The sequence below is a fragment of the Dermacentor variabilis genome, chromosome 1, assembly GCF_050947875.1.
Source record: "Dermacentor variabilis isolate Ectoservices chromosome 1, ASM5094787v1, whole genome shotgun sequence".
Lineage (NCBI taxonomy): Eukaryota > Metazoa > Arthropoda > Arachnida > Ixodida > Ixodidae > Dermacentor > Dermacentor variabilis.
In genome coordinates, this window is record NC_134568.1 from 213,630,316 (window position 1) to 213,744,744 (window position 114,429).

General features: G+C 43.8%; 2 protein-coding genes, 1 long non-coding RNA gene and 1 other non-coding gene across 7 annotated transcripts; 3 read left to right on the forward strand and 1 right to left on the reverse strand.

Annotated features, from left to right (window-relative positions):
* Positions 1–40,392: 40,392 nt before the first annotated feature.
* TRNAT-CGU (transfer RNA threonine (anticodon CGU)) lies at positions 40,393–40,464 on the reverse strand. Its single transcript has one exon. It is a non-coding gene; the product is annotated as a tRNA-Thr (tRNA).
* Positions 40,462–53,824, forward strand: LOC142592719 (uncharacterized). The gene is made up of 3 exons (XR_012830787.1): positions 40,462–40,510; positions 52,889–53,031; positions 53,672–53,824. It is a non-coding gene; the product is annotated as an uncharacterized LOC142592719 (long non-coding RNA).
* Positions 53,825–60,014: 6,190 nt separating this feature from the next.
* On the forward strand, positions 60,015–60,846 carry LOC142592712 (GSK-3-binding protein-like). Its single transcript, XM_075704310.1, has one exon. The coding sequence runs from the start codon at positions 60,154–60,156 to the stop codon at positions 60,595–60,597; it is 444 nt and encodes a 147-aa protein (XP_075560425.1). The 5' UTR covers positions 60,015–60,153; the 3' UTR covers positions 60,598–60,846.
* A 115-nt stretch (positions 60,847–60,961) lies between these two features.
* Snx16 (sorting nexin 16) lies at positions 60,962–108,580 on the forward strand. Of its 4 annotated transcripts, XR_012830783.1 has the most exons (9): positions 60,962–61,706; positions 62,750–63,064; positions 63,670–63,759; positions 67,164–67,312; positions 74,146–74,215; positions 77,305–77,441; positions 78,034–78,147; positions 100,161–103,924; positions 105,338–108,580. XR_012830783.1 is itself a non-coding variant. In XM_075704275.1 (8 exons), exons 2-8 carry the CDS (start codon positions 62,771–62,773, stop codon positions 100,249–100,251), a joined length of 945 nt encoding a protein of 314 aa, XP_075560390.1. In that variant the 5' UTR covers positions 60,962–61,706; positions 62,750–62,770; the 3' UTR covers positions 100,252–108,580. The 4 variants fall into 4 exon arrangements, 3 of the variants coding, with proteins under 3 accessions (XP_075560390.1, XP_075560400.1, XP_075560410.1); XM_075704275.1 differs by having other exon boundaries at positions 100,161–108,580; XM_075704285.1 differs by lacking the exon at positions 78,034–78,147 and adding an exon at positions 81,541–81,576 and having other exon boundaries at positions 100,161–108,580.
* Positions 108,581–114,429: the final 5,849 nt, after the last annotated feature.

A 114,429-nucleotide genomic window follows, 5' to 3' on the forward strand; every position in this document is an offset into this window, starting at 1 on the left:
GCTCGTTGAAGAGTGCTGAGTCAAAATGCCGACCGCGATCCGTAACTATTGTGGATGAGCAGCCGAACCGTGCTATCCATGTAGACACGAAAGCTGCAGCAACAGTGGGCGCTGAGATGTCAGATATAGGTGCAGCTTCTGGCCACCGTGTATGTATAGCGGTCGATGCATGTCAGTATGTAGCAATAACCTTTCGAATGTGCGAGAGGGCCGACGAGATTCAGGTGTACGGTGTCGAAACGAGCATCCGGTGGAAGAAAAGACTTGGCAGGCGGAATGGGGTGACGCTGGATCTTAGAGCGTTGACACGACAAACAGCAGCGAACCCAATCGCGAACTTGTGCGTTTAGCCGAGGCCAAACGAAACGACTGGAAAGAAGCTTCTGTGTCGCGCCTATGCCAGGACGCGACAGGTTGTGCACAGTTTTGAATAGACGTCTGCGAAGGGATGCCGGAATGTATGGTCTAGGTGTGTCGGTAGAAGTGTCGCAGACGATGGAAGTACCAGCTGGGGTCACAACGACGTCCTCCAATTTCAGGAACGTTGAAGAATTCCGGAGTGTACAAAGTTCGGCATCGTCACGATGTTGACCGGCAAGTAAATCGACATCGATGATGAAAGGTTCCGACGTCAACGTGGAAACGGCATTGACGCGACTCAGAACGTCGGCTGGAACGTTGTCGGTGCCTTTGATGTCGCGGAACGTTGTTGTAAACTCGGAGATCTAGGAAAGGTGTCGACTATCGCGGGGCGAGTAACGAGACGCCGAACGGTTCATTGCGTGCATGAGGGGCTTGTGGTCAGTCAAGACAGTAAATGCACGGCCTTCTAGAGAATGGCGAAAATGTCTGATAGCCAGGTAAACGGCGAGTAATTCCTGGCCGAACACGCTGTAGCGGGACTGCGCAGGCTTCAGTTTCTTGGAGAAAAAGGCGAGTGGATGCCACGCATTGTCGATGGATTGCTGCAGAGCGGCACCAACGGCGGTGTTTGAAGCGTTGGTCATGATGGCAGTGGGCGCGTCTGGCTTTGGGTGTCTAAGCAGCGTGGCATCGGCGAGGGCAGACTTGACTCTTTTGAAAGCGTCGGTGGCCTCTTCAGTCCACTGAATCACTCGTTTACGTTTGTTTACCAGCAGAGCGTCTAGCGGAGCCATAAGTCGTGCGCAATCGGGAATGAATCGGCGCTAGAAATTGACGAATCCGAGAAATTGGCGAAGCTTGGTGAGTGTGGTCGGTTGGGGAAGGTTTTCGATGACGCGAATCTTGGACGGCAGTGGTCGAATGCCGTTAGCGTCGACGATATGACCGAGGAACTCGAGTTCGGTTGGCCGAATTCGCTCTTGGCGGCGTTGATGACAACTCCTTTACTGGCAAGGCGTGAAAACAACAACCGCAAGTGGTGAATATGTTCTTCTGCGGAAGAGCTTGCAACGAGAAGGCCGTCGATGTATGCGAAAACGAAGGGCAAGCCGCGGGGTACGGAATCGATGAAACGCTGGAAGGATTGACCCGCGTTCCGTAAGCCAAAAGGCATGCGGAGAAATTCAAAAAGACTGAAGGGTGTGGTGATGGCGGTCTTAGGAATGTCTTCTTCAGCGACCGGTAGTTGATAATAGGCGCGAACGAGATCGATCTCAGAGAAGATCGTCGCACCATGCAACGCTACCGTGAAGTCCTGAATGTTCGGTAGAGGGTAGCGATCAGGAACTGCAACGTTGTTTAGTGCCTGGTAATCGCCGCATGGGCGCCAGTCTCCCGTCTTCTTAGGCACCATGTGAAGTGGTGATGCCCAATTATTGGAGGAAGGGCGGATGATGCCAAGTTGCAGCATGTGTTCGAACTCCGCGCGAGCGACCTTGAGTTTCTCCGGGGTCAAACGCCGGGGTCGGAAATATACTGGTGGGCCGGAGGGGACGATGTGATGGCACACATCATGTTGTACCGGTCGCGTCCAGTCCGGCAGGCGCGACAAAGTGGGAAACTCGCGTATACGAGCGCGGCGAAAGGTTCGTCCAACGTGGCAGAAATAGGCGCGATCGACGATGTGCCTGATGATGGGACGCCGGGAACGGATAGCTGGGTGACGGAGTCGATGAGACGGCGTCGTTGGACGTCGACAAGGAGTCCGTAGTTGTGCAAGAAGTCTGCCCCAATGACTGCACGACGGACGTCTGCAACCAGGAAAATCCAGCGGAACGCTCGTCAAAGTCCAAGGTTTAGCATGACGGAGCGTGACGAGAAAACTGGAATCCTGGTGCCGTTGACGGCTTGCAACAACGACACAGGTGTCGCTTTTCGGTCGGAGTGGTGGGCGGGGATAATGCTGACGTCAACTCCTGTGTCGACTAAGAACCGTTGTCCCGTAACTGTCCGTCACGTAGAAAAGGTGACTTGTTTGTTGGGCCGGACCACTCGTCGCCGTTAGAGGTCGGTCGGCCTGTTTCTCCGCTGGCCAAGTGCAGGGACGCCGACAGTGACGAGCGTCGTTTCCAAAACGGCGGTGGTATAGTGGCAAACGCCAGACGTACTAGCTGATGTTTCATTGCGGGTGCCCGTGCGTCTTGATTTGCTGGAACTACGGCTGCGTGGGCGGCGAGATGACGTGCGGCGACGTTCCGCTCCGCAAATGATGCGTTCCAGGCGCTCACACAAGGAGTCAAGCGGAGATTGCGCTGCTGAAGAGCAGGGAAGACTTTGAAGGGTGGTTGTATTGTCACCCGGAGACGATGCCGTGGGTGCGATGGTTGGGGTGGCTACTTCCATGACTCTGTCGGCCAAAACGGCAAGTCCGGTAAGGTCAATGGTAGAGGCTGCCGCCAGGACCATCTGCACGTTAACCGGAAGTCGTTGCAAAAACAATTCGCTCAGCAGCGTGTCGTCGATGGATCTCACGTTGTTTCCGAGCAGCTGCCTCATTTGGCGAAGAAGTTGACTAGGGCGTCGGTCGCCTAGTTCTTCAGCGGACAGAAGCTGCTGGATGCGAGAACGCTGTGAAGCTGCTGTGCGATGTAGCAGGGCTGCCTTGAGATCGTCATAGGCGGCAGTAGACAATGGGGAGCTCAACAAATCTGTTGATTCGTCAATGGCGGCGGGCGAGAGCGTTGCAACGGCGTAATGAAACTCTGAGGCTTGAGAGCGGATACCAGCGACTTGAAATTGCGATTCGGCCTGAAGAAACCATGCCAAGGGATGCTGGTCCCAGTACTGTGGGAGGCGGACAGCGATGACCCAAAAGGAGGGCTCACCGCGTTCTTCGGAAGGGTTCTGGCCTTGAGCTCTCGTAGCGTTGGTCTGGTCCATGGTCGTCTCTACTACATGAGCGTATGGCAGTATCACGTCCGGGTCACCAAACTTTGCGACGAGCGACCATGTAGACCGGTAAAGTGCCGGGCTCTCGCAGGAGAGGAAAAACCGACACTCGATCTTAGCGTAACATTCTTTTTAATCTCTTTCGGAACGCTAGCCCGTGCCGGAGCGTGCCAGCCGCTCGTGCCTCGTGTAGGCGCTAGCGTCTACATAATTCTCATGCGAAGCCGATGCTGCTGCCGCTACAATAGCATACATTTTTCCCTCCGTGAGACCCTTCGCATTAAAGGGCCCCTCACCACGCCACTAGCCTCGGAAGAAGAACGCCTATAGCTGTGGTCTCTTCATTTTCCTGTGTCTCGGACGTTTTTCAACATCAGAGACTGTGCAAAGGGCACAACGTCATCCTCCAGGATGGGGGATAGGAATCCCCACCAAGCGTTTGACCCTGGTCGTCCTCCACTGGCTGCATCGAAGACAAGGGACCGCACTGGCCCTTCCACTGTCGCCCTTGAATCTTCCGACAGCTCAACGGTTGAAGAAATGGAATCGGACAACGATTTCACACTTGCCGTGGGTCGCCGTTTGAAGAGAAAACTCAGGAGGACATCAACAGACAGTGAATCGTTGCCCAGGCAGAACAGTGGTAAGCAATCATTCACTGTTGCTTACGTCCCTACCACAGCTACCGACGATCTGAATACCTTGAACAGGCAGAGCTTAACAGAGTACTTTGAGCGAATTTCGCCAGGCCAAGTCAACGAGATCAGAATTAACGCACGGAGGAACATCCTTTCGGTGGACGTGAACAACAAGTCAATTCTAGATACGCTAAAGGCTGCCACACTACTAGGAAACATCCCAGTGCGCTCCTTCTTTGCGTATGGAAAAGGAACCTCGACTGGCGTTATTTCTGACGTGGACAAAGAAATCGCAGACACTGACCTCCAGAGGCTTTTGAATTCCACCGCACCAATAGTGCAGATTCACCGCTTCGGTCAATCCCGGTGTATTAAATTAGTCTTTGACTCTGAAACATTACCTGACTACGTAAAAGTAGGATACGTAAGACACCGTGTGCGCCCTTACGTGCCAAAACTGGTGCAGTGTCGGAAGTGCTTCAAAATAGGACACGTAAGCGCAGCTTGCAAGGGCGGCGTAAAATGCCAACGGTGTGGAGGGGCCCATCAAAATGATAGCTGCGATGCTACTGCCCTAAAATGTCCTAATTGCGCCGGTCCACATGAAGCGACATCAAAAGACTGCCAGAAAATCAAGGACGAAATGTCAGTGCTTCGAAAGATGGTGCGGGACAACTCCACTCACAGACAGGCTGCTACATCGATACGCCGCCGCAGACGTCGATCGCGACACAGACGACAGCACGACAAGAGTACTTCCCATACAGACGGACCATCGACCGCATGGCAAACTCCTCGCTTGCCAAGTTTGCTTCTGCGATCAAGATGCGGGCCCGACGTACCTTCTTCGGCAGCAGCACGTGGAACACATGCGCTGCATAAAACGACGCTTCCGCCGACCGACTCTGACATTGACTGGCCGTCGCTCCCACCGAAACAAACAGGCTTAAATGCGTCGGGTGATGTGTCTTCAAAGGTGGTTGAGAATGATAAGACAGAAAATGAAAATGTACGAAGTATGCTGAAACACCTGATAACTACGATGCGTTCACTTCTCTGCGGATTACAGACGCCGGTTGCTAAGACCGCGCTACATGTTCTAGATGCTTTGGAACCGCTCCTCGCGGCTCTACAATAAGGCATCATGGCGCTCTCTTTTGAAAACCAATTACGACGATCTGCAATAATGCAGTGGAATGCCAGAGGCCTACGAGGCCGCCTCGCAGACTTTCGGCAATGGATGTTCAAATACCAGTTTCCCGTGGCTGTAATATGTGAACCAAACATGACGTCTTTACTACGTGTATCTGGATATGTGCCACTGTGGTCAAGGAATGATCACAATTTAAGCAAAGTGCTCATGTTTGTTCGTCGGAATTTAACGTGCCTTCGTAAAGACATTCCTGCACACGCTTCCAACGAGTACGTTTGCATAACGCTGAAGTACAAGCGGCGCACACTCTCAGTAATTGGCGGGTATATACCCCCAACATCGAGCATAGACTGTTCATATTTGCTGTCCATACTGAAAGCTTGTCCGGGTCCCCACGTAGTCATCGGTGACTTTAATGCCCACCATCCCATGTGGGGCTCTGCTTCGACGAACGCCCGCGGTAGAGACTTGGCTGACTTCATGCTTAGTCAAGGCTTGATGGTGATCAATGATGGCTCACCGACATATCTTCGAGGCTCTTACTACAGCAGTTGTCTTGACATTGCGTTCGTTTCAAAAAGGCTGCTGTCTGCTACGCGATGGTGTACTGATCTCGACACCCATGGAAGTGACCATCTACCAACATATGTTCAGTTGAAATGGTTACATCCCCCAGCTCCGCACACTGTGCGTTCTATCGATTGGCCAACATTTCGAGAATCTGTCACCACCGCATGTCAAGCCGTCCAAGCACCATCCAATATTGAAGATGTCATCGCGGCAACTTTACGTGACACAACAAAACACCTCAGCACACCTTCACCTAGATCATCTATTGATGACCAGTACGAGCGACTTCGCGCGATACGGCGTCGAGCAGAACGGAAATACAGAAGGACCAAATCACCATTAGACGTCGCTGCCTTACGCCGGGCTCAGCGTCATGTCCTGCGCCACCTTGACAAGCTTGACAAACAACGCTGGAGATCATTCTGTGGCTCTCTGGATCCGAGAAAACCTCTCTCTAGAATTTGGCAAATTGTACGAAGCCTTCGCTCGCCTCCACAACAGCTTCACCCGTTCAGCGCTGTGGCCATACGGCAAGGCCGGCGTGAAGTCGAGGTCGCCGATGACTTTTGCAAATTACTCGTGAGCTCCTCGAACGATATACCAACCCATTCACGACTGACTTTCCCGTCATCTAGTGATCACCGTCTGGACGCGCCTTTTACTATGCACGAGCTCGACGCTGCGATATCTTCTTCCCGCCGATCAACTTGTCCAGGACCAGACGGAATTACATACTCCGCGATTTGTCATCTTGGAGTAGAAGCTCGAGAAATTCTCCTGGCGCTCTACAATTCTACGTGGGACACAGCAACTGTGCCTAATCACTGGAAGTGCAGTCGTCTTGTGGCTTTGCTAAAACCTGGGAAATGCCCGCATGATCTCTCACATTATCGGCCAATAGCCTTGGCAAGCTGTGTCGGTAAAGTGATGGAGCGGATGGTACTGAGCAGACTGGAATGGCTACTCGAGAAAAGTGGTGGACTTCCTGATTTCATCAATGGATTCAGAAGAGGCCGATCATCCATTGACGGTGTGATCGACCTAGTATCTTCTGTTCAACAGGAAAAGAGACGCCGTCGTCTGGTATGCGCAATATTTCTGGACATCAAAAGTGCCTACGACAACGTCTTCCACCATTCGATTCTTCAGGCGCATGAGGATATTGGTGTTGGTGGCCGGATGTATGCATGGCTGCAGAGTTACCTCAGTGGCCGCACCATTTTCATGTCCACTTCGGATGGCGAGACTGATAGACATGAAGTTCGCAGGGGTGTTCCGCAGGGTGGTGTCCTTAGCCCAGTATTGTTCAATATGATACTGGTGGGCCTTGCAGACGAGCTACCTGAAACAGCACGTATCAGTAGGTACGAGGATGATATCTGTATTTGGTCATCCGGGGTCACACGTCCACAAGTGCGTGCAAGGCTTCAACGTGCGGTTACCATAACGGCGAAGTACTTGCGCCGTAGAGGCCTGCAACTCTCAGCAACTAAGTGTGCAGTCATGGCATTTACGCGCAAATCGATGTCAAATTATCCAATCTTTGTCGACGGAACGGCGCTTCCTTTAGTCACCCACCACAGATTTCTTGGCGTGATAATAGACCGCAGTCTTTCTTGGACCAAACATGTTACTGCGCTTAGGGCTAAACTGACTAACTTCATACACGTTCTTCGTGTAATATCAGGACTGAGATGGGGCCCCTCTGAGCGAAGTGTACCAGGCACTTTTTGTGGGCTACATACGCTACAGCATGACTGTGTTATCTAACATGGGGTCATCTTGTATACGCACGCTGGAGAGCCTTCAGGCTCAAGCACTACGGATATGTCTTGGCTTGCCACGCTGCACGTCAACTAAGGGCACAATAGCGGAAGCACGGGCTTGTCCTATCGACATATACAGGTCTTGTGAACCTGTGCGAACCTATCTTCGCCTGCTAACCAGACACTCACACCATCCACTGTCAACGCTTCCAAGCATCAACCTTGACTGTGCTTTTTCTAAAGCTATTGCATGTCACGCAAGCATTGTACCTGCAAGATTCCAGGCAACCGACATCTCCGCGACACCTCCATGGACATTGCCAAGACCACTAGTGAGGCTTCAGATACCCGGAATTAGGAAGAAATCTCACGTTTCCTCCATTGGCTTGAAGCAGCTCACCTTGTCCCATATATTTACTTTATATAGTGGGACTGTACAAGTATATACCGATGGTTCGGTCACGCCATCTTCCACAACGGCCGCATTTGTCATCCCACAACTTGGAATTACTCAACGATTTCGATTAGACCACAAATCGACATCTACGGCTGCGGAACTTGCGGGAATACGGGAGGCTGTCCGTTTTATGAGAACGCAGACACCCCATAAATGGACAATATTGTGCGATGCCAAATCAGCGCTACAGGCGCTAAAATACTTTTTAAACAAAGGACCATACTATCTGCTCGTGCTGGAAATCGTCGAACTTTATCACAGTGCCGAGTTAAGTGGCCACGTGATCACCTTTCAATGGGTGCCTAGCCATTGTGGTGTTTTTGGTAATGAATTCGCTGACAGTGAGGCAAGATCGGCCTCCTCTTCCTCTGATGAAGTACGGATTGCCTACTCGCGACCTGACACCAACTCCATGATCAAGGCACTCATGCAGGACCTTACAAAGGCTTACAGAGCCCACTCTGATAACATTCACAGACGTCTACATATGATTGACCCAGACGGTAAATTCTGTTTGCCCCCGAAGCTTACACGGAGCAAAACATCATTGCTACACAGGATTCGGCTTGGCGTTGCTTTCACCCGTCGCTACGCACACCTCATCGGCCAATCGAACAGCCCTGATTGTGTACACTGCCAGATGCCCGAAACACTGCAACACGTACTGTGCGACTGCCCAGCATATATGCTGGAGCGAAGGACGTTAGACAGTTTCTTAGCCAGCGTTGGCAGGCAACTACTGTCGGAGGAAGCTATCCTCGGCCCATGGCCTGACACTGCAATTTCAATGCGTGCAACAAAAGTATTGTTGGAGTTTCTGCAGGACACCAAGCTCGACGAGCGGCTCTAGCGAGGCAACTGTCTCATGTACATAAGCACTCACCACTTCTCTTATCATCATCATCCATTCCAATACTTTCACTCCCCTTCCCTCTTCCCCAGTGCAGAGTAGCAGACTAGAGCTCACTAGCTCAGGTCGACCTCTCTGTCTTTCCTATCAATAAATTCTATTCTTCTCTTCTTCTCTTCTTGGTTATGCGATGTAAGTTGTTACGTGCCCTCTAAGGAGCGTTCTACAGCAAGAATTTTTCAAATTGATTCATTGATAGCCGAGATAGAAATATTTCAGTGCTGTGAACCCATGATTTCAGGAGGCGAGCATCGGTGCCAACAAAACGCTCGATCCACCTGCCCCACTGGCCTCCGCAAGGGAAATTCCTTCCCTGCGTTCTCCCATACCGGAGCGGGACGACTGCGTGACGCATACGCGACAGGCCCCGCATTCTTTTTTTTCCTCCATTTTTTTTCTGCGCGGTGGACTTCTGCTGACGGTGTCGCCTGTTGTGATTGTCTCGTTACGCGCAGCACACGATTTTGCGAGCTGTGCACGACAACACCTGACTAGCGGTATTAGTCAGTACTACGCGAATACTGAGGCAGACACAAGCGGATCATGCAGCATGATCGTGTGCTGAAACACGGTAGAAAATGGCATACTTTCGTTATCTGCGCGCGCAACTGCACGACTTGGCAACAAGCAGACGAAACGGAAGTACATCTCTCTTGCTGCGGTGCAAAGTAAGACAAAAACATGCAGACATTCGGTTTGTGTTTTTTTTTATTTCTCTAAGCGTTAATTCGTCTATACTAGCAACATATTACACAAATAACAGATGTTGGCTTGAATAATTCTTGAAGCCACGTGTCACCACGAGCGACGTCACAGCAGTGCGATGTACAGTCGGCGCCACATTTGTGTGGAGCGCAGGAACGGCGGCCGCCGGGCCACTCCGGAGGCAGCCAGCGACGTCTAACGGTAGCTGCTGGGCTCGAGATAAGAAGTGTCTGGGCACGCGCGGCCGACGCATCCAATCTCGGGCCCATACAGCCACTACCGTTAGACGTCTATGGCTGGCTGCGGAGCGCCTCGGCGGGTGCGCCGTTCCCGCGCTCTACACAAAGGTGACGCCGACTGCATACGTAGGCATTTGTGCGACATACGTCGACTCTCCGGCTGCGAGCGCGGCGCCCGCGAGGAGAAGGGCAAATGGCGTTCGGTTTGAAACTTCAGCTCCTTCCGCGCCGCGTAGCGACGTAATACTTAGCAGATACGATAGTTAGCGCGCACTATACGCACGGCGCTTGTCAGCTCAAGATGGCCAGACTTGCTGAGTGGCCCTTTAGGGTGTTCTGAACTTGTACGGTTTTATTAATATTATTATTATGATGATGATGAGGATGATGATATAAGGAGATGTTGACGCATAAATTAAGGCGCCGGCTACTCCTTAGCACTTGAATGGGTCTAGCCTACAGCATACAGGGCTCAAGATTACATATCAAACAACCTTCTCATACAAGCACCAGAACTTGTCAAGCAACGTTTTCGCATAACACTATGACGTAAAAAATACATGGTACATACAATATACAAGTTAATTAACTGCACAGCACTGTAGAAGAAAGTCTTAAAAATACGAATGATACTGTCACCTAATGATACAGTCTCTGGTCAGCGGGTGGTGCACTCATCGTGTACATGCATTATCCCATATAGTCAGAACAGAACAGTCAACACAACACAATCCACAAACACATACATATATACAGCGACTTTGAAATAAAGGAACATGAAAAACGTTAATAACGGTCAACAATGCCGCTGTCCTCGAGAAAAGTTTTTGATGCTTTTAAGGCGCTCTTCTGCAAGGCCATTGCTGGTCAAGGTCCCAAAAGTTTCTTTAAACTGCATGATCTGCGGTCTAATGTCATTATAGCTGATTTAAGTCGGCATCTTGGTGTGCGGTTATGTGGGCAATCTAGAAGGAGGTGATGTATATCTCCATCTACGAATCCACAATCACATTCGGGAGTTTCCGCATGGCCAATTCTATGTAAGAAATTTATTGTGTAGGCCGTATCGATGAATAAGGGTTTCCATATTTCTGTCTAATGACAAAGGAAATTTGAATTCGATAAATGAATCGATATGATAAAAATCCGAGCTCTTAGAATTCTGGTCAAACCACGTATTCCTACATATTTTGAAAGACGTCCTTATAATGCAGCGTAGTTCATTCTTTGATATTGGGAGCTGAACTACATCATCTTTGAAGTGTGCTTGTCGTGCTGCTTAATCGGCTGATGTGTTGCCAGGAATTTCGCAATGTCCTGGTATCCACTGGAAGGCTATTTCATGCTTCGCTTGGCTTGCCTTTGTGAGATCTTTAAGCGTTTCGTATATTTTACTATCACTGATTGTTTTTCCTTTTGTGCTGGAAAGTGTACGTTCATATTAGATACTCCAACGGTCAACAAAAACAAAAACAGAAAACATAATCCGACGTAAACTTTTCAGACCCAACAAAACCCTATAGTGATCTACGCACCTTTTAAAGTCAGTTCTTACTTTCAACTGGTCTGTTACGATTCTGGAAAGGTACTTGCTTGATGAAATCGCACGCACACATGCTCGCGTCAGCACTTCTGTATATGTCTATAAAGGGTCCAGCTCTCCAGTTCGTTCAGGTAAAACGGTATTTTGTTTTAATAAAATCAATGATACCTGGCGGTTTCTCGCCTTCTCTTTTCATCCTGGATTGCCGCGTCATGTGGTGGTACATGGAAAGGACAACGCATTCATTTTTAGCCGTCGGAGACGGTGCAGCAGCACGTCTCACGCAAAATATCAATTTTCTCGGAAGCTAGTGGCAACGAAATTACTACACACTTTATGTTACTCAAATTATTTTAGCCTATCATTCCTCGTTTAGCTGTGAAAATGATGAAATCCATGGTCCACGGGGGTAGACACAGGGCCTGAAGAGGTTACGTCTTATCGTTAGTGTTGCCTCCGTTAATGCATTCTTGTAATCACTGATGTCAATCAGGGCCGGGATAATATAACCACATTATTTTCCCATTCTCTCCAGTGTTCAGTGGTCCACTTATTGGCCCGAGCGGCGGCCGCTCGTGAGCGAATGGAATCGAGCGGAAGGAAATCCTTACACCGTACCTGCCCAGCTTCTGATCGGTTTTTCCTCGATGCGTTTTGGAAGATTCGGCCTCTTCTCACAAAACGCGCACGTGAATGCCATGTTGCTTATCCTGCTAGTTTCGGACATCTCGCACGCTCACTTTGGCTTCCTTTTGGTCGTGTGCCGACCGGCGTTCACCACGGCTGGCTCTAACTGCGAATAAAGTTAGCTGAATTCAGTTGTTAGCGCTTGTCTCGTTTGTCCTGCGCACGCTGCTTTTTCGTGACACCCGCCGTGGTTGCTCAGTGGCTGTGGTTTTAGGCTGCTGAGCATGGAGGTCGCGGGATCGAATGCCGGCCATGGCGGCCGCATTTCAATGGGGGCGAAATGCGAAAACACCCGTGTACTTAGATTTAGGAGCACGTTAAAGAACCCCAGGTGGTCGAAATTTCCGGAGTCCTCCCCTACCCCAGGTGGTCGAAATTTCCGGAGTCCTCCCCTATAGGGGAGGACTCCGGAATTATAGGGGAGGACTCCGGACTCCCCTATAGGGGAGGACTCCGGAAATTTCGACCACCTGGGGTTCTTTAACGTGCTCCTAAATCTAAGTACACGGGTGTTTTCGCATTTCGCCCCCATTGAAATGCGGCCGCCGTGTATACGGCGTGCCTCATAATCAGAAAGTGGTTTTGGCACGTAAAGCCCCATAATTTTTTTTCTTTTCCCTGACTGTTGCCTCGAAACTCATTCAGGAGTTAAAATATACCCTTGGCGTCGCTCGATGGTCAGTCACTGTGGCGCTGTGTTCCTCCCTGTATACGCACTATGGCTTCGTTCGAAGTAAACATGTCGTCATCTTCCAACCACGATCGACTGTGAATGCGAATAAAAGGCATTGCGAGGAGGGATATCCTTGATTGGCATAACCCTGCCTATGTGGAGGGCGCAAGCAACCCATATGTGAAACAACTCCGGCGTGCCCAATTTGCATAGTGGATATATTACGAGTGTACAAAGGGTCGACCCTTTACGCTTTTTATTTACCAAAAATTCAGCGAAAATATGGCTCACCCTTCCCAAAACACAATTCTTCCGTGATTTTTTTTCAGCAACCTATATCTTTCGATGTAAGCTTACCGTTGCTCTCCCTTCCTCTCTTTGAGGCCGTAATTTTTTTAAATATCCATTTCATTATTCATTCTTTTTGCACTTGGTCATTGGTCCGAACGAAGCCGCGCCACCCTAATCACCGGAATCGGACACTCGGTGATGTAGGTGATATACAAAAAAGAATACAAAATGTAGTAGATTGTTACAAAATACCACCTCTGGTGACTATCTTTTGTACGCAATAGTGCACTTTTCTTTTTCTAGCGATTACGGAAATTTATAAATATAGGGTGTCCCACCTAACGTTAGCCAAGCTTTTCAACGAAGACAAAAATAAACCACGGTGCCAGATACGATCTTAAGACCTACAACGTCCTCATAGGTGTGACGAACGAACACCGTTAGATTTCATAATTGTATCTTGCACCATATATCTTTTTTTTTTGGTCGAACCGCCTGGCTAACGCCTTGCTATATGAGATGCGGTATATGCTGATTATATTGCCACACCACTCTATCACTGAAGTTGCTCATACCAGGTTTTACATTTTTGACAAAACTATTCCTCAGAGTTTTGAGAATGGCAGCCCATAAGCAAATGTGATGAAACAAAACACCGACAGCGCATGCATATTGTATTAAATCTTTTCAGACTTAAATATTAAAAGTGAGAAACAGTAACAGTTCGAATGAGTAAAGGCAAGGCGCGAAAGACCAGGACTGAAGAAGGACGCAAACGACAGGACCGGCGTCGTTTGTGTCCTTCTTCAGTCCTATCTTCTGCGCCTTACCTTTACTCATTCAAGCATGAACCAACTAGCCCAAGCAAGAGTTTTACTTGAGTAACAGTTCGAACATGAAAACGATGAATTTTTATTAGGGCGGCTTTGCACTACCTCCTGGATCGGCCGAGGAAAGAGGTTTGAAACATATCCCATAACGGAAAAGTGGTGGTAATGTCGCTAAGAAAAACGTTGTCTTCAATTAATAAGCTTAAATGAAATTGTCCGATGGCAGGATTCGAACAGAGGACACTACAGATCGTGCTTACTTCGCTTACGTTTACTTCAGTTCATACTGTCGCTACAGCTACGAGTCTTACACTTCGTGAATTATGCTAACATGTTGTTATCGCATTCATTACTTCGCCCTTACGGCGAAACTATGATATTTTTTAAGACTTGAGGTATAGTGCAAAGAAACAACTCAAGTTCTGCAGTGCCAACAAGCCCAACAGTTTGTTCCTTAATTGAAAATTTACCTGTTCTTTCGGCACTGCGGTATTAGTAACTAGAGCGTTGTGGTCAGGATTACCAGCGGCAAAAAAGTTTTAAGGAAGAAATCAGAGCGACAGGAACGACGCTGGAAAAGGCCAGCGTCTTTCCTGTCTGCGTGATTCTTTCCTTACTGGAAATCATGGTGCATCGCATTGCTACCAGTGGTGTAGTCAATCATTTTTTTTTCAAAATGCTCCAAAGCAACCACCGCTGTCTCCACACGTTTCCTCTCTTGTTCAATAGTCAACAGATTTGGGTTCCACTTTGCTGCAAACATTCTCATTTCCAAGTCGTAGTGGATAATGGCGCAAGCTTTCTCACGTGATATTCCCAGATACGTAGCAATAATTTTGGCTAATATTCCGCGGTCCTCCATGACATGTCATTGATGGCTTTCACATTTCCAGGCGCAAACACAGAAAACTGACAGGCCTTCATGTCACATGGTTTCTGGCTTTCAACGCCGGAGCGGCCAGTTGTAATATTGGTAACTTTACGTATAATGGTAGCATGTGGAAGTCCACTGTGAGCCCAGACAGACAGACAGACAGACAGACAGACAGACAGACAGACAGACAGACAGACAGACAGACAGACAGACAGACAGACAGACAGAGTATTTTATTTACAAGGTCCTGAAAAGCTTTGCCCTATAGGGCACAGCTGCGGGCCGCTCCCACGTGGGGACTGGTAGGCCGAGCCTAACCGCCGCATTGTGGGCTCTCTGGACAGCCCAAGTTTGGCGTGAAAGTTCTGAGCTCTGGATGGAAGAGCTGCATTCTTCTTCTTCCGTGATGCGATTGGGTCCCTGTAACGAGGAGCATCGCCAGAGCATGTGTGCGAGACTGCTAACAGCCCCACAGTCGGGGCAAGTAGAGCTAAAAGCCTCTGGAGTGATCGTATGGAAAAGGGCCAGGTTTAGATAGGACTTAGTCTGAAACATGCGTAAAGTGGACGCCAGAGGTCTAGCCAGTTTGCTATGAGGGGCAGGATAAGTCCTCCTAATCAGGTGATAGTGCGTAGTGATTTCGCTGAAAGTAGTGAGAGTGCCCCGAAACTCGAGAACCCCGGAGTCTGAGCTCGACCCTGCTCCCGCCCGGTGGGTTAGTGCGCACGCTTGAGAGTGGACGATGTAATTGAGATTGGGAAAGGAGTCAAGTTGGGGGCCGAGATGCGCCGGAAACCACTTGATGGTGTGCGGCGAGATTATCTTGTTCTTGAGAATCTTGTGAGCTTCCTCAGCGATGGAACCTGAGGCGAAAGCCCTGACCGCCGATCTCGAATTAGTGAACATTTGTGATCTGCTGTTATCTAGGAGTGCTATAGCTACTGCGACGTGCTCCGCTCTGGTTTATGTTGAGCACTTCAGGGAAGCCGCATTGACTATCTGTCCGTTGTGATCAAGAAGAGCAATGGCGAAGTTAGACGACTGTCCCTATTGGGCTGCATCGACAAAACATGCCGAGTAGGGATCGTCTTTGGTATGCTTGAGGAGGGCGAGGGCTCTTGCCCTGTGTCTGCCTACGTTGTGTTTAGGATGAACATTACGGGAAACGGTGCGACTCGTATGTTGTTCCTTTGATCTTCTGAGATTCATATTTCCGCTCTTCCATGAGGATAGGGTTGATCCCAAGAACCGCCAGGATCTCCTTTACAGACGGTGTACAGGATAGACGGGCCTGTTGGGCTGACTACTGGGCCTCGATTATCTCGTCCAATGTGTTCTGCACTCCTAGTTGCATAAGGAGGTCCGTGCTCGCCCGTAACATAATGCCTAGTACTTTTTTGATACTTTTTCTGATGAGCGTGTTTAATCGTTTCTTCTCGGAGTTATACCAATTGTGCATGGCTGCCACATAAACTATATGACTCATGAGGAAAGCGTGGAACAACCTGAGGAGGTTGTCTTCCTCAAGGCCTCCACGCCTACTCGAGACTCTATTTATGAGTCTGATCATGTTCTCAGTTTTGGCTGTGAGCTTGTTCAGCGTCATATTGTTAATGCCATTGGATTCGATGAACATGCCGAGGACCCGAATGGTGTCTACTCTGAGGATGGTACAGCCTCTTTTAGTGTAGAGTTTGATGTTTGTTTCAGACAACGGTTTCCAGCCTCTAGGTTTGGGACCTCTCCTGACTGGCCTGTAGAGGAGGAGCTCAGACTTGCTCAGGGAGCATCTAAGCCCCGTATTTTCCAGGTTCATCTCTGCTTGATCTACAGCCTCCTGTAAGCCTAATTCAACAGCTCCCTCGCTTCCTCAGATGCACCAGATTGCGATGCCATTGTGATTGTGATGAGCCCAAAATTCGTGAGATCTCATCATAGACCTGCTTAGCACATTTTGCCTTACAGAGACAGGAACATGATTATGATCCCATGCTCTTCCACACTGAACTTTTCTGCACGTGCTGCCATGCTCACTTTGGACTTAAAACGGATAACATAGGTGGCTGATTTTTGCACCATTAGATATAGACAATATGGCCATATGCCCGGCAATTTACAGGTACCTACTCACTTTTCGGAAGTCAATGCTCATTACTTATTAGAACTCCCTCGTAAGATAATAGGAGTGCGGACGTGGTGAGATTGTCGAAACTGTAAATTGTTTTGTCTAAATCGAGAAAATAATTTCATAATCAATCTCTTCAAAGGCGAGACATCAGTATAAACAGCTTGCACGTGATGTCATGGACGCAGCCTCTCACCGCACTTGTCCTGCAACATGGAGGCTAGGATGACGTAAGTGCATTACATTCACTGCTACAGGTAACCTACTTCAATGTCATAGAGACACGGTTGCAACGCTCCACTGTGTCAGTGCAAGAACCTCAGCAGAACCGGCGGAACCACCGAGAGAAATACCAACAGACGCAGTCTCTCATCGGGCTGGTCCTCCAACGTGGAGGCTAGGATGTCGTAAGTGTACATTATTGGCTGCTACGGGTAACCTGCTCCAGTAACGTAGCGACACGGTCCAACGATGCATTGTGTCTGTGCCAGAACCACAGCAGAACCGGCAGAACCTCCGAGCTCAATGCCGAAAGACGCTACCTCTCACCGTGCTGGCCCTCCGAAATGGAAGCTAGGATTACGCCGTCGTCGTCATCATCATCATCATCCTCATCATCAGCCTGGCAACCCCCACTGCAAAGCAAAGGCCTCTCCCATACTTCTCCAACTACCCAGGTGATGTGCTAATTGTGGCCATGTTGTCCCTGCAAACGTCTTAATCTCATCCGCCCACCTAACTTTCTGCCGCCCCCTGCTATGTTTCCCTTCTCTTGGAATCTAGTCCGTAACCCTTAATGACCATCGGTTATCTTCCCTTCTCATTACATGCCCTGCCCATGCTAATTTCTTTTTCTTGATTTCAACTAAGATGTCATTAACTCGCGTTTGTTTTCTCACCTAATCTCCTCTCCTCTTATCCCCTCCCTTAACGTTACACCCATCATTCTCGTTTCCATAGCTCGTTGTGTCGTCCTCAATTTCAGTAGAACCCTTTTCGTAAGCCTCCAGGTTTCTGCCCCGTAGGTGAGTACTGGTAAGACACAGCTATTATACACTTTTCTCTTGAGGGATATTGGCAACCTGCTGTTCATGATTTGAGAATGCCTGCCAAATGCACCATAGCCCATTCTTATTCTTCTGATTATTTCCGTCTCATGATCCAGATCCGCCGTCACTACCTGCCATAAGTAGATGTATTCCCTTACCACTTCCAGTGCCTCGCTACCTATCGTAAACTGCTGTTATCTTCCGAGACTGTTAAAAATTACTTTAGTTTTCTGCAGATTGATTTTTAGACCCACCCTTCTACTTTGCTTGTCTAAGTCAGTGAGCATGGATTGCAATTGGTCCCCTGAGGTACTAAGCAAGGCAATATCATCAGCGAATTGCAAGTTACTAAGGTATTCTCCATTAACTCTTATCCCCAATTCTTCGCAATCCAGGTCTCTGAATAACTCCTGTAAACACGCTGAGAATAGCATTGGAGAGATCGTATCTCCCTGCCTGACGCCTTTCTATATAGGGATTTTGTTGCTTTCTTTATGGAGGACTACAGTGGCTGTGGAGCTGCTATAGATATCTTTCAGTATTTTTGCATACGGTTCGTCTACACCCTGATTCCGTAATGCCTCCATGACTGCTGAGGTTTCGACTGAATCAAACACTTTCTCGTAATCAATAAAAGCTATATATAAGGGTTGGTTACATTCCACACATTTCTCTATCACCTGATTGATAGTGTGAATATGGTCTATTGTTGAGCAGTCTTTACGAAATCCTGCCTGGTCCTTTGATTGACAGAAGTCTAGGTGTTCCTGATTCTATTTGCGATTACCTTAGTAAATACTTTGTAGGCAACGGACAGTAAGCTGACAGGTCTATAATTTTTCAAGTCATTGGCGTCCCCTTTCTTATGGATTAAGATTATGTTAGCGTACTTCCAAGATACCGGTACGCACAAGGTCATGAGGCATTGCGTATACAGGGTGGCCAGTTTTTCTAGAACAATTTGCCCACCATCCTTCAACAAATCCGCGGTTACCTGATCCTCCCCGGCTGCCTTCCCCCTTTGCATAGCTCCCAATGCTTTCTTTACTTCTTCCGGCGTTACTTGTGGGATGTCAAGCTCCTCTAGACTATTCCCTCTTCCATTATCGTAGTCAGTGCCACTTGTACTGTATAAATCTCTATAGAACTCCTCAGCCACTTGAACTATCTTATCCATATTATGATATTATCGGCTTTGTCTCTTAGTGCATACATCTGATTCTTGCCTATTCCTATGCCGCTATCTTGTACACGTTCGAAAAGCCGACATTCGATTTCGCCTCGCGCGATTGTCCAAGCTGCGCCGATATCGCAGTCAAGGTCAATCTAGTCCAATCACGTGAGGCGAAATCGAACGTCGGCTTTTCGAACGTGCACTAGATAGCGGCCCTATTTTCTTCTTCACTGCTTTTAGGCTTCCTCCGTTACCGAGAGCATGCTCAATTCTATCCCTATTATACTTCCTTATGTCAGCTATCTTATGCTTGTTGATTAACTTCGAAAGTTCTGCCAGTTCTATTCTAGCTGTAGGGTTAGAGGCTTCCATACATTGGCGTTTCTTAATCAGATCCTTCGTCTCCTGCGATAGCTTACCGGTATCCTGTCTAACGAAGTTACCACCGACTTCTATTGCAAACTCCTTAATGATGCTTCAACACTAAGATCCTCTTCCTGAGTTAAAGCCGAATACCTGTTCTGTAGCTTGATCTGGAATTCCTCTATTTTCCCTCTTACCGCTAACTCATTGATCGGCTTCTTATGTACCAGTTTCTTCCGCTCCCTCCTCAGGTCTAGGCTAACTTGAGATCTTACCATCCTATGGCCACTGCAGCGCTCCTTGCCGAGCACGTCCACATCTTGTATGAATGATGCCAGGGTTAGCGCAGAGTATGAGGTCTATTTCATTTCTAGTTTCGCCATTCTGGCTACTCTACGTCCACTATCGGTTATCCCGCTTGCGGAAGAAGGTATTCATTATCCGCCAATTATTCCGTTCTGCAAACTCTACTAATAACTCTCCCCTGCTATTCCTAGAACCTATATATGCCATATTCTCCCACTGACCTGTCTCCAGCCTGCTTCTTGCCTACCCTGCCATTGAAGTCGCCCATCAGTATAGTGTATTTTGTTTGGACTTTACCCATCTCCGATTCCACGTCTTCATAGAAGCTTTTGTCTTGCTGGTAATCATGACTGGGTGTAGGCGCGTAGGCCTGTACGACCTTCAATTTGTACCTCTCATTAAGTTTCGCAAGACCTGCCACTCTCTCTTTAATGCTATAGAATTCCTGTATGTTACCAGCTATATCCTTATTAATCAGGAATCCGACTTCTAGTCCTCGTCTCTCCGCTATGCCCCGGTAGCACAGGACGTTCCCGCTTTTTAACCCTGTATATGCTTCATTTGTACTCCTAATCTCACTGAGACCTATTATATCCCATTTAATGCCCGCTAATTCCTTCAATAGCACTGCTAGACTCGCCTCACTACATAACGTTCTAGCGTTGAACGTTGCCAGGTTCAGATTCTAATGGCGGCCTGTCCGGATCCAGGGATTCTTAGCACCCTCTGCTGCGTCACAGGTCTGACCGCCACCGTGGTCAGTTGCTTCGCAGCTGCTGGGGACTGAGGGCCGGGGTTTGATTGTTGTATTCATATGGGACGTTGTGGCCAAGTACTGCACCAGGGTGGCCAATCTTGTTCTGGTGAGGGAGTGCGTTACCGGTTCTGGTCACCGGGATCAGACCGCACTCCAGGCCTGTTTATGCAATTTTATCAACACGAGGATTTTTTCTTAATCCTGTGGAAAATTGCGCGGCACCGGGATTTGAGCCACGGTCCTCTTGCACGCGAGGCGGATGCTCTACCTCTACACCGTCGCTGCATACTTACGTAAGTGTATTATATTCAATGCTACGGGTAATCTGCGTCGATCATAGAGACACGGTCGTGTGTGCGTCTCTCTCTCTCTCTCTCTCTGTGTTGAGTTGAGTTGAGTTTAGTGGCACATAAGCAGCTCAGGCTATCATGCGCCAAACACTAGGCATAGATTCTCTTTAAAAAAATTGGGACACCTCAGTGAGTCCTTGTGTGGGCAAGAGCCCGGAGAGTCCCAACAAATTAACTAAAGATCTCGACCTTCTTCTCAGGGATGAGAAGGTAGATGAGGTGTTTTGTAATATGTAGTTAAGCACTCTGCGAAGTTTTGAAGTTTTATGAGAACTCCTGCTTCTTTTAAAAAGCTAAAAACACATGATACACCAACAAGCGCATCTTCTCCTAAAATCAAAGCTGGGTGAAAAGGGATGTGTTCTTTGTAAAATATGGTAAAAAACCTCTTCCTCAGTGGTTCAAGTTTACTGAATGAAAATAGGATATGGTTTACTGTTAGTTTATCTCCACATAGTTCACATTGGGGTTTGTCTTGCTTTGTTAGAATGAAGTTGTGTGTTAGGTGTGTGTGTCCTATGCGAAGACGGCACAGAATCACTTCTTTGAAACGTTCCTGGCGTGTGCAAGATTTCCATTCACCTAACACGGGTTTTAACAGGTGTAATTTGTTGTTTACTTCATTGTTCCAAGCAGACTGCCGTTTTTTTCTTAGTTTATAATGTATTAACTTCATGCAGTCGTTAGGAGGTATCTTTACTTTTGTGATTTCTTTGTGCCGAGCTTGTGTCGCGCATGCATCTGCTCTCTCATTGCCACTAATTCCGACTTGGCTCGGAACCCAGCATAATTTAACGTTCAGTCCTTGTGTGGTGGCTTTTATTAAATTGTCTATAATGCCTCCTAATAATGGTGTGACTGCATTTCTGGCATGAAGAGCTGTTAGTGCACTTAGGGAGCCTGTGTATATGATACTATTTGCGAGGTTCTCCTTTATTATTTTGTCTATGGCTATAGAAATGGCGTAACATTCAGCAGAGAAAATGGATGTGCACTGCGGAAGTCTTACTGTTTCTTCCCAGTTCCCTTGTACAACTGCGCTTCCAACATGTTCATTCGTTTTCGAACCATCAGTATAAAAGTTTGTGAAGCTGCTGTATTTTTCTTCTAGTGCAAGGAATTCCTGAATTATGTGTTGTGGCGGAGTTTGTACTTTACGGAACTGTGTTAAAGTGAGATCGCAAGCTGTGGGAAAGATGAACCATGGGGGTAGTGGATTTTGTCTGTGGGTAATGCCAGGTAATGTGTCCACTACCTCTTCACATCTCTTCAAATCGCAGGAGCAGTGGTCTTGTAGTTTGTGGTTTGTTGTTGAAAATTACTCGTGAAGGGCATTTTGTTACAAGGGGATAGCAAATGTGTTTTGGTAGGGATTGTACCTTAAGGATATATGCACAGGTTAGAGCGGCTCTTCTAGTTTCTAGTGGGGGTTCGTTTGTTTCTACGTAAAGGCTGGTTATAGGGGACGTTCGGTATGCACCGCATGAAATACGCAAGCCTGAGTTATGTACTGGGTCTAATTTTTTTAGGTATGTTGGTCTTGCTGAACCATACACTATGCAGCCATAATCTAAGGAGGAACGTACTAAGTAACGGTAAATGTGTAGAAGGCATGTTCTATCAGACCCCCAATGTTTATATGACAGTACTTTGAGTATATTTAGTGACTGGGAAGCTTTCTTTTTGAGAGTGGTTATGTGTGGTAGGAATGTGAGCTTTTTATCGAAAGTTACACCTAGAAATTTTTGTTCATTCTTTACTGGAAGTACGGTTTCATTTAGGTGTAGGGTGGGGTCAACCTGTAGGCCTCTTTTGAGTGAGAAGAGGACAGCAACTGTTTTTTGGGGTGAAAATTTAAACCCATTTTTGTCTGCCCAAATCGCGAGTTTATTCAATGTAAGTTGTATCTGTCTCTCGCATGTTGGTAAGCTGGAGGATGTGCATGCTATTTGAAGGTCATCGACGTATACAGAATACATAATGGATCTAAGAATGATTTTTGCTATAGAGTTCATAGCACGGTGAAAGAGTTAGAGAACATGGGAAAGAAAGCTATGCAGTCACAGCCTTCGAAATCGAGACTTGCGTGCGTGCGTGTGTGCGTGTGTGTGTGTGTGTGTGTGTGTGTGTGTGTGTGTGTGTGTGTGTGTGTGTGTGTGTGTGTGTGTGTGTGTGTGTGTGTGTGTGTGTGTGTGTGTGTGTGTGTGTGTGTGTGTGTGTGTGTGTGTGTGTGTCCTATCTATATGTCTAGCCACATGATTAGTACAGGGTCCTGCATATTTCGCTTAACGTGTTCGAAAAAAAGTTTGCGCTTACCGCGGCACTATTCCTGCTGAAATTTTGCATAAGGATCGAATTTTGGAGTCCACGTCGTTCAGTGTAACACTTGCCACACTTACTTGCCTGGTTTTTAAGAACGAAATGTAAATTTTCCTTCGCTTATGGGGATGCGAGCTGCTTGTCCGACGGCGCAAGCATGAACTTGTGTCACTGCGAGCCAGCCAAGTTGGAATTGATTCATCGTGTAACTTTGCGCGAACAGATAAGGACGAAGAAAGAAACACAAGCTGTGTGCGCCCGCGATGGAATCCTGACATGTATTGCGTATGGTATTTAAGTCTGTTTCCGAAAAATACAAATAGTTGTTAGAAAGTGCTCGCCCTTGTGTTTCTTTCTTCGTGCCCGTCTGTGCAAAGTTTCACGATGAAACTTGTGTCACCACTTACCGGCAGCTACAGAAAGAAGCTGGTAAGGGAGGGGTGCCGCGTTATTGCTCGCTCCTGGTTCTGGAACACGCGGCAGCCCTCTCTGAAACGTTGCTTTATATGCAGTTGCCCGACTCGCTACAGTGAGTGATGGCGCTGGCAAACACTCCCAGGGATAATTATAGTAGATAAACACATATACCCCAGAAACTGAATGGGAAAACAGCGCCGCGATAGCTGAATTGGTAAGAGCATCGCACGCGTAATGCGAAAACATGGGTTTGTATTTTTTCATCCACTTTCATTTCCATTTAGTTATCATTTCTTCATTTCAATTAGTAACTGCAGATAATTTTCCCTATGCTGTCCATGATGTGTCTGTTTCTTTGCATTTTAGGGTATGAATATATATATATATATATATATATATTGTACGGAGGCGTACAAGGCCAAAGTGTGTGTGCGTGCGTGCGTGCGCGCGGGCGCGCGCGCGCGCGCTTGTGTGTGTGTGTGTGCGTGTGTGTGTGTGTGTGTGTGTGTGTGTGTGTGTGTGTGTGTGTGTGTGTGTGTGTGTGGCGCAACACTGGTATAGCTTTTGCAGTCCTGATTTACGCAAAAGAAGTCTTTTAGAACAATGTTTGCTGGTAGATATATTCAACAGTGCATTGTAAATACATTTTTGCTGTCTTTTAAGCTTACAATTCCATCTAAGTCTTAGCCTGTTCTTTCTCTGCACTGTTTGCCCCTCCCCCCTTTATTTGAATATAAAGTCTACTACACTTATTGATGCTCTCAAAAAAAAAAGCTAATTGGTCCCTGTACACATATTATAAACATTTCAATTACCAGCTTAACTAAGACAATATTATTTTTGTTGCATTGATAATTAAGGTTTCTAAGTTCTCTGTAAGGATTAAGCTTCATTTGCTAAAGATCAGCTCTATTAAGTCATATTCATAGCAGCCATACTGAATCACATTTCTATTTATGAAATAAACGGCATTTTCACTGCTCCCTTAAACATCTATGAGCCTTTTTGCAGTTTTTCTTGTAGCGCAAAAAGCACGAGGACATAGAGGAGAGAACAGACACACATAGGCGTACACACACAGTCCTTGTGTGTTTTGCGCTACAAAAAAAAAACTGCAAAATGTTACACCAACAAGCCCAAATATCTACACTGATGCAAGGTTGTCTGTGTAGAGACAGGAGACAGCCTGTCTTAATGCTGTTTTATCTTGCTTACGATGCACTCTCCACACACTTGCCTCAGTTCTGCTACCATTAGTACTGCATGCAACCAATCAGGGTGCAGTTTACCTGAGGTAATTGAAGTATTTGTTGGCTGTATTCGGTTGTGGAAATGGTATATGTGGTTTATTGCGTATGGATCCACGCATTTTCATACCAGTGCAAATCTACTGACACTGGTTACGGTTCACTTTGTGTGGCCATGAATGGTACAGATGCCAAACGCCTGAGATACGACGTGTCTAATCGTCACGCTCGTCAACATAAAAAGACTTGTCCGTCGGGTATGTGCGACGGGATTATGCGCCAGTGCAAATCCTACTCTCATTTGTCCTACGTTCGCCCCCTCTACGCCAGGGAGTGCTTTCTCTCTGAATTCCTCTGTGTTCCTCTTACCAGTGTGCTAACAAGGCCCTCTACCAGGGAGCAAGAGCGAATGAGGCTGCCTGGATGGTGGAGGGTATAAGAAGGCCAGCGAGATGGCACACACAGATATTCTCTGCTCTTTCTTACAGGTGCACGCACGCCAAACATTTCTGTACTTTTGTCTTGGAGCGCACAGCTCACCCGTAACGATGTATTAAAGTTCTGTTATTTGTTTTTACATAATCTCATCTTTCCTGCCGTCCCCTCTCCGATGGTCAATCTGGTTCAAGCTACAAGCAGCTAGACGCTGTTGAAGGTCGCCCAAACCCCGTCCCTGTACCAACCAGTGGCAGCCGTAACAGCACATAAGATGCACATGCAGTGGAACCTACTCATGGACTGTGGAACAAAGGAAAGAGAATTGTACAGTTGTTGCACTATTTCAGAGAGACATGCTTATTAAGTGCACTGCTGTAGCTTGCATGGAAGGTATGGTATGCTAATACTGATCCACTATACTTGGGGGCAACTTTCTGTGACTATGACGGGAAAGCTACAGAGGCAAAGCGTGCAGCACAAGTGAGAGCGCTTCTGAAAACAGTCCCGCGTTTTAATCCACGTCAAGTTAGGCTGAGGAAAAGAAAACATAAACAGCTTATTAGCAACAATTAAATAAGACAGAACACACCACTGAGTGTAAAAGTTCACTTATTTTGTGGCTTTTCACTTCTTCGTCGGGGCAAACGTAAACCGTCGCACGAGCTGCGTCGATTCAGCGTCTGTTCCGAGCAGCCAAAAGCACTGTCAACGCTGCCAGACTACTTGACACGGTAACACATGTGCAGCAGCCACGCGCCGGTAGCTTTCCCTTCGTAGCCACAGAAAGCTGTCCGCGCAGAACAATGGTCCTTTCTGAATATGCAAAATGAAAAGGTAGAACAATTTACGGGCATGGTGCTCGAACCTTGAAAATGGCTGAACAAAATGAGTGCACTGCAATGCATTATGTGCACTCAGTGTGGGCTTAGGCTGAACTGCTACACTTGTTTAAGCTTTATCTTGAATTCTTGAAAATAAAGGGGCATAACACATCCGTAGCGACAGATGTCATACTTCGTATGAAAACCTCCAATGATGTTTCACTGCGAACTTTGGTACACATTAAGGTTTATTGGTGCTGACGCCATTTGAGCCGCAGCTTCAACTAAAAAGGACGCATCCTAAGCATCTGCTATTTCTGCTGCTGCTCGTGATTCTCGTGACTCCTGCTGTCATCGACGTGGAAGACCATATGTGCGTGCCTCCGCACTGACGCCTGCATACGGCTTCATCCTGCGTGCTGCCTAGCAAGGTGCTACGCAGATACTGCCAGCTGACTCTGCGACTTTCCCGGAGACCTACGGCGCCTGCCCTTGCCTGGAGAGGAGAGTACCATCCCGGCGGCTGCTGCTCACAAGTGGTTTTTTGTCTGTCTTCTACGATGCCCACCAACACTGACCTCGCTAAAAAAAAATTTAGCACCTTGAATCACTGCTAAACAATAAGCTTGATTCACTTGTCTGCCAAAATTAGGAAGAGGTTTGGTATAGTCAGGAAATCGGCAACCTTGCTTTTCTAGCTGGAAGCGTACGTTTCATGAGCGAACAGTATATATGACACCTTCATAGCGACATTTATTGAACTGGTATCTACTAACAAAGCGTTAACTTCTCAGAATCAAGCGTTAACAAAAAGAATCGCCGACATGGAACAGTACAGCAGGATGAATAACATTGAAATTAAAGGCAGTTCATTATCACAGGGAGAGGACTGCTCTGCGATTTTGAAGAAGGTTTCCGGTGGAATTGAGTGCCCAATTTCTTCTGGGGACAATGACATAGTCCATCGTGTTGCCAGCAAGACGTCAGACAAGAACGTCATTGTTTGTCTTTGTTCACGTGATAAGTAGAATGAATTTCTTCGCAAGGGTCGTAAAGCTCGTCTGCGATGCTCCCAGATAGGCTTTTCTGGTAGCACAAATAATCCCATTTACATCAACGAACAACTCACAGTCGACAACAAACGCTTACACAGCAAAGCTCTTGCACTAAAGAAAACAGAACAAATGGCAGTTTTTATGGACTGAAAACTGCCAGATTAAAGTCCGTAAATCAACCGATAGCTTCGGAATAAATTCGGAGGCTTACTTTCGCGTATTCGCGTAGGCGTAGCTTATTGCTACATTTGCTGTCCTGTGGACTGATTGCACACTCGTCCCCGAATACTTTTCATCGTGTCTTTGCTATCACCAGCCGAAGTCAAACCATTGCTTACATCTAATATCTCTATTCTCCATATCAATGCGAGAAGTTTGCGCAAGAAACATGATACCATTGCAGCATTCACTAATTCACTTGTTCATTCCTTTTCATTTATTGGTGTTTCGGAAACATGGCTTGATAATGCGGATAGTAATTTATATGGTTTTTGCCCATACCAAGCAGAATACTGCCACCGTATTTCGGATTGATATGGTGGTTCGGCTGTATTTGTTTCACCTCATATTAAGTATAAGCGTAGGCTTGATCATTTTCTTAATATAAATCGCTGTGAATCGGAATGGATTGAAACTGACTTACACCAGAAATCTTCAAATCGTAACAGTTTTATTCTTGGTTGTGTCTACCACTCCCCTTCTTCATCTATCCCTGGTTTTCTGGGTGAACTCTCCGTGGCTTTGCAAAATGAATTTCTTGAAAAAAGACAAGTCCTAGTTGTAGGTGATATTAACATTAATTTACTTGACGTCGATAACGGAAGCGTAACAGCTTGTACAGACTGTTTTGCTGGTTTTGGACTGGGATCATTAATTATCTCTCTTACTGGGTGTTCTACTCATGGTACCAACACGTTTCTTGACCATGCTCTAACTACCATCGCGCCAATTCCAAACTATGGTATCGTATACACTCAGATCACAGACCATTTTCCAATATTTGTCTCCTTTCAGGCCGAAATACATCAGTCTACTCGTCTGGTTGACCTCCCTGCCTTTCCTCTTTTTGATCTCTCTCTCTCTCTCTCTCTCTCTCTCTCTCTCTTGACCGAGGTAGTTTTGTTAACACTATAACAAATACTGATTAGTCTGTAATTAACTCCCTGCATGATTCCGATCGAGCTCTTGAAAATTTTTGTTCCATCTTTCTAGAAGCCGTTCGCGCTAACACAACTACCGTCAGATGCAGGAAACATTTTAAATTTCCTGGTAATCCTTGGGTAACGAAAGGTTTTACTGATTAGTATGAGAAAAAACAAAACCTATACAAAAAGACTAAAAAGAAACCTTTTAATGTGTGCTTAGCGGCACGTTATAAAAATTATTGTAACATTCTGAATAACTTGCTAAAGAAGTAGAAACGACAGTATTACGTAATTGAATTTGCAAAACAAAAGAACAATCCCAAAAAACAATAGCAGCTTGCGTTCATGAATTTACCCAAGTCCGGTAATACTGCTGACAAAACAAATTACAACAATAAAACTTTGGCTGATTCTTCTAGCATAGCAAATATATATTTTCACTGACTACTTCTATAATATGTACAGCAGTCATCATATGACCGTTACTTATCCCATTTATTGCTGCAATCTTTTTTTTTCTCTTTCCCGTAACTGCAGATGAGGTATGCTCCGCGGTATTAGCCCTGAAGAATACTAGCCCTGGCTTAGATAACATTTCTGCGTTTCATCTAAAACGCGTTGCGCTACTTATTTCTGATACGCTTTTTGTTAGAATTATTCCTGTTTTTAAATGTGGTATTTTCCCCACTTCCCTTAAAAGGGCTAAGGTTATTCCTGTACATAACAAAGGCGATAAAAGGGAGGTGTTTGACTATTGTCCTTTTTCTAATCTCTCGTCGATTAGTGAAGTTGTTGAGAAGTTATTTTGTAAGTGCCTAAATATCTACTTTAAAAAATTTAATCTGCTGCAGTCTTGTCAATTTGGCTTTCGCGCTGGCAGTTCAACTAACTTAGCTTTAATATCCCAAACCGGCTACATTCGTCACTCGATTGATGCGGGTAACTTCGTTGGTTCGGTATTTTCGGACTTTACTAAAGCTTTTGATACAATTAATCCTAACATACTTTTTAATAAGCTAGAAGCCCTGGGAATTACCGGCCCAGTACTAAAACTCTTAAGAACAGAGCTGCATGATAGAGAACAAACTGTTTTTTTCTGGAGGTGCTTATTCTGAAGGGCTGAAATCTGGGCCAGTTGGTACATAGTTGAACGAAAAAAACCAGTCAAAAACACAAAGGACAAGAGGAGAGGTTCACACCACAACGACTGGTTGTGGTGTGAAGCTCTCCTCTTGTCCTTTGTGTTTTTGACTGGTTTTTTCGTGCTTATTCTGATACTAAAGTTACTAATCAAGGTGTACCACAAGGCTCCATACTAGGTCCCTTAATATTCTCCATATATATTGATTTGTCCATATGTCTTAAATCTGCACATTGTGTACTATACGCAGACAATAATACTATCTCCTTGTGCGACACATTTTTAACCTTAATCCTCAAATTAAACAATGAGCTGGAACATATTGTTGCGTGGTGTTCTTCCAATCATTTAATTATCAATCCTATGAAATCTCAATTCATGATTTTCCGATCAAGCCAAAGAATACTACCTGGTATGCCTGAGATAACTCTAGTTGGTCATCTCATTCCCGTATCCGACTGTACCATTTTTGGGTATAAAATTAGATCTTAACCTAAAGTTTTCTCAACACAGTGCCTTTGTTAAGCAAAAGTGTACCTTTGGTATCAGAGCATTAATCAAATCGAGAGCGTGTTATTCCAAAGATTCGTTATTAGCATTACACTTTGCTTTCTTTCGCAGTCACATTAATTAAGACATTGATTCCTGGGTAAATACTTATTACTGTCATGTCTCGTCTATTCAGTACTTACAAAACCAAGCAGTACGCATTATCACTAACAGCGGGTTTTGTTGCGAGTGCTACTCTATTACTTCGTGGAAATAACATCCTTGTTGTAACGATCTTGTTCAACTGTCATCTAATAATTATCTTTTATAAATTACTTACTAAACAGCCTTAATATGAATTCCCTGATTGCAGTTATCTCATCAATAATAATAATATCAGATTTGCACGTAACTCCAATTTTCTACTGCCTATGGTTCATTCTAATTATGGAAAAATATCATCATCATTCGCTATGTTGCATTTTTCTATGTTGCATGTTTCGCGGTTGTGTTTATTTGTTTTACCTAGCTTGCTCATCTTTCATACGTATCTCCATTGTTATTATTAACCGAGGGTCCCATTGCAGTCTTTGACTTTGGGACCCTCGTCTGTATATTGCCTCTTACCCATTCATTGTATTTAAAGAATAAACTGAAGCTGAAAAATGCTTATACTTGCACGAGCTTAAGCGAAAACTGTTGTCTTGCAGTTTACAAGGAGTGGGCGAATAATACATAGAGCGCAAATACATCTCTATGTGAACGTTGGGCAAACTATTTCGGCACTGGTGCTATGTATTGAAAAAGTATTTTTGCACTGCATTTATTACTTCTTTAAATGATTATCAATTAGGTATTTGTGCAATATTAAAGTGCCATGAAATCAAGGGCTCGGCAACAACCCTTCTTGTTGGGATTTAACTTGGCAAAAGAAAGACACTGACCTCAGTCAAAGTGAAAATTCTACTGTGGTTGTTGCCTTTCTTGTGCTTTTGTAGTGACATGTAAAATAAGAATTCAACCTCCCAGGATCATAAACATGATAAGTAGAGCTAATTGTAGCACCTTCGAAGCTGGAACAAGCCTGGACATTTAATGCTACACCGCAGCAACAGCGGTGCTTCCCAAGGTGGCTACTAGACGTAAGTGTAGGAAACATTAGCTGAGCTACCAGCTGGCATGTATAGGTCTAGAGTACAGCTTGCAAAAGACGGCTGCTAGCTAGCTGTGTGCTTCCTGGGAACTTATTTCACAGCAGAATGGCACCCACGTTGTTAGGTGATATATTACGTAAATATTCACTGCTGCTAAACCACAGCTTAGAATTACAGTGAGAACGTCGCAGTAAGACTACATTCGTGAAACCAATTCACAGAAATACGCAACTGATCTCCGAGGCTGGTTGTAGGCTCAAAATAACGTGCGCGCACACATCGTGTTGGGTGCTATGTCCACCTCAACACCACCAGAGACTCCGACCATGCCGACTTAAACCCCTTCAGAGCGTCTCACAGAACTGTTTCCCACCTGGAAGACAGGTCATACTAAATAGATCGCTTGAGCTCAAAGACAACCACTAGAAACTGCCGCCGAGCGTATACCTGGCATATACAACACGGAGCACTCGTCCAAGCCAAGCATGCCGACTGCCCATAGATGGCACCACTGCCTACGCAACATGAACAAAATGAAAGCAAGGTGAATTTCACCTACAAAGGCAAAGGTGATAATAGTAGGACCAGTTCGTATACAGGCCAGTTACAGTAATGTCAGTGATATATACGTAGAATGACAATGCAACTGCCATAAAATTAGAATTGTCGAAGAGGGTGTAAAAAAAAAAGATGTACTGGGGGAACTACAGAATGAGCTCAAACTAGGCGGATGCTTAAAGGACAATATGTTTGTAATAACTCCGCATAGACCTTTATGGATACCATTTCTATACATTAAGAGAGCCTACAACAACATAGAGGAGGATTATGATTCTCAATTATGGAGGCTTAGGTGACGATTTCGTAGGGCTGCTGAGGGAGATATGTAGAGACAGCCAAGTACAAATTGTATGGGGAGGCCGAAAATGTAATGAAATGGAAATTCACCAAGGACTGATGCAACAATGTTCTCTTGTTTCCGTTGTTGTTCACTCTTTATGTCAAGAGCATAGAAATACGACTAGAAAACAGTGAATTACGGTGTTTTTTTCATCATACACGCGCAATGGGCAACCGGTTCAACAGAAGGTGCCCGGACCGACGCATGCGGACAACATAGTGCTACTAGCGGACAATGCAAGATATTTACAGACACTTGCAAATATGTGTGGCAACGCAGCGACAAATTTAGGTCTTACGTTTAGCACGCTAGAGAGAAATCGGAAATTATGATTTTCAATGAAGAGACGAGTAATTACTTGGTTTCGATTCAACAGAAGTCCTACCCATAGTTAAGGAATATAGATACTTCGGCGTGTACATAAACGAAGGAAGGACTCAAGCATCCACCAAGATAATCTGGAAACAAAGGGAAAGTGGAATGCAGCGAATAATAAAACTGGACAACTTTGGGGCCACAACAAATATGAGGTGGTGCGTGGAATCTGGAAAGGAGCAGTGGTGCCAACGCTAACGTTTGAAAATGCCATTCTGTGCTTAAAATCGGATATCTTGTCGGGGCTGCCAATTAACCAAAGATCGGTAGGCCGGTAGACTTTGGGAGCTCGCAGTAAAACCCCAAATGAGGCAGTGCAGGGTGACATTGGTTGGGCCTCTTTTGAAGTCAAAGAAGCAGAGTGCAAAATTAGTTTCGAATTAAGAAACACTCAGGAAAATGGACGAAAATAAATGGGCAGCTAAAGTGCACAAGTATCTGCACTTGGAAAGCTAGGACACAGAATGGAGGAAGAAGTCAAGAAAGTTGGTAAAGAAGTGCTAGGTAATTGACACTGTAAATAGGCAACCACGAGTCATCAGAAGGAAAGTGAGAGAAACAGAGACAGTTAATTGGATGTAAAGAATGGAAACAAAAAGGGCCATAAGATTCACAAGAATGAGAAGAAAGAAATTAGAAGGGAAAGTCTGTACGATAACACGAAAAGAAGTGCCTTGCTCTTTGAAGCTCGAGCTGATTGCCTAAGTATAAAAACATACCGGAGCAAATATTCGCACTTGAATAAGGCATGTGTATGCTGCAGCGAAAATCTGCAGACCACTCAGCACATTCTAACGTAATGCGAACAGATTCACCAAGCGAGACCCGTAGATAATATGTGCACCTTCCAGAAGCTCTTGAACTTAAGGTGGACGGAAGCATCAACCGGTCAGCAGTCTAGATAGGCAAGAGACGTTTAGAATATTAGTGGGGAAAAAGAGAAAAGAGGTTGATACGACTTACAGGCATAGGTGGCGGTACAATTAAGGTAGATGGAGTTTTGAGAAAGAGAAAAAGATTGAAGAGATGCATACAAAAATGCTAGAATGAAAAGGGTGTATAGCATTCCTGAGTAACTCAAGCGGGCTAGGTGACTATTTGTCACCACCCCGTTTCAAAGGGGATGCGAATAAATCACCATCATCATCATGGCGGCGCCTATGAAAGAAAGGTCTACCACAGAACACCTATACGGTCTACCGTGCGCACGGAAAGCCGCATTAAAACACCGCAGCGTCAAGAGTGCACTATGGTGTTCTAGTATAAGTGGACTACGGATGCGGTCGCCCATCAAATCAACACTTCTGTACCGGCCGCAATAGCTTCGTGGCAGGCCAAGGGTTCAATCCCGACTGCGGCAGCCGCCTTCTCGACGAGGGCGAGATGCAAAAACGCTCGTGTACTCAGATTTAGGTGTACTTTAAAGGATCCGAGCTTATCAGCATTAAAACGGAGTCTCCCACTGCCGCGTTCCTCATGATCAGTTTGGAGGTTTTACACGTAAAGCTCCATAATTTAATTAAAGTTTAACACTTCTGTCATGATTTGTTGCGCCGTGTGAGCAGTGCTCACTTTCTCCACACCTCAACCACACCTCAAGCAAACACATTTCGCTGCGTGTTCTGTGTACTACGTACGTAAGAAACACAAGTAGTGCACGCAACTAACATGCAACATCAACTCACCACTCTAGTATTGCATTAAACCCTGGTGAACATTAAACAACGCCTCCAATTATCATCATTCAACGCAAATAGCACAGAAAGCTTCGCTTACATCGATATCCACAGTGCGTGGAATCCTCGTATATTTTTTTTATCTTAATGTCAACTAGAATATCGGCTATTCCCGTTTGCTCTCTGATATACACCGCTGTTTTCCTGTCTCTTGACGTTATGTCTAACATTTTTCTTATATACACCGCTCACTGATATACACCGCTGTTTTTCTGTCTCTTAACGTTATGTCTAACATTTTTCGTTACATCGCTCTTTGCGCGGTCCTTAACTTTTTCTCTAGCTCCTTTGTTAACCTCCAATTCTCTGCGCCGTATGTTATAGCACCGGTAGAATGCAGTAATTGTACCATTTTCTTTTCCACAACAGCGGTAAGCTCCCAGTCAGGATTTGGTAATGCCTGCCGTATGCACTCCTACCCATTTTTATTCTTCTGTAATTTTTCTTCTCGTGATTGGGGTCCCCTGTATAAACGTACTCCTGCACAGACTCTAGAGGCTTGCGCGCAAGGCTGTCACCGGAAGTGTGCCACGCAGCAAGAACGCAAGAAAAAAAAAGAAGAAGGTGGGGACCGTGACCTGCACGTGACGCGATCCTGCGGCCAAGGTATGGGAGCACATAAGGAAAGAATTTTGCCTGCAGAGGCTATACTGGGCAAGTGGCGAGAGTGGAAATGTTGGCAGCGAAGCTCGCCTCCTGAAATCATGGGTTCGCGACACTTCAACTATTTCTCGCTCTGCTAATATTTAACCAATTTGAAAAATTCTTGTGGTAGAATGCTCCCTAGAAGGCATGTAACAACTTCCAGCATATAACCAAAATGTGCTATGTGGCCCGGTGAGGGGCCCTTCAACGTCTCCCCTCTTATAGATTAGTATCATGTTGGCATTCTTCCAGCTCTCTGGTACACTTGAAGTCGTGAGGCATTGCATACTGCATATTGTGAGGCCGCAAGCTTTTCAAGAGTTATTTATCCTCATAACAGTCAATTAAATTGACTGTTATTCCATCTTTTCCTGCCGCTTTTCCCCAGGATATGCCTTGCAAGGCCCTTCTAATTTCACCGCTAGTTATAGAAGGAACCTCTGTATTCTGTTCATCAATATTTCCAATGAAGGTCACGTGGCTGCTCTGGGTACTATACAAAAATCAGTATAACATTCTTCTGCCGCGTTTACTATATCATCGAAATTGCTGATCACATTGCCCTGCTTATCTTTCACTGCATACATCTTGCCCTGTCCTATTTCTTATTCTTTTTCTTCTCGCTGATTTCATGCTGGGGCCATTTTGACTGCTTCCGCAATCTTTCCGACATTATAATTCCGAATATCGCTTACTTTCTTCTTGTTTGTCAGCTCTGACAGTTCAGTGAATTGTATTTAATCTCTTGAGTTAGACGCTTTCATGCTTTGTCGTTTCTTTATTAGATCCTCGGTATTAGTAGGAAGAGGTTACCTACTGGTTGCCTTGGTGCCTTACCGCCTACTTCAATTGCTACTTCTGAAATAAGTCTAGTTACAGCTTCATTCATTAGCGGTATGTTATCTTCATCTTCCTATTCTAAAGCTGCATACTTTCTTTGCGAGCACCAGCTTAAATTCATCTTCTTCTACACTTATTGCGTCTAGGTTGGCCTGTTTCTTCTTGACTAATTTTGCTATTTCTATCAACAAGGCGAAAATAAGTGACATTCGAAACTATAACGTGAGAAAAGCTGAAGAAGCCGTAAAAAATGGACGCAGCCTGAAATCAGTTAGAAAGAAACTTGGCATAGGACAAACCAAGATGTATGCATTGGAAGATAAGAAGGGTAATATCATCAGCAATCTCGAAGATATAGTAAAAAAAGCGGAAGAATTCTATTCTGACCTGTACACCTCCATTAGAAAGAGTAATGAACAGGATACAGACACTCATCCTGTAACTAGCGATGAGGTAAGAAGGGCCTTGCAAAACATGAAACGAGGAAGAGCAGCAGGAGAAGATGGAATAACAGTCGATTTAATAAAAGATGGAGGAGACATAATGATTAGAAAACTAGCGGCTTTTTATACGAAGTGTCTATCGACTGCAAGGGTCCCAGAAAACTGGAAGAATACAAACATTATACTAATCCACAAAAAGGGAGAGGTTAAAGAATGGAAAAATTATAGGCCCATTAGCTTACTCCCAGTATTATATAAAATATTCACCAAGATAATTTGCAATAGAATAAGGACAACACTACACTTTAGCCAACCAAGGGAACAAGCTGGCCTCAGAAAGGAATACTCTACAATTGATCACATCCATGCCATTAATCAGGCAATGCAGAAATCCGCAGAGTACAATAAGCCTCTCTATATGGCTTTCATAGATTACGAAAAGGCATTTGATTCAGTAGAGATACGAGCAGTCATAGAGGCATTACGTAATCAAGGAGTACAGACCGCTTACGTAAATACCTTGGAAAATATCTACAGAGGTTTCACAGCTACCTTAATTTTACACAAGAAAAGCAAGAAGATGCCTATAAGGAAAGGGGTCAGACAGGGAGACACAATCTCTCCAATCTTATTCACTGCGTGCTCGGAAGAAGTATTCAAGCTATTAAACTGGGAAGGCTTAGGAGTAAGGATCGACGGCGAATACATCAGCAACCTTCGGTTTGCCGATGACATTGTTCTATTCAGCAACAATGCAGACGCGTTACAACAAATGATTGAGGACCTTAACAGAGAGAGTGTAAGAGTGGGGTTGAAGATTAATATGAAGAAGACAAAGATAATCATGAATAGCCGGGCAAGGGAACAAGAGTTCAAGATCACCAGTCCACCTCTAGAGACTCTGAAGGAGTATGTTTACCTAGGTCAATTAATCACGGGGAACCCTGATCATGAGAAGGAAATTCATAGAAGAATAAAAATGGGTTGGATCGCATACGGCAGACATTGTCAGCTCCTGACTGGAAGCTTACCATTATCACTGAAAAGGAAGGTGTACAATCAGTGCATTTTACCAGTGCTGACATATGGGGCAGAGACTTGGAGACTGACAAAGAAGCTTTATAACAAGTTAAGGACCGCGCAAAGAGCGATGGAACGAAGATTGCTAGGCATAACGTTAAGAGACAGAAAGAGAGCGGTTTGTATCAGAGAGCAAACGAGTATAGGCGATATTCTAATTGACATCAAGAGAAAAAAATCGAGCTGGGCAGGTCATGTAATGCGCCGGTTAGATAAGCTTTGGATCATCAGCATTGCAGAGTGGGTACCAAGAGAAGGGAAACGCAGTCGAGGACGGCAGAAGACTAGGTGGAGCGTTGAAATTAGGAAATTCGCGGGCACTATAGTTGGAATCGGTTGGCGCAGGACAGGGGTAATTGGAGATCGCAGGGAGAGGCCTTCGTGTTGCAGTGGACATAAAGCAGGCTTATTATTATTATTATTATTATTATTATTATTATTATTATTATTATTATTATTATTATTATTATTATTATTATTATTATTATTATTATTATTATTATTATCATCATCATCATCTTCAAATTGAGAGTCTCGTCTTGCTTTAGCGCCACTCAGTTTGAGTATGAAGGAACAGGGACATATGACAGAATGGGCGCTATCGAAACGATGGCATAAGGGTTACGAGGAAAGGTAAGGAAATGGCCCTTTGAACTAGAAATGAAGTTAACAAGTATTGCTGAATGGGCGAGAATTGGTGTATCATATCCTGGTCTTGCTCTAGCGCAACTCAGTTTGAGTATAAAGGAACAGGGACAGATGATAGAATAGCGCTCATTATGTCAGCTGTCCCTGTTCCTTCATACTCAACATGAGTTATGCTTAAGCAAGACAAGAATATGATGCACCAATTCTAGCCAATTCAGCAGTATTTTTCAAACTGAGAGCAATCCTAGACCTCACTAACCTATGATCACTGCCATTTACCATACCTAACACTTATACATCCTGCGCTATGCTGGGACCGGCAGAGAGTATGAAATCTATTTCATTTCTTGTCTCTTCAGTAGGGCTTTTCCAGGTCCACTTTCTGTTACTGTGCTTCCTGAAGAAGGTATTCTTTATTCGGAGTCTATTCCTTACCGCGAATTATTATTTACGGATAATCGTTTGCCAAATATTGCAATTTACCAGTTGTAGTCGGCGACTTTTAAAGTCATATCCACTTGGAACACATTTTGAGGGTGACACCAGCTTCGAGATATGTGTTTCCAAAGCTTGCGACGATGATGCATTGGTGTTTTTGTAACTTTTGAGCGTCAATGCACAAAAAGACGTTTTGTTAGAAAACTAAGTGGAATAATATAGTGCATTTTTTGCAGCAGGTTTGGCTGCGCTTATCTCAACACTGCTGCTTGTTTCAATATTCGTTCAAGTGAATGGGCCTTATTAAAGCACTGGCTTCAATTTGTGTATTGCAATATGTGCGCTAAATTAATTAGTCAGAAAGGTAATTAGTGAAGTTTAGTTAGTCAGTTATGCATATTGATTTCCAGTGTGTGAAAAGTATACCTCTCTGAGTATTTCAGCTCAATAAGTCAATTTGTGTCAAATGCCACAGGTGATTTTTAAAAATTCCGTTAACGTTAGAATAAAACACCTGGCATACTACGCACGATGGACGATCTGAAAGTAAGTTTCGTCATCTTTTTTTTTTAAGAGAAGATGGTACGTACACCAGGGAAAACAAACAATCGCCATAAGAATCCACGCCCGTTGCTGGTTCAACGACGGAAGGAGAGTCAGCGGAGGAGGAATGACGTATGCGCAGAACGCCGAAGAAGAGAGAGCAGCAGCAGACTGGCGTACCCGAGGTTATTTGAGTACAAATCACGATGGCAGAAAGACGTGTGATGACGGTGTGGTCTCCAATGGAAGTGCGTGCTGTTATCCGGCATGAATGGGCACGTGGGACCAGTGTGTCCGCCATCCATGAACGCCTATAGATCGTGTATGGTGAGAGGTCATGTCTCAGGCCTTTCAGTGCAGGGCACCGAGTTTTGCCAGAGCGTATTTTTTATTTAACTGACTGCACGCTACGACAAATGTATCAATGTCGATGGCGACTATGTGAAAAAATTCTGCGAAGTGTATATATAGTTCATATGCCATGGTGTATTTTTTGCAATAAAGTTTCCGCGTGAAAATAAATGACGAAACTTGCTTTCAGAACATCCCTCGTATTTAGGAACGGGGACAATGTGCGCTATGTCATTTATGTACAGGTTAAAAATTAGGGACCAAGAAGGCTTCCTTGAGGAACCCCGGAAATTCTTTTAATTTTAGCCGATGTTACATCACATATGGAAACGAACTGGAACCTATTTGATCGATAAATATTTTTTAAAGTTCGAGGAGCAGGCCGCGTATGCCGTAGCGGTTTAATGTCGTCAGAAAGACTGATTTAGATAGCGAACCGCCTGAGTGAAAGCAATAAAAGCACCGACAACATTTTTATTCCCAGGATTTCTGAGCAAATATCCTTTTTGGTCAAGCAAGGCAATTATCAGTGGAAAGTTCTTTTTTTTTTTTTGGAGGCCATATTGAATGTATGTTATGATGTTGTTTTGTTGCTGAAACGCAAGGTTTTCTTCAAAATTATTCGCTCCAAATCCTTTGAAAAAGCTGGAATAATCGATATTGGCTTGTAGTTTGAAACACTATACACTTGCGCTAGTTTTTCTGTGAAACTGATTAACGCATACTGCTTGTATATTAGACGGAAATGCAAATTGGTTCCTTATGAGCGAAAATATTTGACAAAAAATTGCCAAATTGGCTTTCTTTTTTACTTGCAAAGCAGCTAGCTTTTCTTTTTTCTCCTTTTTTCTTTTGTTTTGTTACTAATCTGCCGTAGAGCTTGATGTGGGGGCCCTACAATGATATTTTTTTTTTTTGTGCGCGTCACCACATATACATTGCAGGTATTTTCTGAAAAGTAAAACTATGACACAAAGTGCATTAGATATCCTATATGTTGGCGTTTCATTTCCGTTATCTCAATTCATTTTTTTTTTATTTCACGCAAGGTATGAATTTGTCCTCTGCATCGTACGATTGGCATGGTTCCGTACCCTCACTTCGCCGCACAACACAGTGGCTGCCGTGCTTCAGGCAGTGTTGGACTGTCATGTGCATTTCACCAGCACGTGAGGGTTCGACTGTGTTGTCTAATTGCAAGAATAATTCCAAAAACTGCCATTGTCATTAGTGTCATACGGCCGCATCGCTTACAGCGTATCAGAAGACGCGGTGTGTCGATCGGGGACTGTATTTAATGGTAAATAATTATTATTTTTTTAATATTGAATTTACGCATTCCTGTATACATACATTAAAAATAAATCAATAAAGACGAAGAAAAAAAAAAGTCCTGCCGCCAGTGAGGTTTGAACTCACGACCCCTGGTTTACGAGACCAGTGCTCTACCACTGAGCTATAGCGGCACACGTGGCACGTGGCTTTTCGGACCGAAGGAAAACAAGCAGACAGGTCTTTCTCTTCTTTTTTTCATTTACACTTTAGAACTATGATTTGCCGCGGATAACGCATCACTGCAGCGAACGTTAGGATGGGTGCCTGCTTTGCCCTCTGTTTGGCGATGCAACGTGGCGAGCAAGTGCCCTTGGAGACGGCTTGCGCGTGGTATCGGGGATATCACACGGCAACGAAGAAAAACTTTTTTTTTCTTTTAGAGTAGCTCCTGCGCGCGGCAAAATAATTTGTAAAATCCCAACGCAGAACACACGGAAAACACTATACTTTATACAAGAAAAAAAAAATACGTCGGTTTACGCGTTCCTTCTTCCATGTACTCCATCTGCATGTTAAAACGAACTAGCCTCCTGTAAAACTTAGTATACATAATAACCACAACAGGAGACAAGGACGACATGCGTGTATATGTGTGTCCTAGCTATTGTCACTATAGTCAGTACTTTGCGATAGTGATATACTTTGCCCCATTCCTTCCTTCGAGGCCAACTCTAAATAAATATCGTAAAAAAAAAAAAAAAAAAGCCTCGGAAGGTATACGGTTGCGTGGTAGTGGTTGGCACAGCTAGGGCGCTTACAAAGGAAGCTGCAGCGCGTACAGGACGATCGTATACATGAGCAGGTATATGCGACACAGAAGACATGAGGCGGGCTATTTGGCCGTTCCGAGCCTTTGTTCTCCCTCCACGGCGGTATGTGAGCCGACAAACGATCGAGGGTAAACCGACACCCCACGCAAGGAACATCCTGCGCGCGCGCGGTCTCACGCTCCAGCCAGCACCGGCACGACGCGCGCTGTCTGTCCTCTTGATCCTCTGCCGACAGCGTGCAGCTCTGCTATCGAGCCACCGTTTCTGGGCGTTGAAGGCGACGAAGAATGCACACATGGCTCTTACACGAGAGCAAGGCCTCTGCGCATGCTTCACTTTATGCACCCAGGCGGGCGCAACGAATAACACAACGCGTGAAGCCGTTTCTTGAAAGCGGTTGCCGAACAACGGCTACTGGCATCCCATAAATATGTGTGCATGCTTTCAGCTGAATCTATTTGACTTAAAATTTCCTGTCGCCCGCATTAGAGGTCCCCCCCCCCCCCTTTTTTTTTTCACACACAAGGGTACATAAATTTACCCAATATACATATTCAAGGCATCCCAGCTAACTTTAGCCAGAGTTTAAAAATATGCGAATGCCAAGTAGCTGGACAGAACAAGGTAGTGTTGTTTGCTGCACCGTTTATAAAGCTTTCTTAAAAGGATCTATAAACGGTGGTTTGCTGTCGCTTGGAGATGCTCAATTTATTTTTTAAATTCCGCCTAGTTAGATAATTAGTCTTAATTAATTAATCAACTTCTCAAATAATATTCTTAGGTAAATAAAGTGTCAATGAGGAAATTGTAGAGCGACGTGAAAAATTCCCGATACAGCTTTCTGTTGCTTAATACGTGTTTTACGAGCCTGAAAAGAGCCCTCGAATGCACCCAAAGTGCCCCAGCAGCCAGCGGCGCGGGAATTTTGCAGGCATTTCCGGGCTTCTTTCACGCTCGGAAAAACACTTATATGTAGCATGTATTGAGCAACATAAAGCTGTATCAGGAGTTTTTCATGTCGCTCTACAGTTTACTCATTGACACTTGTTATCTAATAATAATATTTGAGAAGTTGATTAATTAATCAAGACTAATTATCTAATAAGGCAGAATTTAAAAAAAAAAAGTTGAGCATCTCCAAGCGACGGCAAACAACATTAACTTGATTCTGTCCAGCTACATGGCATTCGCAATTTTTTAAACTCTTGCTAAAGATAGCTGGGCTCCCCAAATTATACATGCAGACGATACAACAACAGATAAAGTACACGAGGGCCCAGAAGTATATCCTCTGTATGGTGTTATATTACACAATAATACCGCTTGGTTATTATAGATATTACCAATGAAACTCGCAGCTGCATTTGCAGACATCTAAAACACCATGTCCAACTATCTTTTAATTTAGTAGATTTATAGTCATTCTACAACCCATCTACCCAAGACAGGATTTGCATGCTCGCATATAGATGGGATCCTCACCAACCTAGCCTTGGCATAACTTTTGAAATAGATAAGAGAAATCACCGAGTTTTGCCGTTTTAGAGCAAATTAACAGAGCACAGAGTTCTGCCTGTGTTAAAGCTGATGGCAGATGCCAACCCACGTGAGCGCATTGCAAGCACGTGGGTGGCACATTTGCTCATGCCATAGGCAGAGTGTTTTCGTTCTTCGAAGGGGGGGGGAGGCAACCAGCCTTCCGAACTCCATATATATATATATATATATATATGTTGCACTTGAAGCTTCGTGTGACGTCGAAGAATTGAGCGCTGAAGTGACGGCACTATATCAGTATATAGTGCTCATAGTAGGAGACAGTTCAATTTCAAAACCTGAGTCCTCTCAGTGGTGTAATCTTCCTTCATGTAACTGTCGCATACTTGGCTATCACTAATACTGCTTCACCTATCCGGCAACACTGCAGCCTCTCTGTCTTTTTTTTCTTTTTCTGTGAGTTCAAGTATAAGCGCTCCTGCACAGACTGCTATTGATTCTGATTTCGAGTGAATCCGGCTTGGCCTCATTTCGGTTACGAAGTGAATTATGAAGTGTTCCCCAACTATCATGCACCAAGACTTAAAAAAAGAGCAGTTGTTTCACTTGAAAAAAACTGAGTTTCCAATACAGTGGAGTAGCTGCCAGCAATTCTTTAGTTATTGAGATTTAATTTGGTAATTGCAATTAATTATCTAACTCGAGAAGCAGTGTCCTAATTTTCAAAGTGTCAATGAGGCATTTGTAGGCACCTTAAAATAACATCTAACTGCGGTGTTTTAAGCGACATACTAATTGCACACAATATTTTTTCGACTGGCAAAAAAAAGGCCTCACAAAGTATGAAAAATAGCATGTGAGTGTGCTCCCACCCGCATCATAAAGCAGAACCCTCAAATAAGCTGATTGAAAGCAATTGCACTGCCTGTCGCAAACCCGAAGAGAGAGCCCATCAACTTGATAACGGTATGGAAGGAGCACCAACAGCAGGTTTCGTGGCTTCGCAGCTGTTCCTTCCTCTAATTTCTACGTCACACTTATTATTTGTCTCTCAAGGCCGACTGATCACATTGATAACAAAAGCTCCTTGATAACGCAGCTGAAGCGCCGCTCTGACCACGAACAACATGCGAAAAGCAATGTAATAGGCATACATAGAATAGTTCAAAATACCAGCTTTGCTCGCACCACATTGAAAGAGTGCACGTGAAGCTGTATTTCACGCCAGAAACTTCCTTCGGACCAAAGCCAAATTAAAGTGAGCATATTATTTTTCATTAAAGTGTAGATGTGCTGCAAAAACAGGTTCATGTCAAAAAACAAAAGCGAAATAAACAGACCGGGAAGCGACCAATGTGTAGAGAAAAGGCAAAACCGATAGGTTCAAGAAAGTAAATATACCACTTCTAAATGAGCCGGATTGGCAATCAGGATATCTGCATAAAAAGAAAACCATCAGATTTCAGTGTGTCCTTATTATCTATGATTCGTAAGCTCTGTTGAACACCAGCCTAGAGGACGTGTTGGAATAGGTCTCCTTTTGCAGCTACGCAGTACTGTGTTCGTTTTATCACATCTTCAATGGCTTTCTTGATGACCGACACCGGAATTCTACGGCAGACATCCATTCGTTATCCTTTCCTTGAACTAATCTGACATCTATCTCGATCCCGTAAGCACAATCTTTCACATAACCCCAAAGAAAGAAATCGAGTGGGGAGAGGTCAGATGACCTAGCCACCCAATCTACAGGCACGTGCCTTCCAATCTATTGCGCATGAAAAGTCACATCCAGCCAGTTTCGTGCTCAGCTGCTGCTCTGTACGAGTGCCCCATCTTGCTGATACTACAGCAGCGCAAGACGTGACAGCGAGCCCTCGCTGAGAAACTCATCCACCACTCCTTCAAGGATTTCATTCACGTCACGCTGTCCAGTCAGTCTGTAATCGAAGACCGATGATAGCACTGGCGTAAATTCCGAACCACACATTTAGCTACCACTGGTACTGGTGCCGACTGCGCTTTACCCAGGGTAGATTGTAGTCCCTCCAATAGTGTGCATTATGGAAATTTACCTAGGTGTTTTCACGAAAATTGGCTTCATCTGTACACATGATGTTGCTCAAAAAGTTCAGTGACCTATCATCTTTTGTGAGGACCCAATTCGAGAAATCTAGACGATCCTACAGGTTCCTATCTTCTAAGAATTGGTGCTGGTTAAGGTAGTACGGGTGAAAGGCCGTCATTCAGAATCTTCCAGACTGATGACTCGGAAATTTGTATCTCGGCGGCCCCGTCCCGCATGTTAGCAAGAGGCTTTGAGGCCATAAATGCTAGAACATCCGTGCGTAGGCTAGGACTCAAAGATGGAGTCCTCTGCCGTTGTTTCTTGAAGCTGCCGGTTTGTCTCAGGTTTTCATAATTTCTGATGATAGTCGATGTGCTTGGTCTACTGCCACACTTCCATGACTGATATATATATTTGCGGCCTTCCTATTGTTGCCATTTGCAGATCCCATGGCAAGGATCATGTTTACCTTCTGCTCATTAGGGAAAGACATGGTGACTCGGACGAAATAAAACGCACCTTTAAACCTTTGCACTGACATTGTCAATTCGCTTTTTTTGTGATAGGTTTTGTGGAAAAAGAAAATCTGTGCACTTTATCTACGCTAAGACAACAGCTATCGCAGCTTGTTTTCAACTAACACCAAACGTGACGTGTTACTTCGGCCGGGGCACGACAGATGACACACTAGCTCGATCACAATGTTTTTCCTTATTTCCTTTATTTCGTTCTGGATAACTCAGGTGGAGCCTGTTCGAGGGCGCTGCTTTATGATCCGGGTAGGAACCTCAGCCACGTGATATTCTCCATATTTCGTGGGGTTTACTTATCAGTCTGAAAACTACTAGTACACAATTAGTACGTCACTGATGATACCGCAGTTAGATGTCCCTTGGCTGTGCCTTCAAATGCCTCATTGACGATTTGATAATTAGGATAGTATGTCTCGAGTTAGACAATTAATTATAATTGCCTACTTAAATCACAGTGACAAATAATTACCGGCAGCTAGTACCCTGTACTGTAAAAAATATGCACTAGGTTTTCTTCAAGTAACGCATTGCTCTTTCTTAATATTTTGGTGCATGTTAGTTAATTGGGACACCCTGCTTATACTTATGAGCTTTACATGCAACTAATGATGTTCCAATCACTAATAAATGTTGTAAATTACTAGAAGTGTTTTTTTCCCGAGTCGTTAGCACTGCTTACTGGACAGAGAAAAAATACTGAGACACACAACATTCACGTGCATTCCACACGCCATTGATAAGCCTCTGCCGAAGGGGTCACTGAAGTCTATAGGTTCTTTTCATGGTCAAAAAAGCATGCAAAAGCAATTTGAAGTGTGGTGAACATAAAGTAACACATTCATTCTCTAGGCATAGGCTATCCATACCTTTAGAAATAATTTTTAATTGGCTACCTCCATCTCTTTCAAAAATATAATAAGCTTTGTTTTGTGTACTAATTTATATTTAAATATATTGTGTATGTGCATCATACTTACAGTGGACATTTAAAACAATGTTGAAGTGAGAAAATATGGATGAGGCAGCCACCGCTAGTGCTTCTAATGCGCAGGTCCTCCTAGTGTCAGGATTTGCAAAAATAAAGCGAAATTATGAATTAAAAGCCATGCACGTCCATGCCAACAATGATACAGTAAGCTGCAATGGCCCAGTAAAGTTTCAAGTGAAAAGGTCGATGCAAGTCAAAAGGATCTTCATATGATGTGGGTGACAAAGCTCTGGTAACGGCATGTTAGGTGTGTTTGCAGGGGGGGGGGAGGGGGCTAAGCCCCCCTACCCCCTCTCGTAAAGCTTTAGAGGGGGCTTGGGCCCCAGAGCCCCCTCGTAGTTGGCACCTATGGCTCACACAATTTATTTTTTTCCATGCCAAGTTCAATCGGCAGCACTATTTTCATTTCAAACGTACAACTCGCACGCAGAAATAAATTACCACTGAAAGCATACAGCTAGCTAGTGTAGTTGTGCATGTTTCAGCAGTTAAATTGAGTGATAAACAAAACACAAGGTTGACAGACCAAATGCATTTAGCAAGTTTTCGTACCCATGTTACTGTGAATTGCAACGCACACAGGGACAAGGACAGGAAACAACGAAGACAAGCACTGTGCAACAAGGTTTCTTTTCATTCGTTTCCTGTCCTTGTCCTGGGGAAATATTCTGTAAGAGTCCACCAAGTGGACATGTCCATTTCGTCTGCTGCTGAAGTGCTGATTGGGGGTGGCACCTCGCCGCTGCGGATGCAAAGCCCAGCATAACCAATCAGAACTTCAACAGCAGACAAAATGGACATGTCCACTAGGTGGACACTAGGCAAACATTCTACAATTCCAGGGGGCACTGAATGTTCTGGAGTACATGTGCCACTAGCTTCGTTGGATGTCGAGATTCCATTGAGAAAATAAAATTAATTTCACAAAGCTGCACTAAACCCCAGCTTTGTGAAATTCATTTTTGTTAATTCAGCTTTGCAAATACAGGCCATGGCCTGTATTCCTTGGAAAATCATAATTTATCTTCCGATGTGCAGCAGAAGTTATTAATTGAGCCTATACATGCCTAAAGGACAACTTTTGGCACATATATATGTTTAAAAATGACAACTTTGTTGTCTGTTATAGGTGCCTAAAACAGCAGTTTTTAGCGCTTCCTACGGTTCCTACATACGGTTCCTACCTAGTCGTCATTTGCGACTTTTTGCTAAAAATGTAGTGTTTTCGGCTGCCCCCTGGCCACTTTTTCCAAAATATGTTACCAACATTGTTTTGCTATATACTTGAAGCCGAGAAGTAAGGAAGCTAATGTCTGCTTAGCAGAAACAGTAAGACTAGCACTACTTTAAGCATTTCTGTCTTCAAAACCTGCGAAAAAATGCACTGGCATCCCAATTACGATCATTCCAAACTACTGGGGAGGCTTCTGGGATGCTGTTAAATGAAATTTCAATACTTTTAATTGCACAGTTCAAGAGCAGATGTCTGTAAATTGGTGCTATAGCCTTAGGACTTCTGCTAAGCAGACACGACTTCACGGCTTTCATTTTGCAATTTCAGCATGTATCCCAGAGTGAATAATTTAAAACCTTTTTAATTAGCCACCTAGGCATTGCAAATATATGCATATGCCATTGAAATTGAGAAATTCATATTCGCAAGCCATTCTTGATTTAATAATGCAATGCAGTATCAGCAGGCATCAACGAAAATATTGGTATAAACTACCCTCCTTATTAAACCAACTATTTCTGCTTCTGGTTTTTTCCACATGTCCTGACTGTCGGTCTCACAGTGTTGTATTTTTGCAATGTGACTTTTTGTAATACATTTTGGTTCTGCACCTCATTCTTTCTCTTTACTCATCCTAATAAGTTCTATTGCTCTCGTATTCTTTAAATGACACCTCCGTCCTCGACATGAAGACTGATCTGATCGCATCTACTGTGCCTGTGTGAGCTTTCTGGAGCTTTTTATGCTGCCATCTTACTAATAGTCCTCAGATGATATTCAAACATGGAATGATGGCTCTGCGTGATAGTCAGCCACCTTGCCTTTTCGCTAAACAGTGTTTGTAGATGCAGCGCTCAACATCATGTAAAGTTGCAAGTATTCTCCGACTAAGATTTCGCACAGGCTGAGAGTCTGAACCCATCCATAGGAATATTCTGTCCATGTGAACAGTGTGCATTTGAAAGCTTCTATTTGTTTACGTGCACCAGCCATGTAATGTGCACTGCCACACATTATTATTTGCAAGGGCACAATGCCGATCACCAAAGGCGTTGCAAACTAATATTTGAGCATTACATTCCCAAATTACAGCACCTTCCGTATGAAAGTAGTGGTGCTCATGGGTTTGTTTGCATTTCAGCAGTGCCTTGTCTTAGGCTATAACTTGGGTATTACATGATATACAGTAGACTTTTGTTAAGATGAACTTGAAGGGACTGTGAAAGATCTGTTAATCTTATCAGAATTCATCCAAGGAACTCAAAACCTGCTGTTCCTGCTGCAACCAAATATCCATGACACCAAATAATAAAAGAACCACCATTAAAACCAAAAGGCAGACATTAAAAGACATTTATTGGATATGCATTACAGAAATTACCAGAGCTCTGAAATGTGTGTGCTGTCACAGAAGTTGAAATTCTATCTAGGTTACAAAAAAATTCTCTGCCCTCATGTTGAAAAACATGCACAAAAGTACTCTGGGCATCATCAGCTGCATCATGTGTGAAGCGGGTCCTTGTGGCTCCTGAGCAGTGACTTCATGCACCTAAGTACCACCCTGCAGGAGCACATCTAGGACCTTGTCACTTATTGTTCCTATGGTGTCAGCTCAGCAGGTTTCCACGTCATCATCGGCATTAATGTAACTAGCTGTTTACATCCACGGAAACATCATTCGCTTCTGGTGTAGCTAACAGAGTCGTGTCCTCCAAGTCTGCCTCTTGCCAAGCCAAGTAGCAGGGGTAATGTTGGCTGCCAAAGTTCGGCTTCACCAAATTAGCGGTTTGTGTTAAGCAGATTTTTTGCACTGGTTCCATGGGAAGCCAACCAGATGCTCGCAAATTGTTCCTCGTATCTAAATACTTAGCTTAACTGGGTTAACCTTAACAGGAGTCTACTGTATATTGCAGGTTGCAGAAAGAAGTGTTCGCTATATCAAAAGTATATCATAACGTGGCTGACTGCCTGCTTCGTGAGTGAACTCTAAAATCATGCCACAGGCTGTGATGGTCTGCAACAGGTTTCTCTGCAACATCCACAAGAAACACAAGCTTTAACAGAGGATGTTTGCTGAAACAAAGACATATTTCAATACATTTTGGACCTATCCCTGTCAACGGAAAGTGCTTCAATACAACAGCAAGTAATCAAACAAGGGACGTACTCTGGTGAAATTAACAAGGAATTGAGCATGAAGCACAAAGATAGTAGCCTTGAGACAATGCTCCTTTTGATGCGACAGCTCGCACGAACCACCCAGCTGCAAGTTCAAAAATCAGAGTGCCATATCTGCTCAAATGAGCATGATAACGAAGGCACCTGTATCACCTAAAAGAACGAGGATGCACACTTGAATACACATATGCACGCATAGAGTTAATGCACTACCTGCGCGCGACCTCACTACAACAAGAGAGCCCTGCTACTAGACGTGATGTGAGGGAGCCTCTTCTATTAGAACTTGACACTGGCGCTGCATGCTATTTGATAAGTGACCTAACACCGAATGTGGCCAAGTGTAACAGTTGTTCGTCACATATGTTCGTGTGCATTCAAGCGGTAATGAACGTCAGAGACACACAGTCAGATGTACACAGTGGCGTAGCAACAGGGGGGGCCGGGGGGCCGTGGGCCCCGGGTGCACGGGGCCTGTTGGGGGGGGGGGGGGTGTCATATACGTCTGAAGACACCCGGAACTTGTTGATGTCCTCGCGTTCCTCGACTACGACCGGGGGGGGGGGGGGGTGACAAAAGCCCTATGGGCCCCGGGTTCCAGAGGGCCTAGCTACGCCACTGGATGTACACTAACATTTATTGAAGATGGTAGAAGTAAAAGAAAACAAGCAGTAAACACAGAGTACAGAACGAAAGTCACTAAAACAAACACATATCTACGTTAAGTCCTACGCGCAGCGTTCAAGAAAGGAGTGAAAACGTCTCACAGGTTCAGTTCCAATGGTGGCGATGATGGTAGGACTGTCATGACGATTCTAGTTCTAGGCATGATTACTCTCGTCGGAGGCGAGCCAAGACACAAACTCTCATGAGAGGTGAGCCAAGACACGATGACGGCTCTGGTCATCAGATAAGGCAGGCGATGGCCCCCAAGTGCATTACCGTGGCCAGCTAGTACACTTGAACGGGTGTCAGGTGGGTGGCTTCCACCGCCACAACTCCACCTGCCACCTTGAGCAAGAGGCGGCCTCAAAGCTAAGGCCTCGGTTAGGCATCAATTAGGCCTTGTCCCAGACACAGCCTTGCGCTGCTCCGACAGGCGGCTACGAGCAGGCAACAGCTAGGCCTGCTCCAAACGGCGTCACACCAGGCGCCACTCCACTTCTGCACCAACAGGCAGGCACATCCTCAGAGCTGCCTCAGGTACTGCAGCAGGTGTTCCCAGAACAGCACACTGCTCCTGCATCTTCCAAGTCACGAGCCCCTCACCTTCTGCTTCAGCACCCGCCTCTCTTCTTCTTCCTTTTCTCTTGTTCAATTTTCGTGATGCTGCCAAGCATGCAAGCTGTCCCTGGCTCGTCTCCTTCTGCTTCTTCTTTCTTCATTCTTTTCAGCACAAAATACAAAACCCTCAAGAGTTCTCACAAAGCCCACGCTCACATAAATTACATCAAATTATGTCCTGGCACTGCACCAAGGAATGGGCTCCAACTTTTCACGGACATCTCTACTTTTGTGCACTTGGTCAGGTAAAAAACTTCGTTTCCTGCTCAAGTGAAAGTCGAAAGACTATACTTGCTTGCTCCCATTGCTGTCAGTCATGAAAGGAACTTTTTGCAACCTTGTAGGATGAGACTGCTTCGCAACACTCCCCATCCTCCCTAGCTCGCTGCCACACCTAAATTTTGCAAAGCTCATCCTGTGCCGCTTATCCTGCAAGGGTCAATAGAAGATCAAGTTCATTGTCAGAAACACCAGTGCATCTTGAAACCAACACAGCAAGCCAAATGCGCAATACCATTGGTTTGCATTTGGAAAAGTGACTACATGTTGCATGCTTTTGCAATACAGCGGCAAAGAAAACATTGCATTTGCATGAAATACTATACAGCAGATCTGAAACTGTCTTCTTAGACCTGCATCTGTACTATTGTGCACTAGGATATACTATATCCACATCAAGCACTGAAAGTCAACGATGAAGCAGCACCTATAACAGTCACCTCAATCAAAATTTTTCTTAGGCTATTTTGAAAGGGAACTTAGTCGGAGAATACTGCTAGTATTGTCTACAATTTTAACAATATCACAGTGGCAAAAAGCACTTGAAGACAACACTCCATCTTATGTAGTTTAGATTGCAGTATGGATCACTGCAATCTAGCTTAATACAATACAATGTCAAATCACCAAGAAATTTTAGCATGGAAATTTTTGTGTATACGCTTTTAAAGAATGCATATAACATAAGGTTTAAGGAAAAAACAAAAAGATGTTGCCATATCCGAAATTAAGGTCGCTGATAAAAATATCAAGACGCTGTAACATAGAAGCCTGTGCTTACAATAGGCCAACCGCACCTTGCTCACAGTGCATGTACAAGGGCCCTGCCAGCACCATGACACCTTTATTTTCAAATTCGCCACTACATATGCTCATAAGGTAGCCTTGAGTGGTGTCAGCCAGTTACACTGTGGTTTTTGCCAGTGGGCTATATTGATGAAATTTTGGTGTAGCTGCTATGGAGCTTGTCTGATTGCCAAGACAACTTCTTTGCACTGAAATGAAAATTTATTTAAGCTCTGGGGTCGATCGATGATCTTATTATGAGGCACGCCGTAGTGGGGGACTCCAGATTAATTTTGACCACCTGGGGTTCTTTAACGTGCACACAATGCACAATACAAAGGGATTTTTGCATTTCCCCCTCGTCGAAATGCAGCTGCCATGGTAAAAATTTTATCCCACAACCTCGTGCTTAGCAGTGCAACACTATAGCCATTAAACCACCATGGTGGGTCTTTGCACTGAGACAAAAAGAAAGTTCGCAAAACAAATATTTTAAATGCTTATCGGAGCAGCCTAGCTCACAGAGTAGCACATATGCAACTGCATCTTCTCAGCCTTCACTTAACCCCTCCACATAAACCCAATCCTTCACTTTACCATAACACCACCCAAATCAGTGCAACCATGCAGCTTGCACTGATTTTTAACGTGTTAAGGGGCACATGTTGCAGAAAATCAAGTGTCTGCATCTGGCACCGGCGTCCCCGTGAGCGAAAATTCCCGTACATATTTAGGTGTATGTATATGCCACGCCTTACTATATGACATGCAGTATATGCGGGTTATATTGCCATACTATTCTATCACTAAAGTTGCTCACACCTTGTCTTACATTCTTGACAAAGTTATTGCTCAGAATTTTGAGAATGACAGCCCACAAACAAATGTCATGAAACAAAACACCAACAGCGCATGCATTTTATATTAAATCTTTTCAGATTGAAACAATAAAAGAAACCTGAAAATTATGCAATTTTTTCGCCGTGGCTGTGCACAACCTCCGGAATTGGCCCATGGAAGAGGCTGCATTTCTACTAGAAAGCTCACCTTTGTGCATAGCGTTTGCTGCCAGCATTCCCTGGTAAGCATTACGGTTACATATGCTGCAGTTGCCGGGGGGCGTGAGAAGTAGTCAGGGATCTTTTAATGTTATCGTGTTCCACTCTTAAAGGCAAAGCTTAAGCATCCTCCAAATTTTTTCTTATGTTTAAGAAATTTAGCCTGCTGAGACATACAACAACTGGCAGCCACTATGGCAGCTGCAGTATTGTGAAACTCATGGCGAGATAGATCTAAGGAAAGCTTAACTGTGGGATAGTTGGTTCAACATAACTTAGGGTAGTATGCAAGCATTACGATAAAGACTTCAACCAATAGGAGGGTTCGCAGACGAATGGCGTGAAATTCATACTCGCACCTGGTGCAGCAGGTTGGTCTACTGAGTGAGTGCAAGAATTTCACAATACTTGAGCTCATTATTATAGTAAGCATATTAACTGAGCTCATTTTGTACATCGTTATTATGGAATACTACTACAAGTACAGACATGGCATACAAACAAATGTATAACCAGGATGAAATAGAGGAAACATGAACAGCTATTATATCAGTTAACAATTCATCCTCAATTGTCTAATTAAAAAGACATCAGACCGAAACACTACGTCAGTTTGGACTGATAAAGTATTGTTTCATTACTCTATTTTTGTTAATTTTGCAGCAGGAGGTTCATCATTTCAAGAGAAAATGAAGGCCAAATTTCTATTCCATTAATTTCGCCCAGGAACCCCAGCACCGGTCAGTCAGTGTGACGTCAAAATTTCGAAGTATTTTCTTATACTGGCCTCGTTGGCTCAGTAAAATTTCTTGAAACTTGCTGAAGTTCAGTTGTTGGATTTCTTGGAATACAATGGAGGGCACCTTTACCCATAAACAATTAACCAGACCTAGGCAGATCCAGTCAACATCCATGACATCACTGCAAGCTGGTGCAGAAACTTCAAAATGGCACCGCCACCATCTGTCTTTCATTTTTATGTCTTAATTAATTAAATTATGGGGTTTTACATGCCAACACCACTTTCCGATTATGAGGCACGCAGTAGTGGAGGACTCCGGAAATTTCGACCACCTGGGGATCTTTAACGTGCACTTAGATCTAAGTACACGGGTGTTCTCGCATTTCACCTCCATCAAAATGCAGCCGCGTTTTTATGTCTTCTGGCTTTACCAAGCCTCCTCTCACTAAAGGAGTGTCTTTTTTCGATGTTACGGAAGTCTAACTAATACAGCTCAGCCTAATTTTATCTTTAATTACCCTTTAAAGCTATTGACTGAACAGTACACATTGTTCCAAAAGACATTAGACAAACTCAAAAGTATATGGTGTAAAATGCTATTTATGGATAGCCCAACAAATATAAAGGTATGTGCTACTTGATATCAACTCACTGCGATATGTTACATTGGCTAGAAAAAGAAAAACCTGTCCCTAGTTTTCAGAACACAATGTATGTTGACGAGAATCAATCCAGTAAGTTTGGCATCACAAAGCAACACTGAGGCGTTGATAGGCACCAATGTGGAGAGCCCTAGGCTAATTTTGACCACCTGGGGTTCTTTAACATGCACCTAAATCAAAGTACATGAGAATTTTTAATTCTGCACCCATTGGGATGCGGCCACCACAGCCAGAAACTGAAGCAGTAACCTGCTCAGCAGCAGAATGCCCTAACCACAAAGTCAGTGCGGCAGCAAAGCAAGCCAGACTATTAGTTGTGGGTCACTACAGAGTGCAACGCCATGTCCACAGAAATCTATCACCACCAGGGTCTAGCCAGCATAAATTGCTAATCCCTCGGCTATGGCGACAATAAAATGTGTTAGTTGTTGCCAATACCAGTACCCATAAAATGCCCATGAAGAAGACGAACTCCTTGCCAGTCAAGTGGGAAAAACATAGCTGTGATCTTTTTGTCCAGTTCAGTAAAGCCATTAAACTGAAGAGGTGCATTATTCACTCCATATGCACAGACATGTACAGAAAAAGAAAAGAAAGAGGTGTGGGCTGTATACATCACTAAGGTATTTTGAAGATGTATTTCCACTATTCCTTACAAGTGGTATAAGGGGCTCTATAAGTCGACTTGCAATAACAAGTTTATTGTTCACCACCAAGAAAAATAGGCTCGTGTGCTGAGCTCAACTTCCCTGGCTATCTTGTAATAATTAAGGGGGTTACTGCGCTATAAACACACAGGTAACACAAGTAGAAGTGGCAGTGCGCCCTGTCCACTTCTACTTCTGTTGTCTTTGTGTTCAAAGCACAGCACCCCCCTCATTAAAGATGAACTTCCACCAACTAGCTGAATTTGCCACTGTACTTCAATGGCCACATGTGGCATGTTTGCTATCAACTTCTGCAGTGCATGTGTAAGCTCTATTTGTCTTATCCCAAGCAACTACCTGCACATATTGTCGTGTCAGGCTTATTTTGTCACATTTAATAATAATAATAAAAATCACTGCTGTGCAGTAATGAAAAGCAAGCAAAATAGGGTGCACATTTTATGAATAACAAAGACATTATATTATTATATAAATAACAAAAACATTTTATCATAACAAAGACACTTCCTCACCAGCACAGGAATTAGCCTCCCTGGTGCAGTATTCGGCCACTCCCTCCCTCAGGATTCTTACAGTTAACCCATAGCCCTCAGTCCCCAGCAGCTGCGGAGCACCTGACCAAGGCGGCGGTCAGACCTGTAACGCAGCAGAGGGTGCCAAGAATCTCTAGACCCGGACAGGCTGCCAATGGAAACTGACCCTGGCAACCTTTAAACACCCAAACTCTGTTGAGTGAGGCTAGCTTAGCAGGACTCTTTTGAGGAACTATAAGACATTGTTTGGGATACCAATGGCCTTAGTGAGATTAGAAGAACTGGTGAGGCTTATACAGTGCTGACTAATGGCCATGTCCTCTGCTATAGAAGTCTCCCAGATAAGAAGCAATAAAGGGTAGGATTCTTAATCCATAAGGACATAGCGAGCAACACTGACAAATTCTACAGCATTAATGAGAGGGTAGCTGTAGTCGTAATCAAATTTAATAAGAGGAATAGATTAAAGGTAGTACAAGCCTACGCTCCAACATCCAGTCACTATGATGATGAAGTAGATCAGTTTTATGAAGATGTTGAATTAGCAATGAGAAAAGTGCGAACTCAGTATACTGTATAGTAATGGGTGACTTCAATGCAAAAGTGGGGAAAAAGCAGGCTGGTGAACAAGCAATTGGGAACTACGGCGTCGATTCTAGGAACGCTAGAGGAGAGATGCTGGTAGAATTCACTGAAAAAAAATAAGCTGCGAATAATGAACCCATTTTTCAGGAAGCCTAGCAAGAGAAAGTGGACCTGGAAAAGCCCTAATGGTGAAACAAGATATGAGATTGACTTCATACTTTCTGCCGATCCCAGCATAGTGCAGGATGTAGAAGTGATAGGTAGGGTAAAGTGCAGTGATCATAGGTTAGTGAGGGCTAGGGTTCACCTCAATTTGAAGAGAGAATAAAATTGGTCAAGAAGAAACAGGCCAACCTAGAGGCAGTAAGGGTAAAAGCAGACAAATTCAGGCTGGTACTTGCAAACAAATATGCAGCCTCATAAGAGAGAGATGAACCTGACATAGAGGTAATGAATAAACCGTAACTAGACTGGCTTCAGAGGCAGCAATTGAAGTGGGAGGCAAGGCATCAAGGCAACCAGTAGGCAAGCTCTAGCTCCCAAGTAACAAAGGACCTAATAAAGAAACGACAAAGAATGAAAGTGTCCAACTCAAGAGATAAGATTGAATTTGCGAAACTGTCAAAACTTATCAACAAGGCAAAAATAAGGGATATTCGAAATTATAATGTGACAAAAACTGAAGCCGTAAAACATGGACACAGCCTGAAATCAGTGTGAAAAAAACATGGCATAGGACAAACCAAGATGTATGCACTGAAAGATAAGCAGGATAATATCATCAGCAATATCAAAGGTATAGTAAAAGCAGCGGAAGAATTCTATACTGACCTGTACAGTACCCAGAGGAGTCAGGATACCGCCATTCGAAGCAGTAATGAACAGTATACAGAAGCTCCTCCTATAACTAGCAATGAGGTCAGAAGGGCCTTCCAAGACATGAAACAGGTAAAAACGGCAGGAGAAGATGGACTAACAGTCGATTTAATCAAAGATGAAGGAGACATATTGCTTAGAAAACTGGCAGCCTTAGGATTAATTAAATTTGCCTTAGGATTACGGCCTCAAATACAGACTGCGTCACTTCTCGCCTTCGCAATGCTGCACGTGCTTCACCCAGAGCTCTATCCAAGTGGGCTGTGCAGTGTTTGTGCAGCGGGTCTGGCGGACCAATGGCACATCATGTGGGACTGTGCCAGGTTCCCGATGGCAGCTACCTCCAGGACTTACGCGCCCAAACTTCAAGGTGCACTGCAGTCTGAAGACAAGGACGCACAACAATGGGTCATCCAGCAGGCCCGGGGTGCGCTCGAAAAGCACAAGCCTCATGACCCACTACAAATGGGCCCAACTGGGGTAGTGCCGAGTAGGGTATAACCCCGGGTTGACGCTTGGCCAGCGTCATGACGCATTAAATCGTCGTTTGCCGGCACTTTATTAATGTTATCCCTATCCTATCCTGGCAGCTCTCTATACGAAATGTCTATCAACTGCAAGGGTCCCAGAAAACTAGTAGAATGCAAACATTATATTAATCCAAAAAGAGACAGACGTTAAAGAATTGCAAAATTATAGGCCCATTAGCTTACTCCCAGTATTATATAAAATATTCACCAAGATAATCTGCAATAGAATAAGGGCAACACTGGACTTTGGCCAACCAAGGGAACACGCTGGCGTCAGGAAGGTATACTATACAATGGATCACATCTATGCCATTAATCAGGCAATCGACAAATCCACAGAGCACAATAAGCCTCTCTATATGGCTTTCATAGATTACAAAAAGGCATTTGATTCAGTAGAGATACCGGCAGTCATAGAGGCATTACGTAATCAGGGAGCACACACCGCTTACGTAAAAGTTTGGAAAATATCTAGAGATATCTACAGCTACCTTAATTTTACACAAGAAAAGCAAGAAGATGCCTATAAGGAAAGGGGTCAGACAGGGAGACACAATCTCTCCAATCTTATTCACTGCGTGCTCGGAAGAAGTATTCAAGCTATTAAACTGGGAAGGCTTAGGAGTAAGGATCGACGGCAAATGTCTCAGCAACCTTCGGTTTACAGATTGTTCTATTCAACAACACTGCAGACGAGTTACAACAAATGATTGAGAACCTTTACAGAGAGAGTGTAAGAGTGGCATTGAAGATTAATATGCAGAAGACAAAGATAATGATGAATAGCTGGGCAAGGGAACAAGAGTTCTAGATCACCAGTCAGCCTATAGAGTCAGTGAAGGAGTATGTTTACCTAGGTAAATTAAACACAGGGAACCCTGATCATGAGAAGGAAATTCATAGGAGAATAAAAATGGATTGGATCGCGTACGGCAGACATTGTCAGCTCCTGACTGGAAGCTTACCATTATCATTGAAAAGGAAGGTGTGCAATCAGTGCATTTTACCAGTGCTGACATATGGGGCAGAGACTTGGAGACTGACAAAGAAGCTTGAGAACAAGTTAAGGACTGTGCAAAGAGCGATGGAACAAAGATTGCTAGGCATAACGTTAAGAGTCAGGAAGAGAGCGGTTTGGATCAGAGAGCAAATGGGTATAACCGGTATTCTTAATGATATTAAGAGAAAAAAATGGAGCATGGCAGGTCATGTGATGCACAGGTTAGATAAGCGTTGGACCATTAGGTTACAGAATGAGTACGAAGAGAAGGGAAGTGCAGTTGAGGACGGCAGAAGACAAGGTGGGGCAATGAAATTAGGAAATTCGCGGGCGCTAGTTGGAAGTGGTTGACGCAGGGCAGGGGTAATTGGAGATCACAGGAAGAGTCCTTCGTCCTGCAGTGGACATAAGATAAGCTGAAGATGATATTATGAATTGATTAGTACTAAGTAGACTAGTTTCTAGACATAAGAGTGTTTTTGTAACCGTAGAAATTATTTACAAAAAGCATATGAGCGCAGCACATATGGCATTTTTGCAGAAGACCTGTAAAACGAGGCAGACATACTTTTGTCGCTATTAAAGGAAGTTTGAAAACTAATTTTAAAAAATTCGTTATCTTTTTTATTAGACCTTTGCACAGCTATTGGAAATACAGAGCCAGTCACATTTTATTGAGCACCCCCATTTTTCAATATCAGATGACTTGATGGGGTCCATGTCGGTTCAAAATTTTCCTCAAAATCTTGACATGCCACAAGCTGAAAATGTCCATGAGCAGTTAACAAAATTGAAAATCCCGAATACACTCACATCCACAAATACTGCGGTTAAAAACTGCTCTTTTCGTTAACTTCCAAGATTCAAGATTATCGCTCGAGCATTTAATATTCAATAATCAAACATCGGCATGACATACATCTGGAAACAACAAAGAAATCACCGTTAAGAACGGCCAACGCGGGCGGCGGCACACACACTTCCATCAGTCCCATGCTTTGACCCATGAGCGCCGCTCTATCGTAACTTCACACTGTGCTATGACAGCTCTCCTCCATCAATGGCGTGACGTCAGGTATTTCCCAAATGCAGGTGCGCGGAAGGGTCCCGGCGTGATAAGGCTGGGCTAGGGTGGCTAGCTGGGCCACGGTATGGTCCGTAGCCACGGGAACTTCGTCTATGGCCGACCACTGGCTTCTGTTTATGTCGCACCCATATTGTGTCGTTTCGCCGTATTTGGGAAGGGGGTTTATTTACATTCTTTAACCTACTTTAGGTAGAAATTCACAACATTTTGCAGCGTCCAAATGTTTAAATATGGGACGTTAATGAGCAAATAAGAATTGTAATAGCCACTTTTATTTTAAATAGCAGCTTACAACGGGGGAACTACTTCTTTAAGCGCGCGTGGCGCGTGTGGCGCAAGGTGCACAGGCCTCGTTCCAAAACAAAGATTGAGCGTGTTTGTGTGCGTCCGGCAAGAAGTGTGCTCTCTCGCTTCATTGTGGCCTCGACTGGGACCGTGGACGAGTCGCAGCGAGCGCGAACGATGCCCAGGAATGGAAACATCCTCGTTGTGGAGAGTGTCCTGTCGCCAGAGGGGTCAAACGTGATGGGCAAAGCGGCCGATGTAGAAGAAGACCTGGCGTCCGCCATCAAAGAGAACCTCAAACTCAAGTCGCACCAACAGCCATGCCACGTTTGTGGGCAACAGCGTCATCCCCGTTTCTCGCCGTATTTTGTGCCTCGGCGGTCGGAAAGTAGTGGTGCGTTGTCTGCTGTGGCAAAAGACGGTACACGGAAGACCTGCGCTGCCGGCCATCACCACCAGCCGGAGGATTCCGACAAGGACCCCTACGAACTTTTGCAGGAACTCCTTCAGCAGGGAACGCTCATCCAAGAAGCCGTGCGGAGGCTCCAGGGCAACGTGGTGGGCAAGAAAAAGACCCCTCATTCCTTAGACAGCTCGTCGAGGGACTCATTTTCATTCTAGGATCGCATAAAAAAATGCAAGTTTTGCACCACATCACGGACTTTAGCAATTTCTTCCTGCCCATCAAAATGACAAACGCTGAGCGCGTGTGGCCGGATGGCTCAAACGTTTTATCCATGTGCGCGTTTCAGTGCGTTCCTCAGCCCCTGTTCGTCCAAATGCGACAGGCTTTCAATCTGTTTGGTCTCCGCGTGTTCTGTGCGTTCGGGTAAGGCCTCGTGTCGCAAATAAATCGGGACTTGATTCCGAGTTATCGTGTAAGTGTGTTTGACATTGTATGTCGGCCCGTTTCGTTGATCCTTGGGCCCTACATGTGGCATGTACGCTGCGTCAGTCGTCTTAAAATAGGCTTTGTAATGCCTACAGCGTCCATACCGGAAAATTCCATTTTGAGGAGAGACAGTTGAACGGGAAGGACACGGCGGCGGTGCTGCAATCGCGACGCGACTGGACGTGGCTGAAACGTCGCAGCGAGAAAGGCACAGCTCCGTAGTAGATTTTGCCATTTCAGTGCTGTCTCCTCACTAACCGATACAGTGCAGCAAATGAGTCGCCATGAAACAGCAGTTGGGTTTTGAGACATGTATCTATGCCAAGTGGTATTTCCTCTACGTGCAGACGTGTAGCCATTACCGTGCATGTGCGTACTTCGCACACAACCGATAATTTCTTTCTCAATTGCATTGAAATTGGATCGTTAGGTTTTAGTTACTTAACGTACGGCCATAAAACACAGGTCAAACGATAAATATAAATTAAGTGGAGCAGAGCAGACGACTGCGTTCTCGTTTATTTTTCTGTCATATGAACGCTTCCAACCAATCTCAACATTTTGCTATAGTGTCACGTGACTGGTTTGGCGAATCTCCTCGAGTCATTTCGGTACTCTCCGTTGCTGTGTGTTAGGCCTATTGAGCGTTTTAGGTGTTCTGGCTTGCTGCGTCTGCTCCTCTCTGCTATTGCAAAACACCGTTCCGGCATGTGTTTTGCGCAGAATGAAGACATCAAGAGCTGCTAGTCATAACCTGACCTGTTCGAGCTCTATTTAATTAGGTTAATGACAAGTACGAAAGAGTTGCTTCAAGCGTCTGGTTTCTCATTTGTTTGGGGTAAGTAGTTTGGTTACCTGTTTACTTGTTTCTGCATTAAGGGTGCACGTTTCGTTCCATATACGGCAGCATGTGTTATCGTTTAAATTCACTGCTTTTGTAGCTGCAGCCTTTTTGTATCTACGTACCTTTGGGTATTTGCCGTCTTTGACAGTTGTATAAAATGTGGTCCAAGGTTACACCCCCCCCCCCCCCCCTTAAAAAAAATCTATAGATATAACTGCTGGATTAAACTACATGGCAAATTTTTATACGGGTACCTGCATGCACCGCTATAACAAGAAAGAGAATTGCGTCATCTGCAGATTGTTACAGTTCTAGGACCCAGATTGTCAGCGTTATGAAGTTCTAAAAAAAAAAAGATATTCGCATTAAATGTGACACTCGGTGGCCTGCGATTCCAGCTTGCGGTCACAGCTTTTAAGTTGCACCATTACTTGCGAGATAGTACAATGGGGAAGAATTTTGCATAGGCACGAGTTAGATGATATGCTGAACAAATGTGCGATCAACTGTACCATTGTCTCTGGGGGATCGTCGCCCCTTTTCAGTCAACGCTTCTGGCGCGATTTTTTCGCTTATACCAACCAGTTTCAGGCGTTGATCGTGTAGCATGTGCATGCCTTTTGTTTCTGCAGCAGTTTGTGGAGGACACGACAACGAAGAATATACATGACAAGTACAGAATCTCTAGTTTAATGCAATTTATTGACATGGCAACTGCAGTATCCTCAAATATACTTGCATTTGTGGCATACTGTATGTATGTATGTATGTATGTATGTATGTATGTATGTATGTATGTACTCTATTTCAGACATAACTGATAACTTATTTGGTGTCATTCTTCTTCATAACTATGCACTGTATTCACTCACACTGGCACCACACACTGGAGAGCTTATGGTGGGGAGGGAAAAGTAGCACTTTCTTGCTGCAGCTGCGCTAAGTGCCACTTTTACTGAGCAGTGTCAAGTGCTCAAAGATTCTAAAAGAAAGCAGTACTGTTGCAGGTATTTGTACCTTTTTCTTTTAAACCTTAGGGTGGCCTTCTCTCTCCAAAGATGTCAAGCGAAGCAGAAACTGCCCAACAATCTGCCACAGCTGATGGCTTAGACACTGACAGCTGTGCTGCATCAAAATGTGAGCCGGTGCCACCTCAAGGAGCAGCGCACGAAATGTCGCGTTACCCTTTCTCAAAACAAGATAGAGAATCTCTGAGCAGTGTGAGCAGTGACTCTGGTGATGTTTCCAATGGCCATTGCTGCGATATTGAAGAAGAAGGCATAGTTGTCATTCCAGAGTACAACACCCCCATTATTGGCTATGAAGTCATGGAAGAACGTGCAAGGTTTACAGTAAGTTCCACAAAGTCAGTTTCCACTGCACTGTTTACATAATTCCTGGTCATTCTATAAAAGTTGTGCATGCATTTTGGATATGTGAATGGATAGTCAACTAAGTGTTACTGGTGATTTCTGGATGGGCACTCAAAATGGCATTTATAAGTATAGCAGTGGACTTATACAGCTCACTTGAAGATTTATTTGTAGGTCAGTACCTCCTTTATCTCTTTGTAGTGCCTTGTCTGTCATAATGTGTGTAATAGAGCCAGTTTCAGTATTTCTCATGTCAAATGGTTCAAAGGGCAAGTGACAATAACATGTTTACAACGAAATGCTTCTCTCTGTCCTGTCCTTCACATTGTTTGCAGAGGAGGCTGTTTTGTTATGCTGTTGCTTTAGCACAAAGTGAATTTTAGTGAGTACAATTTATTTATGTAACTCTTGTCGGTTTAGTGGTCTGCTGGATTGTTTGCTTTATAGGCATAGTGCTGACCACAATAATAATCTGTAGGCTGCTTTTGTTGGACCATCATATTTGACAGGTTAAGTGAAAACATTGGTACCTTGGAGGACCCATTTAATTTGTTCTACATTCTACTAACATTATGTCTGGTCAGGTGTTCAAGATCAGAGTGGAACATGTTGAAACTGGCCGCTACTGGTTTGTCTTCAGGCGGTACACTGATTTTGCAAGGCTGAGCAAGAAGGTAAGCTGCCACATCACGATTGGTTGAAGAGATTTTTAACAAGATGCACAAGTAATTTTAACACTGATTAGATATTGCAAGAGATGGGTGCTGGTGTGCATTTCAAATGCATGCCGGCACACATAGTGCACATGTTGAGCACATTTTCATTTTAAGATGCTGTGGGTGTATAGTCCTTGTCAGATGCTTCAAAACCACTGCACGAATTAGCAGACTTGTCAAGCTGCTTACAGGGTTCCTTGTAGAAATTTTCTTGCTTCAGGATTGCCACTGTTTTAAGAGGAACAGTGTTCCTTACACTCCTTTGCATCAGGGCACAAGGCCTACAAACACTCCAAAACAGGGTCTTGTGGCACGTCTTGTCACTTGTGGAGTGGCTTTGAAACTTTTCCAAAGCATATTCCAGAACCTATCCTCAGCAGCCGTACAAGCTTTCTCTTGTTTGCTTTAATGTTTTCTTATTTGGTCATTTGTATTGCAGCAAACTGTGAGCCACAAAAGCAGCTTTTGCCCAAAGTGAATTCATGGTGGAACATTACATTGATCCCACAAAGCCCAAACACCATTCAGTACGAAGGAAAATTAAAACAACTTGTTCACATTTATTTCTGGCCGTGCAGAATACATTTGTGCCAAGAACAATGAAATGTTATTTGAGTTAAAGCTTAGCTACTATATTATATAATTAGTAATAATTTTTCTGAACTATATACCATTAAAACTTTGCTCCAGCAAATGAAGAATGCTACTATTGGTTTGCATTGTTAAGTTTCCCGTACTTAGATAAGAATTTTCAGGTATAAAACTAAGAGTATGAAGAATGATGCCCTGGACTTTGTTGGTTTAAAAGGCAAACTGCTGTGAAATTTTGGACCATGTAAAAAGTCTAGTTTCAGATCCTCCTTGCAAAATTCTACTTAAACTACGAGTGGATATGCAATGAAAAGCTTGCAAAAAAAAAATGCCATTAGCGCTCACTGGAAGTGACGCAGAAACCAGAATGTTGAAAGCCAGCTTAGCACCTGGTCTTGACCTCTAAGGTTGTGCAGCTGAAGATTTTGGAGTCTTTGTTTTGGAATGTGTGTCAGAGCCACTAACCACCAAGTGTCACCAGCCGAGGTGGCATTTAAAGGCTGTTGATTAAAAAAAAGGTTTCACAATTGCCAACCCTGTAAGTTTGCTAAAAATTATTCAATAATAATACAGGCAGTAACCTGTATTACAAATGTCATGACTAATTTATAACCATTTTAGCCGACTGCGGAAGCTGCAATAGTCCGTCTCACAATTTGCTTGGCAGTGCAGCCAAAGCCTGTGTGGTAAAAAATTGTTCTGATTATAAACTCTTGCGCTGCACGTTTGTAGTTTGACCATTTATGTATGCAATATAATCTTGTGATTTTATGTGACCAAGGTCATTGTTTATATCTTTCTTGCACCAGATATTCAACCTTTTCTTTTTCTACGTCATAAACATTAGTCCCGCAGTTTATTGTCACATAATAAGTTTGATATATGTAGCATGTTTTATTACACAAAGGGAAGCAAATTTGCTCATTGTATTATTAACAGCTTATTTTTATGTTACTATTCAAACATATAACAATCTAGCACTCACTTGCAGCCTGTGGAGGAAAGTGAGGTGCTTCATTTTTTCTGGCTTCAATTAGTTCCCCAAATGTACAGTCTTGGGTTGTGACAGCATTTACTGATTCTTTATACAAAAGGTTGACCATTTGTCGTTTCAACTCCCCTATAAATGAGCAAGTAGCATCCGTTCTGCCCTGTGTAGTAACAGCTCACAAGGTTTTGTTGGACACATTATACAGGTCGCCTCTCGTGGCTTTGGCATGGCTTTGTGGTCTTTCTTCTTTCTATGGCACACTACACTTGCACACAAACAAGTACTGCTGGTTCAAGCACACCAAGCACTATAAAAAGCTGTATCCGTGCTTGCATACTGATCATTGATGTCCCACTATAGTCTGGTACAACTTTAGTAGGCAGCGGCATTTGCCCCTCACTGGCGGATGCACACGAGCCTCCACCTGTGGGTGCGCACTCCAGACTGATGTCGTGAGCTGCACGGCCGATGACCCTGCCGACCAAGATCATGGCAACCCGCGCTTCGAACTGGGCCGAGTCGTGTCAGCTTGACTATTTCTCTAGTCGCGTAGGCAATCGGCTGCCAAGCTTCGTTCATCTGGGCGGGGACTCTCCTGCCTTTTTAACTTGTGCCCGACTATAGGTGTGCAGGCTCTGCTGATCCAAGGGAACATGTGCATGTAATGCAGCAAGGGAGGCCTCAAGCGACAATTCCAAACAGGAATTGGGGTTTGAATACTATGTTTAAGAATCAAATTGATGCAATCCAATTACAGCTGGGCAAATTAGTTGACGGGGGCCAAGAATGCTGCACCCCTACAGCAAAACAAATGGGAGCTCCATCTAGAGGAGCCACTTATCTGTTGGCCAGCGCTCTTGCAACATGCACCCTCGCAAAATGTAAGTGCATGCAGGGAGTACATGACCGCAAGGTGCTACCTCCAGACACCACGACGATGGAAGGGCGTGCGCTCCCGCTGGGGCCAGGAGTCCTGACAAGCTAACTGCTGGCCACCGGCAAACAAAGAGCTGGCACCGGCCAAAGAGGCTAACATATAAGCACCTTATGATAGTCCAGTGTGGTCTCCCCAAGTCCTGTTGTGCTTGGTGTGCTCAGGGCACCCACAAGCAAGGGACCAAATCTCGCGAAAAGTGGGCCAATGAGACGATCTGCTGCTCCTGGAAGGGGTTGCTGCTTGTGTAGGAACAGGAGCATCAGTTCAGTGGCACCAAAAATGCCCGAGTGCTGTCAGCGTCTGCTGCAGGTCCATCCCACGATGACGATAAACTTTCTTCACAATATTCAGGATAAAATGGTATAGAATCTCTGCAGATTGAAGTGGTTAAGACAAAGGTGAAGTTTGACATTGACAAAGCATTTATAGCCCCCGCTGTGCGTTCTCAGGAACAGATGTTCTGTCGTGGATGGACACAGTACATTTATGCAATTGCACTCCTTGGCTGACATGAGCATTAGCATCCATTTCACTGCCAACAAATTGTAAGGCAACAAGCTTGGAATTGAAACAAGAACTAGTAGATAGTGTACCACACCATATCTTAGCATTAAACTAAAATATTTTTCATTGTATTGATAGCATAGAAGTAGTAAAAAAATGGTGCAATATATATATATATATATATATATATATATATATATATATATATATATATATATATATATATATATAAATTTCCTATTTGACAGGAGATAAACTCTTTTGTGAACAGAACAAAGGTCTTCTGTTTTAGTCTAAGCTATATTACACATTCCTTTTTTATGATTTTCTCTTGCAAAGCTCAAACCACGATTCCCTGGTCTGCAACTCTGCTTGCCTCCCAAGCGCTGGTTTGGAAATAATTTTGATCCCATGTTTCTTGAGGACCGTGTACTGGGGCTCCAGGCATTTGTCAAAAACATTATGGGCCACAGAGATATAAGTAAGAGGTAAGTAAGCTGTTGTATCTTTAATTATTGCAATGCAAAAATGTTCATACAGTAAAACCTTGTTCACTTTGGATTTTGTAGAGTCACAGTAGATGTCAAAACAAAATGAATTATCCGATGATCCATGAAAGCAATGTTTATGACATCGGTACTCCTTAATTTAGAGAATATGCCTAACTTTCAGCTGTATTTTGTGTAAAATATATGTAGAAACTGCAATTTTCGTCATCTCGTACAAGTTGTAAACATTTGCAACTTGACCTCGCATGAAACTTCTACACAGCATCAAGGACTTCATAACTTCATTTGTGCATCTTCTTCAGCAGCACGACATGCACATTTGTCGGTATACATGTTCTTTTTATTACCAAGTAAATCTGACTGTTTCATAGCCAATGAGTCAGCCGGCAACTAACTGTCCATTGCAGTGTTGTCAGTGGATTTGACAGCAGCTTGCAACATGCATGTAATACAGAGGTAGTGGGTTTGGCTCCCACTTGCAGCAAGTTGTTTTTTTTTTGTCTGCTTTCATTTCCCTTTAGCTTATCCTTTCTACACTCCAATTAAAAACTACAAATAAATTCCCCTATGCTTTCCTTGGCTTCATTATCTGTTGCCTTCATAGGGTTGTCATAAGCTATGCTGAAGTACAAGCTCCAATTCAGGCAGATGCACTGTGTGAGATGTATAAGCAGCGGTGTTACAAGGACGAAAGCGATGCATGATGCTTGTTGAGGGAAGAATAGTGATGACAGGTGTATGCACAGATTAGTACAACATGCATCTAGTGACATTTGGGGATCCTGTACCTGTTGTGTCACACTGGGGCGTACCCATTATGGAGGATTGGCCAAGAAGGGGCACACACCCAGTGGCACACACTGAGTGGCTAAAGCAAAGAAAATTGAGCCATCAGTGAATTTGTTAGCTGTAATTCACCATTCGATTAACTGATCAGTTTGCTTTAGAGATGCCTGTGAGCTGAAATTATATTTTCAGGTTTTATATGGGAACTTATATTTTTTGTTATGGAGAACAGAGGAGTGCATACTTAGCATACAAGGGTTATATCAGCCCGTTCACTGGTACTTTCATTAGACGCACATATAACCTTTGTGTGTGTGTGTGTGTGTGTGTGTGTGTGTGTGTGCCGAGATAGTGAACAACCCAGCAGCATCCAGGCAGGTATGCCAGGAAAAAAAGCTTCACTTTTGAAAAGTGCGAATGTAGTAAACCGAGTAGTCTGTCATCATTGCAAGGAAACTGTTGCATGCAGTGGGCCCTGAACACATGCCTCAAGTACACATTACACAGGCCACCTGACAATGTGGTTATGGCGGCTGGCAAGTTACAGGCCCTTGCCTATGATACTTTTACCCATCCACTGGTTTAAATAACTGTGCACCTACATTACTTTGTACTCTTTTGATTTGTCTTCTGGTACACACAAGATTATGCTTAATACCCACATGTCGCATACTACATCGGCGGCGGCAAAACCATGGGGGGTTGATGCCTCCAGATAACCAGACCTTATGAAGGTAGGGAAATTTTTTTTTTTTTTTTTGCACTTTACTGGTCGCAAACACATGAGCATTCACATGCATGGCACTTAAAGGAACACTAAAGGAAAATATTAAGTCAAGCTAAAGTGATAGATTAGTGCTTGGGAAACTGTAAGGCGTCAATATTATCGCGAACAGGGCCTTAGTAATCGAGAAACTGAGGTAAATGCAGGACATGATTAGAGACTCCCCCGGGGCTTTCAAGCACCTGCCCTATGACGAAAGCACTCCTCAGTTAAATTCTGTCACTAGCACTCAACCACTTATTACAAAAAACATCACTGTATTGTATTAGAAGATGAAATAATATGCTACTTATCCAGTTCTATTTCATTTTTAGAAAAAAAAACGAATTGAAATTACTCTTGCCAATGACGCGGGCGGTCGAAAGGTTTTCTTTCGCTCGACTCTGCGCTGCCCAAGCTTTCCTGTTTCAGCAGTTTCGTTATTGCGTAGTTCTGTGCTGGTTTTGCTGGCTTGCAAAACTCGCACAAACTGCAAGTAGCAGAGAATTCAACTTCCATGTTATGTTGCGGGATGCCCGAACAGTCTTCACCACTTGACCAAAAAGCAGCTGCAGCAGTGAATCCACCGCTCTGTCTTGGCTCGGTGCCGCCGTCTGTCAGGCACCGTTTTATCACCAATGGCAGCAAAGGGCAGTGATGGTGTATGCAACATCACCACACCCCTGCTTGGGTGGCAGATTTTAATTTCGAAAAAGGTATTCGGACCCGTCAGATGCAATTTTCTCATAAACTAAGTCCTTTCTTGGCACAAAAGAAGTATTGCAAGGTTTCTGGAATGGTTTTGAAACAGTCCACGTCGACTTCTTATTTAGTGTCCCTTTAACACACAGCTGAAAAATAGCTGTGTCGAAGGACATTGCTGCTGTTCACAAGGCATGGCCGTCACTGACAAAGCTGCATGTACTGAGACCTCTAGAGAGAGAGAGAGAGAGAAGAGAAGAAGGAAAGGCAGGGAGGTTAAGTAGACTGAGTCCAGTTTGCTACCCTACACGTGGGGAGGGGAATGGGGAGTGAAAGAGAGAGAGAGGGAAGAGGTTTAGGATGCCTATAGTCGGGCACTCAAGTCTGTTGCCCTCAGGTAGTGAAAAAGCGCTCGAACTGCTTTCTGCGCTAATGAACTGTGAGGCGAGGCTCCCAAGATCTTCACTTCCGTACATGGCCTGTCATCCAGTCTATTCAAGGCACACTGGAGAGTCTCACGTTGATTATCGAAGCGAGAACAGTGGCACAGAAGGTGGCTGGTGGTCTCGTCGCACTTGCACTTAGCGCACATTGGTGAATCCGCCATTCCAATACGATAGCTGTGGGAGTTGGTGAATGCTACTCCTACCCACAGCCGACACAGCAGTGTTGCGTCACGTCGTGGAAGATTCGCTAGTAATTTAAGTTTCAGTGATGGGTCAAGGCTGTATAAACGACACTTAGAGTTCTGTGGTGTATGCCAGTAACTTAATGTGATGGTACGAACGAGACTATGAAGCTCTCTTGCAGCGTCGACTCTCGATAAAGGTATAAGGAGTGTCGGTGAGCCAGCCTGAGCACGTCGGGCAGCGTCATCGGCGAGGTGATTACCAACGATGCCACAATGTCCCGGCAGCCACTGAAATATGATATCATGTCCTTGTTCAGAAGCGCAATGGCAGGTTTCGTTGATTTGTGACACCAGCTGTTCATAATTGCCACGTCGTAAACTTCGCAAGCTCTGGAGGGCTGCTTTCGAGTCACAAAATATTGCCCATTTGTTGGGCGGTTCTTTTTCAATATATTCGACAGCAGCGCGAAGAGCGGCCAGTTCGGAACCTGTAGATGTCGTTACGTGTGAAGTCTTAAACTTGATGATGACCAAACTTGATGACGACCGATTGAGATGGTAGAACAACGGCGCCCGTAGAATTTTCCAAGACGGAACCATCTGTGTAAACATAGATTCGGTTAGCGTATGAACGATGCAAAAGTTCCAATGTGATATGCTTGAGAGCCGCGGCGGTCAGGCTAGTTTTCTTCACTATTCCTGGAACAGCAAGGTACACAGGAGGCTTTTTCAAGCACCACATAGGGGATGGCATTCTTGTTGCGGGTGAGTGCCTCAAAGACAAAGAGTGCCGGTTAGCCGCAATTGATCTGGAGAACGCTGCCTTGGGTCTTTTCTCAGGCAAGCGAGCGAGATGGTGGTCAGGCACTCTGGATATATGGCGAACATGCGCTCGGAGTGCTTCGATAGCTATATAGGTCAATATTTGGTGGTCTCCCGCGGTGGCAATTATTGCCACAGTTAAAGCATTTCGAGGTAGCCCCATACATGTTCGAAGGGCTTGGCCTTGAATGCTCTGTAGGACATGGATGTTAGTTTTGGTAGCATTGGACAGCACTGGTGTGCTGTATCGCAAGTATCCTAGGAAGAGCGTCCTGTATAATTGAAGCATAGATGCCACGGATGTGCCCCACGTTTTACCGGCAAGAAACCTTAGTATACGGGAGATAGAAGTAAGCCTCTTCCTCAAGTATGAGATGTGGGGGCTCCATGAAAGGTCTCTGTCTATAATAACGCATAGGAATCGGTGAGTTTTTGCGTAGGAAATTGGTTGGTGGCCAATAGAAATGGGGTACCAGGTCATGGGCTTGTGGGTAAAAGCGACTAAGGCGCACTTCTCGGTGCGCCTTCGAATAACAATACGAGTCGGTTGTGACACTTAACTGGTTAGAGCAGTAAACGATGGATTCAAAAGAACTGTGATTGTTCTGCAAATATATATTTCTGTATAATTCTTCCAGAGCTAATTAAAAAACGCTACTATAGCCTGATACTACTTAAGTCTGCAATGAAGCCCCACCCGTGCCCTCATAACCGCCAACCACTGTCCCTCTGCGAGGCTGCAAATATTTCATACTTCAAACTTTTTCTGTTACCCAAATAAGGCGGCAACTACAAAAATAAAATTATTAGCGCATAATTTTATACCTTTTCCCTCGCCTATTATGGTGGAATGGTGAATGCCTAATTTTTTATTCAACTGAAATAACATGCTTGCTTCGCTACAGCTATTTGTTATGAAGTTTCACTTCAGTTGGCAGTGAAGTTTCATGAATAAAATGGGTTCAGCAGTGAAATGAACTGCACCGCAGACTTCCGAAGAATGAGATGCTCAGGCGCCATGCATTTTGTCCATGTCTGTTGCACACCTCATTGCTTCCGCCGATGAAAAGACTTTTCAAGAACAGGAGGCGCTCCGGAGGTATCAAGTACGACGCCATTTTGAAAAGGCTGCATGACGACGATTTTGTTTGCTTCCGTGATTGGCTGGTGGAGTAACAGAACTCCACGCGGTCTGTGTGCCTTTGTTTCCAACTGCTGTTTTTTTGTTTTTTTACATTCTATTCTACTAAAGTAATCTTTATTTTACTCTTTTGCTTCTTTACTTGTTCTTGGCAGTGTTCTTCCTACGCTTCTTTCCTGCGCAAGTCCATTTGACATGGTTCTTTGTTTACCAAGTAAAGGAGAGGTGTATCGCAGAGGCGTACCTGTAAAATACACCTTAATTCATTTCTCTTTTGTGGGTTTGTAAGTTTTTATGGCGAATGGTGGGCGTTATTTACATTTGTACAAGTAAAGGTGCCCCCCCTCATTTGCATAAAATAGTTACCTTGGGTATGTAGTTAATAGTTACCGTGGGAATGTATTCTGTACTGTGCTTCTCTAGCAAATAAATATCATGAGCTTGTATGATATCTTACCCAAGAAAAGTGGTAATGCGCATGGATGACATGGTGGTGGTACTGTGTGGTTACTACTGATTCTGCAAGCAGCTTTCTTTGCAGTACAGGATGTTATGTGCACTAAAGCACCTTGACACAGGGCAATATTCATTGGTACACAGTCTATTCTACTGCATTATGTGTTGTGCAGCCAAGGTTGCTTGCATTTTTCAATTATGAGTTTATTACTATCTGTGCATGAAAATTTGTAAATTTCGAGATCTTGTATATGCTAGTAACTTCCTGCATCAGAACTGAGTGCAAATTCTTAGCTCATATCTTTAATATATTTGTAGAGAATGATACCTGTGCCACACGGGCGAGGTTAATGCCATTAAAAGTTTAAGACCTTAAGTATCTTAATGCCATTATATTTCGATCGCTGCTACACGCGCATACTTAATGACATTAAGCCTTGCGATGGCGATAGCTGCAGTGAAACGGTTGAGTTTGCTTGCCAATCGTAATACAATAAAAAACGGTTATCTAGAGAGCAGATGTTTAAGAAATGGCATGTGAAACATTAATCGGCGTATTGTATGTAGTTTACTTCAGGAATGTCATTGTTTCACCCAGCCGTAAACTGTTTGAAGCCAAAGCTAGCTTGATGGCTAATCCATAGCGTAGCCAAAGCATTGAAATTGGAAAAATAGCACTCAGCTTCAAAGCTCTCAAGCAGCGATCCTGAAAAATTTGACCATGTGCTCCACTTTGTTCTGCCGTATGTGCTTCTTCGAGTCGAGCATCGTCGAGAAATTCGAAGGCTTCAGTATGAGGCCAACAAGGCAAGGAGCCACCGCTGTGCAATCGAACAGCTTCTCCTGGCTAATGCGCTCACGATTAGTGCTCTAGCCGTGAGTAGCGGCAAGATCACCTGCTGATCTCTACAAAAATAAAGAGCTCCTTTTAAATAAGTGAAGAATATATTAGTTGTTTTTATCTACAGATTTGCTTAATATCATGAGAATATACGGCCACGGCGAGGACATTGTAAGTCGAGAGTACACATTCGACAGCCAAGTGAGTTGTAATAATTGTAAGAACGCACTACGCCGCGAGAAAGAGCAATTTTTTAAAGAAAGTGAAGAATATATTAATTGCTCTTCACTAATAATCCGTTTAGTCTCGTCAGAATGTGGAGACATTGGGATCGAGAGTACGCATTTGATGGCAAAGTGAGTTACGAGAATGCGCTATGTTGCGAATGGCATTAAGCTTTAATGCCATTAAGCATGTCCATGTGGCACCCCACAAATGACATTAAAGTTTAAGGCATTAACCAGTTAAAGTTGCTTTCTGTGCTTGTGTGGCAGGGGTATGAAATACTTCAATGAAAAAGGACATTCTATGGAACTATCTTCAGAACGTTACATTCATAGAATGAAAATATTGTGATTACCAGTTGCAGAGTAAACTACAAGCGAAAATCTGCATGTTTACATATATTTGTGCATTGTCCTTTGACTTGGGATGAATTATTTCCTTTCAGCCCTCCAGTTAGAGAGTTCTTCTGTTTGGATGATCCTCCGGAGCCATTAGACACCATAGAAGAAAGCAGGGTTTGTAAAGTTTCACCTTTTATAGAACAGTGCAATATGCGCATCTTACCTTGCAGCCAATAGCATTATGAGATTTTTCACAGCCCATAAAAGCACAGTGCAATGACTAGCGGCATTTTTTGTTCTTTATTGTGTCGCGTTGGAGCAACTGGTGCTCAAGTTTGAGTTTGCTTTTTGGTAGGATTAAATGCTGCATACTTGTGTTCATTCTTCCTGGCCAATGAGTTGTGACATCTGGTCATATGTACTGTAAAAGCTTGTTAATTGAGATTTTGTGAGTCTGGAAAAAATGTTTGAGCTTTCTGAATGTTAACTGCTACAAGCTACAGGTCAATGACACTCAAGTAGTTTGTTGGCATCATTGTATTTCTGTTGGCTGCATAAAAATAAAGTGCAGTCATATTTAAATTTTTATACAAATACTGTGTTTGTAGTCATGAGGCTTTAAAAAGAGCCCTCAAGAATAGACAAGTTGTGGCACCATTTCTGTAAAGTTGCCTGTCAATCAAAGATTCCATGCCAAACTTGGCCTTGGCTCCTTTCAGTGCAGTCTCCTACACTACTGTACAATCTTGACTTGTAATGGCACCTCGACTCCATACTGAGAAGTTAAAAATTATGTGGTCAACCCAGCCATGGAGGGACATCCATGGGGACCTGCAGTCATATGTGCTAGAACAAATTAGTTCACAAGCTGACATCCTTTTTTTTTTGCATGCAGAAACAACATTGTCTGCAGCACCAGCATTCTGTGTTCATTCATTAGAGGTTCCGCTCGTGAAAAGCTGTGTGTTGAGTGCTTTGCGGGCTGGCATCTCCAAGGTTCATTTTAGAGGATGCGAGCTGCCTGAGCCAATATAATGAATTCAAGCCAAACAGCAGGCATCACATAGCCCCTCTATTACCAGCTGTGCGAGGTATTTGAAGGGACAACAACAACTTCAGGAATAGCAGGGATATTTCATACAAGATTCCATATATTTTTTCAAAATTTTTATCATGATACTTAACAAAGTGGCAATCTCCAAATTGCTGTGGCTAGTATGTAAGGCGACTACGACAGCATTTGGCTTCATCTGCTGTGTCAGACTGCAAGCCACTACCCTAGAATAAATGGGCTAGATAGGTGATGGAGGGGTTGGGGAAGGTGAAGTTAAGCATCTAGACAGAATGAGAATGTTAATGTCTGTGGTAATTTGAAGCTGTGCACTCAAATATTACATGCATGCGGTACCATGATACTGAGTAAAACCTGTGAAATGTGTACAAAATCTGGATACAAATTTTCAGAAGCAAATAACATAAAAAATTGTCTTCAGTTCCCATTTAAGTGCTTCAAGTTTCATGGTAGTGCTCCTGGAGCTTTTATTCCACTCGACTTCAACATTGTGACATTTGCTGGAATATGTGTTCCACTGTCTGGCACGCCTTGAGTTATGTTTCCAGAGTGAGCACTGTTATAATCTCAGTTTAACAGTTCCATCCCGCCTTCAGAGGGACTATTTTGTGTACTGACATTATTTTAGCTACTTGCACAAGTTGATACTAATGGTCTAATACAATGCCACATTGGGCGCACTTCAATGGTTATGAAGTCTGTGGCTTTACAGGTTCTCAACTCTATCAAGCTCAAAAGAAATGCGTTGCTGCTATTGCAAACCTAATGACTATTGTGATGTCTCGATAATCTAACAAGTGTTTGTGGTAAAACCATCATCAGAAACAGTTCTGTTTCCAAAAATGTAAACAGTGCTGTCATTTAAGGTAAATATAAAACAAGCCTTATTTTCATTGCTGCAGAATGTTTTTAATGTGGATGGAATGGATGTAATTTTCTCTGTCATGTTATTGTTGCATTCCTCTTGCCACACTTGCGGCAGTAAGTCTGGTGGCTGCATTACATTTGTGAAGACATGTGGGCAGCACTTCTCATTAATGTATGAAAAGAAACAATTTTTGCCAGGAAAGTAACTTCTTCCTTTTTTTAATGCATTTGTTTACCATTTGCTAGTATAAACACACTGCAGATGAGAGTGAACCCCTTGAAAATCGCTTTTTTTTTTTCGCCATATGCGACCACCCAGGGTCGATTTTTTTTTATCACAGATTCCAATTCTTCTTAGCTACTTATTTCGAAAAAAATTTAACATAATTTTTTTAGGGTGACTGTAAAGTGAGAAAAAAATATTTTGTGTTGGCATATATGTACTCTTCATTCGTGAATAACAAGAATTGTTATACACATGTTCCTGCTCTTACACTAATATGTACATCCATAGCGTAATAGAACTGTGTAGGTGCACGCACTCAAGAAAACTGCGTGGTTGGTGCCTGTCAAAAAAGCAAAACGTGTGACAAACTTCCGCTAATCTTCATCTTATTTGCCAACCAGAGGCAATTAGTTTTCGCGAATGTCAAAAAAAAAAAAAGCAACAGAAACGCATGCACGGCGGCATCCTTCCTATGCGCACCCCTGTGAGCACTAAACGAGCGAGAGACGGTCGCCCTTTGAGCAATAAGTAACGAGATAGCCATCAGTTTTGCAAACGCAAGAAGCCGACGACGCCTGCGCGCCAATGCGCGAGCGGTAGTGTATAGACGCGCGGGAGCAAACTAGCTCTAAAACAAACCATGCAATGAAAACGAGAGAGGGAGGCGCAAGAAAAAAATTCCTTGTATTCCCACATAGTGGCAGCACATGCCAGAAACGAAAAAGTTGGGAAATAGGCGTTCTTTTTAAATGTGCAGACGGTGCCGTAAATATACGGCATCGACCATTTCGAGCTTGTTGGCGGCACCGTATATTTACGTCATTGACCCTTAAAGGGTTAAAGGCCTTTGAGGTTTTGATTGATTTCTGCGCAACTGAATTGTCTCAGTGACCATTGAAGCCACCTGCATAGCAGTACCAGCTTTGCCATTGAGCTGTGGTTTGAGGGCCTTCAACGTGTCTGTGTGACACCAGTATAAATTGGCCAGTGAAGAAACTCTGGCAGCACGATGTAGCCCATGTGCCTAATTTCACACATTACAGCTTTTCTGTTGTGCTTTTAGATGGGAGGCATTACATTATTTATTTTGTCATGCAGGCATTGTGTGAAAACTTGGAAGAACAAGTGTATCGATTAAACCAGCAATTGCGTGAACGTGATGCAGAGATAGAAGTCCTTCGCTCAGAGTTGGACTCTCTGCGGCTTCAGCATGGTGTCCTTGTCAAGGCTCTCAAGTAAGTGCAAGTGCCCCTTACGCTTGCTTATCCCAGCTTTATATTGGTGATATGTAATCTGGACTTCCATTGTGCTGCAGTGTGCTTTCTGGATGTGCAGAGGAATTGCTCCCATACCGCATTTTGGTAGCACTGCCTTTTCACCATCATGAAAATCATCGCAAGATAACATTTGTTTAGCCTAAGGATGCTTATGTGGGCAATATCCATAAGAAGGTGTCGTGTGATGTCTTTCTTTTGCCACCTGGCAGCAACTGATGGGGGAGTTGTTTGTTGCCCATTGTGTAATTTCTTGTTGACGTGTTTGTAAAATTTGTGTAGACCCTTTTGTCTATAAGTATCTTGGGCTGACAAGAGTTTTGTACTAGGCCCTTGTCATCCTGAGCGTTGCCTGAAAAGAGAAAGTGAGCAGCATCACCTTTTTTCATTGTGGCTTTACTCTATCGAAGGTATTGTCACAGCAGCCGTGCTTTTGAACCTTTCTTTCTCTCTTGTGCCTTTGTCATATGTGTGGCCGTGTGCTTGCCTTATTCATTTGCATCCTTCACTCTTCTTCTTTGGGCTTCTGTGTATGTTGTTCCCGGTGGTGCAGGCTGGAGTGTTCTCTGGCGAGCTGGGCCAACGCACAGCTCTCGAGAGACCGGCCACAGCTGCCATCGTCGCATGCCTTTGGTCTGCACGCTCTCAACCTCACCTTGTCCTCCATGTAAGATCATTTGCACCCAGCACTGCACAGTCAAATCTGGGATTCCTTGCAAAATGTGCTGGAATTAGCAGGTCATTCACTCTACACAGCTATTGCATCTAGAATCTCAATGTAATTTTTAAGAAATGTTACTGCAAGATAAATGGGAGGAGCTTGTACGTTTCTATTTTTTATTCAATGAAATATGTAGTCGAAATGATTTGTGACAAGTTTCTGCCAGGATATTTATTAAACATTGTAAGTGTTCTTTGTCATTAAAACACCATCACATCTCACTATTCTTATTCCATTTCTCAGAAATTTTTTTAGCAAGGACATTCACAATGAGCAGGAAGGGCCACTTATTTTGCATTGATACAAGTTCGACGCTTGAGCTTCCTTGATCAAGCATGGATATTTAAGTTTTAGCAACAAGTTAAAGTGTACTTGTTTCACTTTGTAAATTCCGTATTAAATGTATACAAATGTTGCATGCCTCTGTTAGGCTGCATCCGTATGGCATGTCATACAGCACAGGGGCCTTCCTCTTGTAATGTCATGCTTTCTCTCCGCACTTCTGCATCTCTGGTCTGCGGTTTAAGGGTGTTGTTTTATTTAAGCTTTCTTTAGCAACAAAGAATTCAATCAATTCGAGGGCGCTTTCTTCAAGTACTCTCCTTAGACCAGTGTACTCTGGACGGGAGAGCAGTCATTGCAGACGTTTTGTTAATCAGCCACCTTAACCACCTATGATGAGATAACAGCGAGCGTCCTCTGGTGCCGTTGACGATTTAACTCGTCGTGAACTTTGTGCAATTTTTGCACATGTGTATATGTGCAGTTTCTTGTAATTTTGACGACTACATAATACACGATGACCTTTAATTATTTTTTTTTACCATACCAGTAAAAATACACTAGGCATTCCTGGTATTGTATTTTTTTAGAAAACATTGGCACTAAATATGCAGGTCTAAAAGTAATTCCACACTTTAATTTTTTTTTTATTTGTCGTGGCATTTGAGGGGTTAGGAAGCTGGTTAATGTTTAAATTACTGGCTTTAAAGCCCATGTAGCAGTGGAATTATTGTGGTGGGACAGTGCAGAAAGCTAGGCCAATTTATGTGATCCTATGAAAAGCACCGTTTGTTGAGACATTTGTCATAAAAGATTCCCCTTTTACCTTCTAATTGTGATACCGCACAAGAAGAGTGCCAGAATGCTGCCCACGATTCTGGATGCTGTTGTCGCACAGAGCAGCTCACTGTGGTGGCCTGCTGAGGCATCTTGCAGCAGGCCTCCACATGTGTTTTACATGAGGCCAGTGCCGAGAAGCCATTCAGATATATCATCATGCTTCAGGTAATAAAATTATCATATTTATTTTGCAGACGGACTGGTTTTATGATTTCGAGCTAGGGAGGCTTGCTGGATAACCATGTCACAACTCACAGTCTGCATATCTTAAAATTTTAAATCGTGCGCTTACAAAAAAATATGCTTTCCTTGCTACCAAAGTTTAAGCGTGCATCGAGTTCATCTGTTGCCATTGCTCTAATTTATTGGTGTTGGTGACATCCATACACGTATATACTTGTGAGAGCTTGTCGATCAGAACTTCTTTAAATATTTGCCACAAATGTTCTATTGCAACCACAGCATCTATGGACACATTTAATCATAAGCTTTCTATTTTCTCCAATAAAAGGGTCTTCTAAAATCATTATATGGTCCCTTTAATGCAGTTGCGCAGTCCCTTTTCAAATAAGTTTCTAGTTGTAATGAGAGCAGCATTCCGGCAGAATAATACTTCAGTTCTAGTTGTAAGCTTGTTTTCCTGACCATCTTCGGAAAATAGTACCGTTGTCCCTCAGCAAGCTCTGTACCCCCACATATGAGTTAAACCTTTGATCCTCCCATCCTGCCTGTAAGCTGGTTGAGAAAAAAAAATGAAGTACTATTATTGTTTCATAGTATAATCTGTACATTTGTACTGCACACACTTCTCGCTACTCAATTGATGGGATGAAACATGACTATGCAGTCTTGTGGTATTCTTTATTTATTTATTTATTTATTTCTTCCATACTGCCAGCCTTATATGTAAGGCTGGGGCAGGGTCGGCGGACACAAATACAAATACAGTCTACTATCATTACAACGGACCCGTTTACTTTCGGATATAACGGACCATATTTCTGCCTTAGTTTATTCTACCTATTTTATTAATACAACAAAGTTCACTTTTAACAGACCGCTCTACAACAGATTATCGGCTACAGCGGACAAAATTGGCGGCAATTTTTTTTTTTTTTCAAAATCGGGCCTATGAAACGTACTTTTGCCGTGTCGACACGGGCTGGCAACTGACTTGCGAGGGTCAACCAACAATCATGGCTTCATATAGCGCGCGTGAGAGTGGAAGGCGGGGCGGAAATGCACCGTCTTCTTTTGTGCACGAGGCACGGGGAGGGAGGCGAGAGTAGGGCGTGTTCTACTCTGGCAGCTGCTGCTTACGGTGCGCCCGCCGTATCTTGAAAGTGATCTGCGATGTGGAAAAGTGTGCCCAGTGCCGGTAGCTTCGTATGCGGTAGCTTTGTATGCGCTGTGCTAACCAGCCACCTGGTTAGCTCAGATGGTAGAGCGGCTGCCCCGGAAAGGCGGTGGTCCCGGGTTCGAGTCCCGGACCAGGCCGAATTTTTCTTCAACTGTGAGGCTTTTGTTTCGAGGAACCTGTATGGGCTTCCTTTGTAGCAATTGCTACGAACGGGTGGATGTCTGATTTTCTTTTTATTAATTACTTCTCTCCACCTTGCGGGTTTCCACAGAACTATTACATCAGGTCTTAAATATATACCGGGTGTCCCAATTAACTATCATGTACCAAGATTTTTTAAAAAAGCAATGCGTTACTTGGAAGTAAATCTAGTGCATTTTGTTTCCAGTGCAGTGGAGTAGCTGCCTGTAATTTTTTTGTTACTTAGATATAATTAGGTAATTGTAATTAATTATGTAACTCGAGACATATTAACCTAATTATCAAAGTGTCAATGAGAAATTTGTAGGCACAGCCAAGGGATATCTAACTGCGGTATTTTCAGCGACGTACTAATTGCGTACATATTTTTTCTGACTGATAAATAAACCCCGTGAAATAGGGAGAATACCATGTGACTGCACTCCAACCTGCATCACAAAGCAGCGCCCTCACACAGGCGCCCTCTTAGTTAGCCAGAACGAAATAAAGGAAATAAAGAAAAACATAGTGATCGAGCTAGTGCCTTATCTGCCCTGCCTCGGCTGAAGTAACACGTCGCGTTTGGTGTTAGTTTGAAACTAACTGTTTGCTGTTGACTTAGCGTTGTTAAAGTGCACGGATGGTTCCTTGCTTCTTTTTTTTTCTTGCCCCAACAGCTATCACCATGAAAAAGAATTGACATCATTGCAAAGGTATGATGGTGCATTTTGTTTTGTCCCAGTCGCCATGTCTTTCTCTAATGAGCAGAAGGTAAACGTGATCCTTGCCTTGGGGGCTGTAAATGGCAACAAGAGGAAGGCCACAAATATACAGGGTGTCCCAGCTAACTTTAGCCTGAGTTTGGAGCCCTCACCAACTGTACTTACGAGATAAACTCGAAAAAATTCAGAGAACCGCGGTGCGTTTTGTTTGTTCGCGTTATCGGAGAGCCGATTCTGTAACACACATGTTGAAATGTTGCGACTTGGAATTGCTAGAAACACGACGAGAAAAACAACGCATGAAATTATTTTTCCAGATAACCAGAAATCAAATAAGAATAAACAAAGAAACATACATTCGCCCTCCTTTAAAACACAGTGCGCGTTTAAACCACAGTGCTTGTGTACAGCCTTATAAAACACTCCTTGATGGTTTTGAATATTCGTTCTTTCCTTCATGTATTAATATATGGAATGGCCTTCCGGACTGCACTGTAACAGCACAAGATGCTAACGAATTTTATAGTCTATTGGAATTGTATTACAGACAACGGGTTAATTAAGAATTGATCATGATTACTGCTGGTCTGTGTATATTTGTTCATCCTGCCTGTAATTTGTGTTTGACAATGATGTATAACGTTGTATTGTCGGTGTTGCAATTTTTTTTTCCTCTCCTGTAATGGCCCTCAAGTGAGGGCTACAGTATTCTTAAATAAATAAAATAAAAATAAAAATATTCCGATGCACTTGAAGATGACATGGCCAAATGCATGTTGCTGACTGTTGTATGGAGTAAGTCGCACAATTTTTATATTGTGCTTAATTGCAGAATGAATCAAGATTAATTTACCAACTTTGGAAACAACGACATCAGGCAAAAATTTCCAATTAGAAAGTTTGAGTGGTTTGCAAAACCTCCGATTAGACAAGTTCTAACTTTGTCTAATAAGTATTAGTGTTTTTCCGCTTTTGTGTTTCACAGATACCCTTGAAAAAAAAAAAAAAGTGAAATGCCTGCTTGCACTGCTTTGTGCTGTGAGTGGGAGCGCAGTCACATGGTATTTTTTATATTTTGTGGGGTTTTTTTACCAGTTGGAAAAAATTGTACACAATTAGTATGTCATTGAAAACGCCGAAGTTAGATCTCATTTGGGGGTGCCTGAAAATGCTTCACTGACACTTTCATAATTACAAAAGTATTTCTTGAGTTGGATACTTAATTGTAATTACCGAATTCAACCTCAGTAACGAAAGAATTACTGGCAGCTACTACACTTTACTGGAAGCATTATGCACCAGGTTTTCTTCGAGTAACGCATTGTTCTTTTTTGTAAATCTTGGTGTATGATAGTTATTTGGGACAGGCTGTGTTATTCACCCAGTCATCAGCAGTAAACAGCAGTCATGCGTAGCAGCACTTGTACTCTGACTCACAGAAAAAGAAAAGTGAGTGAGTGAGGGAGAGAGGCTGCAGTTCTGCCGGAAGGCAAAGCAGTGTTAGTGATAGCGAAGTATGCAACAATTACACGAAGGAAGATTACACCACCAAGAGATGCCAGATTCTTTGTGGTGCGAGAGGACTCGGGCTGTGAGATTGAACTGTCTCCTATGAGGTCTTGTAAATTTTCATATAAGGTCATCGCTTGAGTGAACAATTCTTTGAAGTCACATGAAGTTTCAAGTGCAAGAAACACACACACACACAGACATGGGGTTCGGAAAGCCGGTCCCCCCTCCCCAGAACAATTTAAAAAATTCCGCCTATGGATAAAACGGACATTTTTTGCCGGATTATCAGGGTCCGTTGTAACGAGAGTCGACTGTATGACAGTGCTTTCAAACATGGTTAACAGTTTCCGTTAATGGCTATGCAAAATATTGTGAATGAAGAATAAGGATGATACAAACTCTTGCAAGTCATGTCAATGCAAACAGTTTACATACACAAAGCTTTTAATAAAAACTTGGCACAAACAATTCATTGGCATGAAAAACACCGATATATAAATTTCATTTTTCTCGCTAAGGCAGTAGGGAACTATAATTAGTTAGGAAAAATGAGGACCTAGCTATATCATTGTGGAACCTATATTCTTTTAAGTGTCTACTATGTTTTGTTCTAGTGGGTCTGGTGTCTGAGAACGATAGGAATCAATGGCTATGTGCATTTGCGTCATTATTTGTGAAAAGACTTGCACCAGGAGCGGGCTGCATGCAGAGGTGGAATGTTGCTGGCGTGCTTCATGCTTTTTAGCAGAGTTTGTTTGACCATGCCTGACCTCATCATGGAAAAACTTAAAATTGTGGCCATGCAATTCAGAACTTATAGTTCTGAATTGCATGGCACAAATTAAGAACGCAGCAGCAAATCCACCACTCTACAACTCAAAAGGAACTTGAGTAGATGTGTTAGCCAATTACGTTTTCTCATTTCCATGATGTCAGAGAGCAAATTTAATCTTTGTCAATATGGTGTCAAGCTCTTAAAACAGGTTTGTCTGCGTATCAGAAGACACCGAGAGTCTCGTGTAATGTTTTTTTGTGTTTGCTTGCATTTAATTACATGGTACAGTCATGTGAATGTCCTTTAATTTTTCCATGAACTTGTCTTTCAACTCTGTTGAAACATTTTGATTATGTCCTTTTGGAGGTACAGTAGATCCTCATTCATATGCCGAGAAAAAATACGATCTGAAGTCACTAATGTCGCACTGAACTGTAGTAGTTGACATCTGTGTAATCAAAGCATTGTGCAAATCGTTGGAGCACAAGATGCCAACGCGCACCCAGCTGGTGGGGCCCGAGCAACCCGAGATGCATGTTTTATCGCTTTTGTAGCTTCTGCAAGCTTACCTTTGCCCTCCTCAACTTCGGGCTTAGTCAGTAGCTTCTTCGGATGGGGAATTTTGGTGGGAAGTTTTCACGTGCCCACTAGGCATGAATCATTGCACCACGAGGCTCCGACACGCGTCAAGATTGTGTGACCTGAACGACCCGAGACGCACATTGTCATTTTCTTATTGCGTAGTGGTTTAAGACTGCAACGAGAAACACAAAGGAAATCGAGCTTGTGGGTGACACTGGAATACAATGCCACCAGAGTGAAGCATGATGCTCGCTTCGCGCCACTTGCAGCAAGAAACGGCTGTGCATTTGGGTTGTTGAATATTAAAAGCATGCAGTACGCTTCCAACGGTGCTGTGCACCCCACGCACTATGAAACAGATAGGTGAAGATACTTATCGCAATAGGCTTGGCAGCAATAACTGTGAATTCGACCCGCGACGATCCGGAAGGAGATTTGCTGGTACTGAGTGCGCACCAGGCGTTTTCACAAAATGGGCGGGCGAGCATTGCAGGGAAGCTGCTGCGGCAGGTGGCTGCTGTTATCAATCGTGCCTTTTCTTGTTTACACGGGATCTAGTAGCCAGAAAACGTATCGTATGATCGCGGTTTAGCGATGTACTGAACATCGTTGGCAAAAGATTGTGTTTTCTAGGAACGTATGAACCTGAATTCGGTCATTTTTGTGTTGTCAATCGCGTACGGTGGCGCCAGAAAATCGTACTGACTGAGTGTTATGTTTACAGTTGTTTTGCCAGTGCTGAGAAGTTGCAACATGATGCATGCCTGTTTCATATCCCTTGGCTGCTGCATACAGATTAATCTGGAATTCACAGCACTTACCAAATCTCCTGTTGTTCATTCCTTGTCAGTGGTGCCCTTGTCAAAGTGTTGAACAGGGCACATCGGCCTTATTGCTTCACCGACGGCGAAAGGCTTCACCTCGCATTCAACATGTTTGTGTGCTCATAGCCTTTGCATATTCTATTCTAAAGAGTTACTTTGCCTAAAAAAAGTCAACACTTTTCTACGCTTAAGTTTTGTCCGACAAAACTTGTCCGGCAGCGGCAGCACGGCAGCGGCAATGGCGCATAACCACGCATGGCTTGTATTACAGAATCTGCCGCTTATCGTCAGCAGTGCGGAGCCCAGTTCAGCAACGGTGGACGCCACCTGGATGAGCCAATTGGATCGTCAAGCAGCAGTGACATCAACGGACAGCGGGCATATAAAGCCAGCACTGCACTCGGCTACCTTCAGTGGGGGCGGCAGCACGGCAGCGGCAATGGCGCATAACCACGCATGGCTTGTATTACAGATTCTGTCGCTTATCGTCAGCAGTGCGAAGCCCAGTTCAGCAACGGTGGACGTCACCTGGATGAGCCAATTGGATCGTCAAGCAGCAGTGACATCAGCAACGGACAGCGGGCATATAAAGCCAGCAATGCACTCGGCTACCTTCAGTGGGGGCGGCAGCACGGCAGTGGCAATGGCGCATAACCACGCATGGCTTGTATTACAGGTTGGTTATTACTCTCATGTATCAAGACTACGGTCAAATTGCCTATGTCTATTGGTGCTGCCGCTCCCTGTGAAGTGTTTTGAAGTTTTGAGCATGTGGTGGTTAGGTCTTAAGGTCTTGCTTTCCGGGGACGTTGAAACAAACCCTGGCCCAACTGTGGAAGAAATGCTGAAACAAATTTTGGATAAGCAAATTCAAATGGACAACAGGCTCGCCAATTTGGAAGAGAGCCTAGTAGAAATTACGAGTCAATGTGCTCGGGTGGAAATTCTTGAAAGAACGATTGAAGACGTTAAGCGAACAGTTCAGTATCAGCAACAGCGACTAACTGAATTAGAAGACCGGGCACGGCGGAATAATGTTATTGTATTTGGTGTTCCCGAGACTGAAAACGAAATGCGTGAAGATATCGAGCAGCAAGTTGTAAAAAATATTTTTTCTAACAAACTTGGCGTCACGATTTTATCGGTTGAAAGAATACATAGGCTTGGTCAAAAGAAACAATCACGCAATAGACCTGTTATCCTAAAATTGTACGATTACAATGAAAAGGTGGAAATCTTTAAGAATTGCAAAAAACTCAAAGGAATGAAAATTAGTGTTTCTGACGACTATTCGCCGGAAACAGTCGCAAAAAGAAGACTACTTTGGAAATCGGCTCAGACTGACAAACGCGATGGCGCAAAGGTCAGTCTTGTTCACGATAAGCTTTTCATCAATAGCATTGCTTACACATGGGACTTTGAGCAGAATGTGCGCATGAGACTGCGCAATGAACGACCCCCTGCCACTGACAAAGTTGACTGACGCGCAAGGCACCTTGAAATAAGGTTACTGAACATTAATGCACGGAGCATAGTGAATAAGGTAGAACAGCTTGAATACTTGTCATTGCTTCACGACGCAGAGCTCATTGCCATAACAGAAACGTGGTTGCACAGTGACGTGAAGGACGATGAGGTATTTCCAAGCACTTACAATGTAATCCGCAAAGATAGAGCAACACGAGGCGGTGGCGTGGCGCTTCTAGTGAAGAAACCACTCAGATATGAAACTGTGCCATCCTTAAACGGGCATGAAAGTGTGTGGTGCAAACTATTTCTTGGCAATACTATTTTGCTAGTTGGCGTTATCTATAGAGCCCCCGGAAGCCCTGTTGAATTTTTGTATGCGCTTGACCAGCATTTAAATAACATAAGGAATGCCAGAAGTAGAATTATTTTAACAGGGGATTTTAATTTACCAGGTGTCGATTGGGATGCCAGAATTACGGGGCCAGTGGAAAAGTCTAGCGCTGATATAATGTTCGAGATTATGCTTAAGCATAACTTTGTTCAGGTAGTTCATGAGCCGACCAGGACTCGGGGGCAAAATCAATCTACGCTGGATTTGTTATTTTTGACTAACAGAACATTTAAATATAATGTCGACATTGAGGAAGGCATATCAGATCATAAAACAGTAGTAGCAACTTTAAGTATAGGAAACACGCAAATAGAAAAGAATCCCTCTGTATATGTGTATAATTTTGATCGGGCTGACGACACATCGGTTATCGACTACTTAGGACGGGCGCTTGATAATATGCCGGTTGAAAATGACCTAAATAGGGTTTGGAGATACTTTGTATCAGTTGTTCGCGCCTGTTTAGAAAAATATGTGCCCAAGAAAATCAAGCGCATAGGAAAACCCAGTCCATGGGTAACTAGAAACATTATTCATTTGAAGCGGCGACTGAATCGTGCATGTAGAAGGATGCCAAGGCGATGTGCAGAAATAGCCAGTCTCAGTACACAAGTTAGAAAGGAATTAAAAGACGCAAAAGCGGCATTTTTTTCAACAACACTGGTGGATTACTTGCAAAACTCGCCTCAAAAATTCTGGAATTACTTGTCTAGTTTTACGTGCAACATCAATGAAATTAAGGTAGACGGAAGTGTCTGCACTAAACCAGCTTTGATCGCACAGGCTTTTAACCCTATGTTTAACTCTGTGTTTACACCTGGCAGTAATAGGCACCCCATAAATGCGAGCAATGGTTTGTTGCTGCGTGAAGATAGAAATGATATTGCATTTTCTCGAGAAGGCATTCTAGCACTGTTGTTAAAACTGGATAACAAAAAAGCTTGTGGCCCCGATGAGATACCCAATGAGTTTTTAAGACGTTATTGTGAATGGATATCACATTCTTTGTCTAGAATTTTTGCAATATCATTCCGTATCGGAGGTGTGCCAGAAGATTGGCTCCTTGCACGTATCGTACCTATATTTAAAGCGGGCAATAAGTTATTGACGGAAAACTATCGGCCTATTTCCATTACATGCGCCGCGTGTAAAATGTTCGAACACATAATATCGAAACATCTGGTTGAATATAGAGAAAATAACTTATTCTACAGTAAGCAGCATGGCTTTCGCCAACGTCTGTCAACGGTGACGCAGCTTTTTGTGGTGTCTCATGCTTTTGGCGTCGCAATTAACAACAACGAACAAATTGATGTTATAGCAATTGATTTTTTGAAGGCATTTGACCGGGAGTGTCACATAAAACTAATTGAGAAATTGTATAAACTTGGAGTCAATACACAAATTGTGAAATGGATCCATGCGTACCTTACAAATAGAAAGCAATATGTTCAAATAGCAGGCGAAAGATCATCCTCATTACCTGTTTTATCCGGTGTACCACAGGGTTTGGTTTTAGGACCAATTCTGTTTCTATTATATGTAAATGACATTGCTAATGACTTGCATCTTAACATTGAACTGCATCTATTAGCGGATGATTGCCTTATTTACTGTCGCGTTAAGAATGTCCAGGATCAAGTGTTGTTGAACGAAAGCTTGCAAAGAATTTATGACTGGTGTGTTACGTGGGACATTAAAATTAATTTCGATAAATCAGCTTACATGACTGTATCTAACGAGAAAACGCCGTTGCTTTTTTCTTACAGAATAAATGATAGCCCGCTTCAACATGTTAGTAAGCTTAAGTACCTCGGGGTTATAATCACGCACAATTTGAATTGGAACGCACACATCGAAAACATTTGTGGTTCTGCTCAACGCAAACTCTGTCTGTTAAGGCGAAAGTTGAAAGATGCTACACCCGAGGTAAAGCTCAAGGCGTACAAAACAATTGTACGACCTACACTGGAATACGCATGTATAGTCTGGGATCCGCACCAAGTGGGCTTGATAAATAAACTGGAACGAATTCATAGACTAGCCACAAGGTTTATCTTTAATGCTTATCAAAGGACACAGTCTGTAACTGCGTTATCTCGTGCCGGTTTGCCCGAACTGGCAACGCGCAGAAAAATAGCCAGGTTGAAATTCTTGTACCAAATGTACAACAATAAATTCAGTTTCGACTCCAGTCGATACTTGCTTCCCCCAAGACGAGTGTCCCCACGTACAGGTCACCCTCATGCTGTAATGCCCTATGTGCCGCGTGTTGATGCCTTCAAATTTTCCTTTCTTGTGAAAACTATAGTTGATTGGGACAAACTTGACGCTGATGTATTTATTGAAACGTACACAACTGAATAATTTGAGCGTAAACTGTCATGTGTTTGCTGAATGCATTGTTTGTTTATTGCGGAACTGATGTTACGTGTCTGTGGAAAATTCTTTTTCCCCCACCCCTGTAACAGCCCGCAAGGGCTCACAATATTGGAAATAAAGTAAAATAAAATAAAACTTTTAGTAAACATAGTAGTAGTGTCCTGTCCTTTTTTGCAGTTTCTGAATTCTGCATCACAGTAGTTTTACTGACTGACGAACTGTGAGCATTTCTAAATAACTTGCTTTGGCTTTAAATGAGAAGAAAAGGGGTTAACCGAGGGACCCGATTTTTATTATTCATATCATAAGAAGCCAACAAACACTGACACCAACGACAACATAGGGGAAACTACTTGTGCTTAATAAATTAAATAAAGAAACGATAAATTAATGGAAATGAAAGTGGATGAAAAAACAACTTGCCGCAGGTGGGGAACGATCTCACAACCTTCGCATTTCGTGTGCAATGCTCTACCAATTGAGCTACCGCGGTGCCATTTCCCCATCCACTTTCTTGGGCATCTTTGTTTCTTAGTAGAACCCTGGGAGTGTTAGCCAGTGCCTCCACTCACAGACCTTGGCGGCGGATATGGAACATCCTTTCTGCCGCAGGCGTCATGAGAATGTGATCTTTTCTTCATCCACTTTCATTTCCTTTAATTTATTGTTTTTTTATTTCATTTATTAGGCACAAGTAATTCCCCCTGTGTTGTCCTTGAGGTCAGTGTTTGTTGGCTTCTTATGATATGACTAATAAAAATCAGGCCCCTCAGTTAACCCCCTTTCTTCTCGTTTATTCATAACGAGGATCTCGAATCCGGCAGCATTGATGCCTTCAGGCAGCATGTGTGGGTTTATTGACCGGTTGCCTTCACCCAAAAAGATCACGTTCTCGTGACGCCTGCAGCAGAAAGGATGTTCCACATCTGCTGCCAAGGTCTGCGAGTGGAGGTGCTGGCTAATACTCCCAGGGTTCTACTAGGAAACAAAGATACCCGAGAAAGTGGATGGGGAAACGGTGCCGCAGTAGTTCAATTTGTAGAGCTTCGCACGCGAAATGCGAAGGTTTTGGGATCGTTCCCCACCTGCAGCATGTTGTTTTTTCATCTACTTTCATTTCCATTAATTTATCGTTTTGTAATGAGGAAGAAGAGCACAAGAACAAGGCCAGCCAGATCGTCTCTTCCATGTCTGCTGTGCAACCAGTGGGCCAGCCGGATCGCCAGTGCTTAGCACGAGTGTGAGCCGTTCTGGCAACCAGCTGTTCCTGCTCTGCGTCACTTGCCTTCTCGGTTACGAACAGACGTTACCATCAAAACTGTTCAGTACACTCATTACAATTGGTGGAGGTGCGGGGTATTCAAGAACATCTACAGCCTGGAACTCCGGTGTCGGACTCTGCCTCCCATCATGCCTGACTCTCCCCAGCCGACGTCGCCGCCACCCCCCGTTGCGTGCTCTGGCGCTGTCCCACAACGCCATCCAGCGGTTTTCAGCGGTACGGATGAACAGGACGTCAATGACTGGTTGTCTACCTACGAACGGGTGAGCTTGCACAATCGATGGGATGATACCGCCAAGTTAAATGCCGTCATATTCTACCTTGCGGGAGTGGCTCACCTGTGGTATAAACATCACGAAGCCGAGTTTCAGTCCTGGTCCACGTTCAAGACCAGTTTCGCTGCAGTTTTCGGTCGCCCTGCCGTCCACAAGTTGCGCGCCGAGCAGCGGTTACGAGAGCGAGCGCAACAACCCGGTGAAACATTCACCTGTTATATTGAAGAGGTTCTCGACCTATGCAAATGTGTGGATGCTTCTATGCTCGAAAATGACAAATTGAAGCACATTTTGAAGGGCATCGCCGATGACATTTTCCAAATGTTGATCGCCAAGAGTCCACGCACTGTAGCAGAGCTCATAAACTTGTGCCAAAGCTACGACGAGTTGAGGAGACAGCGCGAGTTGACCAGGCGCCCCTCAGTGGCTGACGAGGCTTTCTCTTCCATGACAGCCTTCTCTGATCGCTCCCCCTTGCTCACACAAATCCAGGCTTTCGTGCGGGAGGAAGTTGCACGTCAGCTTTCTCTTCTACCCTTCGCTGAGCTACCCCAACAGCAGCCACTGCCGCAACAGCCTCCTACACAGCTCGTTCCTACGCTCCGGCGGGTTATTGAAGATCAAGTAGCTGAGGCTCTACCAATGCAGCATCAGCAGTACCCTGTCGCCGCGCCACTTACTTACGCATCCGTCACCGCGCAGCCTCCTCGTCAACCACTCGTTGCGCTACATCCTCGGCCGCTACCACCCGTTCGTCATCCCGTCCATCGACCTGCTCCTGCCTTTACTAATCCTTGGCGCATGCAAGACAACAGGCCCATATGTTATGCCTGCGGTATTCCCAGCCATGTTGCACGACTCTGCCGTCGCCGTATGCTGCACTCTGATGAGTTTGTGCAGTCGCCTCCCTACACCGACATGCAGCCTTTCCACGACACTTATTTTAGTTGGCAGTTGAACAGGCCACCAGCCGAGCGCCCGGTCCTTACACGTCGTTCACCTTCGCCCCTTCGCCGCGTCGCCGCTCGTTGTCCCCCATGCGTCGGCGCCCTTCACCCACGCAAGAGGAAAACTAAGCGCCGCAGTTCAGGAAGCAGGAACTGCGTCGCCATCGATCTGTACAAGTCCTCCATTGTCAGCTTCGAACGTTGTCAACCTTACTGTTTACGGCGTCCCTACCATTGCGCTAACTGATACTGGAGCAGCCGTGTCTGTTCTAAACGAACGCCTCTCTCGCGCTTTACGAAAAATTACGATGCCACTTTCTGGGTTTTCTCTTCACGCAGCATGCACAGCTAGAGTTGTTATTCAGGGCGTTCTCTATATTGTAGAGTTTGTGGTTCTGCAGTCCTGTTCTCACGACGTGATACTTGGGTGGGACTTTCTTTCGCGAAACAACGCCGTCATCAATTGTGCACGTGCTGAAGTCGAGTTATTGCCTCTGTGTGACGTGCCCCTCGTCAGTGCCACTTCCCTTCCCGCTAAGCTAGTTCTTCGAGAAGACATCGCCATGCCGCCGTACTCGTCTGCTGTTGTTCCCGTCTTCTGTGGCGCTGTTCCTGAAGGCGCTGTCCTCTTCACTCCTTTAGAACTCTTCATGAGCCGCAAAGACATTCCCCTCCCTTTCACCACGCTTGACATTTCAGCCGGTTTCAGCGCCATCGTTGTCTGCAATCCGCTTCCTACAGCCCTGATGGCTCTTTGCGGCGAAGCACTTGGCCATGTTCAGCCTCTTGATGACATGTTTATAACCAACAAGCCGGATGCTTCGTATGCAGAGCTCACTGACTTCTGTGTACTTTTCCCTTCTGCTCCGCCATCACCTGACTTATTCACACCTTTCATTACCGATGACCTTACTTCCGAGCAGCGCTCCCAGCTTCTTCGCCTGCTTGCCCAGTTCCGCTCTTCTTTTGATGTCGCTCAGCCTACTCTGGGTCGCACGTCAACCGTCAGCCACTACATCGACACTGGCTCCAACGCACCATTGCGGCAGCGCCCGCACCGCGTATCCACCAAGGAGCATCAGGTGATCGGTGAGCACGTGGACGACATGCTTCAGCGCGGCGTCATTCGACCTTCCAATAGCCCATGGGCATCACCGGTGGTTCTCGTCACAAAAAAAGATGGTTCCATTCGGTTCTGCGTCGATTATCGCCGTCTTAATAAGGTAACGCGAAAAGACTTCTACCCTCTACCGCGCATTGACGACGCTCTGGACAGTTTGCAAGGCGCTAAATTCTTCTCTTCGTTGGATTTACGCTCGGGCTACTGGCAGGGCCCGATGTCAGCAGTTGATCGCCCTAAAACTGCATTCATTACTCCAGATGGTTTATACGAATTTAATGTGATGCCATTTGGCCTATGCAATGCGCCTGCTACGTTTGAATGAATGATGGATAATATCTTTCGCGTTCTAAAATGGAGCACGTGTTTGTGCTACCTCGACGACATTGTTGTGTTCGCCCCTGATTTGAGCACGCATCTTCTTCGCCTTAGACAAGTGTTGACGGCCTTGACCAACGCAGGCCTGCAACTGAACCTGAAAAAGTGCCAGTTTGCCGCGCGCAAGCTCATGATTCTAGGTCACGCCGTATCACAATACGGCATTTGCCCCGACCCATCAAAACTTCGCGCTGTGGCAGAATTTCCGAAACCTAAGACACTCAAAGAACTCCGCTCCTTCATCGGCCTCTGTTCTTACTTCAGACACGTTGTTCGCAATTTTGCCTCGATAATATCACCTGTGACACAACTCTTAAGTGGCGCCAACGACCTATCCTCCTGGTCTCCTGCATGCGACACCGTGTTCGTGACCTTGCGCCGTCTCCTAACGTCTTCGCCTATACTGCGACACTACGACCCTGCCGCCCCAACTGAAGTGCATACCGATGCCAGTGGTATTGGCCTTGGCGCTGTCCTTGCGCAGCGCAAATCTGGCTACTCCGAATACGTTGTTGCTTACGCCAGTCGTGCGCTGACCAAAGCGGAACGCAATTACAGCGTCACACAAAAAGAATGATTGTCGCAGTTGATCACCTTACACGCTATGTTGAAACCGCTGCTCTACCTGCAGCGACCGCCAGTAACGTTGCATCCTTTCTGCTCCATCGTTTAATTCTTCATCATGGCCCCCCTCGGGAGCTGCTGAGTGATAGAGGCCGTGTGTTTCTCTTGCAGGTGGTTGAAGCTCTGCTTGCTCAATGCCGCATAGTTCACCGGACCACCACGGCATACCATACTCAAACTAACGGGCTTACAGAGCGTTTCGATCGCACCCTTGGTGATATGCTCGCCATGTACGTTTCATCGGAGCATACAAACTGGGACATCATCCTCCCATTTGTCGCGTACGCATATAATATGGCTACACAAAGTACTACAGGATTTTCTCCATACTTCTCTACGGCCGCGATCCTTCCCATACTATCGATACGGTTTTGCCTTATACACCAGACACGTCAGAGTGCGCTCCCATTTAAGCCGTCGCCTGATACGCTGAGGAATGCCGTCAATTAGCCAGAAAGTTCACCTCCGCCGACCAACAACGACAAAAAGCCAATCGTGATGGTGCCACTACGAATCCGAACTTCGCTCCTGGCACACTTGTCTTGTTGTCCGTGCCTTCTACCACGCCTGGACTTTCGACAAAACTTCTCTCGCAGTATGATGGACCATACCGCATCGTCGAACGCACCTCTCCGGTCAACTATGTCATAGAGCCGCTTACATCGACATCCGACAAGCGCCGCCTGAAACAATTCTATGACCCGCTCGTCTCCACGTCGTAAGTCGCCAGGATGGCTCCGCTTTTCCACCGGGGGTAATTGTAATGAGGAAGAAGAGCACAAGAACAAGGCCAGCCAGATCGTCTCTTACATGCCTGCTGTGCAACCAGTGGGCCAGCCGTATCGCCAGTGCTTAGCACGAGTGTGAGCCATCCGGGCAACCAGCTGTTCCTGCTCTGCGTCACCTGCCTTCTCGGTTACGAACAGACGTTACCATCGGAACTGTTCAGTACACCCATTACAGTTTCTTTATTTCATTTATTAAGCACAAGTAATTTCCCCTATGTTGTCCTTGGTGCCAGTGTTTGTTGGCTTGTGATGATATTGCTTTGGCTTTGCAATTTTGCATGGAATAGTAACACAGCAACTTGAGATTTGTTCCTATAGGTGCATGTTTAACTATGTTTTGCAGCACGAAGACACAGAGAGGAGGGGCAGTATGGTTGTGTAGGAGAAGCTTGTGCTGAATTTTTATGTTGTGACCAACTATAGATGCTTGTGGCAGTTGCCAGAACCATTGGGATTATATGTTTGTTAAAATGGTCACATTATGGCACTGGCTAATTGGCGGTGCTCAACCTGTACCAACCAGGCGTGTATAGTTGAAAAGGTGAAAAACAAATGAAAGTCCCACTTCAGGAGCTGTAGCATGGAGTGCTCACCATAGTACCTGTCAGTAACGATGCACAAATTTTGTATTTTCATCAAGCCCTTTACCACTTCATGACGCTGTGTTAAAACACTCAAACAGTTTTATAATGGCCCAAGATGTTTCCCTGTGTTGTATAGCGAACAAAGGCAGGTGGTGACATTAAGGAGTAAGCAGAGAAGTTTACCCATGACACTAGTCATGGCTGCCAGTCCCCTCTGACAGGCTTCACCGATCAGTGCTCATGCCATGCTCTTTTGCTCAGGCGGCATGGAATGAGATCGGCACTTACTCACTCGCTACTCGCCTTTGCATTGCCATGCAACGCCTGAAGAAATTGCTGGCCGAAGTGATGCATGCATTCAAAAGTTGGAAGGTGAATCAACCTCTAGTTGATGTCGATCAAACATTGTCGCTCCCGCACAGCTCACAATAATTAATGTGCTTCGTATACCCCATTCTCACCTGCAACTTGCTTGGGGAAATGTCTTTGAACGACGTAAACGAGAGGTTGAAATGCCGTAAATTTTTTTTCTCACATTTTATTGCTCTACTCTAGAAAGTAATCAAACAAGAAAATCACCAGGACTGACAGTTGATAGAGACATGTCGTTCAACCCTAAATAGCATTGATTTGTTTGACACGAACAGCTGAATTACGGACTGTGGCAAGTGCACAACATGCTAGTGTACACGTGCAACATAAACAACACACCCTGTGTTGCGTAGACGCATGTGCATGAGCAGTTTCAACAGCGCTTGCACCCATGTGCTGTGTCGTCTGCTGTGCTGCTCCTTCACACCTTCACATTTGTGCCTAGTCAGCACTGTCGGTAGGCAGGGCACAGAAAAATCGTGAAGCAGCTCGAAAACTTTCCTGCACCATTTAAAATGAACAATGTGGTTCAGAGGACATCAGTTCTGCTCTGTTGAATTGAATGGCATGGCGCAGCACCTCATAAACGGGTTCAGATGTTGAATTGAACAGGCCTAAAGATTTCCAGATGATCAAAATTAATTTGTAGCTTTTTTTATTGTGTATATGTATTGTGAAGGCACCCTATCATGCATGCGCACCTGATGGCTCCTCTAAAAAATGCTGGCTGCATGAATGCAAACACTGAACCATCCAACGTAGATGCCTAGTATATACAGTGTCCTTGTTTGAAAACTATTCATGAGCTGCTGGTCTGTGCTTCATTCTCTTTCCTTTCTCTTCTTTGTTCCTTCTTGCCCACTGGTGTGCACATTTGTTAGTACCTTTTTGAGCATGTTTATTTCATGGTTCATGTTGAGGGAGTAGTTTTTTGGGTTTGAAGCACAATTAAAGATGATGTTTTCTGTTCAGCTGTAACAGATCTGAGTGTCCATAAGCGGGCTACAAATTTTTTCAGTGTTTCATCTTGTAACAATATTGCTAGACAGAGAATTCATGTAGCAAAGAGAAGTAAAATCCAAGGCCATTAAAGTGGAAGACTGGACTGTGGATTGTTGTTTGGATAGCATGATCTTTGGTAGGTTTTGACTTGCCACGGGACCTGGTTGTGAAATATTTTGTGTTCGAAGTACCAGCGTCAGGGGCGTGTGCACAGAGAAGGCCTCTATTTACAATCATGTGGATAAATGGACCCATGTAGTGGTGCTCAAAAGCAGCGTCAAGCTTTGCATAGCACTGTCTATACGTTTATGGTGAATTCCTATGGCAGATTCAGAGTGCTTTCAGTATGCATTTCCTGCTTTCTTTTTTTAGTCTTGTGTAAATGGCAGATAGGGTACGTGGGCCACATGTACTAATGGAAGATCTACAGCTGATCTTTAACAAAGATCACTTTGTAGAAAAATATTCTGAGTCAACTGGCACTCTGCATGACTTAATTCCTTCACAAGTGGTTTATTTTTCTTCCAGCTCTTTAGTGGCACTGCAGATGTCATGGTCGTTGAATTTGTGGACAACATGCTTGCATGCAATGATGAAAAACTGGCATTTCATGAGAGTATCAGGGAAAATGATTGTTTGGTTCAGTGCTCTGACATTCAGTTTTGTATCGCATGATGCCATGACATGCTCAGAGCATGATTTCTTTTGGCACATTTTTCATTGCTCGGCAACACATTCATAGACAATGCAATGTCGTGCAATTACAGAATACTTGTATTCTGGGCATGTTTTCGCAGTACTTACTTTTGTTGTACTACTCACCAGCAATAGCTTTCGCATTACAGTTCTGCAAAACAAAGTGACAGTGCCAACAGCAAATGCCGAAAAACAAAAGTAGCTGTAGGAATAAAGGGAATGCTGGGTATGCATCCTAGCTGCTTGTTCCGTTGATGCCACTGTTGTTCCATTATAGCTTTGGCATTTCTGCTGTGTGCAAGAATGGGGTGCTTGCGTGCGTAGTTGGTTAGCCATTCTGAACCTACCATTGAAGTTCATCATTAGTTTTTCACCCCGCCATTTTTTGGTGCACTACCCAAGATCATAGTCACTGATGTCATGTTTTGCTGTCATAAAATATTCAAATTGCTTTAGTCCTTGAGATTGCTTTTGCAATGTTGAAAATTTAGTTGGATAATTAGGATAAAGAAGTTTTTCCTAATTTTTTAATAGTGCCACCTATTTTTTTGAATCGTATAGGCCATGGGCCTGAAACACATAGCCCACCGGCCACTTGAGACCCTTTGAGCTCTTCTGCCCACATAAACTCCTCGCATAAGTTACCAGAGCCTTAGATGCCCATTCTCCTTCTGAATATGGCTTAGGGCAGACTTTAAGAAGCTGCGCAACATGTGTGCTCTACAACCCACCCATTTCAACAGCTTCCCCATCAGCTTGTACCAATAGGAAAAAAACGACTGCAGCCTTCCCTTAAACAGGAAATGCTGCCTTTCTCATCCACAGTAATTGCAACAACATTACAATTTTGTAATTGGTGAAAAACAATCCTAATAAATGCTCACTGGTCTCGATGAAAAGATGCTTTAGAAGATTTAATGATCCAGTATCAGTTCACTTTGTTTTTAGTTTTGTTTTTTCACTCAGCTGGGCCTTTTCTTGTTTGTTTGTTAAAGGGGCCCTGAACTACTTTTTTCGAAGTGGAGAAAGACATTTAAAGTGAAAATAGGCTATTTCAGAAACACTTTGGCGCAAAAAGTACTTCATTATGTTAAGCAGAAGCGGAGTTATCGGCAATCAAACATAACTTCTACTGTGTTCCTGTTCCTGCTTCAGTGCCCTGCACTGCGAAGGCTACTGCGGAGTGGGGCGTGTCCAAAACGCTCCGCCTTCTAAATGCCACCGTGGTGCGCAGTTCAAATTTCATTTTTGATGTTAACATAGACGCTGCGACTTCCAATCTTGGTGCCTACGACGCGCTAAATGTAAGCCAAACACAGTTGTACTGAGTGAGCCGCAATGCACTTAGCCACTGGACTCGAGGTGGCACCCTGCAGCGGCCGCGGTATCTACGCTGTGTAGCCGATCACAGCTACCAATAGCAGCTGTGTAAGGGAATCCGCTTTATTATGAAATAAAGCACCCGGAAGAGAGTGAGGAGGAGGCTTCTATTTGAAAAGAGAGCGTTTGAGAGAAAGGTGACTTCATGCTCTGCCTGCGAGCTCCATGCGCCGCGTACGACAGCAAAATTTGGCTAAGATCTTCACAGCAGTGTATGCTACCCACGGATTATGTTATTTAACCGAGCCTGAGGGATGGTTTAGGGCCCCCTTAAAAGGGACACTAAAGGCAAGTAAGAAGTCGGCGTGGACTGTTTAAATACCATTCCAGAAACCTCGCAATGCTTGTTTCGTGCCAAGAAAGGACTTAGTTTACGAGAAAATTGCATCTGAAGGGTCCGAATACCTTTTTCGAAATTCAAATCTCCCGCCACCCAACCAGGGCAGTGGTGCCGTTGCATATGCCATCACCGCCCTTTGCTGCCATCAGTGAGTAAGACGGCACCCTACAGACGGCGGCACCAAGCCAGTACAGAGCGGTGGATAAGCCGCTGTAGCTGCTTTTTGGTCAAGTGGCGAAGACTGTTCGGGCATCCCGCAACATAACATGGAAGTTGAATTCTCTGCTACTTGCAGTTTGTGCGAGTTTTGCAAGCCAGCAAAACCAGCACAGCACTACGCAATAACGAAACTGCTGAAACGGGAAAGCTTGGGCAGCGCAGAGTCGAGCGAAAATGAAACTTTTCGACCACCCGCGTCGTTGTAGGGAGTAATTTCAATTAGTCCTTTTTTTTTCTAAAAATTAAATAGAACTGGATAAGTAGCATTTTATTTCATCTTATAATAAAATACAATGATGTTTTTGCAAGAAGTGGTTGAGTACTAGTGACAGAATTTAACTGAGGAGTGCTTTCGTCATAGGGCAGGTGCTTGAATGCCCCGGGGGAGTCTCTAATCATGTCCTGCATTTACCTCAGTTTCTCGATTACTAAGGCCCTGTTCGCAATAATACTGGCGCCTTACAGATTCCCAAGCACTAATCTATCACTTTAGCTTGACTTAATATTTGCCTTTAGTGTCCCTTTAAGAAGGAGCTTCATAGACTTATTTTCTTAACGAGTTATGCCATAATCAGCACATGTTGCTGCCTTGCATGTGTAAAGTGTTGCCTTTCTCTTATCTCTCTTTAAAGGGCTGATGATTCCAAGGAAGTGGCTGGCAATCAAGATCCAGAGAGTTGCCCTGCAACATCTGAAGCTGGGGGCGGCGGAGATGCTCGGTGATCTTTTTGCAGAAGCCAAGAATCTGCACGGAATGTACTGTGGAAGTAGTCCTTATTAGACATTTTTTTTTAATTATTATTTTTGCCCAATTTCTCAATTGGCTGCATGGTGAAAACATGGGACAATCTTGCAGTCTCCTATCATGTGTAACACAACTGAAGTTAGTGCGCAAGTATTGATACCGAGCTTCTCATTGTATGTTATGCTGCAGCATATCATTGGTCTGGTAGTGGCCATTTTAAGATTGTTTATTAAAGATATGAATGGAAAAGTAATATTCTTAGCTTTTGAGCTGGTGTGAAGATAATGGTATTGTATTATTGGTGTCAGCCTGGGTATGTTTCTCCCAGTAGCAGCAGTGCACACCTTTAGCGATAGTACTGCAGTCTATTTTGAGTCTCTCGGAAAAAATAAGAGCAGCATTACACCTTTGCCAGGAAGCGTATGACATGTCTGTAATGTGTCTGCTGTTTGTATAAATGCTCCAGGGCACATTAGTTTTTTTTATTGGTGCCTAGAATATTATGGCTGTCATTGATGTTTAATGAGGCATTGGACATACTGGAGTACTTTTACGTAAGAGCAATGCCATTTTATTTTATCTGTGACCCAGCTATCTTGTGTGTGAAATTTTTGAAATACATGACATGGTGTAGAGAAGTTTTTCTCTGCACAGTTGCATGTGAAATACCATGCATGTATACAAAATTTGTAGCACCCTCCATTGTCTTGAACCACAGTCGCTGAAACAGGTGGTTAGAACTTGAGAATTGCTACTCATTCTTCCTGCACTACAATGGCCAAAATGGCATGTTTAATAGAGTAACATGCTTTTGTTATGTAAATATGTTTTTCTTTATTCTACCTGGCTGTTCTGGAATAACATGCAGCTGTGTACTTTGACACATTGCAAAGTTTTAGAAGTTTTTCTACTTGTTTTTGAAAGTAGCATAGAAGTGGTTGCTGACATGTAGAAACCAAGCTATATATGGATAACGGTGACCACATATTTACCTATGTTATTTTTGTGCACTCTTAGAGTGTTTATGCAGTATTAACTGGGTTTTGTCACCCTTCCGCCTCTTTTTTTTTTTCCTCCACTTTTGTACATGTGATATGAAGGATTTGGAAGTCTTCCCCCTTTTCTTTTTCTTTTTTACCCATTCTCTCTGCTTGTTCTCATCATTTTGAAGCAGAATACACGGTACCAACCAACTGGTTAGTGAGTACTATGACTAGCTTGTTTATTCCTCTCAGCTCTATAGGACACTAGGACACAGTTATATTGAAGAATGTTTAGTGGGCAACATACTGGGTGCTACACAAGGGAAAAATTATGCCTTTGTTTTTCATTGTGCTCGGGCAACTTTGGCACTGCAGAATCTCGTTATCGCTTAGCTGCTTAAGGTTGAGCAACACAGAACACTCAACATCATAACAGAACACACTCGTCATGTGAAGTGGCAGTCATGCCCTCCCCTTTCAACTTCCCCCCTTACTTCTGGCACCACTGTTTTGCATCCATATGTACCATCTGCCTCTGTGTTTTCCAGGGCACTTCCTTTATGCTCCCTTTATGGCCTGAGCAGGCTCTGGTTGTGGCAGATCAATCACTAACACAGGTTGGATCTAGAAGAATGGGCAACCTGTATGTATTTAAGTGGAAAACTGTGATGCATAGTGCAAAAATGCACACAGTTTTAGTGTGACAGGTGTGCACATGACGGTTGCTACTGGTTCTCTACTTTTCCTTTTGACATCTGATTCTTTGAAACATTATTGTCAGCTGGAAACTCAACTTTGCTAAAATGTTAGACATGCTAGTGGAGTTTGTTATAATTGCTCATAATTTACCTGAAAGCTCATTCGTGCATCTCAAGCTATGGAGATGGCCACTTCTCTTGCCTGTGTCGACATCGACAGCCGTGCCACCCCATCCTTGCGCCATCACATTATGCAATTTGTCCAGACACACTTTTTGAGACTCTATACTCTTGGAGCAGCCGAGCTGCCACTGCAAAGCTGCCACTGTTGTGCCTACTTTGGCTATGAACATAAGCACTTGCGAACTTTTGAGACAGTACCATCAGCATCAGTTAAAATATGAATGGGAAAAAGCATGATTTTTTGTGCCTGAACACTTGTGGGTACAGTCTGGCATTGCCACATAGCTTGTTTGCTAAACATGCTTTTGTCACAAAGCTCCATGCCCAAGCCTAAATCGTGGAACTACGATGGAACTGATAAACATAACAATGGAAATGAAATTTTTTTTCTCCATGTATATGTTTTAAGGGGAAGTTGCAACTGGAATGATCACATCATTGTCACAGTTTATCACTAATGGCACTGTTGTTTTGATTGAATTCCGCTTTGTCATCGTAGTTTCATGCATAAAAGAATGAAAGAGCATTTTTGCAAGACAATAAAAAGCTGATCAAAAATAATCATGGCAGTTTAACAAACTATGATTTGGGCATGTTTTAGCAACTACCATTCAAAACATGGATCAGTCACCACGTCAACAGCAGCCAGACACTTGGGAAAAAAGTGTCTACTGTTGGGCACAGCTCACTCATTCGATATCTTAGCAAGAAAATAGTAAAAAAGTTATGTCTTTGCATGGTGTTCGGGCAAATTCTTGTTTTACAGTGCAGATTAATTTTCATGCAATAAAGTGCAGCCACCCACCATGTTGGCATAGTGGCTTCAGCGTTGTGCTGCTAAGTCCGGCGCCACAGGATCAAATCCCAACCACGGTGGTTGCATTTCAGTGGAGGCCAAATTTAAAAAATGCCTGTTTATGATTCACTGGGTGCACGTTAAAGAACCCCAAGTGATCAAAATTAATCCGATGTCCCCCACTACGGCATGCATCATAATTGTATCTTGATTTTGGCATGTAAAACCCCAGAATTTATTGACGTGCAGTCTTTTGCACATTTAAAGTTTCATTCTAATTAAATTTTGCATATGTTCTTTCTTTGAAATATCTTATAAGTGTTTATTAAAGAGAGGGAGCATTTCCAACAGAGTTTTGGTCTGGCATGCAGGTGTTTAGAGTTATTTCTTTTTAACAACATCCATTGAAGACTGTAACCTAATGTCATAAATTTAGTTTATGGTCAAAAGCAAAATAAGCTATCACATGGCTGTTGGAAATGATTAGCACATGAAAAAAAAAAAGCATGATGATGGCGGTGCCTTGGGGGTGTCGCATTAAAGAGGAGTTGAGCTACATAAAAATGAATGCTAGTTCTAAAAGGAATGCTTGCATAAGGCTCAATAATTGCCTTCAATTTTGATAATTGTAACTTTATTTATGTAAAAAATGGCTATCTAAGGAATATCTACACCCGGCGTGGTTGCTTAGTGGCTATGGTGTTGGGCTGCTAAACACGAGGTTGCGGGACCGAATCCCGGCCACGGCAGCTGCATTTCGATGGGGGCAAAATGCAAGAACACCCATGTACTTTGATTTAGGTGCACGTTAAAGTCCAAATTTCCGGCATGCCTCATAATCAGATCGTTGTTTTGGCACGTAAATTCCCATAATTTAATTTTTTTTTATTTAAGGAACATCTACCCTTAATTTCTACTAATAGCAGGGACAGCTACTTGGACTTTGTCATTTTAGACTGATTAAATGTTTAACAAAGCTGAAGGGAGAGAGGCTTTGTACTATTGGCCTCGAGCTCCATCACTGGAAAAGCTGGCGCCACCGTCGGCGTGACGTGCTAGGAGGGATCACGTGGACATAGCGGCCGCGTCGGCTGCTTCGGGCGCGCCGAAGCGAGCTGAAAACGAGTTTAAATTCCCTCGTACGCTGCGGTCCTCATTTAGTGGCGAAATTTTCCCACTTCGAGTGTCTCCGTTACAACGCTTCAAAGCACTACAATAGGTAGTGGCTGCCTTTGAAGGCACGCAACATATATGGTAGGCTACTGCTCGGTTCTGCAGGGCCGGACGCACGTAACGGAGGCCGGTGTCAGCCTTATTCACACGTAGCCGCAGGACAAGAAGCTGCGTGAAGCTTGGCTCGCGAAACATAAAACCGGCAAACAGTCATCGGCTACAACTCGGGTATGCAGCAAACACAGATGCGAGGAAGATTTCTGCTACGGCGCCCGGTCTGCGATGTTCTGAAAACGCGCACTGGGACGCTCGCCCGAGTCCGCTGCCCGACTAATGTCATGACGGTTTGGTCTATGAACTTGTCGATGCTATAGATACTCGCAAGTTCAGTGGAGTGGAAAGGCAGCGGTAAGAAGCACATTTAAAAAAAGCATGGCATATGGTCATGTTTGTGTTATGAATTAATGCACCGGATTACAAAAAAGGAGCAGCGGGAAATTGCACGCTGAGAACACCGATAAACATACAGTGCGACGCAACTCGAAAAATAATATTGAAAGGTCAAAGAATTTAGAAGAAAAAAAAAGATTGAATCGACGCGACGGGACATCACAGGCGTCGAAATCTCTACAATGAAATTATTTTTGAACAGCTGTAATAGCGCCCACGCAACAATGGTTGCTTGTATACTGTCAAATGCTCATATTCTGCGGCCTAAAGCTCATGGCACGGCGCGAAAACGCGCGCGCGGAGAAAGCGAAACAGTGCGCGGACAAGCATGCAGACGCGCAGTCGGTCACTGCGAATCTGCGCGATCGCTGCATTGAGGCTTCGTACTATTACGCTCCATTTAGTTATACAAACACTATAAGAACATATTTCACATAGTTTGCTCTCAGCGTCTACCTACCTTTCACGCAAGAAGCCGGTTCGGGAGACTCCATCGCGGCGACCGCGCGCAGTGGCGTTCACTGTAAGTATTCGGTAAGGAGATAGCGTCTGTAAACGATTGTGTGCTTTCAGTTTGCCCAAGATTATTGTTTAGACAGTAAGAAACTTCTCTTGTTTCGAAAGTACTTATAGAAATGTCCGGGAGAGCTCGCGCGTGGTGTTTTCAGTGAGCGCTGACAGCAAAACCTATGAGGAGCGCGCCGCATGATCCCTCATACTACGCCAGCGAGGCGCTTCCGATAGATGGCGACTCCGTAACTCCTCGCCGCCAATACACTAGGGGTTCACAAAAGTTTAGCTGTCATTGGCTGGAAGCATGCAAAAAAAAACATGCCAGGCTGGGGCCCATGACAAATAAAATTGCATATTGTGAGCAGTTGCCAGAATTCTGTTTTAGGCAGTTTATAAAAATTCAGTAATCCATAGTATTTTTTTTTCTTCACACGAAATGAGGATGGCTATGTATTGATTGGTGGCAATAGTTGCATGTACAATTAAACCATTTTTTTTTTATTCTGATTAAGATTGAGAACACCGCTTCATGGTAAGTGACAGGGATTTTACATCCCTAAAGCTGCATCTGGGCCATGAGCAGCAGCCTGGTTGAGGGCTCCTGATCGCCTAAGGTATTTGAATGTGCACCAGGATCTTGACACATGGATATTTTTGCATTTCTTTCTTACAAATGCAGGCGCCGGGAAGCAAACTGGCAAATTTGCGTGAGTGAATCTCTGCTGCAGCAGCTTCATTTCAGGGGGGGGGGGGGGGGGTGAAATGCAAAAACACCCATGGTGTCAATTTCATTATTGTGCATTAGGTGCATGTTAAAGGACCCCAGGTGGTCCAAATCAAATAGGAGTTTTGGCACGAAAAACCCCAGTCTTTTATTTTTTAAATTTGCATTCGGCAGCAGAGCACCATGTCCCACTGCAGTGGGTGCTAATGCAGCATTGCACAATTCTGCTATATCTACCACACCACACCTCTTGCTTGCTCTTGTTATGAACAATGCATATCAATCGCACATCTGTAGGAAATTTTGCCACTGCTCGTTTAACTTCAACACAGTGTTTTGTCTCTTGCAAGCACTATACTTGGCGACTACCTAAGAATTCACTACAAGCTCCACCCACAAAATCCTCACCTGCACCTCAGTTCTTCAATGCATGATTCCCAAGAGACTACTTTGCTCGCCTCTACCATGATGTGACAGGAATGAGTGAGCCTAATTGTCTGGCATATCTATAAAAATTCACTGAGTTAGACAGCAGTGTAATTGCCACTGCATTCATAGGCTGTCGCCAACTAGTGCATATTGTTAGCAAGAGGATGTTAATTGGACCGTTTCAAATGGCTCTACCAGTTGTTGCTGAAGCAAATGTCAGCTGCACTTTTGTGCCTTGCAGCTCATTTTGAGAAAACCTGCTCTGTTTAAAGGTGCGATGTGAAGCGGCTTTGAACATGTGAATGAGATGTGTTGTACTGCCATATGAGGGTGGGACCTATGATGGTGCTTTATGAAATGCAGTGTCAGAAGCAACTTTCTACTAAGCTGTTGCCTTCTGATAAAGGATTTGCAAGTGGAGGACCTTGTGTGAAGCTATGCTGGTGCCCAGCAAAGATTAGTGGAATGAAGCTATTGTCACACATTGTTGGTTTGTTTATCAGTAAAGTGCCTAACTAATGTGACATGAACAGCTCAAGCACTCCCCTTTCTTGCAAGGTCGAGTTACTTTGGATTGTCTTCACTAATGCAGATTAGGTGCATGACATATCGAACTTTTCAATGCTGCCACCACACTGTTGTGAATTATGTGCGGCAGCCATGCTGACCATGCTTGTAGCTGTTTAATAAGAGTTTGTATGTGCATTTCTCACACGAACATTTTGATTTGATGGAGTGCAAGCATCTTTTAGTAGGGTAAAAAAGAAACTTCAAAATGGATGCTTTGAAACATCACATGTTTCAGTGTTTCTGAGCAGCTATTTTGGACAGTTTTGGTGTTTTGGTGAAACTCTGAGCAAGTTTTGCTGTATAATCATGTTTGTTTGAACTGAAAACTGTGTAGCTTGCATCCTTTCCATTGTTTTCTGTTACTGCTGCTCCAAACCCGTAAAAGCTGCTGGAACTGCAAACACCCTGACGAACAGTGTGCTTAAATTCTTGTCGAGAGAGCTTGATGGCGAAGTAATCGGGATAAATAGGTTTGCTGTTTTTGAAGGAGACCCCCTGTTAAGAAGGCGGCTGTATTTACACCACACACCTTCCCTCCGCCTTTGTCCAGGTGCAGTACAGCAGGCGTGTTCTGTTGTTTGACGACTCTTAAAGTGGCCCTGCAACTACTTCTCTTCAAAACTGAGAATGTGCTGAAGTGAGCACAATGCCTTTCTAATTAACGTATTCCCACAGGAATGTTTTAGAAGAACCTACTATTAACGAAGATAGAAAAAGCACAATGTTTACTTTTGCCATTTCTCCTTAATATAATGTTTCTTCTCAACTGGGATGGTGCCAATAGCAGTGCCTTGCCTTTTGCTCCTTTTTGCTTTTTCTTATTTCCGTGTTGCATTTATGGTAGCCCTTCAATGTTGGCGTCTGACAAAGGAGAGCAACAAAGAAATGGTGACAGGATTGGTGGGATGTGTTGACTATGCTGCTGCTTGAGTTTGCTAGAAGTCTGGAGTGTTCTGTATGCATATGCATAACCTTTCACTCAGGTGTATCTCATGATCGTGGAATATCGCCTAGTAGCTGGCATTTATTGGATGTCATACAGGTCCATGACAGCATAGACGGGGCATTATAAGGGGGCCTTAAAAGCCATAGAAGAGAGCGAGCGATCTTTTATGCGAGATTGTGGGCTACCTGCTACATGCAGTGGAATAATATTTGTTCGCACATTCCTTACAGCACTGTCTACATATTGCAAACATTTTCTTATCCTGTTCAAAAAGCATTGCAGTGCCCTCATAACAGTGTATTAATTGTGTCATTGAATACCAGTGCATCGTGAATTCTGATAGATTGTGGCAGCATTCGTTTGCTTAACATAGATCTAAAATTTCATATGTGCATATTGTGTAGCTGAAAGATGAAATATATTTTTTTAACACTAAGAAAATAGCTGCCTTAAATTACATCATTCATGAAGCCATTATCAGTGTACAGGTGTGGTGGGTTGTGCTCATGGCTTCAGAAAATGAAAGCAGTAGAAGACATGTCTGCACTAAAGACTGGTAGCTGTAATGCTTACTTCAAGCATCCGGTAGGTGGTACCTAGATTAAAGAAAAATATAGAAACACATGAAAATGACAAAACCAAGACGGAAAGAAATGCTTTATGACAGGTTGCATATTAGTCTTATAAAATCTAGGTGGTTTTCTTCGACCGGATTCTGTAATCTCGTGTCTGTCTGTCCATCTCTATGCACATGTGTTTGTTTCTGTTTTCGGTTTTGCCTTCCTTTCATCGGGGTATATATTTATTGTATGCTTGCAATAAAGCTTGGAAGTTGCTAGTAAGTGCCTTTCTCTTTTTTTCAAGTCCTGTCTCCAGTGCAAGTTCTCCTTCCTGAAGCCATATTCATGGTGACAGTAGTGCCTTAAGAGCTTTAGGTACGGCTGCTTATAGAACTATTTGGAAGGCAAGAGGAGACTGCATTTTGTTGTAGCAAAGGCCTGTAACCAAGAATCAAGAGGGCATTCTATGCGCATCTGTGTGCAATGATGCACTGAATCTCTTTCAGGCTACATGCCCAGGACATGAAGAAACAGTTCTCTCATTACTACTGTATGCGAAAAGCCTTCCTGAGCACCTGACAAGTGTAAATTGCAGTCCTATGCTCATGATATTTTGTCCCCACTGCTCTCATTTTGGCTGAGAATAGTAAAAAAAATGTTTCGGGCTTTAGGTCGCACAGAGTGAACAATTTTATTTGGCAGTCATTATATTCAGTGTAGTGTGTGTGAATATTGCTAGCAGAATGTCAGCAGTAAGTCAAACACAGGAAGTGGCCTATAACCCACATAGATGCTCGGTACACCACAAACTGTTAGTTTAAAGCTGTACCAGCACATCATCTACTTTTCATTCCCCCCCCCCCCCTTTTTTTTTAATGAAAGTCATCTGAACCCTAAAACAATTGCCAAGCATCAGAGCACTCTATATGTACTGTTGTAGCTTTTCTAGAGCCAGTTTCTAGAAACTTGCATCTATGTTTGCTTCCCTCCTGGATCATTTGTTGACTCTCTGGTGTCCCTGTGCATACTAATTAATTGTGCACCCTGATGGTGCACAGTGCATTGGTGTGCAGTGTGACATTCGTAGCTAGAGCTACCGAATAGTGTCGTGACAATAATTAGGTTCCTATGAAACGTTCTCTTGAAATCAGGGGCTCTGAATGGAGCGGCAGGGTGGCATGGAATGCTCTCTGTAAAAAAAAAAAAGAAACACTGGGTTTACAGTTTTTTGCAACCCTGCATCAATTTATTTTAAAAAATATATGCTGGTTCTTGGATGAGTTTTTTTTTTCTTTCTTCTGTCTATTTCATTATTTCGGGTGTTTATTTTTTGATGGGCACCTCTTTGCCGGTGACCTCCTGAACACAAATAATGTTCGTCTGAATCCCGCACTACCACGCACACGGAGAATGCAGCTATAATGTATGTCTTAGTGTTATGGCTCCTGCAGGGAGCAATCATTAATAGCTTACTTGTTAAAACAAGGTATACTTAGTGTGTCAAAAGATAAGTGCTTTAGATAAATGGGTCACTATGTTCAGTAGGGGAAAAAGAAACTTGAGGATCTCTGAAATGAAATGGTGGTTTGTCCCTAACAAAGGCCAAATTTATTCACAGTAATAGACAAAAGAAATAGTGGTGATTCTTACACTGAACTATTTGGGAAAAAACTAGAAACAAAAGCCCTTTCTTCCCTTTTTTATCCCTCAATTTATTTTTTTCAAACAGCCTGTGGCATATAGTGGGAATGTAACCTATTAAGTGGAATATCTCAAGAGGCAGGCATTACTTTCATGACAGACAATGTTGAGTTATCAAAGTTCCATTGACTAACTTTTTAGTTATCCACATTGAGGAACATGTAGTTTGAAGCTAGGCATCGCATTCATTAACAGGTATACTTTAGCACAACTTGAGGTATCCATCCCTGAAAGTTGCTATTAAATACAGAATACACCTGCTGTACACCAATCAGGTTATGAGCATTTGAGGGTCTTTTCATCATAAAAGGAAACTTTGGCAGTTTCTTACATATATGAACAAAATTTGTACTGTGTGTTCTCATGTGAACTGTAGTCATGTATACCAAATTGTGGAGCTGAATGTTGTGGAGTTCTTCTGCAAACCAATTTTAGAGCTTGGTGTGCACATTCATGATCCCTGCCCTTGAGTGGGTGATTTTCATGTGGTCACCCAGTGCTTACCACATGTGATATCAGCACAGAAGCAGCCATAGAGTTTGTGTAGTTAGTTATACTAACTCTATAGGAATAGCAGCACTGGTGCTGAACTCTTCTGAAGTGGTTTTCAAATGTGTGAAAGGCTTTTGCCATGAGTGACTGTGTTCAGCTTATATGCGAGCATAAAGGTTTCAGAAGCAATGTGACCTTCATTTTTTTATTTACCAAGATTCATGCGCCCCAAGAGCTTTTAAAATTCATTGTAGTTGAACACAGCTTGTAAATTAAGTCACGACTAGCAGTCCTGTTCCTGCCGCATGCCTGCTCTGTAACATCTGGACTGACGTTGCAAGAAGCATGTCTCGGGGCTGCCTGGTACAGTTTGTGTTTTCTGCTTATTTAAGGTTACTTATGCATTTTTATAAGTATTTACTCAAAGAAAGTTTACACCCTTTGGTTTGTATCTTGTCCCCAAACAATAAGCATCATCTATCAGGCTTTGTGCGTGTTTTCCCCTTGAGAACCGTGCACTTGCTACTTTCCTGTCAAGAATGATGTGGCAATAATGTACATCCCGTTTGTGACCTGGATGTACCGAGCACGCAGCATTGGAGAAAGCAAAGGCAAGCTAGATCGATGACGCCTGTTGTCTGGGAACAAGATAAGCTCCAAAGGGTGCCAACTTCTTTTTTGTGTGTTCAACTATGCTAGCTTGACAGAAGGCACTTAATCTAAAGCTGCCACTTTGTCATAATGAAAATAATTGCTGGTATTTCCCTTTAGGAGTCTTGGGAGTTCTACACATGATGATTGGACTACATATAAATTTTATGTATATCTTTACACAATACTGCTTAAACTGTGCAGCAGCTTTCTTAGTTCTCAAACCCAGCTCGCGCACATATCTTAGTAGTTTGTACATATGTTACTTGAGGCCACAGGTCCCATCAGTTTGCTGGCTTGAAATAAACCACATTTGTGTACTCATTTCAGGTTGTTCATCAGAGTTGTGGTCGGGCTGTCATGCATTTGATTTAGCAGCTCGCATTCCTTCATTGTCTTGTTAACCCCTTTAAGGACGAGACATACAGGGTAATCATTTTTAAGTTTTATGGAATTTTTAAAAACCTCCTGTTGCAGACAACATAGTTCTTGTCCTTGAGCAGGATTATTATTACACTACTAGCACGAGAAGTTGAAATGCATATTGAACTAACTAACTTCTTAATTACGTTATGGCGCATATTGCAATTTACAAATTGTAGCCAGTGAGCTTGCGAGATGTATCCGCTTGAAATTAATTTCCAGGATGGCATCAGTTACGAGCTATTTCCCAAAGTGTGGAAGGAAATACATGGGCGTTCCAGTTACTTTTGTGCTTCAATGCGTAAAAGCGCACTTTGATAAAAAGTGGAACAGTGCATCTTAAGGAAAGTTTGATGGTGCATATCTTCAAACTGGTGTTATTTTGTAAATTCGTACCAAATGGATACGCCTTGTAAGCTCACCAGCTACAATTCTTAAATTGCAATATGTACCTAATATACCTAATTCAAAACATAATTAACTTTTGTTAATTAGTTGAATATATGTTTCTATTTCTCGTGCAAGTAATGTCCAGCTGTCTGAATAATCCATCTCAAGGACTAGAATTATGTTACCTGCAACAAGCTATCTTCAAAAATTCCATAAAAAAAAAAATTATCATCCTGTACAAATACCTGCAAAAAGTTATTTTCCATCTATATGTGCCGAATTTACCGGGAGTAAGCATAATTAATGAAAAGAACAAAAATATTCTGCGGAAAAATTTTTTTAGCATAGAGGGGCAACCCCAGGCAAAAACTAAATGAGTGTTTCACCCCAAGCTTTGTTTGGAACTTGTACAGATAACTCTTGTCATAGCCCCTTCAGGTGCAAATTGTGAAGGACTCTATAATAAATGTGGCAAACTTGAGACTCAACTTATTCCAAGGCACTCAACACTCCATTGCAAGAAGACAAGGTGGTAGGATAATGCTTTGTGCATTTTCTGATGAGTCATCATAATTAGAGTAATTAATAATCTAATTAAGTCAGTAATGCTCCATTTTTGCATTAAAAATTCAATCGCAGGCTTGAAGTGTATGTACAATTTTATTATTGAGTGCATGCATTACGAGCAAAGAAAGATCAATTTTTCTCAGTTGCTGCCAGAACGACGTTACACGTCGAACGTCTCATCAAACGTGGTAGTACTTTCATCAGAGTGGCTGTCTGTAGCAGTATGGAGCTCATTGGAAGTGAAATCAAGGCATGTTGAGCATGCAGGGGTTTCAATTCTCCTGAAGCTCAGTGTCTGCTGCTTTTGGTTGGCCGCCATTCTAGAGAACTGGCCAAAACATGCATCCACAAATATGGACCTGGCCGCCTGAAGGGGTTGTGTGAACTGTAGGTGTACATTGCATTTACTTTACATTATGTGCGTGATACTACTGCAGCTGGAATACTAGCATCCGTGTGCCTCCTCTGACTGTTCTTTCAAACGAAAGCGAGTTGCATGCCAAACTTCTTTCTCGTCATGTGGTCCCGCTCTAAACCAACAAACAACACTTGCTGACTTGTCATTAAGTATTGGCCAAAGACATTTAGCCAGAAACTGTGTACTGAGTACCAAAATTCGGCAAGAAAAAAAAAATTTCTGGTGTGTGGCCTGTAGGCAATACTCATCCATAAAGGGTTAATACACTTGTACAGTGGATTCTGTCTAAATGGAACTAGCCTAAATTGAAGTGCTAGGTAAGTGAAATTTTGGTACCGACTTCAGTTGGCTGCCTGTATGCATAATCACAAATTTTGGTTAAGCGGGGCTTCTTTTACTGTGGGCTCCAGTTAAATGGAACTTGGTCTGAAAATAATGCAACCCTCACCAGCTGTTACACGATACAAAACAGCAGCGCTACAAATACAGTATGAGGTGGTAACGCAAAGGGCAAGAGATAGTGATTCCATCATACTATATTCCCCTGCTGCGACGTCAATTACTCCTCCGTGGTTTTTGCTTAGCTTAACTTAATGTGCACCTTCTGCTGCCTGCCTTGTTGTGGACAATAAATTAGTGACTATAAAAAGGTGATAATCCTCACTGTGATGTACATCATCACAATGATTTTTTGCATTAAAGTAACTGCAATTGAGGTTGTGAAACGTAAGTTTATTGTGACAATAACCTGGATAGCTGTGATCCAGTGTGCACTACAGCATCAAGCCAGCTCTAAACAGCATGGAGTTGAAATTGTGCAGGAGCATGATGGATGCGCAGAATGTCTAGGCAACCTTTTGCTCTTCGGCATATCTTTTGCAAAATAAGCTACACATACTGAAGCTGGACACAGTTATGCCCTTTCTTGCATCCCAGCTTAATAACAACACACAACACTTTTAAAATAAAGCATTATTCAAAGGTTTTTGTGCCCCTTGCATAAATGAAACCTTGAATAAAGGGAATGCTCGTTCCCTTTCATTTGGCTTTCATCAAAGTGGGATGTACTGCATTTGAAACGTGCATGTATTTTAGGGAAGAGCTTGTTTCTCAAACAAGTTTTCTTCTGCAAATTTTTCTGAACACATTCTGTAAAACTTACCAGAGTATAAAACGGTAAAGCACATGTGTGACATATTTTTCAAATGGACATGTTATGTGCAAAAATGTGGCATTGCAAGAAAATGTTATAAATTTTGTATGTGCATTTTTGGGAAGAACTTGAGAAAGGGCAAGGATTGCACGTGGAAAGTCTTCATCTTTTAAACATTGCTTGTTTTTGCAAGCTTGTGAATGTTATCTGAGCATGCCCTTTCACGGCAGCACATGTGCAACTTTAACCTTCATGTAGATGGTGCATAGTGTACTTTTGTTGCTTAAGTTTACAATCGAGTATGTATAACTTATTTATACTGCATTTCCAACAGAA

What these genes read in the sequence shown, in the direction of transcription:
- LOC142592712 (XM_075704310.1), top strand. Translation starts at nt 60,154, where the DNA reads ATGCCCAGGAATGGAAACATCCTCGTTGTGGAGAGTGTCCTGTCGCCA.
- Snx16 (XM_075704275.1), top strand. Translation starts at nt 62,771, where the DNA reads ATGTCAAGCGAAGCAGAAACTGCCCAACAATCTGCCACAGCTGATGGC. An exon ending in AAGAACGTGCAAGGTTTACA is followed by an intron (nt 63,065 to 63,669) that starts GTAAGTTCCACA and finishes ATGTCTGGTCAG; the next exon opens with GTGTTCAAGATCAGAGTGGA. An exon ending in GTCCTTGTCAAGGCTCTCAA is followed by an intron (nt 77,442 to 78,033) that starts GTAAGTGCAAGT and finishes CCGGTGGTGCAG; the next exon opens with GCTGGAGTGTTCTCTGGCGA.